The 144,179-nt window shown below is 29.8% G+C and overlaps 4 protein-coding genes across 4 annotated transcripts; 2 read left to right on the top strand and 2 right to left on the bottom strand.

Moving 5' to 3' along the window:
- The first annotated feature begins 23,920 nt into the window (after window positions 1-23,920).
- On the top strand, window positions 23,921-87,812 carry LOC129958630 (cyclin-dependent kinase 10-like). Its single transcript, XM_056071229.1, has 14 exons — window positions 23,921-24,215; window positions 28,364-28,436; window positions 29,222-29,290; window positions 35,929-36,031; window positions 66,773-66,860; window positions 68,733-68,800; window positions 68,918-68,970; window positions 75,382-75,445; window positions 77,235-77,294; window positions 80,074-80,197; window positions 83,195-83,244; window positions 84,534-84,623; window positions 84,716-84,768; window positions 85,532-87,812. The coding sequence occupies exons 1-14, from the start codon at window positions 24,093-24,095 to the stop codon at window positions 85,582-85,584; spliced, it is 1,071 nt and encodes a 356-aa protein (XP_055927204.1). The 5' UTR covers window positions 23,921-24,092; the 3' UTR covers window positions 85,585-87,812.
- An 8,176-nt stretch (window positions 87,813-95,988) lies between these two features.
- LOC129959278 (ribonuclease H1-like) lies at window positions 95,989-96,717 on the bottom strand. Its single transcript, XM_056072101.1, has one exon. It carries the CDS (start codon window positions 96,715-96,717, stop codon window positions 95,989-95,991), a length of 729 nt encoding a protein of 242 aa, XP_055928076.1.
- Window positions 96,718-99,401: 2,684 nt separating this feature from the next.
- LOC129959277 (uncharacterized) lies at window positions 99,402-100,481 on the bottom strand. Its single transcript, XM_056072100.1, has one exon. The coding sequence runs from the start codon at window positions 100,479-100,481 to the stop codon at window positions 99,402-99,404; it is 1,080 nt and encodes a 359-aa protein (XP_055928075.1).
- Window positions 100,482-110,801: 10,320 nt separating this feature from the next.
- Window positions 110,802-114,607, top strand: LOC129958928 (uncharacterized). The gene is made up of 2 exons (XM_056071673.1): window positions 110,802-111,442; window positions 114,354-114,607. Exons 1-2 carry the CDS (start codon window positions 110,977-110,979, stop codon window positions 114,368-114,370), a joined length of 483 nt encoding a protein of 160 aa, XP_055927648.1. The 5' UTR covers window positions 110,802-110,976; the 3' UTR covers window positions 114,371-114,607.
- The last annotated feature ends 29,572 nt before the right edge of the window (window positions 114,608-144,179 follow it).

The raw sequence follows: 144,179 nt of genomic DNA, 5'->3' as shown, positions 1-144,179 counted from the left end.
GACTCACTTTAGGCAAACTTTCATACCTTTATGATTTTCACTTTTGTCTTTAACATTCAAGTCATTTTTTTTTTCGCCATTAATTTTGCATTTGTAATTTAACCACAGGTAAAAGTGGTTTATAGCTGTTGAATAAACTTCAAGCCAGACCTGGCAATGTAACTGTCCATTTATAAATTGATTTAGACAGCTTTAGCCTAGGCAAATGAACGTGAACTCCATTACATGGGGAAAATGATGCTCTGATGTTTCCTTACAAGAGGAACAGAAATTCCACAAGAGTCAATTGTTAATACTTTAAAATGATGGATCAGTCAATTCTCTACTCCAAATATGATAACATTAAATGAAGCAGGATTTTGATGATTTAAAGTAAATAATAATATAATGGCAATCACATTATGCAGTATCCACTGTATTTCTATTAAACTTCTGTTTAAACCATTTTGATGAGCTAATGATGCAAGCATTGGGTAATTAATAATCTAATTCATTATCTATTATTGATTCAATAATCAATTCAATGAATATTACAATATTAACAAAGAAAATAGAACCCATCATTAAAAATATTCTTGTGAATGGGTTTTAGTCTAATAAAAGGGTATATCTGGCAAAATCAAAATTTTGGTTTAATATGACAGCTCAAAAAAGTATAAAGCACATGTGATCCGAATATCTTACAACTTTTATTTTCAATTTAGAAATAATAAATCACTAAAAAGAAGTTTACATTCTTATTTGTACATTATAGGTATTCAAAAATACTAAAAAGTATAAATAAAATTCGTTTGGATACATATTACATGTATGTGCAATGTACGCTTCAATACTGATATATTTAAATACAATTTTAACTGCTGGATTAATAGTGCATTTCAAGTTGTTATGAATAATTCTAGATTGGCTGTCTAACAACTACAGATGCTGAAAAGGATGTATTAACTGGAATCCTTTCCTGTAACTTGTAAACTCTACCAGGTGTGATCTTTTAACCACTGACTGGATTAAAGTGTAGTTTGACTTTACAGTAACAGCAGTTCTTTCGTGCGCAGAAAATTTGATTTCCCATGAGTCTTTTTTTTTTTTTGTGTCAAAGTATACTAACAGATTCTCATGACCTTCATTTAATTTGCATTCAATTATTGATAGTTTTCATTTAATTTTCTAACATGATATGAACCACTTAATTTTTTTTATAGCCAGCTTGCTCCAACACAGTTATATAACCCATCAGCTTGATATTACACAGTTACTACATGTATTTTTAAAAGAAAAGCAACAACAAAAAAAAATTCAGTTCAGAATTAGATAAAAATCTTTTTTTTTTATTTAATTATAATAAACCCATGCAAAATTTTCATTGAATCAGATCATCCAATTTTCAACTTATGATGAAAAAGAACAGATACAATTCCTGTAATCTTGATACATTTTTTAATCAGAGTAGTTTATTTTTATTGAGTACATGAATTCTGAGAATGCTAAATTTGTCTTAATTATCCAGAAGTTGTGTATAAGCTGATATATTCTAATGTTTTATTCTTAGGATTGATATAAAGAAGAAAAAAATTATTTAATACATGATTTACATTTAAAAAACATGTTTTAAAGAATCTTATATTCTAACTTTTATTATACACAGAACATGTGAAAAGAACAGAATTAACACTAAAATTACTACGACATATAAATCTATTTCATTTCTATGAGCAAATTTTATAAAAAATTATTTTTATTTGTTTTTGTCAAAAAAATTTTCAGTCTTTGTGCAACTCACAAAGTTTACAAGCAAATTACAAAAACATTGGGGAGGGGGAGATCACACATTCATGTACTTTTGTATTAATATATATTATTTTATTAATTACTGAACATTTTCTTTGCATATTTCAAGATTAGTGTGCAATATGTAAAAGTTCCATTAACTTTTAAAATATAATTTTAATATTACTTTTTTCACTTTGTTACTTGTTATTCGAACATCAGCATAATTATATGCCACATTAGAAGTATTATTATTGTAAACATTCAAGATTATGGTTTCATTTATGACAGCATTATCAAATTGCAGATGTCATACATCAATTATGAGTGGGTTCTATTTCTGCCTTTATTTCTTTTCTAGTACATCCTTTGAAGTAATCAATATTTTGGAGATGTTAGCTTTCAAGCAATTAGTGATATCTCAGAAAGAAATAAAAAGTTTACTTATTATACAGAATTACTTCAATAGCCATAATTTACAAGAATAATAATTGTCTAAAGATAAAATACAGAACTTTATTTATTTTAGCTAGTAAATCAAAATGCTCTGAATTTTTTTCATCTGAAAACAGATTTTTATTGTCATTTCAATTGCAATTTGCCCTCCAAAAATACAGATTTTGCACAAATGACATACAGTTAGTATCCATAAATCAAATATTAATCACAATAATGTGGCTAAATTATATGTTTTATTCTTTCTCAAATTTGTTAACCTACAAAATTAATGGCTTTAACACTACTAATTTTAATGAATAAATTTCAAACAAAAAAAGGGCACAAAATGCCTAACATGTGGCATGCTAAAAACCAATATGCTGTATTCTGAATAGCAATTTTGAGTCTTAAATCACGAAAATAATTATGTTCATCCTTCTTAAGTGATACAATTGGATATGCCTTTACACTTGATTGTTGTTCTTATAATACGTAGTATCAATAAATTCAGTTTTTCTATATTTTGATGTTCTAAATCAATTTCTCAAGGACCCTTCAAGCATAAAATAAAAAATTAAGTACTTTTCTGGAGGCACCAAGTACATTAAATAATAATAAAAAAAATGAATGAATAAGAAGTTCTCAATCAGCATGAAAAGTCTAGATAAGCATAGAAAAAATATGTCATCTAAATGAGGAATATTACTTTCGATCAAGCTTCAGCTTTTTACTTCAAAAAAATGGTATGATACAACAGTGAAAAAATACTCATTCAATCATATATGTCTTAAACTAGATAACTGTTTACATATTTATTAAATGCTTTTGAGAATGCAGATTTCAAACAAGAGTCATTTAAATAATAACAAAACAAAACAAAACAAAAATTTAGCAAAATAACTTAAGTAATTAAACTGGAAAATAAATAATGAAACCCATCAAATTTTAAAGTCAAATTGATAGAAGTTCACTAAACAGAATTTAAGATACTATTCTTAAAGAGGAAGGTGGGCAGAAAATCAGTGGTCCAAATTAAAAAAAATAAGGACGATTAAGAATTCATATAACGATCAACCACTTCTTTAAAGTGAACAGATCCAAATAAGAAATATTTGTTTTAACTGAGTTTCCCTTTATATGAAAGGTATTTCTATTGTTAAATTAGACATATGTACATGGTAAACTAAAAACATGACTGATAGCTAGAAAACTACTACCAAATACCGCTTAGCCTCAATTCATAACATCTGGTAGTCAATAGCATTGGCAGAAGGCTGAATGAAACTATGATAGATTTTATGAAATTACACTGAATGTTAGTACACAAAAGAATAAATAATCATTTAAAACTATTTTCAGTAAATGTACATTTTCAGACAAACTACTTGTTATATAATTTCAGATTGAGAAACATCTAATTTTGAGATTTGTATAGAATCTCAAGAATTGGAAAAACAATCCCACAGTGAAGAAATAATGAATCAAATCCAAAATTTAGAATACTTTAACATGAGACATGCCTCCAAGACATTTTTTTTTAATTTTTTTTTTTTACAAAATTTCTTTAAAATGAATGCGTTTAACACTTCAGAAGTAAATTTCAAATTTTTCCTAAAAGAAGCATGAATAAAAGTAGCAGAAGAATATGATACATATCTCTGCTTGTAACGATTTTTAAAAAAAAAACCTTAATAGTTCAACTATAACGAGAATTATAATATGAAAGAAAAGCCAAACATAAAAAAAATCTAAATTTCATTTATCTAAAATGTAGTGTGACAAAGAATGGGAAGCTTTTGTCACATCATCCCTAAACAAGTAATAATTTAAGCTTGCATAAATTGTGTGAAATGCTAAACGTTTTTCTACTACAATACTTTGAAAAAACATTTCATATAATGAATAAAGGCAAACTACAAAACTAATTGAAAATTAAATAGTACTTGTACAAAAGTTAACTCAACAAATTAAAAATATTAATTTACCTGTTACAACAAAAGATCTCAATTTCCACACACAAACAAAACTACATCACGCTGCCGCCAACCATTTAAGTAAATAACAGCCAGTTTCACTTCAGTTCTATAGAATTGAAATATATCTTTCGAATGTCGAAAAGCACTCGAAAAGCAGCATAAATCCTGATATTGCACCTCAACTCAACTAATTTGATGCGGACTGCGGATGTTTAGCGTCCAATGCAGTGGTTGGAAACCCGTTCAGTTGAATACTCCCACGCAAAGAGATTCGTTCACCATTTTCTCAGATTCGGTTCAAGACGCTCGCGAACAAACGATTTGGACTTAACGTTTTCAGGCGAAAAAGTCACCAAATATGCTTACCTCCACGACAGAAGTCATAATATATTCATCAACTTCTTAGATTAACGAACATAAAAGCCTGAGGCTTTAACCACTAATTTTACAGCGGTAGTATTTTTCTTGAAATCCAACGATCTTTTGACAGAGTTTGACTAGACGGACTTCTCTTCAAGCTCATCAAATTTAACTTCCAGGATAAGATCGACAACATATCTCAACAATAAAAAAATTCAAAGCAACTATTCATGCGGAGTTTTCTCAAGATTGTGACATACAAGAGAGTGCGCTTCAAGGGAACTTCTTAAGTCTCATCTATACTGTATTCACAGATGATTTCTCTAGTTATTCACATATTAGCAACTGTCTCTGTAGCTCTCACCCAAGGTTTACCATCACATTTGTTACTAATAAAATTCTGAAAAAATTTCCCAGAAAACTTGAAGTTTGGTTTATAAAGTCCGGAATCACTGTGAATATAAAAGAATCTCAAGACTTAATTTTTCGAAAAGTCTATGCAAGAATTACCCCCAATGCTCTTGAATTCATTGATGATGATATTGAATTGGTCACTCAGGTCAAGGGCCTGGGGTTTATATTAGACATCAAGCTTACTTTTCGCCAACACATTAACTGTCTGAAGGAAAAATTTCGAGCCAATATGAACATGTGCTTTCTTTTCATTGAGAAATACTCAAAACTCTTTTTTAATAATAAAATGCTCCTTTTTAAACAAATTTTTTTGCCTATCTTACTGCATGCAGTCTCAATTTAGGATCTTGCTGCACTCACAAATAAAAAGAAAGTTAAAATCGTACAAAACAGGATATTAAGGATAATGACCAACGCCTCATGGTAATTTGGCGGGTTGTGAGGCGCGAGGATAGAACCTGGGACCTTGTGGTTTGCAGTCCAGTAACATAATCATGATACCAAAACAATTGCTCGGGCATGTAAGGCTGTTTACTGACTTATATGCTATTCACCACAGACTCTCCCTCCAGTGAGTCGGAGGTGAGACGAACTATATGGCTGTTGAGTGGTGATGTATTATTAGCTGTTGTCTAATGGGCCTGTACCCAGTTGAGTAGCGAGTGTGTGTGGTTGCTGCGTCGAGTCTGACGACTTTGGTTGCGGGTAGATGGCGCCACAACAGTTGTACGAAGGTTGAAGGTTCATCGTCCGAGGCCACCAATTTGGCGGTATGGGATGCGCGAGGATAGAACCTAGGACCTTGTGGTTCGCAGTCCAGTAATATAACCATGATACCAAAACAATTACTCGGGTAGCAGGGCTGTTAATTGGCTTGTATGCTATTCACCACAGTAACATCAGAAAAGATGCGATTCATTTATATCTCAGTGTCGAAACAGTCAATGATTTTATTGCTCACCTCTCAAAGAAATTCTTCACTGCAATCACAAATCATCCAAATAATTTGCCTGCCATATCCTGTTTACTAATTATACAAGGAAGCACCGCTGTTTTTGTTAAATAATAAAGTGGACACTACCACTCAAGCCATTCGGGTGTGCTTTTCTTTTTGCCACTCTTTCTTTGATTCAAATATTTGACTGCATACTGAAATCTTTCCGTCAGTTAGCTTATTAAAGTGCCCTTTGGAGACAACACTAGGACTATTTAGGGACTGATCATGTATTTTTGAACCCCATTCAGATAAAGAGAACGACACTTGAGATGGTATCCCTCGCTCCAAACTTTAGCACTACGTCAACGGTAGGTTGGCTGGTTCACGGCATCATATTTAACGTGCAACAGACTTGCATACACAAGAGATCTTTAGTAGAATTGGGTATCAACTATGAAACCGATACCTTGCCACTAATTCGCAGCAACCTTTCATTCTGAAATCCTCCCATCGATTTGCAACGTTTCTCCCAGAAATATTTATTTTCGTCATATGGATAAATTTTCTTATTTTTTATCATTTAAAGGCATCTGTATTTTAAAATTTAAGTATTGTACAGGTTTAATGCTGAGTGGAGGTATTCAGTACAGTGATTCTGTTTGTTTTCTGATCTTTGTTGTCACTATGTCACTAACACAACTGGGGCGTTCCAATTGTATTGAATATAGATAAGGGCCATATTCTCGGAGAAATGTGATGTGAAGCATGCTCACTTAGATTGTAATCATTCTCAGAAGATCTTTGAGAGTGGTGCGGGGATATTATGTTACAAATAAATACAAAGGCATAAAAGGCAAAAAAAAATACAAAGGAAATATAAAGGCTCTGACCAGTTAGTTCTCTTTCTGCCTTTTTTTTTGTAATATTAAAAGAAGAGAAAAAATGAACTGCATTTGTAATTTTGATCACTTTTTGATTATTTTGTAGCTTTGGATGGTGATGAGATTTTTAAATCTTTCTTAAGGGTGCCGTAGAGACGCAACCCACAATTTCGGAGCGTAATGTTATCCTATGGAGAAAAATATTTCGAGCTTTATTCGTTTGTTAATGCGGTTTTTTTTTTTTAATGAAAATAACTGTACTCTGTAGAAGGAATAAAAACACAGGTTTCTATCAAAGCAACATTTTTTCAGACTTCTCAAAGTATTTTTAAATATTTATTAAAAGTTACAAAATTTCAACTTCACCATTTAAACAATTTTAGAGAAAAGAAAATTATATCATAAATGAAATAAAAGTAGCAAATTAGAAAACATCTGTTTTGGTATCTTCTTTTCCATGTATATTTCAATTTAAAAAAATGTATAAAAGCAGTATTGTAGTCGTATAATTGGAAAAATAATTTGCACCCCCCCCTTCGCCAATGCCCTTTAAACTTAATCCTTTTTCTTCATTTAATAACATTAATTAATCCTGTTGAATGAAGATTATTACTAATAATAACTTACTGTTGGAATAGGATGCAAAGAACACTAAAGCCTTTAATTTCGCTGATGAAAGTTATAAAATTATTTTCTAAGAATAGTTACTATTTTGATCCTGAAATCAAAGGAAGAATATTTAAAAGGTGTAAACATCTGAAATAATTGTTTAGTAATTTTAATTGTTTTTCTTTTCCGCTAATGATTAATATTTCAGAAAGGATCGCTACAAGCGTGTAATTATATATTTAAACAATAAAAATGATTATATGGTTATTAAATATAAATACTTTAATAGCTTTGTATGGGCACAATATAATGAAAAGCATATTTTAAAGGCATAAATACAATATGAGAATTAGAAAATAAATGAAAGCGAAATTTTATTTATTTAGATTCAAATAGAGAATATTACAGATATATTCTGCCCAAATTATTTTATATTAGGGGAAATATTTCATAACAATATTGTAAAACTATTTCTCATGAGCTTATTCGTTATCGCTTACTAGTTTTTTAATGTTATTCCTTTACGTTAAAATTACAAGACTGTTATATACTTTTTTTATTTTTTAGACGGAAATCGTTGGATTTCGAACGAAGAATGTTCTATACCTTGGTGAGCGAAACAGGTATTGCTCTGTCAGTTTCCAAGCACATAAATTGAAAATACCATCGAACAATCACATATGTTATAAAAACTGGAATAGAAGCTCTTCGGGAAGGGAGGCTGACATTATTAAAGGATTCCAGAACAATATTTTGAAATATGTTCTCAAATACGCAAAACTCTTTGCAGATAGAGATAGAAATGTTTATAAAATGATTTTAGATGCAAGACCCTACGAAGAGCTCCAAGTGGAAAAAAATGGAGTGCCAAAACTATCTCTCTACAAGAATTTTTGCAATAAATTGAAAGACATTGATAAGGATACAAAGTCTGAACTCATTGCCCATAGAAAGCTTTTAGGGAAAAATATTTTTAAAATGTGTAAGGTCATATCTATCGCTATTGCTTTTTTTCAAAATTTCCACGAAAAGACGGGACTTTGAAATTGCAGAAGTGCATGATAGATATTACTTATCACGCTTTTGGTAGGCACGAACAATGCACAGAAGCATTTTGTAAGAAAGAAGAAAGAACTGAAAGAGATATGGTGGAGGATCTAAGGAACAACGGACATCTTTTTAAAGTAATGACTGCCATGCAAAATTTGGCCGCCCATAGCAAAAGTTTACTTTTTGCTGCCTACAACAATTGTGTGGAGCAATTCAATGCAATTTTTGCAAAATTTATTGATGGGAAAGGAGTTAATTTCTGCCTGCGCAACAATTATCAGGTTCGTTGCAGTGGCACAGTGATTTCGCATAATTCGAGGATTTTGATGTCTTCTGTTCATAAGAACATGTACAATACAAGTCCTGGAATTTGTGTGAAATCTTTGGAAAGAAAAAGACAAAAAGGAGAGACGGCAAAGAAACGTAAAATTACATGAATGCAGAAAACTTTATTTAGAGACAAAACTCGCAATGAAAGTCACGAGCCCAGTGCGGAAAAGTCTGCTCAGTCGGAAAAGAAGTTTCACCAAAATCGATATTTACTTTTAAAATCCCTTTAGTAGTCTGATGTTGCGGCTGCAGCCTTAGAAAGGGAAACTATTGAACAGAAAAGCAGTTCGTTGTGGAGAAAGGAATATCGGAAGCGATTAAAGGCTTCCCATTTTGGAGTAGTTAGGTGCAGAAATGAATCAAACAGTTGCAAAAATATAATTAAAAATAAATTATACTTGCATTTTTTTTTCGGCTATGAAATATGGCCAAGAAAGTGAGGACACTACTATTAGGTCATAAGATGAATATTTTAATTTGGAAGCCCAATGTTGCGGCTTACTCGTAAACTCAAATATTACATATTTAGCTGCATCTCCGGACGGGCTAATTGGTGATGATTGAATTGTAAAAGTAAAATGCCCAGCATCCTGTAAAAATATTATTGTAGATGCGGCAATCAAAGCTAAAAAGTTTCCATTTTGGAAGTGAAATAAAGATGGAAAAACAACCATAAATAAAAATCACAAATATTATTTTCTAGTGTAGGGCCAACAGCATATAACACAAAAATGCTTTTGTTTATTTTCCAAGTGGACGGAGAAGGGGTAGAAAATAGAAAAAATAATTCGTGATCAAATATTTTGGCAACAAAAGATGAAAAAAAAAAAAAAAAATTGAGATTCTTTTATTTTGACTGCTTATTGCCAGAACTTATTGATCCTAGATCAATGAAATTTAGGGATCCTTCTGTGATTATAGAGACCCAAAACAAAGAAAAGGGGAAAACGCAATAAGAATGTTTCAGTAGCCTTTTTTCCTCTCGATATTGTAATAACTATACTTTTTTTTATAAATAATTCAGAAATCGAGGCTATTTTGTCTTTGCTTTTTAGTAAATATTTTATTTATCTGATTCATATATCTTGCGATAAATTATAATTAATTCTTTTCTTAATGGAAAAGTAATATTGTTTTTATCAGAAAAATTAATTAGCGGAATTAAATTAATTTAAAGAGAAGTTAGATATAAGAAAATCTATATCCTCTTTTATTTACTAATATTTGAATATTCTCATGTTTCTAAATGAGTTTTCTTCAAAATTGCTATTATTTATACTCATAAAAGGAAATGTTTGTATACGTTTGTTACAATAGCTCACTAAGCAATATCTTGATCAAGACCGATCAAATAAGAGAGTAGCATAACAAAATAATTCTGTTATTTACGGCCTTATATATTTACAAAGAACAAATTGTTCTCATTTAGGTTAATATTATTTACAAAAATCAAATAACAGTTCAATCATGAAATAGTTTCTCGATGAAATCGGAGAATAGGTCACCAAAAAAAAAAAAAAAACGCTAACGGTCTATTAGTTCTAAACGGCTACTCCAGGGCTGCTCGAAAAATCCATCGACCGATCCTTATTGGGTGAACCCTAACACAGAAGCCCGAGTCATACGAAGCTTCTCAAAAAATCAGGAACAACATTTCCGCACTCCGAATCTCCTCGAAGTTTCATTCGAAGCCTCTTTCTCCTTCTGTGGAAAAAAAAATACCGCATTTTATTTCCATTAGATATCCGCCTCCGGTTTTCTCATTGGTGAACTTGAGTTTCCTTTCACCCAATAGCTGCTAAGAAACGCTTCCTCTATGGTCTCATCCTGACCGAGGGAGTGTCTATTAATGGACCATCTTGGTGGCCGACCGCCTCTTGAGTACATGTCAATTACAAGCAACACCGGCTAAAGTGCACTTAGGTTTAACACTTAATGGCAACGGGTGCTGATGATTGATTGATTCTTGAAGACTTTAGGAGTCTCTTCAGAAAGGAAAAAAAGTTTAGCATCTGGATGTTTTGATGTTCCTCTCCCTTGAAGATGTGATGGATCTATTTGAAACGGCAGTACACATCTCTGTGTCCCCACAACCGGATATAGTAAAAAATGACTAGACTCAATGACTCTCCTAGTGAAAAGGATCCACATCTGACTGTCCGTATGCACTCAACCATATGTGGGAAAATGAGAGACGTTACATCTAGTCTGAATGCATTTAATCATGTAAGGGAGATGGGGAAATGTTACAGCAATATCTTTACCAAAAAATAAAAAGAAACGAGTAAAATCATTATTTTTTTGTGTGACAACGATTAATACAATTCAACAGCTTTATTTCATGTTTCTGTGTCTGAGTTTGCTGACATTCATCAAATCACTCACAACTCCGTGCAAGTACTGCTAGTAATCTCTATTAGTGGTTTGGAAACTATTTTAGAAATCTTAAATAATGCTTTGAAAGAGATTTTCATGCATTGCTATTATTAGATTAAAATTTCAACAGCAACATGACAACGAAGTAATGTTTATTAATCAGTTTTAACATTGGTGCATAAATATATTTTACGAATATTTTTTCCTCATATTCATGCATCAACATTGGTTATATTGGGGTAATCAGAAAATAATTATTTAAAGGAAAAACAAAAAGAAATGCTCACATTGTCGTTTCCAAGATTTAAAAAAAAAATTAAATATGTGTATTAAAATCATTAAAGCACATGCGGCTTCAGGATTTTTCTAATCAATTTTTACATGATGCCGCAATTAACAGTTTCTGTCCTTTTCTTTTATTTATTTTTTGTCTATTTATTTCAAGCCAGACCATTTAATCTAGAGCCACTAAAGTTGGCACATATATATATTGAAGAGTGGGAATGCGCACTTCCAAGAGATTTAAAAATTTTCATTTTAATTAATTAAAAATAAGGTGAAATTTTGGTGTTTTACGTGATAATTTCCGAAAATACTACAACATAAAAAGTTTTTATTTTAAATTCAAACATTTATTTTATTAGGAATGTCAATTTTTGTCACACAATTTTTTCTGTGTTTTTAAGTTATTATTAAAAAAATATTTTTAACGTATTTTACAACAATATATTTAATTGCTGAAATGAAACAAAATTCCTTTTCATTTTTGTTACTAATATTTCATCTTGTTTTTTCTTTTTTCTTTGTTGATGATGAAATTATGAAGATACGGTTTATTTTTGCTTAATAAGTAGATTTTTATATAAAAATATGCTTTTTAATACATTTTTTGAAAGTTAAAATTAAGGTTTAACTTCATAAGTACGTAACAATGAAATTTTTATAAAGTGTATCCATTTTTAAATTCTGTTACTCCTTAATATAATAAATTATTGAATGTATTAGAATAAATGCTAATGAAATTAATTAATATTAGATAAGAATACATTCTATAATAACGTAATTCTATAAAACAATGCTGAACGATTTTCCATTTTCTGTTTTTCAAGAAAGTTTTTGTATTAGTTGAAGTTTAAACACTTCTGTTTTTCAAGTTCCCATTTTAATTGAGATGACTGAAAATTACAGATGCATTACACAAAATAGGGAATGGTGTAAGGTATTTAAATTAGTAGCAAATGTTACATGTCTATAGAATTTTAAGTTTAAATATACTCTTGTGAGTAAGCGATCAAGAGCAAATTAAGTAAATTTTAGCAACCATAAATCTGGATTATAAAAATTAACTAAAACTAAATTGGTCACTGCTTTCATAAAACCTTTTTCTTATATGACAAGAAGAAATAATGTTTTTTAATGTGTATTAGCATTTGTGTAACAATATGTTTTACAACTATTTTTCTTCCAATTCATAGTTATATAGGAGTAATCATAATCTCTATTATGAACGAAGCAACATTCCTACCAAGTTATTCAATTGAATATCGACAAGTTTTTTTGTTTTTTTTTTTAAAATTTAGTTATGCACAAATAAACAAAAATAGATTATAAGCCTTCAGAAACGCAGGACTGTACTGACTTATCTTGGATGTCAGAGAGAAAAAGGTTTGCAGTCAATTTACTCTTTTCTTTGTTAAAAATAGTTGACCATAATATATATGTCGTGAAATATGGGAAAAGAATTTTATAGAAATTAGATTTAATTTTTAAAAAAAAATAGTAACTCTTTTTTTTTCAATTTTTTTATATATATAAATAAAACTTATCTCTGATCTTACAAATCTGAGATGAATTTTCAAGTCTGAAACATTCCAAAATTTTAATGCGAAATACGGAATCCTGGCTAAGCACATGAATGGTGATGCCGGCAAAATCCAATAAATAAATAAAGCTAAATAAATTTAGAAATAATCATTCAATTAATGGTCCAAAAATTAAAAAAACCTGGAGACATTTAATCGAATATATGCATTTTACAATTTAATTCATTATTTTTTCTTCCGACTAATTTATGCATATTATCATATTAAGTTGGCTGTATTCCATCTTTACAAAAGCTGAGGAATAGAATTCGTCCGAACATCATTTTCAAAATAACTATATTTATCGCTTCTTTTTAATGAGGTACAAATGAGTCATTTAATAAAAAATTAGGACGTTCACTTTATCAGAAAATCAGGCAGAAAATAGGAATATTCCAGCTGCACAGAAACACCAGGTTATTTTACACATATCAAATACTTAGGAAGATTTGAAAAATTCAACTTAATGTTTTTCGTTTACTTTCTAAATTAAAATTATTTGATATTTTTTAAATAAATAATTTTCTTATAAAATTTTTAAAAAATCAGGGATATTTTATTAACATTCGCTGTCAATACTAAAATTATCGAGTGAAAGAATTGAGCCCACTCTTAGGGAATGAATCCGAGGTTTTACAATTCAATAGGCTTTTTGAGATGCTGAATCATTATTTCAATTGTGATAGATTTAATTTTGTGCTATTCGGCGCGACATTGATTTTATGAATGAATTTAGTTATTTTTCAAACCTGAAAAATAGAATTATAGCAGTTTCTTTGTAATTGTAATATATTCGACCGTTCCCTCAGAAAGCAAGGGCATCTGACATTCTGGAAATCTTGTCTCTCTAAAGATATGCACTACTTTCTAAATACGGTCAACTGAACCCCGGGGGCACCTCGAAATGAGGATGAGATGCTTCCGGTACGGTGGTTGGATCTCGCCACCCTGGAGGGTACACAAAAAGGTGGAGATCTGGCTCCTCCCATCGATGACGGGACGTACTTCCTTTGGGAAGGGTTGTACCGTGACAGATGTTGGTCCTTATGATTCAACCACAGTTCCCACCAGTTTTGCTGTTGCGGCGGTCCGGTCATTCAGTATTTTTAACCGTGTATCTTCGGGCGGGTCGGAGAGTCAGTGATATAACTATGACTATACGATCAACTGTGCATTTTTGTAAATATTTTAACATGGTAATGTATATATGTAAGCATAGTATCTGTAAATTTCATGATATAAAGATGGTTCCAAATACTCTACAAGGCAAGCAATTTGACCTAGAGCTTTCAATTGGCACACAGTTACTTCTTGGGAAAATAATACTAAGAAAGAAATTTACAAAATTTAAGCTAGATACTTAATAATAAATTAAATGAAATTTTAAAATTTTATTCAACATCCTTGGAGCATATTATCGCCCAAAACTATTTTACCAGTTTTTTTTTAACAAATTTAAATAATAATATAACATAAAATAAATTTTACTAACCTAGCATAGTTTAATAAAAATTTTATAATTCATAATTGATTTTTACTGCTTAGTTTTATTAGCGCGTATCAAATTTCATTCGTCTAATTTTTTCCGTTTTATGAGTTATCATGCACTCATACAGAAAGAGATATAATTCCTTAAACGGCTTCTCGGAGGACTTTATGAGGTGTAAAACCTCAAGGCTCATTAGATTCACAAAGTCAAATTTTTTGGCAATTGCAATATTTTTTCTTTCTGAATTTGGTGCATGAGAAAGTAATTATATTTTTAGAACTTTTCTCACTTGCTTTTTCAATCTATTAAAAAATTGGCTGTTCGCAGAACTATATTATATGCAGAAATTGTCTACAAACAAATCGAAAGCACTAATTTAAACATATTGTAATAATAAAAATAATAAAAAACCCAATTTCATTCGGGCATCGATCAGTATACAATCATGAAAAAATATAATTTGAAAGGATTGAACGTACTTTTAAAGATTTTTGAAATAAAAATTTTATAAGATATATATATATATATATATGTTGCAACGAAATTTGGTATATAGACTATACACGAGATGCGCACACGGAGTTTTGAAAAAAAAAAAAAAAAAATTAGTTCCAAAATGTCCGCTAGGGGCGCCTTTTCCGGAAAAACCTTAATTTTAATACAATAAACCACCAAACAGAAATACAGAAACAATATCAACATTTATTGACTAGTTTCTGATCACCTTGTCATCGAACCACATTAAGTAAAGGCAAAGAAAAAATAGCAGTATTCTATTTGACTGGAGAAAAAAAAGATCATTTTGCAGAAGCAAGAACAGATTAGGATGACATTGTACTAGAGGAGCAGTTGTTATTGTTAATCGTGTCCAGGATGATGTAGGAAAAAGTGCTCCATGTGACCACCATCATTCACCTGCAAAATTTCAAGTCGATGGACAGTGTGTTCAACAGCAGATCGTAAGTGATCATTTGTGATGCTTCGTACATGAAGCATTTGTATATGAAGAGTTAACATCGCAACACTGTGGCAACAAGATACCGTCATCATTACAGCCGGAAACATTGACATAAAACATGACAACGAATACAAACGTTTCTTACTCTAACCTGTTTTGCAAAAAGCTTCGTTCTTCTTCGCAAGCATGCAAATTTCGACATCCCCCCACCCTGGAAGTGACAGCTTTTACCTTTTTTACATTTTATTACTCATAATTCTTGTTCTGGATTGTTAATATTGTTTCTGTATTCTGTTTTGGTCGTTTATTGTGCTAACTTTAATGTTTTCCCAGAAAAAGTGTCATCTGGCGGACATTTTGGAATTAATTTTTTTTTTTTCACAATTACATAAGCGCATCTCATGTATAGTCTAACAAATTTCGCTGAAATCCGTTCATCCATTTGCGTTGCAGGGTGCTTCTTATAGGGAAAGTTTAATTACAACTACCCTGTATATATTGAAATAAGAGAAGACTTCAAAATTTCAAGTGGCAACACTTATTTTCATCATCAAAATCCTAAATGACATCAAAAGTTATTTTATTAGTCTAGGTTCTACTTGTTTCGAAATTATTGACTAACAAAATTTTGACCTACTGTTGTTAAATGAAAATTTTGGACTTATATTCTTGAATTCGTGAATTTTCTAATTTTCATCTTAAATCAGCCCATATCACTTCATTCTAAAATGTTCTCTTATTTCCTGATCCAAATTCCTCTTTTTAAATTAATTATTTATAATACGCTCTCCAGAATACTGATGATCATTGCGATTTCTCATGCTCCGAGCGAAAGGATAAAAATTCGTAACACGTACGCATTCCTTTCAAGGATACCTAAGATTCCCTTTCCTAAGTCTACAAGTGATAAAGAAATCACTATCGGAATCTAATGGTAAAATCATTCAGGGAAAAATTACTTTCACTTTGCTCTTATATAACGATGTGAGTAGACGCGTCTCTTTAACATCAATCTTATAATTTTGCAAATGCGTGGCTGAAAGGAAAATAAATTTTAAATAAACTTCAATTTATTTCACCACAGGAGGCATATTTGTACATTTAGGAGAGCATTCACAAATTTCAAAATGTCTCAACTTTTTATTTAGCATTCATGCACTTCTTAATCAAATATTATGATATTTTCCATGTTGTTGTAATATCAGAATATATATTGAAAAATTCCATCAGTTGCAAATAATATCAAATGAAAATAAAAAATGTTTTCCAGTGCCATAATATTTTATTACTAGTTCTACTTTATAATCTAGTGGAGAGTTTTGATTTTGTGACAAGCTGGAATTCTTATTTTTTGGTTCATAAAATATAATTTACAGAATATAAGAAGTCAATGAAAATGGAATTTTATTACCTAATAAATGATTTGTAGGATATTAACTGTTAAATTTGACCAACAAACTTACTAGATTTTTTTCTCTTTATAATTAATGTATAAAAAACTTCATATTTTGTAACAAAAAAATATGTTATTCTTGTTTGCTTAAAATTATTGATGTTTGTTTATTTTACAGAAGATTTCTTACAAAAGTTTCAAATTTCTCAGAACAAATCTGCTGTAATTTTAATTATTATAAAACTGTATATAATTGCATTTCAGTATATGCAACTGTATATAATTGCAGCAGAATTGCATTCAAGCATCAAACTATTATGACTTCGCATTTAATATTATTTCTTTGGAATTAAAATATATCTTAAATTTATTAGTGAACAATTTCAGACAATTGTAATAATTCATAATACATTGATTAACATTTTAGATCGCCACTATTTTTGATAATATGAAATTACGTATTTGAAATAAAATTTTAAAAGCATAAGTTTCTATCTATCTAAGTTTCGAGATTAATAAATATCTTGAAAAATAGGATTTTGTAAGAATTTCTTTTGAAATAAGCAAAAATATTTCGTTATAAAATAATGCATAAAATTTCGAGTGAAATTCATTATTAAGACTTTATGTTTCGAAAGATTTTTTGCTTAAAGAAAAGGCAAGAAATTATTCGTGACTTTGAAAATATTTATGGTTATTTTATAACTTCATTTAATATATTTGGCTGATAAATTCTATGTTTTGTCAATTTAATCAAATTTATTTCTTTGTGTTTAATGAAAGAAATTCTAATATAAATTTTCGATTATTAAGCTTGTTACTTAGAATCATCCTATGGAATAATTATTATCATGGAATATTCCCATGGAATTTCTATGAAATATTTATACACACAATAAATATTCATATAACTACATTATTTCTATAATTACTCCTGCTATGAAATTTATATTCATATCAGAAGCAGCAAAATATATGACGAATTAATAGCTGAACTACTTAATAAATACTACTATAAAAGAAATTAATAATATGTAGAATAAATAAATGAAATTTTAAAGTGCCGCTCTATGATTTGCATTCCACGTTTGCAACATGCATACATTATACAGGGTGCCCCAATAAGATTGAAAAACGGTTTAATTCTTTACCTATTAGAGACACGCGAGGAATGTAAATTGAAAAGTAGTTCAAAATAAGGTATGAGACAAAGACCATATTAATAAAAAAATTTCCCCGTTAATTCCTTATAAGTACACTTTTCAAATTTTTATGCGACCCCTCTAGACAAATTCAGGCAGTTAGAAAAATTTTCCCCCCCTCCAATAAGATTGTTAGGAAAAACTCAATAACGCATCTTTAAAACCAAATGAATTATGATACAGAAAGAAAAAAAAAATAACTTGTAGCCATTTTTCGGATCACTCAAAATGTTATATCTTCGATGAAAATAAAGGCCATATACAAATTGATATGGAAAGTTTTAGAATGAAAATGCGATAACGTGTGTCAAAAAAAAAATCCGAAATGTTCTTAAATAAACCTATTTTATTTCAATTACTTTTCGAATGTTAAACCAGGGGGGGGGACGGAAAAATGTGCAATGATGTCATCTTCGTTCTCAGTATACAATCGATTACTCTCAGGGTCATTTCTTGGATGAAAGGAAACGGTAGTTCCTAATCTTTTCATCATCCGATAAACAAAAGTGCGCGAAATTTTAGACAACTACGAATATCGTCTTCCAGATTCCTTAGAAGTTTCATCATTATTTTTATTGCACATAAAATAAATCATTGCTAATTCAATTCTTTCGTCATTTGCTAAAAATACCATAATATACAACCAGTTTTGCAATGATCCTAATTCGACAATATAAAACTAAGCATTGCTGAATTATTTCGAATCTTTATTTTTACAAAGACAGGAAAAGTTTGGTTAAGTTGTACTGAAAAGAAATATTTCTGAGAATAAATAAGTAAAATGAAGAAGAAATCGTCTGCATTCCACTATGCAGTTTTAAAAAAATTCCCCTCGGCAAGATGGAAGGCAAAAGTAAATTCCTTTTCATCTAAATTCCTTTCAATCCTTAGACAAAATCAACGGGAATGGTCTTCCCGAAACATTTTCGCATACCCTTCAATTAATTCACCCCACCTCTTCCGGCATTACATTATGGACTTTGGATAAGGCCGCGAATACTTCGGATGGCGTTCAGTAACACCGTGCAAAGTAGTTGAAAATTATAGATCTTTGGCACGAATCTACCGTTTTTACTGAATCTATTTTGAGAAGAAGTATTTTGGAAGCCTTTTTGCAGACTGATTCACACCAAAATTTAACACGGAACTACAGTCGTAATCACAAGACAGTATAACGAATTTCATTGATTAAAATCATGGTGCTTATGAATTACCGAATTTACAGGCATGGGAAAGTACGGACTGACAGATAGTCAACTGCTTGACAAATTTGGTTCAAAATCTAATACGAATCTCTGTTTTAGATGCTAAACATGTGTACCAAATTTTATTTACATAACTGAGTAATTAGAAATAATTAAATAAAAAGTGGAATTTGGATCCGGAAATAAGTAAACATTTTAGAATGAAATTGTGGCTGCACAACATTAACATGGGTTATTTAAAACAAACATTCGAAAATTAATGAAGGTTTAAATTAAATTAAGAGATATCATTACAAATATAAAATGCGACTCTTATTTTTTTTCTGATTCTTTATGCCAAAGTCTGAAAAGATAGAAAATGCAATTAAATCTAAATAATAATATACGAAGTATTTTGAAATTGATATGATTTAAATAACACTAATAACTTCACAATGATTATTATATATGAACAATCTTTGAATATAAAATATATCATAACACTGCTTCAAGAAATGTTTGGAAAACCATTTTTATAAAATCATTTCGAAAGCTTTAGGCTAAATTTACACAAAGAGTTTTCTCCATTTTAATTTTAATATTTCAAATAATCCCAAAAAATTTATAATTTCCATGATAGGTCCTTTTTATTTTTTTATGAAAATAATTTATGGCTTTTCATATTCAAAAGTATTAATCCAAATGCCAAATGAACAACCATTCAGATTACCGTTGATCATTTCTGATTAATAGAGGTTTCAATGAATGATGATCTTTCGTGTTCAATTACATCTAGTATGTCACCTTGGTTTGTCTTTTATTGACGTTCCGAATAAGAAAAACTATCAGAGTATTTTCCATTTATTATTTTATCTGGAGATATGTATGGCGCAGTTATATCAATCATAAATGTACTTCCCAATTCTATTTTCAAGAATATAGTTTACAATAATCCGTTTTACTGCACAGATATTTGAAAACGACTCTTTTCGGAAACACGTAATACTCTTATTGAAAGATTTTGAAATTTCTTTAATCTCTAGTTATGCTGTTCTTTCTTTACACATGAATTCAAGATTTGAAAACTCAACTCTATGTACTTCATGCAAAAAAAAGAAGCTATCTAATAAGAGTTTTGTTATAAATTATTCTGTTTAACACATGAAATAACCATGAGCTCTAAGTCATAAGCTAATAACCATAAGTTTCATATGTGCCTTTATTCCCTGTCTATGTGGGTATCAACGATGTAGATAATAATAATAAAAAAGAAAAACCGATACATTGGGCGAATGCTGTCTAAACACTTCTATGTTCTTTAGACCCACAAATTTTCAAGTCCTACTCTAACTTCAGCAAGTTTTTTCCGATTTGATAAGGAAACAATTCAGTTGTTCAATCCTGTAAAACCAAAGAGTCAACTTCTTAGTGAAATAATAAATTCGAAATGTTTTTAAGTCAAAAAAGAGGGTTTTACGTCTTGCAGAGCACATTTTTCCAAGCATTACTGAATACTAAAGATGTCATCAAATCTACGAAAATTAATTAAAAATCGACAAAACAACTACTGGAATCAAATCGGTAGATATGTAAGGGATACAGACAAAATTTATAAAATAATTACACGCATCTCCAATAAATCATTGACTTCAGGTAACTCTCATAGCATTCTAATTTCAGATAATAATCTTGCTGCAGATCCAGGCAAATCTTTTTTTTTGCATATTTTTATCAAATGACGATTATCAATCAGTTTATTCTTTGATTTTTCAACAGAGCCAAATGAAACTTATAATGTTCCCATAATTTTCAAAGAATTGGTTAATTCAATATTTAGAACGAGCATATCTTCCCCAGGGTCAGATGGCATCATAAAACTTCTGGAATCCATGACTCTAATTTTTATTGAAAACTTGTAGTCGATCTTTAATGACATTTGATTTAATCAAAAAATCCAGCTAATTCGAAAATCGCTAAAATTATTCCCATTCCAAGACCCAATAAATCAAGTAAAGAAATTTCATCTTTCCGCCTAATTTCACTAAAGGTGGGTTCACACGAAGCCAACTATTGCTCGCAATAGAAGGTCACGCCTACTTCAGGAAAATCACGTGACTGCAACGGGACAATGGCAAATGGTTGTCCCGTCGGGACAACTATCAGCCATTGTCCCATCGATGTTGTGTCAACTGTTCACACGGAGACAATGCAGGGACAACAGCAGAGAAACAACAATTGCGCGCAACTGTTAGCCTCGTGTGAACCCACCTTAACATCTGTGATTGTCAAAGTATTTGAACGCATTGTGCTTAATTGAGCCATCATATTTTCTCAATCAAGATTTCACCCATATCATGATGGATTTATTTCTCATAAGATTGCTAGAATATACAATATCTATTATCCATCATTAATGCAAAAAATGGTAGAAGATTGGTTTTAAAGGTTAAACTTGATATTACAGAGCGTATGATTTCAGAGGGAAGAAACGGCCTTATATCAAAACTTGTATATCTTGTTTTCCGAGTTAATTAGATCGATTTATAATCGACAGAATTTTCGTTTCTCAGGAAAATGTTACGCATACCAAAAAAACTCTTGCCCAAGAAATTATCATTGAAGCTTTCTGGGTGCTTTCCTTCATATTGTTTACGTGTATTATATTTTTGAAATAATACCGTTCGGAGTTTCTTGTTATGCGAAATGTTGATGAAATTTTTCTATTAGGTTTCTATCGTAATATAGATAGGATAATTGATAACATCAGAAATCCTTAAATAATATTGAATGCTGGTGCAAGACATGGCGTCTTACGATTAAACCAGAAAGATGGTCAGCTATCAATTTTTCAAATAAAAAGAAATTTCAGGATAGACATTTTCATATTGGTGATGAATTAATACCTTGGTTTGGTATGGTTAATGTCCTTGGAATTCGTTTTGTTTCAAATCTTTCATTCAAGTATCACTTAGATTTCCTGAAAAAGAAAACTTTTTCTCAGCTAAATGCTATTTAAGCAATAGATGGCAACTCTTGGCAAGCCAAATCCCATAATTTAAAAATAGCAAATGCAATAATTAGAAGTAAACTTGAATATGGTAGCACATTCTTTATTCTTCCTCAAACTCTTTATCTTTCTCCCTTTGGAAATTATGTATCGAGCTGCACTTCCACTTGCAACTGGATTATTAAAGTGAACACGAATCCTTCTTTATCGAGAGGCCGGTCAAATTTCTTTTAATTTCAGATTCCCTATAGAAGCCTATTGTCTTTGAAAGCTATTAATTTTCTCTCATTTTGTTGAAATCGTTAAAAATTTAATAATTAATGAATTCCACTTTGGCTAGAACCGGTCTTCAAGGTCAAATGTTTGGCGCGCTTTTCTTTTACGTCTCCGCCAACTCAACTTCATTCAGTTCGCAACTATTATCATCTTTTGTACTTTTTTATTCTCGCTTTTTTACCAGGTGATATTTTTGATACTATTAGTCACATTAGTAGTTATTAGTTTTGATTGTTGAATATTTATTGAATTCGACATTTCTATTCACTACTAAAATGTCTGAAAAAGAGAAAGTGTTATTGCCGACTACGCTGTGCACACCTTCAAGACGAGTGAAACCAACAAAAAGTGCAGCATGCAGAAACATATTAAATGTTTATTCTCGACTCCGAGAAAACCCTCAAGATTCTATCAATCAAGTCGTCGATAAAGTTTCGCATCTTGCAGGTGTTTCGCAATGAACAGTTTTCCTTTTGAAAAAATAAATAAAGGCATCCAGTTCTTTAAGTACCCATGGAAAGAAACGACCAGGCTCAGTAGGTACATTCAAGTCTTGTAAAATATGATGATTTTACATTATCCTGTATTGGACGAAAAATCCATGCATTTTTTCGTAGAAATGAGATCCCAACATTAGATAAAGTTTTAAAAGATGTGAACGATGATACAGATATCTTTTCGAAAAGCATTAGCCGAACTACGCTTTACAGAATATTGAAAGATATAGGGTTTTCTTTTGAGAAACGATGAAACGAAATGAAATAACGTTATATATTTATTAAAATAATGTATCAATAATATTGAAAAAATAATGAAACAATTAATTCTCTGATAAAGTGATAATATAATAAAGTAGATAAATATTTACTATTTGGCGAAAAATTTGCGATTTCGCCAGCGATCTGCATTTCTAGTTAACTTTGTACTTTAAAGTAACCCAGTTCCCCTGACAACTGCGATTCGGCATGCCTAGAATATACACTACTACCAAGTTAGGGTGAAACAGAGTATAGAATAGCAGTTTTATGCGCCTAGAGTTTTCATGGGCTGGTGAATGGCTATTCTCGACCTATATCTTTCTTATTTGTAGATTTATTTTCGGTCTTCTCTTAATGTTTTTTTTTAAATTTTATGTTGAGCATTTAAATCTTAGAATGAAAAAGTAAGCACATAGTATGAACTCTCAAAGAGAAAAAGTAAGTAAATTAGATTAAAAAAACGAAAATACATCTTTAAGAAATAATTTGAGCGGTTGTTGCAGTTCTGTAGCTCTAATGGACGAGCCGCCATTGAAATAGTAAGATTCTATTCGCGAACAAACGATTTATTCAGGAAACGCAAACAGTTGCCATCGTTCACTTAAATGATCCGTTCGTTTCTTCTCGTTCATTGGCGAACGTCACATCTCTAGCGTCCATTTGGTGTCTGCCAATGATAAGTGTCAAATGATCGCGCTTGTTTTTCTTTATTTGAAAACATATGCTATTGGAGTTGTAATATAATTACAGAAACATTTCTGTATTAGTTCGAAAATAGTTTCTGTTTTTTTTATTATTATTAATCTTGATTGGACAAGAAACAAAATGTCAGATGGTTCAATACCGGGAATAAATCCTGGTCCATCAGCTGATTCAGCCGGTAATACTCAAGACATTGAAGTAATGACATTCCATGGTGATCAATATATGATTCCTGCTCTTCATGTGGTAATATTGTTATTTACTTTTCTTCTTATTGTTTATATCATTATTTTTCTGTAAGTTGATACGATTAAGATATTAAATTATTATATCATTTACTTCTCTTAGTTTAAGTAAGACAGAAGTGTACTTTACCAATACATTTGTGTGTACGATTTATTTTGATTTTTTAAAGATCTAATTATCTCAAGACTTAAGAATAAGGTGCTTTTTTTCATCAACCTCGCCAAAATCGCATCAACCAACCCAGAACTAGCCTAAAGTTCGTCATCTATAATATGTCAAAATTACTAAATTTATGGCGAAAGTGAGGGAAAAAAAGAAATTCAACTTTCACCACTGCATCTTATTTTGAAGTCGAGTTCTGCTATATATATATATATATATATATATTCTAGATTTTTCCCTTTCATCAGAGTGCGCAGCCTCATTAGAAGTCATTAAAAACTGCTTATTTTTTATGGTCCTTATACAAGGGCCTTAAAATTGCTTACTTTTGTGCACAGGTGTTTATTTTTCTTTCTAAAGATAAAATAAAATTTTCTGGAAGTTATGTTTGTCCTAGTACAAGAACAAAATTTCTTTGTTTTGTCTTATCCTTCAATGAGAAGTGCTGACCATAAAGAAAAAAGTGATGCTGGTTGCTGATTCATTTGCATTAATGAATCCAAAGGTTGAAAAAAGTTTATACTATGATAGTAATAATATGTATGGATGAAAAAAAAACAACAAAAAAAACATCTCTTTCATTGACCTAACTTTTCTTTTTATCTTCAATTGCTTGCCTTGGTAAGCAAAAATGAAAAGAAAAAAAGTTCAGGAATAATTTTATGTTATGGCCAGATATATGTATGTAAAGTTGATTTAGCTGCGACTTAAGCTCACTGTTGCACTTTTATTTTCTGATCGCTTCTTTGCAGAATATTTTTTGTATTTTAACATTTTTATTTATAAATTATTTGAACATTTTTACTGCATGGTTTTTTTTTTTTTTTTTTTTTTTTTTTTTACAGTATGCCAGACAATTGTGTATTCAATTCTCTGTGGACTTACAAGAGTGAATACAATGAACACACATTGAATGCTTGAAGGCTTCCAAAAATAAATATAAAACAAAGTGCTCATGGAGCACCAAAGAATTTGACATTTTTAATATGGGAGAAATAACTGTAAAAGTCAAAGAAAAGAATTTTTGGAATATTCTAAGCTTAAAAAATTACTTCTTAAATTCTGTAATCATAGATGATTAGAAAATGCACCAGTGAGCCAATGTGTATTTGAAATCTGATAAGATGTGATAAATTATGTAAAGTTAGTTGAAAGTGGCAAACTTCCCAAAGTTACCTGTAAATAATTTTTAAGTTTTCCCCAAGCTACTAGAGATAAATTAATACCTGTGAAGTTCTTTTTTTTTTTTTTTTTTTCACATGTGTTGCAGATCCCATTAAGTCCTTTTCAAATTTATCGGAGTGATGGCACACTGTTGCCTTTTGTGCATCTGATATTTATAAGTTAGTAAAACAATGTTTGCATTTTTTTAAAAAAGGGTTTTAAAAGAAAATTTCTTGACTGAAATTTCTCCAGTAAATAGGTTATGTAAATTTAATTTTTCTGACAATGAATCCTATTTTGCAATTGATAAAGTGAATGCAGGTATAAGAGGAGATAAATTATTGGAAAAATTACATTAAAAAAAAGAAATATCCTGTAAAAATGATCTGTTTTTCAAACATGCCTTTCAGAATTTTGTTTAAAAAAATGCTGGCATGCATAATTTAGTCTTCAATAAATTATGCTTTAGTAAAAAATGTTATATGTATTGACCCAGTATACATGGCAAAGAAAAATAATTAGTGTGGAAACAAAATGATACGAGTTCTTTTGTACTTGCACCAGAAAAGATAAATAGATGAAGATGAATGTGATGCTTTTCTAACAGAGTGTTTAGATTTCTTGGAAAATGTAGCCAAACCATCCTTATTCGATTTTAAGAATTATTTTAATGTCAGAAAAATGAAATTGGATTATTTTTTAATCCTTTTTTTAAAGGCAATATGTTTACAAAGCTGTGAAAGGTTTTGAAAATTATTTTCATTCTTTCTTATAGACAAAACATCTATTGAAAGAGGATTCATTATTAATCAAAATATTAAGGTGGAAAATTTAAAAAATATATATTTCACAGTGTTTATTCTATGATCATGTAAAACAATCTGGTAGAATCCACTCTATAAACAGTGTTATAGAATTGAATATCAGTATCAGCAGCCAATTCAAAATATCACCTATTTTTGAAGCAACAAAGAGCTAACATAATTGCTACCAGTTACACAAACATAAGACACTAGAATGTCTTCGGTAAAGACACACCAACCTCTTTATTGAAAAAGAAATCTCTCTTAGAAAAGGAAATTTCTGAAATTGAATGTTATTCTAATGTACTTGCTCAACAAGCTGAGTAAACCAGAGACTTTTCACTGCTATAAAATTTAATGAGTTGCGAAAAATTATTAACGAAAAAATTGAACAGTTGAAAGAGATAGTGAAATTTCTATTACTTACATTCTTAACCTTTTTTCTATTATGAAATTGAAATGTTAAAGAAGTGGCAATCTTATATTTTTCTTCTTACATGCTTGATACATGCTGTAATGTAAATAAAGTATTTCAAATGTGGATTGAAAGTGCTTGAATTAGATTTTCATGAGAAATTTACAGATAAACATTTTAAGTAACTTAGCTTTAATGTTTATGAAAAATCTGCTGTAGTTACTGGTGGTACTCCATGTTTCTATTTTTTAAAATTGAATAGTTTTTTATTTGGTCATGTTAGTGAATTTGAACATAACTTAGTTCCATAATCAAAACTACTATGTTAATGTTGGTCTTTAATTTTTGCCTCAAAGATACTTAAAAAGTGCTTATAAACTGCTTATTTTATAAGATAAAATTTGACTACTCACCTTATACATTAATGTAAGCCTTAGGTGGTAAGTTATTTGTAATTAAATTATGAAAGCATTCATAATCATTGAGAAAATTATCTGATTGCCTGAAAGTATCTTCTGTTTTTGCTAAGCATGAATTTGTAAGTGTTATATCTGTCTAGTGTTTGAGTATTGAAACAATTCAAGATGCAGCTGAGGCTTGAAGGGAAGGCTATCTTTATCAGAAGATATCTTATCTTAGAAATAATCTTATATCAGAAGAGATGGCTTATCTTTACATATGTTATTTACAGTAATGGTTTGCATATTGTAACAGTAACCATGAGAATGCAGATACTAGTAATACTTACCTGTGCAGCGATACCTTTGTGCAGAACTTAAATCTTGAATAATTTAATTATTACTTGATAAAAATTAATTATATATTTGACTAGTTGTTTGTGAGTGTTTTATTAAGAAATTTTAATTATGCTATTTTCTATTTATAGTTTAATATATGATCTTAAAATAAATGTTTGCAGATACTTTTTTCCTTCATTCTGATTACATAACTACTGAATGGTGATGTATTAAAGTGATAGGAAATTGTGTTCTTTTTTATCCTTTGGATTATTTTTAACTTAGTGATGTGTACAATCTCACTGTAATAATATTAATTTGCAAAAGTTGAGTTGGATTTCTTTTATGTGTATTTGTTTAATATATTCTTCAGAGACTCTGTTTGGTATGAGAAACTTGATCTTAATAAAGTTTTGTAACTAATTTTATTTTTAATTGCCAAATTCAGTACCAATGCCTGTATTTTTGTAATTTTAATGCATGTTAACTCAAATTTAATGTGTATGCATATGATTGTATATGTAAATAATAAACATAATTCATAAAACTACATTTAATTCATCATCTGTATGTCCAGCTTTACTAAGTCATCAAACATTTATTTTAATCTTATTAAAAACAGATTTAAACCTGGTTAAAGATACCAGTAAATAACGGAAAGAGTTATTTATTACAAAGAAAATGAGATGTAATCTTTTTATAGATTACAAAAAAAATTACATAAGTTAAAAAAATTGTTATGTGAGAAATTTCTTTTGGAATAATTCACATTGGTTTTGATTTTGTTGAAGTATGAAAATATTTTAAATACCATCCTGTATGATAAAAAATTTTATGAATAAAATTATTTCTTATTGATATTTTTAGTTTGGAAAATGCCATCTCATTAGTGAATTTGAGAAAATCTCATTTATTGGTGAAGGATCTTTTGGTGCAGTCTGTAAGTCATTTAACTTCATATGTTTTCATTTTATTTTATTTTTATTAAATACTTCATATACATTTCATTTCTGAAGAATTTTTATATCTGAGATTTTATTTCTGAAAACTGATAAAAGTTACATTTATTAAGAATTAAAATATATTCATTGATTTCTAGATTTTTTTTGGCTTATTAAGTGAAATACTAAATATAATCAGCAATTCAATAAAGTGAATAATCATGCATAAAATTATTGTACATTAGAAAATCATAGTAAATTCAATCAGTACTTCAAATAATAATACTGTGTATATTTTATGGATGGATTTTTGCAAAATATAGGTATAGTTTTCAGACTCAGCATTTCATGCCATATATTATTGGATTTTTAAAAATTGCCTTTAGAAAACTGGGTGTCTATATTTAGTTGAATCTCATGAAATATATGTAGATAATAAACACATAAATTTTAATTTTACTGTTATTACTTTTAAGTTACTGTTTAAACTGCTTTCATTATTATTTTGTCTAATTGGATTGCTGGATAAGTTTATTTTAATCTGAATTATTTAAAATTGCTTGATTCCTTTTATGATACCCCTTATTTTCTTTAATAAATAAGAAAAGAATTCAGAAATAATTTCAATTAAAAACAAAGAATTGCAACATTTTATTCAGAAAAATGTTGCAATTCTTTATTTTTAATTGAAACATTTAAATTTAAGGATTTACTCATCGTAGTTTGGATTATATTATTAGTACTCAGTTTATATGCAATTAATCCTTAGATTTTTTTTTTCCAGACAAAGCCAAAGAAAAACAGACAAGCAAAATTGTTGCTCTCAAGAAGCTGAAATTTCAAAAAGAAGAAAGTAGGTTATTTTTAATTGCTTTTAGTTTAAATGCATTTATAATTAATTGTAAATGCTAAAAATACTAGATACTCTAATTTTACATTTTTAAATTTTTACTTAGTTATATAAAAAAAGTCTAAGAACTATTGTTGTCCTTTCAGAAAGTAATGCATGGCATTTGTTGCATTGCATTGTAAAGTAATTTCAAGAATAACAATAAATGGGTATTATTCAAAAATTCTCTATGCAACTAAAATTCAAACTGTTTTGTTGTATAAAAATTATTATTCAATATTACATAATATACATGTATCCAGAGTTCCTATTATGCTTGAAAACTCATTGTATTTTATTTTATTGTATTCGGGAGAACCCAGAAGAGTACTTGGTTTTCCATTGGCCATTGAAAAGTGTTAAAAAAATTTATTAATTTTGGAGAGAAAAAAAGAAACCAGTTTAAGACTTGGGTTTAGCTTGAATATTCCATCAATGGAAAAAGGGTGTTTATATAGGAACATTGTCATTTACCAGTCTTTTCTCACTGGGGTTTGAAGGGAAGAGGGGCTAGCAAGCATTATCACAACTGCAAAAGTATTTTCAACAGACCCAGCAGCTGGAGATAGTACTATTATGTCATTCATTGTGTCTTCATAGTGCTTATATATGGAACTGAATTAGTCTTATGACTGTATGAAGACTTATTATTTGTATAAATTTGCAAGGAGATTTCACACTCATTTAAAAAAATGTTCTTGGAAAGCGGGATTGTTGAAAAGTTCTGTTGGCCAACAAAGCTTGGGCTTAATTTCATTTAATATTGTTGAATACATTATTAAGTGTTTTATTTAAATGACTGACTGGACTTAATTTGGATAGTCTAATATTTGACAAAGCATTCCACATTTCCTTTGAAGTGGATTTATACATTTGGTTTAAAAAAAAAAAAAAAAAACCAAGGTGCTTAAACCTGATATATGGCTTTAGCTTTCATTGGCAGTTCTACAATCAAATATATTTTATGAGAATTGCATAATTCTACAGAACAATTGAATTCAAAACCACTTTTGTCTGTCTCCATGTATCGTCTATCAGAAATATTGGATTTTTTTTTGACTTACTGACTATTAATATGCAAAAAAAAAAAAAAAAAAAAAAATCCACATTGTTAATAAATTTTAATAGTTGTGGTCTGTGTGTTGCCAGCAATTCATGTAAATATGGTAAAACAGTATCCACATGGAATATTGACACCTGTTTATCTACTGTGTATTATTTATGCAAAGATTTGCCAGCAAGAAGGAAGACCGCCTAAAACTTTTAGAGAGTGGAAAACTTCCCTCCAAAATTTTCACTATTAGGTGACTAGTGAATGCAGCTTCTGCTGAGTGAACTACTGAAACATGTGATTGCTTGATGTTGCATGTTAAGCTATGTTGTTGAATTTTACATTTCATGCTGTTTTCTTACATTAAAGTCTAAATAATCTAAAATTGTTGCTAAGTACAGCAAAGATCTCACCCTATTTGTCAAGTTGAAGTTTTTCTTGTCATTAACCAAATTTATCCAACATTTTTTAAACATTTTACTAACTTTTCGCTTTTCCCATTTTTGGCACAGGATATGAAAAAGAAGTTCAACGACCGAATTGAAAACATTCAGGGTCGAAATAAACAACGTTCTTGGAGGCTTAGAAATTGTCAATAACATTTCTAAATTTGATTTTTCGCACAAAGATTTCTATGCCAATATCAGCAAAGTTAGTGCTGGATTCAGTGGGTGACAGAATGCTTAAAAAGATTTTCTAATCGGAAAGAATTTTGAAAGAACAGCTAATATATTTGAAACATCAATGTCAGGACTTGGTATATACACCTTCATTTATAAAGTTTAGGATAAGTTTCTTCTCAGCTATGTACTTTCCAGAAGTATGAGTTTTATGTGTTCAATGCAATTCAGTTTTTTGCATCTAAGTTTCTTTTTAAAAAACATTAGCATTTGGAAAGTTAAGTTAAAAATTTTATGGAGAGATTTATCATAAATAACAAGCTTTATAGAAATGATAATTATGAGAATTGTGTTAAAAATTCTTTAATGATAAAAACAGTTTTTCCCCCAACCTTTAGGGATTGTTTTAAATAAAATTGCAGGTTAATAACAAACAAGATAAAGGTTTCTTGCTATATACAATGTTCTCTATGTGAATATGTGAAGAGAATTTCATAAATAGCAAGTCAAACACTATCACAAGGCAGATGCCTATCAGACAATACTAGCAAAATCTAACCTTAGGACAAATTTAAGAAAAACTGACATTTCATATTTTTGCATTCTCACTTAATGTGTGCAGAAGAAAATTAGTCAACTGCGTGCATTGTCCAATTTAGTAAGTATGCTGCTATCTAATTGGAATCAACAAATACTAGTGTAAGCATAAAGTATAGTAGTAGGAAGGAATGTTATGAAAAAGGATTTCATTGCTATAGGCGATCAAGTTAAAACAACTATTAAACATTCTACCAACATTGTTGTCTTTTGTGACAGTGCTCACTTGCATAAACCCAATTCAAGTAGGTTGACCTAGTAATCTAATTTAGATTTTTTGCCTAGTGATTTTTCAATATTTGGTAAACTGAAACAAGCTTTGAGAAAACTGTTTTCCTATTGAATCTTGATTTTAGGGAGCTGGATTGAAAATGTTTCTCTGAACACCGTATGTTATTAAGACAAATATTGTTTCTGTTTAGTTTCCCTGTAATATAAATGTTTCTACAGTTACAATAAATATTTTTCCATTTTAATGGCTCTACTTTTCCAGCTGTGTTGTCTCATTATTTATGGAAAGTCTCTTTTCTTTTATCAGCTTAATCAATTACTGTAGATTTTTGTTATTTTGACATTCCATTTTTACAATTCTATTAAGAATCATGTCAAAAAAGGTATACTAGTTGCTTCTTGTTAACGGGTATTTTTATTTTTACTTTTTATTTATTTGTGAATATTTCATTAGTTTTGTGTGCATAATGATTTTTTTTCTGTGCAAATATTTTATTAGGACAAATGAAAAGAGCTGTTGTTTTAATGAATGAGCTTGAATTGAAGCACACAGTATTTAAATCAGTAATGTCAATATGACTCATAAGAATAAATTAAATGATATTTAAGCTGTATTGAAGACACCACAAGTGTAAAGGTGGTGTCTATGTGGACTATGTGTCATAGCAACTAGAAAACATTGATGTTCAGAGATGTAGCTGTTATATTTTTTTAAAAATAAAAGCTTAACTGTTTTGTCTTTATAGATTTATTTTAACACTGCTTTACTTTTTATTATGTTAAGGCTAGATGATTATTTTGTTAATTATAAGTTGAATACATCATGTGGGGTATTTTACATGAAAAATTTCCCTCATTTTCTTTTCCCATTATCTAACTTTTTAGTTTATTCAGTATTTGCAATCCATGTTTATTCTTGTAAGTTAGGCTCTTCTGTATTTGTACTTTAGAACATGCTTTCAGTTGTAAAAGCTAATGCATTTATTCTTTTTGCTTATTCTTAAATAAAAGAGTGAATTTCTTATATTTAAGTTGTTGGTGATATTTTCTTTGGTGTTATTTTCCTTCCCTCTTTTTACTTTCTTGCACAGAGTGTGCTATAAATTTGTGAAAACTTCAAAAAATCATATTAAAAAAAAAGTAATACCCGAAAAAAATTGCGGTTTGCAGGAATATGTTCCTTTAGAACTTTTTCCCACTGGAGAAATGATTCGAAAAATGATCTATAGATGGCGCTCACGTCAGGAGTAACTTAACACAATTCATTTGATTTTAAAGCAAAAAGATGTTCATCACAACCGCCACCACAAGGTATTAAGCAAGTGAAGCGCGTAACTATTACTATTACAGTGAGTGTAGCATGTCGACATTGATGTCATTGACGACCCGTTGAATGGCATCTTTCATTTCCACAAAAGTGGCTGGAGATCCCCGGTAGACGCGAGACTTTAGGTACCTCCCAGTCCCCACAACCAAATGTCCACTGGAATAAGGTCTGGCGATTGTGTGGACCACTTAATCTTACATCGTAGGCTTATCACTCGGTCCTCAGTGAATTTGTCTAGGAGGATCATCTTGATGAAACGAGCAATGTTAGACGGAGCATCATCCTGTATGAAGGTGATAGCAGGTAACGCACATCTTTGCTGCAAAGCAGCACTACGTAATTTCGCAACCACATATGATACTGCTCTGTTGTGACGGAACAGGTTTTCCAACCAGATATAGGATAAACTTCTCCAAAAAAGAAAGGGTCCAGTGTGAAGAACGCAGTGATACCGCAGCAGTCACACGCGAAGAATGTAGTTTTTTAATCGTGTATTCACGAGGGTTTGATGCATCCCAGATACGATTGCATGGTATTGACGTCACCATGCAATGAAAAATGGGCTTCATCTGCCCACATGATGTTCAGCAACCATTGTGGATCACATTCCATTTGTGCAAGTGCCTATGTTGCAAAATCTTGTCTTTCATTGGAATCTGCTGGCAATAATTGGTGAAGTCCTTGTATCTTGTACGGATGCAGTTTCAAGATTCCATGCAGAATGCGTAGGATCGATGTTTCCGGAATCCTTGTTTCTCTCTCAACTTCGTGTGCACTGCTACTCAATGTTGATGTGTCGGCTGCCAAATTTTCCATGACGCTGTTACAGCAGGGACGCAGTCCGCTCTAACGGATTGTCTGCCACTTCGTGGACGATCCTCCAAACTTTCCGTTTCCTCATAACGCCGTACTAAATTCAGTATCCTATTTAATGAACAGGACTTTTATTCGCCTTGGTTCCTTTCACCGTGCTGAACTTTTGCAGTACTTTAGTCGTGGACTTACTTTTCTTATAGAAAAGTTTAATCACTAATGTTCGCTCCGGTAATGATGGCTTGCGGCTGGCATCGAATGACGTATCCATTTTCAGCTTTGTGTTTTAAAGCTATCCTGATTTGCGAAAATCGTCTTGGTTTGATGTGTGAGCGCTATCTATCCGTCATTTTTTATATCATTTTACTGAAAAAAAAAACAACTTTTAAACATATTTGTGCAAATTTTTTTAGCATTACTTTTTTTATGTTTTTGTTTTCACGAGTTTTTGAGGCAGCCTGCATGTGAAATAGAAATTAAGTATTGCAATAATCATCAAAAATGTTATCTTCTGATTTTGATTAATGTTTAAATCTCCCTTAATCTAAACAAGTACTTTTAAGTTAGGTCTGTGTATGTGAATATGATATTATAAAAAGAACTAGATGGATGAAATTTAGTTAGTTTTTTTTAAAAATCAAAATGTAGAACTGTATCAAATTTTGGGCAGAATTCATAATTTATTTTTTTAAAATAAATTTAATAAGTAATTTATTTTTCTCAACTACTGAAGCTTGAAAAACTTACAGGAGATGTAGATGTAATGAGCTTGCTATTTTTAAATGATGGTTGCAGATCTTTGTTAAATTTTGGAATAAATTTGTCAATGTATTGTTTACCTGTTTCTCTGTCCCTGTTTATGTGGGCAAATAATTGAAATATCCAAAGAATTAAATGAATGAAGTTTACTTTGTTGTCCGTGCACTCAGATTGAGTGTCATAGTTCTCACTTCACTGATGGGCATAGTAATGCTGTGGGATGGAGTTTACCTTCACATCAATGATGGAATGCATTTCCTACAGAACATGAGCTATGGCTAGTGCTGGCACCTATGACTCCAATTTCAACTTCTTATCTCTTGCTGTCACGTCCATATTATTCAATAGGGTAAAGCTAAATCCAATGAGTTTACACTGAAATTAAAAAAAACTATATCAAATTTTGAACCAAATCCATTAACTGAAAGGGGAATTTTTCAGAATATGTATTAAATTTATATGGCTAAATGAAAATGCGCTTTTTAAAGAAGTGCATTTACATGTTTTGATATACATGTTGCCAATCATGTTCAAGGAATATATTTATATACCTTTTTAATTATTTTATTTATTTACTTGCTCATATCCATTCACATTCAAATAAGTTATTAAATTCGTTATTACATTGCAGTTGTCTGCAGAAAATATTAAAAACATTTGTTTTCAAATTACGACTACAATAAAAATGAATTTTAAATAAGTGTATCGAAAATTGGAAGAAAGTTTTTTAAAGTTTAACTTGAACAATTAACTGGCAGAATTGAATAAATTATTTTTTGAATTTTTACATGGCAAAAAATTATTTTAGCCTGGGTAGTAACTCTCCAAGACTATCAGAGGAAGGTATCGCAATTATAAAATTTAAAAGCAACAGTAACAAATTGATGGTGAAAAGGCAATTCGGTTGTTTTTAAAGTTTTTTTTTTTTATTAATAAAGGATATTTAATACCATATATATTTAGGATTTATAATAATTTTCAATTACAGATTCTATGTGAGTGGAAATATATGAGAAAATAAAGGAGAAAACATTTTCTAATGTTTTGCAAGAAATTTTGTTAGTGTATATAACGTTTTGTTAAACTAATTACATACAAATATGTCATGTGCTTCCTTAATACACAATACTGATTTGCAAATTTTATATTATTTTTTATAAGTTTTAGTTATTATTAATAAAATTTCTTCTGTCTTCTTTTTAAGGCATTCCGAGGAGTTTCCCCCGAGAAGCGAATATTCTGCAGACGTTGAAGCATGACAATGTAATTAAATTCCTTGGAGTTGCTGTTGGACGTTCCTTTGATAGGTAATTTATTGAAAACCTGCTTAATTCTGTAAGAAAATGCCCTTATTTCATTTTTTAAAAAGAATATTTTTGGAATCCTCTAGGAAAGAAATAATTACAAAATTATCATCATTGTAATGATTCAGAACTGTAATATAGTTACTTTAAATCTTACTTGGTCTTATTAAATGATCTAGTGTAGAAGGCTTATCATAAATGGCTATGGAGCATTTTCTACCAGTATTTCTCTACTAAAGAAAGGCCCTGTTATGATTTAGGATGTTAATGCAATTTGTTTTTTAAATTTAAAACATAATATAAATCAACTTTAAATTGGGTACCAGATTCTAATTAAAAACATGTTTCAAAGCAAAACTGTAAAAAACAAATGAGAAATACAAAATACATTAACAGTGACATCATTCATTGTGTTTAATCTTCTTTGTTGATGGCTATGAACCCTTAAAAGCAATTAGACCTACTTTTGCATCATTAAGAAATTAATTTTTTATTTTAAAATAATTACTTTTTGTTAGCTATTAAGTTAATTTTCAATAATTGTAAATTTACATGACAAAAATTATATGCTTAAAACATTCTTTATATAACATTTTTTCTGTAACTAAATACTTAAAATATATCCTCATATCAAAATCTGTCGTCATTGAACAAAATGTTTTTCTATTTGACATTTGTAACATTTAGGTAGAGTTGCAAAATTTGCTGAATATTGGATGATATACATGTTTTTTACCTTAGAAATATTAATAATAAAATTTAGTGGTAGTTATTCAATGTAGATTAAAAGCAGATTCTAGTGATACAAAAACAAATCCTCAACATCATATCTTTGATGCTGATAGTTATTTCACTGCCATTAATGGTGTAGTGTTGCACTTTTTGTTTATCAACAGATGATATTTAAACTTCTTTAGTTGTGGTAATATATAAAGGAAACCTTTTGTATGTATGCTAAAGTTGCATCATGCAAAGAGAGCATAGTGTCTACTTCTATTGTTTTGCAATGATTATTTGGAGATGAGGCTCATAGTTTAGCTTTGATTTTATTGACACCTCACCATAGGTCAAAAAACACAAATTGTGATACTGGTGAGGCATTGAAGTGTTGTCAGTAGTAACAAATATTATTTTTTGCAAATTTAATCTATATAATATCATTTAAATTTATATTTGCAAATGCTACATAAATTTTTTGAAGAGTTGATGATAGAGATTGTAATACAAGTACCATTGGTTGACATCACATTTCATTTTTGCTTTCTAGGAATCACAGGCAGGCATTTTTGGTTGTTATCTATGAAATCTTTGTGTAAGAAATTTATATGAGTCCGCACAGAATTTTACTGGAGCTAATTTTCAGCGAAACAGTTCTTATCAATACCATTCACTTTTTTCATATCTTCTTGTGACATCTTTTTTGCTCTAACACTCCTATTGTGAGAGATTAAAGGAAATATCATTGACCATTATTTAACTCAGATGCAAGCATTCACTATCCTGAAATTTGGAGGAGTGCATCATTGATCCCTTGAGGATAGCACAGTCTCTGGAAATGTCGATTTGGAGGTCAGCTCTTAACTAGCAGAGAATTAGTTCTATGTGAGTGAGATCCATTATATTTTTATCTGCTGCATTTGTTTATTCCTGTCTAGAGTTTATAAGCAAGGCTTATAGCATTTTAATCTGCTGCATTAGTAAGAGCTCTACCTTTAGTTTAAATTCACTAGCACCATTTTATGCTTCTGAATAATAGGAGGAAATCAATTACTGACCTACTGCCATGAGAAACACACTGAAAAGGGTTGCTTCAAGTAAATGATTTGAAGAAAAGAAGTGAATATAAAATAGACCATAGCATTTGGCAAACTAAGTGCATTTCATTAAACGAGGATGCAGATGTTTTTATACGATGGTTAAACAAATTTTTCTTATTAAACTATATTAAATTGTCGACAAACTTAAAAATCTTCTTTATTTGAACTTGAAAATACTGTCGGTCTTAAGAAAGCCTTCTTTAACTATATTTCATCTACTGCTTTTTATACTATTTTTAGGTCAGCGGCTGTGGAAGCCGTCAATCTATTAAAATCATGATTCACTGGATACTAACAAAATAGTTTGATATTTTCTTGAAGATTTGTGCGATTGTAAGTGAGGAAAGCTTATGTTTTATCACTAGAGTTTTTGTATCATTTTTTCAGTAAAATTAAGCTTTGAATTTGGAAAATTATAGTTTCCAATAAGAAACTTATGATTAGGTTAAAAAAAATTAGAAAGTGAGTATCACTATTTTAATTAAATAATGCAATTATAACAAAAAATAAAAACACATAATTCAGCAAAACGTTAAAATATAAATAAATCAATAAATACTTAAATTTATTACTTTAAAATATTCACTCATTTCATATTCTTTCAAGAACTTATGACATATTCATCAGAATTATTGCAGTAACTATTATTGATACTATATCAATGTCCAAGTCACTTGAAATGTTTTTGCTTGAACTAGAATCTGAATCGCTATGCGATAGATTAATGCTTAACTAGTCTGCAGTTTCTACCATTAGTTCATCTTTCTTCCAAAAAATATTCTCCATGTTTAATGTTTTCATATTATTTTTTCCATTCATTCTGTGTTACTTGTAAAAAAGTATTTTATAGCAATAATTATAGATTAAGTTACCTATAATATTTTTTTCTCTCATACTACTGTGTTTCCCGGATGGCCATGTGTATTCAATAAGGTTCAAATTGGAATGTTAATAGAGACAGTCTTGCAGTTTCATGCCCTGCGTCTTTTAAAATTTGATCTAACTTACATGTTAACGATTTGGATGCATATTTTGAAATGTTTTCTAATAACTGCTTTTTGCATCATTGAATCAGGAGGAAATTTCTTTGTTTGCAACCATTCAATCATTGCTCCTTTAGTTAAATATTTTGTAGGAATGCAATCGGTTTGTATAGAATGATAGACATCCATGTAGATCATACAATAAGGCTGCAAATCAGACAACAATCTACTTCTCAAATAGGTCGTCATTCATCTGTCTGTAGTACTCTCCACTATTTGATGAGGCTTTTAAATTAACTCAGCTCCATCAACAAAGCCATCTGTTGCATGTTCAGTAATGAGACAATATTTAGAACTGGTATTTGTACAAATATCTCTCAACTTTTACCGTATATAAAATTTCCGTCTATCGAAGTTTCATCGATGTAAACCAATCAACATTCCTGCTCTCTGAATTTTTTCATTACTCTTAAATATTTAGTCACATCTCCAAAACACAATATCTTACATTTCGATCAAAAACTTTCATGAACTGATACATTTTTTCCAACCAAAATGTATTGAAAGTGGAATTCACGTGAATGTCTCTCTTTTCCATAGAAAATTAATTTTTTTCCTTTAACACTGAAATTAGAAGGAACATATTTCTCAGTTTTATAGAAACCTTAAATAGTTGATTTTATGGAACGTTATTGCAGTTTCAAAGTGATAATGATTTTATGTGCTTTCTTGAAGCAGATAAGATATTTGTCTCCCTGTCAGTAAGCGATTTCACCTATCATTTGATCTTTTTAACTGTCAACACTGAAATAACTGTCATAATAACATTTTCAATTGGTATTTTCAGCGAATATGTGCTTTTCCCCTATTCAAAAAACTCTGTAACATTGAAAATAATACGACATTCTTGAGAATGCAAAGTTTGTCCACTCTTAAACTTGGTCATTTTATAAGACAAAATCTACAATGTTATTAGCATAAGTAGCACTTTCCTCATGACAGCTTAGATCAAAGGGTGAAGAAACAGAACAAGAAATATAATTCTATCTCAAAATGCGAGCATCAAGCATCGACCAAATTACAAAGTGAAATGAAACTTTCAACCAGTTCTATTGGTGCCAAATGAAATAAAACCTTTTTCTTCACTCACATTCCCAAAAAAGCAGTGAAACATCTTCTTTCCATACCGAATGCCATTAACTTATCTTATGTCTAGGATTTTTCTCGTGGTAGTAGGTCAGTATTTTGTTGTGAATTCTATCTCAAGTATCTTAAAGTGAAGTCCATTACATTTTATATACTAAAATTTAATACTTTCGAATTTAGACTTGTAATATTTTTATGCAATGAATTATTGTGACTAACTACATATAGAATGAGACCAGTAAATTTTTATGTTGAATAGCTATCGAATTTATCATCAGTCAGATAAGACTTTTTAAAGGTATCTGTTTGAGTATATTTCGCTTTAGATCTTATTTTGTTGCATAGTCTGCTAGCATATGCTCTATCCATTTGCTTGCTGTATTTTTAATTTTGTAAGGAATATGTCTACTCAGGAATCGATGTTTCTTTCATCAGGAAAATCTAATACTTGCCACATTAGAATATGAAGTGTATGTACATGGAATTTTATTTTCTATAGATAATCATTCATTTTTACTGACTGAGGTCATGCTAAATCTAGTGAGTTATTATAGTCATTGAAAATTATCAGTTTTAATGTGTAACATCAAATAATGAATATAGTACAAGGCGAGTTTGATCAATTTTGACAAACGTAAGAGCGTGAGAAAAAGCCCATGGGGATCATAGAACACTATAGCAACCCTGTCCCATCTCAACCGTTTGCAAGTTATGGCACATAAATTGATTTTGCTCAAAAATCGTGAAAAATCCAAATTAAAAAGTTTTGTGGCACATCCTTACTAAAGTAAGTACATATCCTGATAGAACTGTTACAATCCTTTAAGGTGACACCAGTTTCATAAAAATGTTTCATAACAACCTCCAAACCTCCAACGCCCTACAAAGCAAGCTATCCCTGCCCTATTTCCTGAGAATGATACTGTGGATTCATGAGTCACTTTTTATTCTTAATAGCATTTTCAACTAGCACAATTGGCATTATCACGCGGAACAAAATCCGCACGTAGCACAAAACTCTTCGTTCCAGACACGATTTAGCTTAAATGCTTGGCTTGGAATGATCGGCGATTGCTTATTTGGTCCACATGTTTTCCAGGGTCATTTGACAAGCAATGTGTATTTGAAATTCTTTTAACGCCATCTACCAGGATTACTTAATGACATTCCTGCACCGGAAAGATGAGAAATCATTCTCCAAAACGATGGGGTCCTTACACATTCTTCAACGACAGTTTAAGATTTCCTAAAGGAGATCTTATTTACGATAGATTGGTTGTAGGGGCCAATTTCTTGGTCATTTAAATAACCAGATTTGACTCCAATTGACTTCTCTGAGGTTTTCTCAAGCAAGACGTTTACCGCACAGAAGTTGCTAGTTTAGAAGACATAAAAAGTCAGCTCGATGAGGCGATATTATAACTTAAGGTTGAACTATTATTAAAAGAAAAAGCTATTAAATCCATTTGGAAGAGAGCAAGAGCATGTATTAGGTGTGGCAGCAACCAATTTTAGCAGCAGCTTTAAATTCATTACATTGTTTTAAGTTCAACATCTTTTTTGTATTTTTGCATATTTATTTGTGAAAGGTCATACTACATTTTTCCTAATGTACCTTTTTTACCATTCTCAATGAAAGCGCTATTTTTCTTATTTGACTTTAAGCCTTTCTTTATTGCACCTAGTTTAAACTGCAGAATGAAGGTAAATAGGAAATTAAAATCAGGAATCGCAATGGCCCCTCTTAAGTTTTCTTTTTTGACAAACGTCGATTTCAGAGATGTGTTGCCAACAAAGTAATTTTTCCTGAAATAAAATACTAATTTGGTTTATGGGGGACTCATTCGAAAGCCGATGGTATGGACAAAATTTTTACCAAATTTGATAAATTGTAGCTTGTACGGTTTTTTCGGTATTCAGAATTAAAAATTTTGGTGACATTTCGAATATGTGCTTACTTTGTGTGAGGATGTGCCCCCCAATTTTTTTAATTTGGATTTTTCACGATTTTTGAGCAAAATCAGTTTATTTGCCTTAACTCTCAAATGGTTGGAAATGGGACAGGGTTGCTATAGTGTTTTATGATCCCCATGGTCTCTTCTATCACCCTCTTTCGTTTGTCAGAATTGATCAAATTCGCCCTGTATACTTTGTGTGAATGTGTCTTTTATAATTACAATCATATATGTTGATCATTTATATATCAAGGTTGCCACGCCGCCGAGAGAACCGAGAAAACACAGGAAATTTAAAAATCGTCTTAAAAAACCGGGATAATGCAGAGGAATTTGAAAATGTTCATAAAAACTTGGAAAATACTGGGAATTTTGTTAGTTATTTTTTTTTTCAATTGAAAAAATGCAGATCTCTAAAGATTGCAAGAATGAAAGATCGTAGTCATAGCTTTAAAAAACGAAACAATACCATTCGCAATTGTGTAATGCGGAAACTCACTCCTTTTCTATTCTTTCCCATTTTTTTTGCTGTATAGATCAGTCTAGTTTTGATTTACGAGACAGTTGTTCTTTTTCCATGAGATTTCCGAATTTCAACTAATAAACATGGGCGTGACTTCTGTAATTACGTGAAAGAATAGAATATATTTCTCTGACTGCAATAGCAATATTCAATCTGCGGAAGCAGCGTTGTGGTGTTAAGTGTACCATACTTGAGTTTATTGAATGGTTTGTTTATTATTTGAGAAACTGAGCTTATTCAAAGTAGATTGGAGAGTTTTTTAAAACAACGAGCTGCGCAAAATTCGTATTTAATACGAATTGGACGGATTTAAAAACTCATGCCTGATTTTGCTGAATGGTTTCGAGACGTTCCTCAAAATCCATTTGCTGTGTGCTGCTTGCTTTGTAAGAAGATAATAAGACTAAGTAATATTGGAAAACAGGTACTTACTAGTCATGCTAAAAGAGGAAAACACAAGACTGTGTGCCAGTTCAAAAGAGTCTTCATTGATGGTGGATTTAGTATCTAAAAGGAATGAAAAACATGACTCGCCAAATCTGAAAATGTCAAATTTAATGTTCAAAAATAAACCGATTTCGAACTTGATAGTTGAACAATAATTGAAAACTGAATTTTTATGGGCATTAAAACTTGTTGGGTCATATTCTTCCGTTGATGCATTCAATGATATATCGGAAATATTTTCACATATGTTCACTAAAAGTGAAACAGTTAAAAAATGTATATTAAGCCTTTTAGAAATTTTAAACCTTATTTGTTACAGATTAGGTCCATTAGCTCCATTAAACTGATGGTTGAAAAATCTGCGGAAGTTACTAAAATTGATACCCAGACACATGAATTTTCAAAAATGAATAAATAATAATAATAATAAAAAAAGTAATTCTGCATTTTTGTTAAGTAATCATTAAATGATTTGTATCATGATAATAAAAATGTTACATGTTTCATTTCACTCGAGTCCTTAATTTTGTGCGACTTACGATTAAAGAGTATAGGAGGTAATATCTCCCCCCCCCCCTTAATATATAAATTTGTCTTGCTAAATTCTAACTAATAAATAAATAGAAAATGTATTTTTTTTTTCTGTTTGTAAATATAAACCTTCTTTCAATATGCTATTATTTTGAATAATGTTAAATTGTTGCTTCCGTACCTTGCTTTTTTCACACCTTAAATTGCATTATAACTGGCACATGAGTGATATTCACGCATTTCCTCGTGTCTTGAATATACTTACTGGGAAAACACGCGGGATTTTTTTTTCTAGATTGGAGTGGCAACCCTGTATATATAGGGTGATATATATAAACATTGCTAATATAAGATCCCTAGAGATCATACCATTCAAGGAAGCAGAATAAAATTTTGAACGCAGGTAATATTAGGTGCTAATGTATTCTCAATATTTTCTATGTAATCTTTAATTATAGTACAATTTTAAGTTTCAGCTGGAAACAAAATTAATAAGAATTTAGTTTTGATAGAATATGTATACGAGAGTAGAGTGTGCAAATAATAAAAGTTTTTGTAATTTTTTAAAGTCCAACATATGATTATTTATTTCATTTCGATTTTACAGCATGCTTAAGAATAGTATATGGGTACCCTTTTAGGACTACACTAACGGGTATTTGCAATGATAAATATTATTAAATAATTCATTTCAATATTATTTTGGAAACCAAAATATTTAAAAACCGCTTATAAAAACCATCACAGATGCTACGGGCATTTTTTACTTGTTTGGCATAAAAAAAGAATTATTTTTTAAATGAATTTGTTAGCAATATGTATCTTTACAAATACTCGTTATTTTTATGTCCTGTAAAAGTTCCCATGTGCTAATACATTCCAAGTTTTTAAAGAGTTTTGAGTATTATAAAAATTTTTTTAAAAAAAAAAATTAGTTTTTTAAAAGCATTTGAGGCTGTTTAAATTCATTGAAAAATGCCTCCCCAAAAATACGCCTCCTTTGCATAGACGTGCTTTTTTTTTTTTTTCTTCATAAAAACCAAAAATAAAAAGCAAAGAAGAAATAAAGTCTAAATTCAAATAAATTAGCTTCATTTCCTTTCACACAATCTGCCCTCCCCTTATATAAAAATTTGAAATTGGGAAATTTATTGAGTTGTTTTTTCTTTTCCCTGTTATTCTAATTTCTTTATTTTTACATCGTTCGGGTAGAAAAATAGTAAAGGCGTTCTATTCTTCATAGGTTAACTCTTGAATTATTTTTTCACCATTTTTCGTTGATATTTGTTTTATTTCATTTACAGGTTTTGTTTTCAATTTCAAGTTTATTTAATTTTTTGACTGATGTTTTTCCGAAAGAACTGGAACCATTGAGCTTTTTGAAATCACCCATTTATTACAATGCCATTTTTTAATGGGAAAAAAAATTTAGAATTTTTTTCATTACATTATTATTATTATTATTATTTTACATTTTGCAGTTTTATCATATTCAGTTATAAACTCTTATATACCTCAATAATTTAAAATTAGTAAATAAATTTGAGGAAAATCTGTTGTATAAAATATGAATATAATTTAAATCTTCACATAAATTAGTTACAATGACTACATGAATATCATGATTATCATCATAAAATGTAATCATATCAAGTAATCTGTTTCATCTGTTATTATTTTCTTTGTTTCTTTAAAACAGACCTTAATCTCACTCTCATAAATCATTTTAAATCCTTTTATTTCTCCAGCAACTATATTTTCATTCATTAGATATGCATAGTTTTTACAAGCTGAAGATATCCATGTATTTATATATTTATATTCTCCTAATTCATCTGACCAATCACCCAACATACAACTTGTTTCTGCTTTTTAACAGTTCTATCATTAATATAAATAATGCTATCAGTATCTGAATAAAGTACTTTATCTCCTAATATATCCATCATTTTATATAATCTTATTTAGCAGAACTAGTTGTAAATGCTGCTATATAGATATTTGTATTAAAATTGTCTTTAACATATTCATCTTTCATTTTGTAATTCTTTTCTATACAATCATCATTCATGAATATCATATTCAAATCTTTAATATTATCATTTGATGTAATTATGTAAAAGTCTTCTTATTACATTACATATTCCATATGTTACATATTTTTTCTTTGTCCGAACTTACCCTATAGGTTCAAACAGGTTTTAGCTATAAATCTCATTCCAAGGTTTCTCTTGATTTTCCCTTATTCTTTATCTAATTTCTTCTTCACTCATCACCTATATTCTTCTTCAGTTTTGAAATTTTCAGACTATTTATCATCTGTTTCTAATTTAATTTTCACAAACATTTTAACATAATCTCTAAATAATGAATCGGATCTCGTATTGAAATTCCAAATGTCATATATAATTCATACTCTAATATTCTTTCTGAATTGCTAATTTCACTTTAGTGATTGTCCACTTTCCCATAAAACTTCTCTCATCATATGTTTGATTACAGTTTTTATTGCTTATTTCTTAACATCCTTTACTTTACTTCTTTTCAATTTCCGTTTTATGATGTGTGCATTTATCCAACTTTGAAAACAATTTGCACAAGCCACACATCAGTTTTCTTCTATATAAGGCAGCACAGGATTATATAATTTTCTGGATGGAAATGCCTTACATTAGATTAATCTGTAACATTTCTTATAGCATTTTTTAGGATTTTTAATTTTTTTGTGATGTTCTATAGAATGTTAATCAAAGAAATTTACCATTTGATAGAGTGAGCATATATCTATATATCTGTCATTTTGGTTATCTATAATTTCATATTTTAAAGTTGTAAGTTCACATCTGCTATCATAAAAACATCTCTAGGATTTTAAAAGTATTACAAAATCTATTTTCAATTCGTTTTTTAATATATTTTTTAGTGTTTTTATCATCATGAAAAACACATTCCCATATTTAAATCGACTCATATCCTTCGTGGTTTTTTTTTTATTATCCTTTTTGTTTTTTCATATAAATCTTTCACATATATATTTGATTATGCATAATTACTGTTGATTCTCTGCAATATTTAGGACAATAACAGCTTTGATTCTATATTTTCATAAAACACATCTATTTTACAAATTTTCATTTCTATTTTAATTTTTTCTCACCTCTACTTAATTACATGTTATTTATTAATATTATGTTTTTAAGATAGATAATTTAACCAAGTAATTGATTTTCTTGTTGAATAATATACTCACCTAAAGGTCTATTAAAAAATTATTTCTGTATATAGCCATACAAACACCTGCTAAAGTAACGTATCTAAAAGAATCAGTATCAACCATTTTTATAAATAATTTCCTCACTTCTAAACATCCTTTTCTTACAATTCTAAATATTTACATCGGAATTACAGTATTTATAATTTCTTTTTGAAAATCAAAGGTTTCCTCTCTGTCTGTTTCATATCATTCATCAAAGACTTTTTTTCTTTTGTCATAGAATCATAACATAATAATACTTATCAGGGTATTTACCCATATAATCTTAATTGTTTTTAATTTTAAATAAATGAGGGGAAAACCTTGTAGCTAATTGTGTTAACTCTAATGTTTTAGGAAAGCTTCTTAAAGGAATCAATGTAAAATTGATAGAATTGACAAATTTTATTTTATATTCTGATGTTTGCATATACACGAGTTTATTTCCTTGATATATTGTAATTAATTTTATTTTATTTTTAATATAGTATTTTGCTAAAAATTGGTAATAAAATCTTTTTCTATAATGAGCTAGTACTAGCCAAAATGTTTTTCATCTAACAACCACTTTTAATACTCATTTTCATCCTTAAAAAGGATTTTATTACCTTGAAAATCCTGATTTATTACCACAGTGACTTCATGATTACCTGTTTCTTACATAGTTTCAAGATTGAAAAAGAAATATTTCTCAGAAAAATCGGCATATTTTTATTGGTTGCACCGTCACTATTTTTATTAGGTTTTCTAATTTTACAGGTTTTAATACAAGTGATTCTTTCACCTTGTTTGCAAGAGCCACATTTTTTGGAAGTTTTTCTTTTAAAACAGCTATTTTTGCACAAACCTTCCAGAAGTCTTTTTTTTTTTTTTCATATAACATTTATGATCTTTATTTACCAAGCCCCTACAATTCCCCCTTATTATTTTCTTGCCACATTTATGATACTTAGGTCTACTTTTCATTCTGTTTAAAATTCTTTAATATTTTAAACATTTCCAAAATGTTTCAGAAACAGAGGGTTTATGATTTTTCATAATATTTCTTACCTTTAAAGAGCTTAAAACAGTCATTGCAAAATATTTCTTCTGCTTCACATTTATTCTCTTTCTCAAAATATCTATTGCAATTTAATGGACATGTTCATTATTTCTCTTATAACTCACCTGACAGTAAACCTATAATAGCTGTATTCTATTTTTGTATATGTATATGAATGTTGATTTATTACTACAACTATATATTCTTTCATTAAAATTTTCTCTACAAAATATATTAATTTGAACATCTAAAAAATTTTCAAACTGTTTAACATGTTCCTAGTTACAAACTTCTGAAGGAATATTACACATTTCTTGTAGTTTGACAGCTAAGGTATTTTTGTATTAATCGTCCTTTTTTTATATATGCAATGTCATTTTTATTTAAGTTTTTATTACTTATTTTTTCACATAAAAGTTCAGGTTTTTGATTACTTGAAGCTGTTATATATCTGGGTAAAAATATATATATTATTTTTAATCTGACAAATACTTCCTTTTTCTGAAATAATTTAAGATCTTTTCCCACTGTAAGGCGAATATTTATTAAAAGAATTTATTGATTATAATATTATGAGGAATAAGGGTAATATTCAAATTTTTTTTAACAAAATGATTATTGTTTATATGTGTTTCATTATTGTAAAAAAAAAAATGAGATGATGAAACATGTCTTTTTAAGGTAAGTTTTGCTTTTCTTGAAAATATTTTAATCTAGTCGTCATTCTTTCCGTATTACTATCTTTGATTATAAATTCCCCTCGAATTTCACTGCTACTAGATAATAATGGAATGCACTCAGCTTCGTTTCATTTAAAAAGATAAACATTCATTTTTTTTTTTTTTACTTAAATACTAATATTTCACTTTTTAATTTTTCAATGTCACTGTAAAATTTTGCAAAACCACTCATCCCCTGGCTCATCATTGCTGATCCCTAAAGCCTTCACTTCATTCGTCGAGGTTGGATCAGTAGAAAGTGGTCGTGGGAACTCATTTATTAACTGATTTCCTTCATCACCAATATCTAATGATTAGTCTACATCTATGAGCTGGTTTGTTATCGGGCCCGAACCAAGCATGCTATGCTTACACTTTACTGACTAGTCCAGGGATGGCGAACCTTTATGGATAAACGTGCCATTTTTTCTAAAGAAATGTCTAATGAAGTATAGACGTGCCACCAAATAATTTTGGCCTGTGATTTTTGAGAAGATAATAAAACTAAATACTAACAACTCAAAACTCTTTATTTACTACGAAAAAATACGTTTTGCACTGTATAGTAGTAAATGTTTTAGTTATACGTGTAATTCAAATTAAAGTAGCATTAATGTGACTAATGTAATAATTTGTTGCAGAAGAGATGATAAATAATTTATATTAGGATTGCAAGATATTCAGAATGCACACTGAATTGGAGCCAAACGGTTTCTAAGCGAGTCTTCAATGTTATTCCTCTCAGAAATGACTCGCAGGCATAGATGAAAATATGTTTAAAATAGAATGAGCCAGCTTCTTCAAACAGTTAAATGTTTGAATCGAATTCCATGTTTCCAAAATTTCGTTACTGGCATTTTTACTTGCTTGCTTGTTAAACTTTCTGTTTCAATCAATTCTAGATTTTTCCTGGTTTCAATAAATTTTTGAATCCACATTGAACTAAACTGGAAATCAATCAGTTGCATTTGAAATTCTTCGGTTTCCAACCAGTCGAATTGGGACAAATTCAGTTTATCAAATAAAGTCACATGCAAGCCGTTTTGCAAACCGTAAAATGCAAACCGTTTTGATCAGCGGCGTGCCCAAAATATTGTGTCGCGTGCCATTGGTTCGCCATCCCTGGACTAGTCAATCAACCCGGAGCAATCAGTTTCGGTTTTCTTTTATAACTATAAACTTCCACGCCTAATTAATAAAAAAATTGGAAGAAGAGAACTGTCGTCTTGTTTTAGGCTAAAGTAAGTAATTATCAGTAAATAATAGTAGTTAGATTAGTAATTAAATAATAACTAATGGCTTTTTAAAAATACCTTGGATGTGAAAGAACGGCCTGCCGTCTATCTTTGAATAATGTAAGTAAAAGTCATCAAGATCATTAGATTTAAAATTAGATTAATGATCTTTCTATCGATCTAGGACCTGGTTGTTCTTTAAGGAAATGTATGTATTATAAAATTATTATGCTATGATAAAAACTGCATTGTAAAAATGATAACTAATAAATATAATGGGTGCATTTTTAATTCATTCTTGAACAAATCCAAGATAACTATTGATATAGAGTTTTTGGAGATTTTAAACTGATTATAGATTTTAAAAAAATACAAAATATTTTAATGCTAGTAAGCTATATAGATTCTGCTAGAAGGTTTCATAAATGGTTGGAAAATAAACAATCTAAAGAATATATTAAGTATCTTTTTGTTGGCCAAAAAATTGCATATCAGTTTAGAAAATTAACTGAGAAAATAAATAAAATTAATGAAAATTATATAAATCAAGTTTTAATCACTCATATTGCTTGTTAAATATGGCCTGAATTTAGTTCAAAATTAATAAAATTATAAAAAATTATTGTATTAAGAAATTTAAAAAAAAATATAAAAATAATAATGTTAAGTTAGTTGGAAAAGTAAATAAAAATGAAATGAATGAAATAAGGGATTAAAATATTGAATTAAACTAAAAAAAATAATAAATTTAAACGAGTAGAAGAAAGCATAACCCCAGAGTCAATAAATGTACCCTATCAAATGAAGGTACATTTACTCTGATTAAGAAAAATAAGAATGAATCTTATTATGCAATGAGAACTCAAGGAATAAATTACCATAATAACTTGAACAGACTTAAGGAAATGCATCCCAATTTAGAGATTGTAAGTGAACTGAAATATGACCCACACTCTTATCAATTTATTATCAATCAAAGAGCAATTAGAACATATAGTATATTATAACGGAGTTAAATTCTAAATGATTTTATAAAAGAACAGTTTATAAATGATATTAGAGAAATAGCCAAGTCCAGATTTTAGGATGGTAATCTTTTGTATTTCAGCCGAAATACTATCATCTTTAATTATTATTTTTCAATATGGTATAAATTTAGGGGGCTCACCCCTCTGATTTATAGATATTTAACTAATTCTTTTTCATAAAAAGTTCTTTTTATTTATTTTTCATTCAAATCTTTGATTCGATTAAAAAGTTAAACGTTTTAAAAAAATCGTAAATCTTTCACAATATTCATAACCCGAAATGTGCATTTCAGGAAGATTGACTTTAAATTGCAACCAATTAACAGTATCACCACCTTTAATGACTCCAAAGATACCTGAATCATTGCTTTCTTTAAAAATCTGAATATTTATTTATACAGCATTTGGTTAAGATAAAAATCCTTGGGCTTGGAAATAAACTTATAGATCATTTAGTTTAATTTGTTTCACGTAATTTTAAAAAAGGGAATAGTTTAAAGTATTTATAAAATATTGTTCTCGTAGATAGGCGTCTTCCTCAAAAAATCATTTTGCTTTCCATAAATTTCATAAATGTTTATAAAATCCATAACATTATTTGTATTCTTCTTTTCATTCTAAAATATTTAATGACTTTTCAAAAATTTGAACAATTCTTGCAGTTAAAATTCCATGCTGCTAAGGTTATAAATGTGAATGCTGACAAACCAGTTCCACTTAAAATAAACTTACTCATGTATTAGGAAATGCTTATCTTGTGAAAGCAATTATAACTATTTCAGTAAATAAAGATTCGTTTCTCTAAATATTCTTCCGTCATTTATATAACCCTAAAAATTTTTCTATTTTCGGATTCACTAAATCTAAACGAAAAAATCATGACTTTGGGATATTTTTTATATAATCCTTTAACGCTTAATTTACCAATTATTTCTGTAATATTCTGTTTCATTTCTCTTAATTGAATATATTAAAGAAAATTAATGACAGTCCTTTAGATTATTAATGAGTGTTGAATTATGAGGTTGTGATAAAAATACAATTGTGCATTCTTTTTCTTTCCTTTAATGAATAAATCTTCAATTGTTTTTTTAAAACCTTTTCTGTAATACAATCATCGAATGCGACTAAATTTTTTTAGATGAATCTAAATCAGTAGCTGTAATAAATCCATTCAAATTAGATAAAAACAAAACTTTTTTGTACTTGTCATATAAATCTATTTACTTTTTTGTTTTAATTTTCTTTTACATTGTACAATATCTTTTTCAATATCTTGAAACAATATATAATTTTCTTGTAATTTAGAATATTTAGATTCAAATAAATCTTCAGCACAAATAAATAAACCATCAAAATTGAAATGGTCGTAAATTAAATAAAGTAATAAATTCGAGTTCCCTGGACCCAAAACCTCAGTAATTAATAAATGAAATGTATGAATAGGTAAGTGCGGTTTTGATGTGAATCTGCAAATTTTTTTGTTTCGCTGTAATTCTTTGTCTGTCATTTATTAGTAAATATTTTTGCTTGTTGCAATTTTTTTTTTCTTTTCAAATAAATGAATGAGAAACAGAAGCAAGGATTAAAAGATTTAATACGTATCATGAAATTAGATAAAGAAACGAAAAAAAATAATAATAATAAATTAGAAGATCAGTTAGGAATATAAAGGTCTTTAAAACGATTTCATAAACCTGTTTTAGGAGAAACAGAAAAAGAAAACACAATTAAAAAACAACAAATACAAGCTATTCAAAATTTAAAAGATAATTTATAAATGATTCTTCATCATGAATCTCCGAAATGTTAAAGCCACTAGAAGAACCTGATTATTCATCAGGTACTTCAAATCTGTTCAATATAGCTGAAGGTATTCCGAAAGTCTATTTTAATAAAGATATAGATGCAAATTATATCAAAAATGAGGAGATTGATTTTCCAAATAAAGTATTAAATAAAATAAAAGCGGAACTAGATAAAATACTAAATTTAGCAAAAGAGATATAAGATACAAACGTGCAAAAAGAAATGCAAGCAGCCATAAAAAATGATGCATTAAACAAAGCAGATTGTAACATGAAAATGATGGGGGGGGGAGGCGATGCGTAAAAGCATTTAAAGCTAGTTAGAGACTATATTGGCGAAGGTTTAGACAAATTAGAAATCTTAAATAAATTAACAGATAAGATTTGTAAAGGAAGTTTATATAAATTTTTTTAAAAAGCAAGTCGTAATATTGTATATAGATTATTAAAAGAAAGAACAATGACTGATGATCAAGTGATTATATATAGTAATTTTCTCTTATAATAAAAGAGTCATTGTATTACCTAAATAAATGAGAAAATTTGAAAATGGTATTAATTTAGATATTTTAACAGGGTCAGGTACACATTGAGTTTGCTATTGTAATGATCACGTGTTTGATTTTGTTGACTATTTTGGCGTTTTTGGTGAATATGAATATGAGAATAGTAAATTTAAAAGTAGTAGCCTTTCGGCCAAAAAATGTATATTCCTAAGCGTATTGAAAATTAAAACATCTAAGGAACAAATGGAGTAAAATTTTAATTTTTTACAACAACAGATTTCAGTAAAATGCGACTTATTTTGTATGAAATATGTAAGAAAAAGAAAGGAAACATATCTGTGAATGTTATATTCGTTTACTCAAGAGCCAAGTGCAGTCAAACCTCGCTTAACGAGCATCGTGCATAACGAGTAGGGATTGCAATACCGGGATACCGAATACCGGTATTTTGAGCCATTTGTACAATTTTGTAATACCGGTATTCACAAGTTTAAATAACGGTTTTTCGGTATTTACTAGAAATTTTTAAAATTTCTCCACTATATGCTCAAGTATCGCAAACATAGCAAAATAGTATACGTTTTTGTTTTTATGTCTCCCTAACGGGTGAAATTAATTAACTAATGAATGGCTTAATTAATTGCTTAAATCTAAATTAGCGAAACATGGATTATCCCTGAAAGAAAATATTGTATCCTTAACGACTGATGGAGCAACAATTATGAAAAAAGTTGGAAAGTTGATTGGTGCAAATCAGCAGTTGTGCTATGCACATGGAATTCAATTAGGAGTAATAGATGTATTATACCAAAAAAATAAAGAACAGTAGAATCTAAATACTGTGGATATAAAAATTTCGGATTCCAACTTTGAAAAGAGTAAGAGTGAGTGATATTGACAATGAAGATAATGACAATGTAATTGTTGAAGAAGATATTGCTAATGAGGATGAAATATTAACCTATCAAGAATTGCTTCCTATAATTTATAAAGTTCGAAAAATTGTTAAGATATTTAAACGTTCCCCTATAAAAAGGATATTTTACTAAAATATATACTGACTGAAAATAAAACAGAATATATGTTAATATTAGATTCTAAAAGACGTTGGAATAGTTTACTCCTAATGATGGAACGATTTTTGAAACTGAGAAGTCCAATCCAAAAAGCAATCGACTTGAACCTGTAAATTAATTTTTCAGATAGTGAATTCGACTTAATATCCAGAATTACATCAGCTCTACTTCCAATAAAACTGACTATTGAGGAAATGTGTCGGAGAGATTCTAATTTATTAACATCTAATGCAACAATAAATTTCATGTTGCAGTCACTGAAAGAACAGCACACATCATTATCTGAAGAATTATATATTACATTGAAAAATAGCACAGAAGAAAGGCATACCGAAAAAGAAAATGTCTTACGGTATTTATATAATTATAATGGTTTTAAAAATGAAAATGAAGTAAAGAAAATAACCTATTCAAATCTGATTAAGTTTAGAGTAAATTTTCTTAAAATTTTTTACCCACAGCCCTATTCACATTCAGGAGAATTCGGTTTAATTATCGAAGATATGATGTCATTACTGTCGATAGTGAAAAGGAATTGTCTCTTAAACAAAAATTAGAATTAGCGATAAATAAAAAAAATTTCAACGAACCAAAATACAATACAGAAATCAGCTATATCCAAAACCATCCGACGAGAAATCGATTTATTTGAAGATGAGGGATTTAGAGGTAAATATTTGGAAAACGTATATCTCTCATTGCTAACAGTACCACCAACTAGCGTTGATGCCGAAAGAGCGTTTTCGACAGCTGGTAATTTTTACACAAAATTACTTTTCAGGCTTAATGACAGTACAATTGATGCATTATGTTTTTTAAGATCACATTTCAAAAAGTTGTAATAGTATCCCAGACTGAATAGTGATATTTACAATTTTTTGTGATTTAAATAAATAAGATGTTTCTTTACTTTTTTTTTGATTATATACTGTTATAATTTATAAGTTACAAATTAGTTTTTGTGATATTTACACTCTCTAACAAAACTGGCAAATAAAACAAAGAAACACCTGCGTTTTCTTTCTTTTTCTAAAATTTCTAATACCGGTATTAAGATTTAAAAAATACCGAATACCGGTATTGAACTTTTGGTCCGGTATTGCAATCCCTAATAACGAGTGATTCTCATATCGAGCAAATCAAAATGTAAAAAAGCGACTCATTTAACGAGCAGTGGTTCGTAGAACGAGCGACGAGGTGACACCGTGACATCACATGCTGGATTGGCTTTACATCAATTTGCGTTGAGCGCTTGTTTGAAGAGAACTTTATATCTACATGGAAGCTGAATAGCATTTTCGAACTCGACTCCAAGGTTTGTGAAAATGCCTGTGGAGCCTTAATCGACGAGATTTTGTGTCTGGCCAAAATTATGTAGCTAGCGATGCATGGCAACGACATTTATGAGCTGGTAAAAGAAAATAGCCAGAATTGCCGAGAAAGCTTATGAAGCGGCATTCTGAGTGTTTCAAGAAAAAGTTGCGAGGAGATTTGATCAGAAGAGGAAGACATAATAGACGCAACAGCGCAGAAATCTTCAAGTAAAATAAGGGCGATGCTGAAAACATGGGAAATTATTGCAACGTATGTTGAAAAGCATTGTCCTTATAAGATAGTAGCTGTGCGCACTACTAATTCATATAACGATAATGCTGGGTCTCATTTTCGCCAAATTTTGAAGTGTTGTCAAAGACAAATGTCTTTAAACAATTTTCTTGTAATAAAAGCATGCATTATAAATAATAAATTATATTACTATAAATTTGTTTGAGTATTTTTTACGGTTTGGAACGCATTATTCTATTTTACATAGATTCCTATAGAAAAAATTGTTTCGCTTAACGAGTGTTTCGAATTACGAGTAAGATTCGGGAACGAATTATCCTCGTTAAGCGAGATTCCACTGTACTCATAAGGAGAATTTCGTAACTAATAAATGAATGTAAATATCTTAAAATTGAAATCGTATGGTTATAAAAAATCCGAAAATTTTACGGTTAAATTTTCACCCCATTTAATGTTTAAAGAATTAGCTCTGTAATCTTTGTCTATGGAAGTGTCTTGATGCAATATTAGTTAAAATTATAACAATAAGTTTAAATTAATCGAAGGAAAAACAGGAAAAGATATCACGATTCCTGCTGGTAATTACCCTGTTAAAGGATTAAATAGATATATGATTAAATTATTTGAAAAAGATTACCTATTTTATTTGGTATAACTGATGAAAGACAAAGAATTTTAATTAAATTGGAAAAAATTTAAAATGGATTTAAGAGGCAATAATCTGTGAATCTCAGCTGTTTGATCGAGCAGAACAAGAAGGTCAATATATTGCAAATATTTCAAATGGAACGATAACATTTTATTCATTGAGATATCGTAGACGGAACATTGATTGATAATTTAAATTCGCATGTTATTTATTCATTTATCAATAAAAATCTTTCTGGAAGTCTAATATCTTAGAAATTTGATAATTTTATATTTTTTCCAATGAATATAAATCATATTTATAGAATAAGAAGGCGAATTACGAATCAAGATAATGAATTAATAGATTTAAATCAAGAAAGAGTAAAATATTCCTATGGGCGAAGAAGGTGGAAATTATATTAAAATATTTATAACTAATTATAACTTATTGTATTTTAAATTATTATAATTGCATTTTAATTTCTTAAGCCAAAGGACTTTTATCCTAAATAAATGAATAAACGTAAATTATATCGAGAAAGTAAAAAAAAAAAAAAAAAAAAAAAAAAAAAAAAAAAACCCACGAAACAGAGGCTTTTTGAAAGATATTTTGGTATAGCCTTCACTCGAGAAGCTGTACTTGTTTTAGGCCGAATGTCTAAAGTCTTAGAAAATAAAGCAAAGAAGTTTGTTCATGATAAATTAAATAAAATTTTATTAAAAAAGATAAAGGATTGAAAATTTTCTATTAAATAAACGAAAAGGATTTACGATTTTATAGACAGTCATTATTTTCAAGATGATGAAATCAAAAATTTAAATATATTGAAATAGGAGGAGAAAATAAAGATTCTAATCCTTTTGAAGATGTTATTTATAAGTTTGATATTCGAAGTGAAGATGATAATATTTTATATTCAGAAGGTTATTTACATCAATAATTGAAAATCGTCGAAAATAATGGCGATCCGATTACAAATGGAAGCATTAGTGAAAGAAGGCGATTTATTTAAAGCTAAAAAACTAATAGGAAGTCATACCATTAAATACAATCATAATTATTATTGATTTTAGACCAAGTTTTAAGTCATATTCATTTTACAAAAGATTATGCTACTTCAGAAGCCGAAAATATGTTTTATTTATTTAGATATAGTCGATACGACAAATTGCAATAAAATATGATGGAACCATAACAGATCAGGCTAAAATAACAGACTTTTAACAAATTAAAAATAAATGAAAAGTGTAACAAGGGATTTGAAAAAAGATATCTTGCATATCAAAAAAGGACAAACAGTTCATATATGGATTACTTTGAAATATATGTTTGATATTTTTAATGAATATCGAAGAGTGTTGTCAGGTTTTCATGTGAGAATGAAATTTGAAAGAAATAATAGTACCAATATGTTAATAACAGATGCTCGAAATCCCACTTGTAAAGTTGATGCTGGAGACACATCATTGTTTTTATCTTATGTTGAATTTAAAAATTCAGCTGCCGTGAAATTTAAAGAATTAAATGTTTTAGATTCATAGATTGAAATAAATTTGAATCATTGCAGAATTGATAAATTCAATGTTCAATTTAAAGTTTCTAAATATTCATGTCCAATCCCAACCGAATTTGACGAAATTTCAGCTGTTTTGTCATTTCTCAATACGCTAATGGAGATGAGGCTTATACTAAAAATAATTTGGAATTTTATCATTCAAATATGATTGAATGCTGGATTATCAGAAACAGTCCAGAATATCCATACAGCCATTATAAAATTAATTTGCATGAAAACGATTTTAATCAACTATATACTGCTGTTTTAAAATCAAGTTTTCGAGGCTATTGAAACAAAAACAGGTTTACGATTAATTATACACAATTTGGAGAATTTGATCCAATTATCTATTTCAATTTGTTACATCATAAAAATTTTTACTTCTTTAGGAAGAATATATATATATATATATATATATATATATATATATATATATATATATATATATATATATATACTATCTATTACCCGCGACTTCGTTCGCGTGGAAATTTTGATGTATATGTATGAGAACTAACCTAGGCATCTTGCGCCTCAATCAATACCTAAACTCCGTTAATGATTAGGTCACTGTGAGTGCCATCCAGCATATTCACGATATCTTCTGATAAAGCGTCCTTGTATTTATCCCACACCTGGAGGGGGTTTGATAGTCCGCAGGTGCTCATTAAAATTGCAAACAGGTCATTGTGAGCAAAACTACAACGCCGCCCATCACCGCTTGGTTGCCGCGGATGTCCTGCAGGCTGCGGTTTAACGCCAATGCATGCTTATGCGACATTGTACACTCGTCCCATAATATTGCACTGCTGAAAAAGGACTCCCCGGCCGCTTTTTTGGGTGATTTGCATGTTGGGGTATCTTTTTAAACTTTTAATTAAAATGAAAATACAATTGTCAACAATAAGAAAAAACTGCGCATGCATGAATTTTCAACGCCAATTGGAGTAATGCAAATGCGTGAATTTTCTACGCCAGTTGGGGTAATGCAATGCAAATTAGAAATTTTTTAATTTCATTTATTCTATTTTATTTAAATTTAAAAGTACCTCAGAAGGAATCCGAAAGATGGATTAATTAACAATGTTTAATTTTAAATGCATCAAACACTAAGAAAATAAACAGAATCGTTTGAAATAATCGGCCGAAAAAATGATAAGCCCTAACCTCGTTAGCGTGGGGAAAAAAAGACTTAAGCCTTAGTCATTTGGTGGTGGGGAAATGAAAAGATTTTTGGTGGGAAAGTTAGTTTTTAATTAATAAAAATTTAACCGGGATAAATAGTATCCTATGTCCTATTCCAGACTATAATCTATCTCTGTGCTAAATTTCATCCATTTCCGTTCTGACGTGATTGACTAACAAACAGAGGCAAACAAAGAAATTTATCGCCTATGCTCTTGCCTAGAAATGTATGCTACAGCTCTTGCTATTTGTACATGCGCAGTTTGAGGCTTTCGCACATGAGCGGAATAATTAAAATCGCAATTACAAAACTCCTTTTATTATTTTGATATGACTTTAATGTACTAAAACCGTCCCTAATAAATGCTCTACAAAATGGTATAAATATCTCCAATATCCGTTAACTATTTCTCGAGTTTTTGTGGTTCCAACATACAGACGATTTCAGGAGATTTCATTTTATACTATGTATAGATATATATATGTTGCAATTGGAAAAATGATATCCAGAAAGATTATATTATATTATATTATATTTTGAAATAAATAAATAAATATTTTTTTTAATATGTCTAAAGATTTAAAGACATTTAGTAGAAAAGCAGATTAAGGCGGCAGCTTTTTGGTTGGAAATAGAAAAGCTTTTAATTATTTATAATTTTATTGTTAATACATGGCTTCTTATCATCTACTTTTTGATGATAAAATAGAAGAAGGACTCATTGGATCACCAGGTATTCGTTTTAAATTAACAAATGATGGACATTATGATATGGGAAAGAAAAAAATTAAAACGTGTTGAAGAACCAATTGATATTAGCAATTCAGCCACAAAATCATATATTGATTTAATTCAGACAGTTTTGAAATTTAAAATAGTTGACTTACAAAAAAATCTTATTCATTTAGAATGTGGTGATTTCAATGCAAGAGGTAAAATTATTGGAAATGTTAAAGATCCAGTTCATGACATGAATGTTGTTAATAAACGATATTTAAACGAAAGGCTAATCACTTTAGAAAAAAAAAAATAGATACTTTGATTTTAAATGAACGAATTTATGATGTGTAGAGTATTCCTTTAAAAGTATTCCATATCCCCAAGGGTAAAATGATGCTGTTCTTAAACAATATGTAGACGATAAAAAAAAAAAAAAAAAAAAAAAAAAAACTTGATAATTTTTTAAGAAGAGATCATGAGGAATTGCATGTTCTATCTTTATTTAAAAATGGTATTTTTGATTTTTGAAATAAATGACTTACTAATGTAGCTAATCCTATAGTATTAAAAGATGTTGCTTCTAAATATATTAATAATAAAATATTTTTCTCAACTATTCAAGAAAGATATCATACTTATAAAATTGTTGGTGATGAATTCGTTTTTAATAGAATTTATTATAATAATTTTAAATTTGTTAACTTATGAAATGAAACTAAATAGTAATATGCATACAGAATGTATAGTCTGTTTTAAATTGTCAAATGATTATGATTCTCATTTGATTAGAGAACTCAGTGATGAAACAATTCTCAATAAACCTATGTCAAAAGAAGATAATCAGATGACAATTTTTGAATATGGTAAACGTGGTAATATTTTTTTTCTGCATGTGTATAATCTGTTCATACTATACCAATTCAAATAATACCTTTTCTTTATTATGATAAAGTTACATCAGCTTTCACCTTAAAAATTTATTCTCTGAAATACAATGGATTTTCATACTTAATAAATAGGTGAAGTTAACTGGAATGAAGTTTCTAAAAATCCTGATCTAGCAGAAAGTTTGGTCAGAAATTTTAAAGACAAAGTGGGTTGAAATTTAATTTCTAGATCCACGAAATTATCAGAAAATTTCATTTTAGAATTTAAAAATAAAGTTAATTATCAGAACATTTCAACTTATCGAAAATTATCAGGAAAATTTATATCTGAAAATAAAAAATTACCGGATTGGGATATCATTTTTTTATATCACTGATTATTTCAAAAATTCATATTAATGCTTGATCAAAAATCAATTGGGGTACTATTTCAGAATATCGGACATTAAGTGACCGATTTATTTTAGAAAATGTTGGAAGACTGAATATGACTTTAATTTCTGGATATCAAAATATGAGTGAAAATACAATCAGGAAACTTGATAAATTAGTTAATAGGAATGTATTTTTTAAATATGAAGATGGTGTCACTTTTGATTTTTTTTATTAAATATATAGAGAAAATAACCGAATGTAGTCATGATAAAATTAAGACTTTCTGATGAAGAATTTAATAAAAGGTACTGACGTTTGAAATTTTGGTATATGGCTAAAGAATGTTTGAATATATCATAAGCCTTACAAATTTTACCAAAAGCTTATTGTTCTTTAATTTTTTTTAAATTTCAGAGTAATACTAAAAAGTAATGTTAAATAAAAAAAAATTAACTTTATGAAAAAGTAGGTATGTCTTCTACATACAAGAGGCGTGTTTGTATTTTTTCAAGAACTTTAAATATTCTCAAAATTTTTGAAAAAATTTTAGTGTTTTAAAATCTGAACCCAAAAATGTTAAAAAAAACTTGGAACATAGTATATGGATACTTTTATAGGGCACTAAAATAACGGATATTTGTAATGATAAATATTATTGAATGATTCATTTCAAAAATTATTTTTTCTATATCAAAACATGTAAAATGCATATGGCATTTTCGATACTTTTTATATACGTTTTTTATATGTTTTGTTCTAAAATTATATTGAAATGAATTGTTTAATAATATTTATCAGTACGAATATCCGTTATTTTAGTCTCCTATAAAGGTTACCACAAACTACTTTTAAGCGACAGCTGACATCCTCAGCAGGGCCAGTTTATTTAAACTATGAATAAGGTGAGAAATATAATCTGTAATGCATTTCCAAAATAATGCAAATAGCTGAAGATTTTAATGGCAACTGATAGTTATGATGAAAACTAGATGAATGCCCAATTTTCAATGACCGAAATAAAATTCAAAGGTACAAAGCACTTTTTGCATTTTGACAAACGTTATTCGACAACATTCTTAATTTGTTATGCAGCTGAAGAAATGGATTTAACTTGAGTACCAACTGTTTAGGATGAATATCAAGTAAAATGTTTGAAATTGTAATTATTTTTATAAGAAATTATGTTAAAGTTGGTAATTATCAGACCGTTAATTTTGTTCTAGTACAGTGTGAATTACCGAAAACTGAACTGAAGAAATTTAATGGGATGGTTTTGTTTTTAGTCACGTCACAAAAATGTTTAACAATCAATGTCTAGCTCTTGAAGACATGTTCCAATGCTTAATTCAGTCTGCTGTAAAAAGATCTAAAACTGGATAATTAGTAATAAGTTTCACGCCAATTAGACAAAATTACCCAAGGGTTATTGAAAATATGAAATAATAATGTCAAAAGAATATATGTTAGTTGAAATGTCTATTAGAGAAAACTTCTAAAGCTGATTATAAGGATAATGTTAGCCAGTTCATACTATTTATGAGAAATTAGAATTTGTGATTAGATCTTTGACAAGCATTAATTAACAACATTCTTAATTTCATATACAACTGATAAAATAGTTTTAAAATGAGTACCAACTGTTTAGGATGAATATCAGGTAAAGTGTTTGTAATTATTTTTATAAGAAATTATCATGTTAAAGTTGGCAATTCTCAGACCGCTAATTAGACCAGAGAAATTAGAATCAGCAATTAGCCAATCTTAATGGAAGATATTTTACCAGCATATAGAAGTATTGTCAATACAAATTCAGTTCGCCTGGAAAAACTCATGCGGTTTACCAAAACGGAAGTGGAAGCTGAACAGAGAATTTCCATGGTTGTGGATGTTTTTGGTCTTAGACAATAGAATAATATCTTCTAAAAATGAAGTGGTGACTTCATCAGAACTTTTGGTTCATCATGAGAAGTTAGCGTCTTTTTTTTTTTTTCTTTCTTCCCTTCTTTTGATGGAAATTTCATTATAGTGTTGATAGTTTTGAGGTATAAAACAGTGTCTTTAGAAAAAAAAAAAAAAAAAAATGTTTTGAAGGTTAAATAAGCATGCTTTTCATAAGCATGTCCATTTTACCCACATTTTCAGAAAAAAAGAAAAGTAAATTCTCAATAAAGAAAATTCAAGTAGACAAGATCTGATTTCTTTGTCCAACTTTTCTAAACTTCCAAAAGATTCCTGTAAAATTTATTAATTTCTGTAAACTTTTGAACTTATGGGATCATATAAATGCTTACTGGCTCGGGCTCTTCTAAATACTGGTTCTCAGAGATCCTGTATAATATAGTAAAAATATGGTAATAAAATTGGATACTAAGGTTCTGAGACATGAGCTGATTATTAATTCCTTTTTCAGAGGAAGAAAACGAGTGAAAAGTAACATTCTTGCTACAGTATCGATTTAGGAATTCTTAACAGAAGCTTTGTGAAACAATTTAAAATATTAGATGAGTCAGTAATTTTCAATAATATTAGCTTTGAGCCTGAAAGATCATGGATGGAAGAATTGAAAACTAAGAATATTGTAATAGCAGATATTGAAGATATTAATTAGAGCCTGACATTGCTGCAACTATTCTTCTTAGAAGATAAGAAAATTTACCTTTTGGTATAGAAAAACTTTAATGCTAGACTGAATTGGAAAAGTCATCATTTAATAAAAACATGAAAACTTTTGCTATGTTGGCTAGATATCTGCTTATTCAAAAAACGCCCATTACGAATCTAAGAATTTAGAAGTGACAAGCATTACAGATTCAATAGCTAAAATATTTAAGGAAGAAGAAGATTCAAAAGTGAAAAGGAATTTTTTAAAAACGATCTGTAAATGACAAAGGTCACCATGAGGTTGTTTTTCTATAGAAGGCAACCTCATTCTATCTTAACCTGTCATATTCCTATATCTTCTCACAAAGACTTGATCTTAAAAATGTGTTTAAAAAATAGCTGCAAAGCTAAAATCACATTATCTCTTCCAAGTGTAAGATAATAATTCAAATGAATGGAGCGAACTTCGCCTGATTGAAGAAGTGCCTCCTAGTATTAATAACTGTGGTCATTAATTACCTCACAGACCTGTGATGAAACACGAGAATTCTATAAAAGTGAGGCCGGTATTTGATGCATCCGTGAAAGAAAAATCTGCTCCTTTTTTGAACCAATGGTTAAATTGTAGCCCAAATCTCATGTTTATTCCGTCTCACCTCTTACAATTTGAAGTACTTAAACATGGAATTTTAGCAGGTATTGAGAAAGCATTCTTATTGGCAAGTGTCTAAAAATCTGGCGGGACTATTTACGTTTCTTGCGGTGAACGGAAAACGAACAGTTAAAAGCTTATCCTCATACTAGGGTAATTTTCTGTGCAATCCAGTTTTATTGGGAACTGTTCTAGAAATTCATTTTGATTGATTTTCTGAAGAAGTGCAGTACTACAAAAATATATTAAAAAAATCAAGCGAAGTTTTTTTTTTTTCGTCTGCATTGTTGTTGCTGGTAAGATAAGGAGGGAGAACTTTTTAAAAATTCATTCATGAACCCAGGGATGTTATGACTAATGTTCAATTTAAAGGCCTTGCATTGGAGGTGATGAAATATCTAATTCTTCAGTTTTACGTTTATTATGGAATAAAAATAAGAATTGTTAAATTCAATTAAATCTTATATTTTTGAAAAATTATCGCTAGTTAAAATCACTAAAAGAGAAATGTTGCCAGTTGCTCATAAAATTTCGATCCCATAGGATTTGCCTGCTTTGTCTTACAGTGTTTAAAATTGCTTCTTCAGAAAGAATGGAAAAGAGAATTATCATGGGATACTGAAAGCACTGCAAGATAATTTGCTAAATAGTATAATGATTTATCATTTACCATGTTAAATGATGAAGCATGGTCTGTTTTTGTGAATCCCATGAATGAGATCCGACAGTTGTAAAATGGAAACTATACCAACCGGCTACATTGAAAATATATATCAGGGGTTGGTAATATATCAGATCCCCTATCTAAAGAATGTTGTGTAAATCAATTGCTTTTAAATGGTGGGTGGGCTCAAGCTGGTTGTATGGAAATAAATATTCTTGACCAATTTCCGAAATATCCTTTCCGGAGAAGACATTTCTGTAGCAATGAAAGATAATAATAAATATAATAATATGATAATAAATCTGATAGTGAATTTATCCATGAGAGCTTAGTTCTGTTGATAAACTCAGAGAAACAATAACGACACTAGAACCTCAACCTATTTTCCAAACGGTGAAATGTCTCAGAAAATCTAGACAACACTGGAAATAGAACTTTATTTTCTAGAAAAAGCAAAGGTTATCCGATGCAGTGCTTGCAAATGAATGAGCTGATGGATTTCTAATAACTCTAACTTTCTTTTATTCTCCATGGTTTTTTTTTTTTACTGTATGTAAATTTTCTTTCAAGTGATACAGAGGGTGAGAGAATGTTGTGTGCTAATGTACTCTTTCTGTATTATGTATTCTTTAGTAATGCTGTAATTTTAAATTCCGTTTGACAATAAAATTAGTGAATTAAGTTTTGATAAAGTATGTATATGATAGAATAATTTATCCGAAAAATAAAAGTTTTTGTTATTATTTAGAGTGAACCTGCAACTATTTATTTCATTTCTATTTTATGTCATGAGGACGCTATAGTGCAATACGTTATGTAACTTGTACCTGTACTCAGGTGTGGTGTTATAGGCAATAATCCAGATCTTATAATTATGAAATTTTCGGTGGGTAATACTTTTCCCCCCATGGAAATTTGATTCGCATTCTAAAAATGAAAAGGGGGGGGGTTAGAATGGTATTTTTAGCACTAACAATGGTGGTTCTAGATGGAGATAAAAAAAAAAGGGAAAACAAGATCCGTGGCATTCATCGGAATTTGACTTTTTCATTGATGCCATAGTCCTCGTCATATCTTCTTTTCTGAACTTAGTCTACTGAATCTCTCGAAACCACAAGATATTTATTGGCCACCCCATTTATTGATTGTCTTCTCATTTTTATTCATCTCGATCTATTGTTGCCATTTTACACGCTAAAATGGAGACAGGAGGAAAAATGAGGTCTGGACTATTGTTTTTCATATTATTCTGGAGTGATTATTATTTCACGTTATTCTGTTTTTCCTTACTGCGTACTGCTTGCATTAAATTCTGTTCCTTCTAATTGTATGCTTCTACAGGGTCATGCACCGACAAAAAATTTTTTATAATCAACCAGTGTATATATTTACTTTACTAAATATCTTTATTTTAATTTAGTTCATCATTGAAACCTATTTTTTGGTCAGCAATGCATATGCATGTCTTTATGCATGCAATTTAATATCCCTTAGTAAAAATTTGTATTGATTTTGTGAATAAATTCAAACAAATATATAAATTGTTAGAAAACCTTTTTCAAAATTCTTTTCTTTGAGAATTTTTATTGTATGCCAGTTTCGGCATCATTTAAATTTTTTACAAAGCTTATCCGTAATACATATTCTTTAATGGAATATAATTTATTCATATATGCTCAATATATTTGTTGATTATTTATTCTCTGAATAATGTATATATTTTTATTATTATTTACTTGTATTCACCCTATTTAATGAAATATATATATTTTTTCAAATATGCTCAATATAATTTAGTTTATGAATAATGGTTTTTTTTTTTTTTTTTTTTGCAGCACATATATCATTTTAGAGTTCTGCCCATATGAGCTTTCAAAAGTTACAGATGATGAGTTAGCAAGGATTGAGATTAACCACGCACACGTACGTTTATTTTCTAATAGTATCAATAAATATCCTTGAATATAATTTTATTACAGACCACATATTGATTTGCCATATTTTAGAATATTTGTAAAGGATGCTTTGACTCATATGTGTGTGTCATAATGATATATTTAATATTTGAGTCATAAAAACTACTGAATAATATTTTTTTTTCATATGTGAGACATTTTAGCTTAAACTAATATTCATTCGTGAACATTTATCGTTCATTGTTTGATGAAATCAGAATTGTGTTTTTACAGTATTTCAGTAATTAATGCTGATAGTTAATACATTTATTGAATTCAGTTTATTTTAACATCTTAAAGAGAATATTATTTACATATATACTAAATGTGAAACAGTAGTAGATCTGATTATTCTCTCAACAAGAAAATTCTTCGTGAATTTAAAGCTATTAAATACAATCATTTTCTTTAATTATTAATTACTTCTTGATGCAGGCAGAAATTAAAAAGGGGAATGAAATATTTACTTGTATTAAATTCTATTGTTGTTTTTAAACCTGCATTAATAAATTATTTACAATAAAACTTTTAATCAGTCTTTTAATTTTGTAATTAAAAAATTATAAAATTTTCACTGGATGCCGACTCCTGAATTGCATCCAATACAAAATGTGTATTCAACTTCTGTGAAAATAAAGGCGGCATATATAGCACTCACGTATAGAAATTGATGATTTATGCAGTATGAAAATTGACTCCCTCTCTTACAATATGGCAATAAGGGGATACCTTGTTGCCATATTATAAAGGGAGAATTTTATCTTGTTTGTCATTTTTTGTTATCAGTTAATTAATTTTTACAAAGTTTTATATGAATCTTTAATGCAACATAGTTATGCAGACATACTAAATATTATTATTTATATTGATAATTTAATTTCTGAATAATGTATATATACATTGCTGGTAAGTATCTGTGTTTTTGAACATAGTTGTTGTTACCAACTTTTATTACATTATTCTTTGTTTTCCTCTTCTTGTTTTAATTATAATGACAATTTTTTGAAGTAAAAATAACTTTCTTAATACTCTCATCTGAATATCTTTAATTAATTTTTTTCCTTCTTGAACAATTGGCTTTAATTTTTACATTGTATTTTAAACACGTTTATTTAAAATGCACGGGTTTTATGAATTCTGTAATATTTTTGAATTTGCAGTTCTTTCTTCCCGAAAAAATTATAAAAGTGGAATCATAAATAAGAAAGAAGCTGTATTTTCATAATCCTCATGTTAAAGGTAAAATAAAGAATTTGAGTTGTAAGAAATGAAAAGCCGTTTTGTCTATATTTTAAATGTGGGCTTGTAACTATTTGTTTTGGGTGTTTTTAAAGGACCAGTCTCTTTGAAATTTATGGTAAGTCCGATTTTAGGAATTAAATAAACATTTTACTTTTTAAAAAATGGAGGCTTCTGATGCTTATTGATTTCTAATTTTTTATATTCAGTTGTTTATATTTGACATTGATTTTAATGGTTTATATTGATGATAAAACTTTACAATAGAAAGGTTATAAATTATATTTTTTTCATGTATCTAAATTATGCAAGTTGCATTAGAATTTTTATGTTTGATGATACAATAGGAAAAGCTAAACCATATCAATTTATATTGTATGAGATATTCCATTTGAAAACTAAACCAAAATTATTCTTAAATAAGTACTATTGTTCATTGTAGTAAATAGCTTTATGCTTGGTTTGAATCTAATTAGAGATAAAACAATTTCTGTTGAAAGGAAATAATGTTTGCACATCTGCACATTTTTCATTTGAAATTAAATGTGGTAAGGGATATATGAACGAAACATTATTTAAGTGGATTCTTATGATATTTCAGATTAAATGCATCATGTATCAGCTGTTTTATGGATTAAAATATCTTCATGAGAACTTCATTTTGCACAGGTATGATGGATTTTTTTTTTTTTTTTTTCCATTTTAGAAAAATTCTCGAATTCCTACAATACTTATAAAAGAAAGGGTACATATATATATATATTCTTATTCATGTTTTTTTTTCAGGGACTTGAATGTGAATAACATTCTTTTTACTGAAAATGGAATTCTAAGAATTGGTAAGTTTATCATAGTAATAATAATTAAGTTTTAGCTACTAAATTTTAGCAAATTAGTTATTTTATAGCATTTTGCAGTTTATATATTTCAATTCTGTTGCTTTGGCACTATCAAGCATCGGTTCTCGGTTACTTGAAATAAATTGTTCATTTTAAATGCTATTATTTAAGTTATCAGTGAAAATTTTGTTTCTTGACAAAATTCTCTTTATTGTCCATTGTGTTAAATATCTACAAAATTCATTCACTATAAATCAAATAACTGTATTAATCAAGTTCATTGTTATTTTAGGGTATAGGTAAGTAAAAAAACGCTCAATCTAATAGAGTTTTTACATTTAGTTCTTGATATTTTACAAATTAAAATGGAGTGCTTGTAATATGAACTAAACTTGACATGCAACAAAATTTTTTAAACTATAAAAATGTCTTTTTGAAGTCATTCTATTTCTTATGCAGTAGCAGATAGAGATGAAAAAATAAAATCTTTAATGTGAATAGAAAATATTGCAAAACAAACAAAAAAATATCGATATAGTCTAAAATTATTCCATAAACTATTATTTAAACAAATTAATTTTCTTTACATTTTGATCTTGCTTAGATTTAAAATATAAAATTAAGTCAGATAAATCAGGTGGGTCCAAAGTTTCAATAAACTACTAGTATTGTTTCATTTTGAAGTAATTGTTATGAATCAATGAGTGCTAATGCCTGATTTTAATGTGCCAAAAAAAATCGCGATCTTTTATTTATTGTATGTTAAAAGAGAATGAAAGTAATAAAGGAAGTAGAGGATTCTTTATTATTAAGCATTTAAACAAGTCTATTATAAATAGATTGCTCAGATCTATGCGCAGACATCCAACGGTCCTTGAAAATTACTTGGATTTCATTTTGCTGAACTCAAAGCCATGAGAAAATGCATTTTTCTTTGGGTCTTTGAAAAATAGACAAAATCTGCATCCATTATCCTTTGTGGGGGAAAAAAAGAAACTTTGTGATTTAGGAAAAGGCATATTGTTAAGAATCATCAGTCTTTTTTCCTGTGTTGTTCAGAGGAAGAGGGAGAGAAAGGGGGGGGGGGGCATGAATTAACACCACAAATGCTGAAAAATCTTCAGCAGCAACAGGATATAGATTTCGCAGCCCGAGATAATATTATTATGCCATTTGTTGTGTCTTCGCACGGATTAGATGCAAAATCGATATGATCTCGTATGGAGAGTTGATACTCATATAGCTTGTGTTAGGAGATTTCAAATTTCAGATTTCAAAACACCATTTCACAACCCCTATACCAATAATCAAGAGCTGTCTCGTCATTTAATTAAGTACAATATCATGTTCTCAGACAGCTAAATTGCGAAAAAGCTCTCCTGTGACCTACAATATTCTTTTAATCGTTTTCATTTAACATTTTTTTTCATCGTTTTATTTAAATATCTAGCTGATCTAATGTATATAGTCGAATGCTTCTCAAACAATTCTATAAAATTTTCCAACTGAAGTAAATGGATTTACGCAGTCCGTTTAAGAATGACGAAGGAAGCTGAAATTAGATAATGTGGCTTCTATTGTCATGGCCCATCCATTGTCGTTAATTTTACGAAACTTCCGTAATTTACAAGAAAAAAAATGAGGTATTATCGCAGAATTGGATTAAAGAAGGTTTTTCTAACAAAGAATTGGTAAAGTAGAAATAAATTAGTAAATTAATTAATAAGAAGTTTCATGTTAATTAATTAGAAATATTTTTCTGTTCTATTAAGAATATTGAGAAAAAATTCTATGTCTAAATTTAAAATGTAGTGAGATTCGACTCTACTTATTAAACTAAGATTCTACTTGCCATTGAACAATATTATTTAACCATTTTTGTACATTCTATTAACGAGACTGCCGACTTCTTCAATTTTTTGACGCAGAATATGAAAAAGATGTTCGCTGGCTATTTGGAAACTTACAGTATCATGAAAAATTATGCTCTTTAAAGTTTTAAACGTATAAATTGCACTTCTAAATTGGATTTTCCCAAGAAAGATTCATGTAGCAAAGATAGTATAGAATTCTTTGCTAAAAAAATGTTTATGCTCAAACAACAAATGCTCAAACAAGTCCATTTTTGTTGACCATTGTATTCTTCTTTGCGGTACTACCAAAAAAAAAAATTAGGTTTTGGTAGAATTTCATACATTTTTGAATTACTGAGTTAGTAATTCGGCAGAATTTATGGAGTGTAAGTAATAAGAATCGAGCTAATAAGTTTTTGTCAGAATTTTAAGAATTCTAAAATTCTTTTATCAGAAATTGTGAGAGGTAATGAAAATTCTGAAGGTACTATCCCCAATCCAGGCCATTGTTGAAAGGGAATTTATCTTAAATAAAAATGTTGAGGCTGATAGTCTTAAAAGAAGAAATATGTTTCAAAGAATGCTTAATTTTAAATTGATTTAAAAAATGCAGTATGGTAGTGAATTTTCAGATCACAAAAGATATTAGATTTATGCGAAAGAAAGTGAGAGACAGAGAGAGAGAAGAAGAAGAAGTCTGTTTTAAATATGTTCAAAATATGAATGAGCTAAGATTGCAATTTCAAAATGATGAAAAGAATAAGAAAAGGAAATGTATTGTTAATAAAATAAGTTTTTTTAAATAAAATTTTAAAAAGTGAAAATTGGAGAGACGTTTTATACATTGTAGAAGTCTGTGAACAAAGATTTTCAATACACAGCCGAATTAAATTGTTTTAGGGATGAGACTTAGACAAAGCAACCTAAAATGCAGTTTCCTGTTTTTACTATAAACTTGTTTGCGAGTTGTGTATACATTCTCTATAACAGAGAATATATGTGTTGGTGCTTGACAGGACGATGCCTGTAAAGAAAAACAGCAACCATGAGTAAATAGTTATTTTGGCATTTCTACAAAAATAAAAAATATATATATTGTGTATTCATTACCGTTAAAAAATTAAATCAGTGATTAAAAATGTTATTCATAAGTCAAAACCCCTTTCTAAAACCAAATTTTCCTAAATTTAAATTCTTTTCACGTTATAATTAATTATATGTCAACCCCCATTCTAAAGTCATTTTTAAAAAAATTCAAATTAACTTTTCACATACACCAGAGTGGAACAAAATTTATATTCCATCAATGTGAATATGGAGCAGAGATTTTAAATCTCTACTAGTAATAAAAGTAAATGTGTATGTCAGTGTATTGGCGCTCTGAATGATAAACTCTTAGATATAGAGCTACCAGATTTGAGTGCAAATATACAGTTTTAAAATTTTAATTGATTAAAAGATTTTATCTTTATTTTTTGCAATAATTTCCGCAAATATTATGACATAAATTTATCTGTGCTTATTTTTCTGAATTTTGGTTATTTTTTGAAATATTTTTTCAACAATAAATATCATTGTTGTAATGAAAGACAAACTTTTTTTCAATGTTTCATCGAATAATTGATAGCATAATTTTGATTCATTATTGAAAATTGAGGAAGAAGGATTCTATTTAATATCTGTGCAATTTACATAAAGATTAAGAAAGCGAAGTTATAGTATAGCGATGCTAAAAGACAAATGAACCTGACAGTACATTTCAAAAAACATTATGATTTCAAGGGATATAACTCCATTAGGATGGTTCATACACACAATGAACAGAACAAATAGCTATTAAAGTAACACTGCTTTAATGTCTATCACAATTTGATGCTTATAAATATTTTCTTGAAGGAATCTTGAGTATCACGTGATGCATAAGACAAAGAAAACGCCACCAATATATTTGGCGAAATATCTAGACGCCAAAGACGGGTAGTTTAAAATATTTGAATAGCTCTTTGCTTTTGATTCACTTGTTTAAATGTAAATAAAGGCTCATTGAGTTTTATCTCTATTTTTTGCATTTGCATTTGCATTTTTTTTTATATTTGCATTACAGTGTCACCTATTAATCAAAAATAAAGTTAAATTCATGTTCGATCAGCAATTTTTTTTAAAATAATTTTATTTTGGCAAAAATAGTCATTAGTCAAGTTTGTGTTAAATTAGCCTCTGTTTGGGCACGGTGATCTCAAACTCCACTTTGAAATTTAAATTTCGACTTATTAACTATTACATAATAGATATCCTTAGTGCTTTTTACTTAAATATCTAGTAGTTGTAGTAAGAAAATTATGGCTTCTTTGAACATTAATAGCAAAAATATTCGATTAAAATTTTTTATTTGTATTCTTAAAAAAGGCAGTTGAAAGACCTCGAAAAGCTCTTGAATTTTTATTTCTTCATTAAGAATGGATACCCTGATGCAAGTTTTATTGCATATTCTGAAAAAAAAATATGCTTCAATATTTTATTTTTAGGTTTTAGGGGGGAGTGGAATGAAAGAAAACTAGCAATCTTCTTTAATTCAGGGGAATCGGGTTCTAAATTCGATAATATTCCATTGTGTATTTGCTTGCATGATGTTTGAAAGCATGAAAGATGTCTTGATGAAATGTATCAAAATTTTAAGATTCTGAAAAAGTTACCATAGCATCCTGATTATTTCATCAACTGATACTCCTACAATTCCTATCGTAAGATAATATATATCGTAGCTGTCATGTAAGTTTTTTAGTAGTTGCCGTTTTCTTAAATACTTTTTGAATTAGTACCATCAAGTGCAATCATAAGAGAAACTGAATGTAATAATACAAATTGGTGATTGGAATGACAGTAAAAAATATTCGAATACTCTATCATATAAGCTATTATATTTAATACAGGAAATCTTTTTAAAAGTTACTATTTCTTAATTGGATGCTTAATAACAACGGTTTATAAAACCTTTGTAATAATGGTCTTATTCTGAATCTTTTATATTGTTTTGAAAATGACTCAATAAATATGTGTTGAATGCAGTCCAACAAGCTGAGAAATGGAAAACGGTGCTTTATTCCATGAATATTCCATAAAATTTGAAGCACAGTAACAAAAACACAGCCAAGAGGTTTTCAAAGAAAACTGCTTATTAAAATCAACAAGACAAGCAGACATCAGGATACTAATTAAATAACAATAACAGTACTAGGCTCTAACAGCTTCTAACTCGTTCTCTCTTGAGAGAGATGTGAGCTCTTCCTTGAATTTTTATAGTTTTCTTATTGATTATGACGTCACATCGAATTCTCCTGAAGATTTTTTAGATTTCTTATTCTAATAGAGATCGAGACATAATTCTTACATTTTCCAGAACCTTCATTTTTATCACCACAATCCAATGCCATAGGTTTAGCATCCTTTAAAAATTTGTAACTGTTTCTTTCCAACCATAAGACTATCATGTCACTGAAATGATATTACAGATTTGTGTCTGGGTGTGTATACACACACCTTAATTTCTGTATGTATATGCTATGGTCAATGTCATTAATCGATTACTATTAATAATAATTGTATTTAACATTAATAATCGGTTGTTTTTGATAATAACTTGAAAATGTGATAAATCATTTGATCACTTGACCCATTAATATTAACTAACCGATTTTAGCAACCGTTTGGTTCGCCAGAGTTAATGATTTTTAAAAATTTCAATTAAATATTTTTTAAACTATATTGTAATGGCGTCCTCAGTAAAATGTTTTATAGTTCCAAATTTTGATAAACGCATGACTGAGACTATTTTAGAAGCCACATACCATTCATTCTATTCATTGCTGAATGCATTTCCCTAATTTTCAGTCTACATTTTTCTATATCCAGTTACATCATATGAAGGAGAAGCAGTATTTAAAAACGGGCATACTTTAAAAAATTTTTACTGCTGTTTGATTATGAAATTAAACTTTAATTGTAAGTACAACAAAATTATTAAGAGCATACCTTAGATTAAAACATTTCAACGTAGAAAAATAAGCTGAATTTTCATATTTTGATTATCATCAATAGAAAAAAAATGAAAGGGTAAAATATTAATAGCACTAGTGGAAACAATTTGAGTTTCACTTCAATAATGAATATATATTGCTGTAAAATACGCTTAAAATATATTTTTTTAAAAATCGATTAAAAATAAAATTAAAAAAATCATATGGCAAACAAAATTGATATAATTTAAAATATAATTTTTTGAACTTTAAAATTAAAATTTCAAAAGAATCACTCCATAGTGCACATTACCACCCTGCAAAGTATATATGTGCAAAATTTGGAAGCTTTAAGTAAAACTTTCTGATCTACAGTGTACCAAGGTACACGTACGTTCTCATTTATTACTAAATTACTAGTAGAGATTAATGAGTAATTGAGTAATCGTAAAGTGGTGTGTGTGTGTGTGTGTTTAATGTCTGTTTATGTATGTTTAAATGTAATGTTTAAAATCTGAAAATGTCTATATTTATTTTGCGTCCAGCTGGATTTGGAAATTGCCGACCTACAAGCAAAGATGACCTGACTCCAAATCCTGTGTCTAGAGGGTAAGTGAATAATAACTGTGAATCGAGTTAAATTATTTTATACTTCTAATGCATAATTAATGATTTCAAATTATTTTATGAATAATTGTATCAATAGACTCTTAACCCTTTATACTCGGAAGGTGATTCTCGCTCACCATTCAAGATAGTGCATCATTTTGACGTTTTATTTATTTATTTTTCAATTTTGATTGTTAAAAACGCCTACAGAATGGTAAAAAGATGTAGATTAATTTTACAAAGAAATTCGACTTAAAACAATTGTGTATATTTATTTTTCAGAGCGATAAACAAATCGTTGTATCAGGTGAATAATTATGCATCGAATTACTTTTCCAAATGCAAAGGTTAATATTTTTTAATGATAGGAGGCTTAGTTTTTCTTATCATAATTATAAACAGAAAAGAAAACTATAGCAGTGTAACAGTGTTCCCGAAATTTCATTTCTATTCAGTGTCATTGTTTATTTATTTTTATATGCATTTACTATTGTTTTTTTTAAATATATTTTTCTAAAGCACTGTTTCTTGATTGACATGATAATATATATGTAATAATATAGCTCTGGTTCTTGATATGTAATTTGCTACTTTTAAAAAAGCTAAAATACCACTGAATATATTGTTCTTGTTTGTTGGTCTTCACTTTCTGTAAACTCAGAAGGAAAGAATCATAAAACATTATTATTTGTTCATATTCAGTATGAAAATTATTTGTAGTTGATGGCTTGTTTTCTTTTTAATGAATAGATCAAATACTTTTTCCTCTTTTAACAGTTTAAGCTTATGGCTCTTAAATCCTGAAATATTGGAGTCTATGCCTATCAAAAATTGTTGAAATTGAACTATTTATTACTTGAATACTTATATATGGCTTACTTCATGCCTCTTTGCTGATGATTAAAAAGTAGTGATAAATTTTTATAAATAGATCTGTTGCACTGAAACTGAAAATGTACTTGGTTGGGTAGAGAAATATTATATATGGTAAATTGTCTTTTATATTACATTTTGAAAAGTTTTCTTGACCCTGAATATAAACATGTTTCAGAGTCTTCAGGAAGAATGTCATATAATGAGAAATAAAATGTTTCACTTTAAAAATGTAATAATACAACACATGAGTGAGACTCATCAAAATCTTTCATTGGCATTGAGTTTTACCCATTAGCAATATTTTTTGTCTGAAATAAATTATTTTACCTTTGTATTGCATTCATATACAAGAAATTTATAGATACAGCAAAAAGACAAAAATCAGTCTTTATTAAGAAATTTAGCATTTGATTAAATTAATCTAATAGTTTAAGTTAAAATAGTGTTCTTATTTTTCTTAATGTAGAAAATTAATATCATTTTTCCCGAGTCCAAAAATTCGTACTGTACAATCTAATTGTGAACTATATCTCATAAAACCTTGGAATAAAGAGAATACAGAATATTACAAAAATTAATAACATGTCAGAGTTAAAACTTAAATAATGTCTTTTTTTTTTTGTCGCACGCTATGTGCAAAATAAATAATTATAATAAATTTTGATAATAGCTTTGTCATTGAACAAGTTATTAATTTTGTCCTATTTTCATACTTTCTAATTATGTTAAATATTATAATATCAAAGTAAATTGCATGTATGATTACTGTATTTAATTTGTAAGTGCAGGAAGTCAGGAATTTTAAACTATGATTTTGTTCATTGTTTTTAGAGAAGACTGAGTTTGACCATATATACAAAAACATTATTCAAATGTACGGCTGATTTCAATACATGTATTTGTTTAATTTCAGATACAGTGCACCAGAATTGCTATTTGGAGCAACTAAGTACTCAACAGCTATTGATATATGGTATTATTTGCTTTAGTTATTTACAACTTGCTAATCTATGTTGTATGAAATTAGGGTGTGATATTTAGAGTATTTTTTTGTTGGAATTTGTTCTGCTGAATTATTGGCTGTTTTATGGGGGAAAATATTAGCTGTAATGGCATAATAATGATTTTAAAATACGAAGTTGCTAATTCACTAGTTCATAAACAAATATATGGTGTTGGCTGAATATTTGGCATAGAATGTAGAACTTATGTTGATCTGATGACGGAAATGATTTTGTTTTATTTTTCACTCACTATCTTATGTAAATTAAGTGCTAGTTTTATTTTTATATACAGATATTGCATACTTTTTAAAAACTTATCTGCATTATTGATTTTCTCTGTCATCCCTTAGCTAGAAAGACAGTAAGAAATGATAAAAATTTGTAAAATCTCAGAAACACATGTGCTTCATATCCTCAGAGTTACCTACCATTTTCGCATTAAAAAAATGACTTTGAAGGCAATTAAAAATATATTCAATAAAGAAAAGCGGAACTAAAATAATTATAAAACAGTTTTGTAAAAACACACATTTATTAATGCACTGAAAAATTAGAATTATTTTTATTATGATTATTTTTGACTTTCTGATGTTTACTTTATTCTTCATTATTATAAATGTTATGGAACATGGAAATAATTTTTTTCCAGAGTAATTTCTTAATGGCGCCATGTAGTCCAAATTTGAGCAAGTTGAATTATTAACTAAGTGTATTGACTTTAATGATATATATGTACATATTCAAAACTAGCACATCAGAAATTGAGTGAAATATCAATTACAAAATTCCATTTTATGAACGTCAAACGAGTCAAGTTAAATATTAATGTGTAAAATAAAGAATGCCTTAACTATTAAATTTCCAAATAAACGATAATTTCGTAATTTAGCATGTTAAGCATATATGAAATGCATAAATTAAATGTTTGGAAAAACTACTTACGTAATTTATGGTATCTGCCATTAGAGATTTAAGGGATGCCTACAGAAACTGTCACATCGCTCAATAAGTCTTCTGTTTAACTAAGAAAAACAATTATTATTTTAGAAATTTGACTTTATTCATTTATATACACTCCTTCAAGAGTGATACATTCATTCCTACGCTCCTCTAACTTTTCGATTCATTTTTTGTAGAAGGATTTGTCTTTGCTTTCAAAATAGACCTCAATTTCGGCAATCATTTGAGTCAAATTTCTTTCCCAGGGGCATCTTTTTGGTGTCTTCAAAAAGAAAAAGAGAGTACGGTGGATGAGGAAGCAATCCGAAGCATAATTCATTAATCGTTTTGCATCGTCTTGTGATACAGGGCATTATTTTGGTGGTACAGCATTTTTTTTTTTTTTAATTTTGTATGTGAGGCCTTTTTTTCTGATTTCTACACTTAGTCGATCCAATAACGACATGTAATATTAGCCTTTGATAGTTTCACCTTTCTGAAAATAATCGATGAACAAACTACCATGCGCGTCCCAAAATACGGATGTCGTAACCTTACCACTGACTTTTGAGTTTTTTGTTGCTTTGGATGACTTTCACTGGTTGCTATCCATTCAGCTAATGATCGCTTTGATCCAGGAATGTAGTAGTGGATATATGTTTCATCCATTTCACATGCCGACGCAAGAAGCAGGAACAAACAGCGCTCTGAATTGCCGATGTATTGTTTTTGGTCCGGTGAAAGAAAAACGCGGCATCTACTACATTCTGATATCTCTAAGATGTCGGCTTTAAGGTCTCACTCAACTTCACCTTACGGTCTTTCAAAACCATTTTGTGGATTTTTTTATATTTTTTTTGGAATAATTGCTGATTTGGAGCGACCAGAGCATTCAGCATGTCGGATTTTGTACGACGGCGTTTAAATTAGCATAGACAATAATAGTTGATTTTCCTGATGCTGAGTCTCCTTAACGCTTATCAAGCCACTTTGAGCTTCAACATTACTTTTCCTTATCAAAAAACAATGTTTAATCAACACACGAAATTCTTTTTTATCCATTGTTTTGAAAATTACAAAACTGGGGTTACTAAAACCATTGTAACCTTTAAACTTATTGTCAGAATGTCATGAAATTTTGACACTTATCATTTGAAGGTTGATGCTGTCCAAAAATCATATGGGTCTCAACAGTATTGCCATAGACCAGATAGACAACAGTGTTAGACCGGAGGCTTATTGCGTGATGAGTTATATTATCTGCGGCTATTATTTTATTATTTATAGAATTATCACAATCACTGCTGTTACTTTCATGAGATTCAAGAAAGCTGTTGCCATCGCTATTTACCAGTCTATTTTATCATCACTATATGATGCAAATGTGGAATTTTCTAGTTTTCTCTTTAAATTTCTCATATATCCATGTGCCCCTATTTATTTCTATTATGTCACTCATTAATCATTTAAATGATTATTCCATGGTGATGTGCGAAACATAAGTCTTCATTTTGTTTTTATATTCTTTTAGTATTGCCTACTTAACACTTAAATTATTAGTTTGTTTCCATTTAAAAATTACATATGAACATAATTTTATAACGAAAAAGTAGCTTTCAGTTACCTTCAGTAAACTTTTGATACTAAAATAATTGACTAATTAATCATATGGTTTAGTTTGATGGTGGTCAATTGTAAATTTATAAATAACAGGATATATGATATGGAATAATTTGAAAATGAAATTTCTGTATCAAATAAAAGATTTATTTCATACGTGTATTACTTAACCATTATGTTGTATTTTAGGTCTGCTGGCTGCATTTTTGCAGAACTCCTGTTAAAAAGACCTCTCTTCAAAAGTGATTCTGATAATAATATGATTTCGAAGTTAGTGGACTTGCTTGGAAGTCCAAATGAAACCCGATGGCCTGTAAGTTTTGTCTTTTTGCTTTTAGATCCATTTAATGAAAAGAATTCTTTAATAGTCTTAGGTTTTCGTGTGATTATATAGTGTTTCAAAACATAAATTGCCGCAAAGATTTGTAGATAAATCTATTTGAAGAAATTATTGTGTAGCCAAAATAAAGTTTAATGATGATATGTTGCTATCATAATGATATACATCCACAGAAATAATCCCTTTCAAATAATCTTTGCATTTTATTTACTTTTATTCAATATATTTTTCAACTGTATATTATTGTTTAATTCATCAGATTATGTATAATCTTATCAAGCTATATTGCTGTTATAACAAGTTATATTTAAAACATTTCCAGAATAATGAATTAATAAAATTAGACCATAAAAATCAGATTAATAAGAAATGCCTTTATAATCGATTAGATGTAACAATATTTCATATTTTTGCTAGTTTTCAATTAAACTTTCCTTTTGAAATATTATTCATCAGTTATTTTTGAAATTGAGGTGTTTTAATCATTTCTACTCAAAACATTATTTATTAATATCGCATTATTCAAAGAATAAAAAATATTTTATCATTTTTTGTTTTACTGTAAGGAGAATAAGAACTTTTAACTGTAAATGTCGCATAAACAGCTTTTTAATTTAATGTACTAGATAAGAAATTTCAGTAAACGGGAATGAAAAGAAAGGCAATCATATATTCAATGCTATTATATTTTAGTTCAAGGTTTTTTAACCTTATTAACAAGTTTTAGACTTGAAATCGTAGAAGCGATTAAATTATAGTTGTTTGGTGCTTATGTACACGTAAATATTTTTTAATGGAAATATCTGTATTACATGTCATTATTGTAAATTATTTGTGCAATGGATACTATACGCAAGTATTAACTACGCTTTACCACTGATCTTTACTTATGCGAGGGAATTCCACTCTATATTATTTTTAGTGATTTTCTTGTACTCTTAATCTTTTTGAGATACATTTTTGAAAAAGTAAATAAAAGGTAGGCGACATTTCTAATACCTTAGGGGAAGAATTAATTTATCATAATAGGATTTTTAAAAACTTCACTTCATTGCAAAATTACAAGCTGGGACATAAATATTTCTAAATTTTTTATAAAGGTAACAAAATTTTATGTCAACAGAATATATACTATCTATAAGTATATACTTCTTCTATTATTTCATGGTTACACTGTGTAGAGGGCTTTCACTTTAAGCTAGCAGTTTGCTTTGTGAAATTATTTATATAAATTGCAAAATCTTCTGCAAGATGTTTCTGAAATGAAAAACATATTGTGGTTTATAAGGCTGCTTATTCTGTTTGAAATGATAAGTGAGTCTTGGCTCTTTTTATATTCTTACAAATTTGTAATATTACTTCCCTGCACAGTAAGTTTCCTGGTTAGGAAAATACAGATAGCTTTAATGGGTTCAAAAGGAATGCAAAATCAATGGCTCTCGGTCTTGGCAACGAAAACGGAAGATCCAGAATATTCGAGAAACTTAGCGATAGCCCCGTTAGAACTTTGGAGGGTGTTATTGAAGCGTCTTTACCTTGTCACGGAAATTATAAAAGGCCAGGAGAAAGAGTTGAGAGTAGGACGTTTTGAGTCGGTAGGAGTAGCAGATGAGTTGAAACACGGAAGTAGTTGAACGAAGTCTCTCTCCTGCGAGTTCTCTCTGAATGCTTTGTGCTTTTACGGTTGTTAAGCTAGCAGTTTGCTTGCTATTGTTAACTGCCAAAGCTGTTCTTTATCATTATATTATCGTCATTTCTGAATGGATTGGTTTATACAGATTTGGCTGCATCTAAAAATTTTCATTATTCTTAGGTTTTTCTTTCTTTCTTTTTCATTATTCTTCTGACAAAAGACGTGTGCTTACCTGTATAACTTATTTAACAGAACTTATTTATTCAAGTTTCTTAATGTATTTTTTATTGCAAAAGACCTCATCTAAAATGCTAATTTTGGAACAATGCTTAGTAAAATTTAGCTCTTCATATCTGGAAGAAGGCTAATCTGAAATTAGATATGATTATGAAATCTCTTCAAATTATAGACTATTCAAAACTGAAAAAGTAAATTACTTTAAAGTGACGATGAGGTAGTTATGCTAAATGAAAATTATTTTAACTGCTTTAGAGTAAGCTGTTTTTCTGATGATTACCTAAATTTACTTGTATTCAGAGTGTACACGGTTAGAGATTAAGTTAAGAAACTTTGATAGATGGTGAAAATAATGGGAATGATGAAAGAAATTATTATATGTACTATATTTCCCAAGATGCATTAAAATACATCAAAATATTAAAGATTTCCCCATATGTCTTCTTTACACCAGAGAAGGAAAAAAAAAAACTGATTAATATAAATTCAGAGTACAATAATTTATTTAGAATTTTAGAACTCAAAATCCAATATCACCAAAATTAAATTACCAACTTTTATTTGAAGCAAGATTAAATTTCAGGACTTGCCCGAAAAGAAAGATAAATTAAAAAGAATTATTAGAATTCAGGAGTTATTTTAATTTTTGTGTGTTGTTATAAATTGATTTAAATTATCATAGTATATCCAATAATGAGAATTATTGTTTATACAACGTTTTATGTTCTATAATAAGAATTCAAAGGGAGAAAAATATGCATGTATTATTATTCGTGAAGAGTTATAAAGTGCTATAAGTATCATTGATTGGTTTAAGAATTATGAATAAATTGAGATATTCTTTTTATGTCTGGCGTAAGTATAAAAAGATACTAAAATAATCATTAAATCATATTAAATTATACCTATTCCATTATAGTGTAAGGCTAAAGTGAGTAGTTCATCATATTTTGAACCGAAATTTGATACTATGCCATTCTATAATGGTTCTTCAGACGCTCTAAAGAGATTTTATCGTATGAAAGAATGTGTATCATGTTGTGTTGATTTGAAGCAATTTTTTGACTTTTACCTATAATATCAATTCAATTTTTATGCAGGGTTTTTCACACCTACCTCTTACGGAGAAGTATGAACTACGTGCTCAACCGTATGTAACATTTTTTTTTTCCTTCTCTTTAGCATTGATTTTAATAAATAGCATTAAAAGCTACAGTGGATTATCCATTGTACAAAGTTTAATTTTGCATCAGGGAAAAAATTATTATTTTTATAAGTTATGAATTTTTCAAATTTGATTATACCTCTTTGGAAAGTAATCTTTAATTAAATTGTAATGAATTTTAACTTTTCTAATAAGCATTTTGAAATTAATTAAGAAATGCAGTAGTTTATTTTAAGGTTTTGTTTGTCAATTACTTTAAAAGAAAAATTTCATAAAAATTATAAATATCTTCTTTTCAATAATTTAAATTGAATTCAGTATTATTTGAGCATGTAGACTTACCAAATAAAATAATAAATTTGAAACATTCAGATCTATTTTTTGATTATGTATATGTATGCTGCTGTATGAATTTGAAACTAAAATACTTGATAGTTTTGATTGTTTATAGCATGCGATATTTTAAACACAATTCTTGAAAAATAAATTGAGCACCAGGAATTGGAAGAAAAAGAAAATTGAAAAGGGAGGGGGGGGGACATTTAGATAACTTTGTCACTTTACTTCAGCCATCTTGAATTCACTCTTAAATTAATCTATTTTTGTTGATAAAAAGGTAAATAATAATTTCCTTAAAAGTATAAGCACAGAAACACAGTAATTGATTATGTAGTCTCTTATTTGGCATTCTTTTTTATTGAATTCAAATAGAATCAAAGATATCCTTTTATCCTCAAATTCTGAAGGTATAGGATAAAAAAATTAAATAATGAATACAATTAATAATAAATGGGCAGAATATTTCCATTCTGACAAGAATACACCTGCTCTTCCTTTTAATGATCACAATTTTCATTAACAAGATATATGAACTTGACTATTTCATCTTTAGTAATAATTTACATACAATTTTTCAAATAGATATATCAGTTAATGCTCTGCTTTGATAAATTGGTTTGTAATTTTTTTTAGCTTTGAAATTCCTTTTTGTGAATTTGTGGTGTCATCTCCCATTTTCATCCTCATTGCAGAGGACAAAATAGGGTTACGAACTTTAGTTAAAGTGCTGTTCATTGCATTAATTTTTTAACATTCCTGTCATTCTTTCAAATCTACTGCATAAACCTAGAACAGCCTCTTTACGTCTTTCAGAAAAGAAAAAAATCAAAAGGTGTGGGTTATCTTTACAGATTTAACATTACACTTTTAATGTTTGATTTACCATATGTATCAATACATTTTATAATATTAATTAATTTTATTTTTATTTGTAGATACAACAGACTGACTTTCAAGTTCAATAATCAACCCCCCACATGCATTGCTCTGTTACACAAAATATTTCTGTACGACCCCAACAGAAGGTACATTTCTATTTATCTTGTTTTCTAAATTTCCTTTTTATATATAACCATTACATATAAAATTCGTTTTTTTTTTTTTTTTTTTTTTGTAGAATTACAGCGGGGAAATGTTTGGTCAACTCTTACTTTATTGACAGACCTACAGGTACTGCAACTTTTTTCTTTTTTAAAGATTTGTTAATAATTTCTGTTAATTTGATAAATACTTCATGTCAGAATTCTATTGTAGTTTATGGACAGTATGCTGTAATCATAAATAGCTATTCTCATAAGAGCTTAAGGTTCAAGGTGAAGTTTATCCATTGTATATTGTCTATTAATTTTCATGAATTATTTAAGATGATCATTTATGTCAAATATGCCAAATGAGTTAATATGAGATGCATTGTTTGTGCTCCAGATCAAAATTTATCTCAATCAATAGATACAATTCAGCCTTGTAATCTGTTTTTCTTATATTGCTAATCCTATTCATAGTAATGGCAAATCTGAAAAGGTAAATAAATAATTACTCATTTAATTTCCTATTTGAAAGATGGGATTTTTAATTATTGCTATCTTTTTTGGATTTCAAATCTTAAATGTTAAGATTGAAATGCTTTTTATGTTCATTTACAGTTTTTCATATCTGCTTGGTTTAAGTGATTAATTATTTTTTTCCTTAACAATGTTAGTATTTCAGTAACAGGGAAAATAAATTTAATTGTAAATAATTCTATAGATTCTTTAAATTTTTCTATATAGACTTGCAATCTGCATAACAATAATTAAAAAATCGAATTAAGGGATAATAAATCAGTGACTTAAAAATTTTTAACGACATGCAATTTAGTAATTTTCAATAGCATTTCCATTAGTTGTAAAAAAATTTTTAAAACATTTTGCTAATTGTATTATTTCTTTTATAGCTTGTACCCCGGAATCTCTTGTGGCTCTTTTGAAAAAACCAGATGAGATATAAGAAGAATATTGCAGATTAGAAGAAGAGTTATCGTTGAGAATAACTATATTTTCTCTCCTCATTCGGGGTCGTAACCACAACCGGAACCTCCAGTGAGGAAAGAAAATATTTTGATGTATTGGAGATTTGGTTAAATTTTTTTTTTAAATAACTAAACATTGTTAACGTTGTTATGTTCTCACTTTTCAGCCCAGAATTTATCTAATTAAGGATACATTTTATTTATAATTAAACAAAAAAGTTATTCCTGCGAATGCATCAATGACTAATGAGATTTATGTCAATTCTGCTACCAGACGGCACCCTTTACAGATTGATTTAGATGAAAAGCTTCTGAAATGTTATCAGAAAATATGATTGAAAAAGGCGGTACTCGCGAGAGTGTTTTGTTAGAATCCTGCATTAGGATATTATGGAAAAACATTACGTATAAAACGGTGAATCAAAAGTTCTGAAGGGAGTGTATTTTTCTATCAAAAAAGTAGATTTTATCGTACTTTTTGTTGTACCACCCAAAGTTTTGGTATATAAATTTTGTACGAGATTTAACTCTTTTAAAACTAAATGCTCAAAGTTTATTGTCGCGACTTTTAAGCATTGTGCAGGCATTTTTCTTTAAAAGAATCATTTGTATACTGAATAGATTATTCCTGATCTGTCTTGGTAGAGTCTATTTATTGATTCTAGTAAGAGAGGCTTGAAAGTTGTCTTGTTGCCAATTAGTAATTTTGGAAGAATCATTAAAAATCTTTAATTTTTTCCCTCATCAAAATAAATAAAATTTAAAGAATTTAAATAGTAAATTTGTGAAAAATTTTAAATTCAACAGAAGTGTGAAGCATCTCATTCAGAAGTGTGTGATTGTGGATCCGAGACTAATGAAAGAATTTTTTGAAGCTTTGAATAAAAATAGTAACTGCTTCAATATTTAATTGATGTTTTTTTACATTTATTAGGATGTAAAATCAAACATGATTAGGGATTGCAATACCGGACCAAAATTTCAATACCGGTATTCGGTATTTTTTAAATCTTAATACCAGTATTAGAAATTTTGGAAAAAGAAAGAAAACACAGGTGTTTCTTTTTTTTATTTACCAGTTTTGTAAGAGAGTGTAAATATCACAAAAAATAATTTGTAACTTATAAATTAACTTATAAACAGTATGTAATCACAAAAAAGTAAAGAAACATCTTATTTATTTAAATAACAAAAAAAGCGTAAATATCACTATTCAGTTTGTGGTACTATTACAAATTTTTGAAATGTGATAAAAAAAAAATAAATGCATCAACTGTACTGCCATTAAGCCTGAAAAGTAATTTTGTGTAAAAATTACCAGCTGTCGAAAACGCTCTTTCGGCATCTACGTTAGTTGGTGGTACTGTTAGCAATGCGCGATATACTTTTCCTAAGTATTCACCTTTAAATCCCTCATCATCAAATAAATCGATTTTTCGTCGGATGGTTTTGGATATAACTGATTTCTGTATTGTGTAATTTTCTGTGTGTGTCTGTATTGTAAAAATTTCTAGTAAATACCGAAAAACCGGTATTTAAACTTGTGAATACAAAATTGTACAAATGGCTTAAAATACCGGTATTCGGTATACCGGTATTGCAATCCCTAAACTTGATGTATTCATTGGCCAGATATAAGACGGTAATGAACGAGGGAAAAAAGAAACAGAAAAAGCAATTATTAATTTCAAAGACATCTTTTTAAAATCATGTAATTACAAAGATCTCAACAATACAAAAGTATTGGAAAAGTGCTGCAAAATCTAAATGAGCTGGATTGTAACATGAGCTTAAAAATACATTTTTTACGCTTCCTTCTTGAATATATACCTGAAAATCTTTTTACATTCAGTAAGGAACAGCGTGAGAGATTTCATGAAGGTATAAAATACATGGAAAGATGATGTCAAGGACACTGATGTGTGAATTTGATAACTGTTAAAAAGAGACTTTGAATCAATTTCAGAATCTAAAGAACATAAGAATTCTGTTGAAGAGTGTGTCTAATTTTTTCAATCTAATTTTTGAATATTTTTCTGACATTCGTATTATTTATTTTATTCTTTCAAGTATTTTCATAAACAAATTTATTAAAATAATGAATATTTTGTAAATTGAATTTACAATTTTTAAAAAAATGCTTCTAATTTGAAATTTTTAGTTTCACAATTCCTTATGTGACACAGAAAAATGGAAAATATATTTGAAATCAATCTAAAAAACATCAAGGAATTTACATAAATTTATGTTAACTGCAGACTTTTTTTTTTTTTTTTGTATGTTTAAGTAATTTGAATCCAAAAAATTAATCTTGATTATGTAATTAGGGAATCTGCTTCTTAAGTAGTTAGAAAACAGATTTTTTCTATTCTATAATAAATTATATAAATAATTTGCCTTTGAACATTTTAAATAAATGAAATTGCATTTTTTAATATTGTTTTGTTTGATACCAAATAGCTTTTGCATATTTTAATATTGTTTTGTTTGATACCAAATAGCTTTGGATATCATATTTTTTTAATAAACCCTTTAAAGGGCCATTTTTTTCTAGTCATATTATGTTAAAATATTTTTAGTTTTAATATTTATAATTTTTGAAATTAGAATAAGAAAAGGGATTCATTTAACTTATTAGATAAATTTAATTTGATTAATTAATTAATTTGGTTAATTAATAATTAAGTAACAAATCAAGACACATCATTTTGTGTAAGATAAAGAGCTGAAGCATCTAAGTTTCTGTCTTTGTAAAAAAAATTGTCAGAACTTATGCCAACCTTCATACAAAGATTGATAAATTTGGTGGGAAGAATTCTTCCCACGGCACTAGAAAGGGTTAACAGGATTAAAGATAGCATATAAAAGACACATCAATGGCTCATTTGTGGATATTTTTGAATTCAGTTAGGTTATAAAATTACTTTAATTGTTCAGAAAAATATTCAACTCTGACTAAAAAAAGTTCTTATGTTAGATAGAAACAGTTAAGAGAGGGGGACAGCAAGAGTCATTATCAGCTGTTGCCTCTGAAGCCTGTAGTTATGAGCTTGATTAAGAATTGGAACCAATGAAAGTGCCATCAAAGTATGTAAAATTCAGAAAAAAGAGATAAGCCATTGAGCTTAGGAGTTCTGTAATCGCAGGTGGTGTTTTATAGCAGAAATTGTGTGTTGGTCTAATTATAATATGTGCTTTCAAAAATAATTGTTTTTATTTAATGTTCCTGTTGTTTATCGATGTATATCTTTCATATCTAATTTTATGTATTCATTCAGTGTCATGTGCATTTTATGTGAAGTGTGCTTTTAAAATTAACTTTCCATTATTAGTGTTTCCATATTTGGTGTAAATAAAAAAAAATTCACAAAATAATAATTTTCGTGTTTTTTTTTTTGTTTTTTTTTAATTTTTTATTTCATTAAGCTACAGAAAAATATGTATGTAATAGCATTAAAGTGTGATTTGAAAAGTAAGAAATGCGCATGCTAGTACAAAATTATTTGATTTTGAAATGTAATATGTACTTTCAAAATAATTGTTTTTATTTAATGTTCCTGTTTATAGATGTATCTCTTACATGTCGTGAATTCATGTCTTTTTCATTTATTTGATATATTCATTCATTGTCATGTGTATTTTATGTGAAGTGTACTTTTAAAATGGAAGTTAATTAAAATTAACTTTCCATTATTAGTGTTTCCATATTTGGTGTAAATAAAGAAAATTCACAAAATAATAATTTTCCCGTTTTTTTTTTATTTCGTTAAACTACAAAAAAATATGAATGTAATAACATTAAAATGTGATTTGAAAAAAAAAAAATTGTGCATGCTAATACAAAATTATTTTATTTTAAAATGTAATATGTACTTTCAAAAATAATAATTTTTATTTAATGTTCCTGTTTATCGATGTATCTCTTTCATGTCGGGAGTTCGTGTCTTTTTCATTTATTTGATATATTCATTCATTGTCATGTGTATTTTATGTGAAGTGTACTTTTAAAATGGAAGTTAATTAAAATTAACCTTCCAATATTGTAAAGTGTTTGGTGTAAATAAAGAAAATTCACAAAATAACAATTTTCTCGTTTTTTTTTTTCTTTTAAATTTCATTATACAGAAAAATATTAAGTGTGATTTGAAAAAAAACATTGCATGCTGGTGCAAAATTATTTTATTTAAAATATTTTTACTTTTTTTTTTATTTATCTCATTTTCTCTATTTGTTTTATTTTGAGATTTCAACTCAGGGAAATCAGCATGAGCAAGTATACTGTTGTCAAGTAGACCCAAATAATGATATTTTATTTTAAAAATCATTAGTACCTCTATATTATGAGCACATAGATAATTTTAAAATGCTTAAGACACATTCTGTAGGAACACCACTAAAACTGAATTTTTACAAGTTTGTTAGAAGAGAAAATAATGCTATGTACACTAATGTTAATCGCTTTGAAATTTTTATTTCCATAGATGAATGAGTCTTAGCTAGTTATCCTGAAAATAGACAAATATGTATCCTGAATACTAAATAAGGTGATATCCGAAAATTTTATTACTACTCAATGTAAAATTTTAATGAAATATAACAAATTATAATGTTCCATTGTAAATAATTGATCCATGGTACAGATTGAGTTGACACAAAATAAATTCTTAAGTAAATTTTCTTTAAATATATATTTTACAAAATATATTTTTTGCCAACAAATGTACGTTTTTTTTTTTTTTTTTTAAATTGTTCCCGAGTGAAATTGTAAGGTAAATTAGAAAAAAAATATGTTGAAAAGTTGTATTGCTATATTGAAAATATTGAAGTTCCACAATTTAATACAATCTAATATTTCTTTTTTAAATATATTCTCCTCAATTGCAGGAATTTTTTATTACGAATATAGCAATCACTTTTTTTTTTACTTCACAATAATGTATGGCAATATGATTTCCATTCATATAACTTAACTGTGGGAATTTTTATCCAGGTTTAGTAAAACATCTTAAATTTTTTAAATTAAAAAGTTAATTAAAATTGTTTGCAAGAACCAATGCAGTTTTTATAATGAAAATTAAAAATATATTACTTACTTTTTTTTAGTTAATGATTTAGTCATTTATTATTATGAAATCTGTTCAAAGTAGGTATTCAATTAAATATATACCACATGACATTACTTATTACCCAAACACATTTGTATAAATACTATAAAAATAAGAAAGAAAAATTATCACAAAATTTTGAATTTCCATTTTTTACTAAAATTATTTAAAGAGCTATAAATATGTAATTAAAATTTATTTATAAAAAATTCTCCGTTGTTTGAAGGGGTTGATAAGCAGCGTCTTTTCTTCACTTATTGTTTGCAAGTGTTTAGAAAACAATAAATTTTATACTTTTATTTCTACAACTTCAGATACTTTTCTAATATACAACATGTGTTCTCAACATGGTTGGCATAATTATTTTGTTTTCGGTCTGTCTAACGATACATAAAGTTACTATAAGATTTTTCTTTCATTTACACTAGGAATATTTTTTACCGATAAAGTCTGAATCAATGTTGTTGTTTTAATGCAATTTAACAAATAGAGAGAAAAAAATTGATAGAAACCATAAAGAATTACCAACCCTGACATAATGCCCGGGTTGAACTGCTTGCCCAAACTTGACGAAAGCATCGAGTCCTCTGATCGACGCAAAATGGCCCTATTGGACGGTTCATACGCCTACCTCTCATACAGAAATACGATACATTATCGGCAATGGACTAAGAGAGAAACTCCCCATTATAATGCTACAACCACCAAGGAAACGAGAATCTGTTTATAATTTCTTTTAATTTCTAAGTTTTCAGTTAAAGAATGGTTGCTTTTATTGATGCGGTGTAGAATTTATTATTTTGAGTGTATAATTACTTTTTCGAGATCCTCATCTAGTTTATTTATTTGTTCCAGATTGTACATATAAAGGATGTTAGGGGCTTAGTAGTTTTTAAGTATGGCCTTTTTTTTATCATTATTTTCAGGTAGGGTTTATCTAAAGTAAAAAAATAACATTATCGAGTTATGAATTTGGTTTGTATTTTTGAAATGAGTTTATTCTAAACCAGAGGTGCAAGTTGTACCTCTTTTTCTTATTACTTTGAAGGGTTATAAAACTGCATTTTTTCCTGTTTTCTAACTTTTTGCATATTATAAGTACAAAGAAATTCTTTGTAAGATATTTTTTAATACTTTGAAAATATAAGGAATACCTACTTTGAATAATTTTTACCTAAACTTAAAAACATTCAGTAAAGTCTCAGAACTCAAATTAAATAAAGACTCAATCATTCATCATAGTTACAGACAATAGATAACTAGTTATCCTTTTTTTTTTTTTTTTTGGAAACATTATCTGGTGTTATCAGATATTAACTGTACAGACTGTAAGCTTGTGGAATAATTGAATCTCTCTTTTTTTGAAATTATAATAAATGGCTAGTGTTAATTAAACTTTCAGTAGGAATGCATTATTCTACGAATTCTAGAGGCGTTTGAGAATGGATAACAATAATTCTAACAGAATAGTGCATCCACATATTGTTATCGCGAGTTAAGGACCTAAAATGATGGATTTTTAAGGCGCAAGAGTCATATTTGGCTGTACTGCTCCTAACTTAATAGATTTTTTATGATAGATAGTTTGGATAGCTTAGAAGTAAAGAAAACTTATATGTATAATTTAGATTTCGTGTAATGAATTTTCATTAAAATCGAATTATCGAATATTATTAGAAATGAATTTTCGAATCTTTATTTCAATTTTCATTAGAAAATTCGACCAGAAAAATAAAAAGATTATATCTACTTCTACCTATTAATAAAAAAAAATAATATATTGGCTTAATGCAACTGAGATGAAGGCACGCAATAATAAGCCAATATTTTTCATTATGAATCTATTTCAACATATTGTTTCAAAAATGAGTTACCTTAGTTCTTATTTGAGTTATACTTCTTTCTTCCAAACTCTGACGAAAGCTTTCTGGATATCGAGGAGCAGAATTCTTCGATTAAATTTAACTTTTCCCATGACAACTAGGGGCGCATAAGAGTCGAAGGGTTGCTCAAAAAGAGTCATCATACATTCTTAAAGAATATTATAACTTCTAAGCTGTTCAACATGTAGAATGAAAGTTAAAAAGCTGAATTTATGAAATTTGTTTATAAATGTTGACGTGAAAGAAAGGATTTTACATGACGCCACTAGAATGGAACAGGAAGTGAAAATGCACAGTGTACCATAAACAAGAGCAGTAAAATTCAGAAATCAATTAGATACATATTAAAGAAAAGAATCTTTTACATTCTTATTGCCGGGGATTTAAAAAAAAAATGGTTCCATTCAAATGTGGGAGAATACACAGTCCTTTTTACAGCTTAGGAAAGAATTGAAGCTAGGTTTTCAGAAACAAAATGGCAAATAGTTTTATGCTAAAGAAATATGATGATAAAATTGAAATTTATTTATATGAAAGTTTGTTAAGCCACCTTTCAAAAATTTCTCTCTCAGTGGGGAGAGGGTATGCTTGAAAATGCTTATATATATATATATATATATATATATATATATATATATATATATATATATATATATATATATACATAGATATTTAAATAAGAGAAGATAGCATATTGATTTATGCCATAGGTTTCCTACGGCATACATGGAAATAAAAAGTTATAGTCTCCATATTCGTACTGATGGGTTATCGGTCATTTAAGATTTTTTTTAATGATTAAAGTAATGATGTTATAAATTTTCTGAGCAATTTCAGAACAATTTCATTAGAAACATTCGAAATGTTTTTAACAAATTTAGTTATTGTATCTTTTTATATGTTCTCATAGCTTTTAGATGAAAGAGTTGTCCGTTTTTAAGGCTAATTGTGCACTATTATCACTGCTAATATTAAAAGTCAATGCGTGTGTTTGTCTGTCCATGTCTATCTGTCTGTCCGTCAATATATTACAGGGCAGATATTTTGACACAAAGTTTTCACATTTGGCCCAAATATACTTTGGGAATTGAAAGTGTATTCTTTTTTCTTTTAATTTATATAGTGAGTTTTAATGATTAAAATATATACGAAAATTCTAGAGGAGGGGGAAAGGACAAATAACTTCAAGAAATATATATTTATATAAATATTTTTTACTTCTACTTAGAATTCCGAAAACCCATCTTTTCAATGATATAAATTTAATTTTCATACAATTTTACTATAATTTTAACAATTTTTTAAAAATATTTTTAGATTTGATTTGCAATAGTAGTTTTCATAGTTGAAATGTAAGTCAAATCTATATCATTATTTTATCAAATATTCAAATAGTCTCCTTTTCTTCCGTAGAAAAAGATCATTATATTCCAGACAAATTTTTTTAATCAAGAACTTTACTTTCTTCTTAAGTTGTAAAAATGTAGCAAGTGATTTTATCACCTTGAAATATAAGATTTTCCTTCGCTCTCTTTGTATGATTTTTAGAATATATTCCTTTTGAATTTAATTTTCCATATAATATTTACTAAATATACTTGCATTATACATAACTTCGATAGCTAAAAATTATTTTAACACTTCATTTTATAATAGCCATATACCTTATTTTAAGAGTTAAAATACATATAGCTATTATTTTATGGCATTCATTTATGTAATATAACTAGATTAAATATAAAATTTCTAATGCAATTATTGAAATAATAATTAATGGCTAAAAAATCATTATTTATATATCAAATTTATTTTTTCCGTCCAAAAATGTAATCTTTTTTATTTTTTTTATTTTGCAGTTTATGTATGCTACCAGAAGCATATTAGACGCTTCAAAGACCGCCTCCCAGCTGAGGAATTTTGTTTTGCTTATTTTTTTTAATTATTATTTCAATTTTAATTATTTATTCAGTTCAGTTTCAGTCGTGGAAGTTTCTCATTATTCTGAATTAATGAGCAAAGATAGATATATCGCAGTAATATAAACAAATTATGTAAGCAGTAATTTAAATCTTGTAGACTCTTGATTTAGAGAATGAGAAGAAAATTCCATAACGAGACATCGAACTAGATATCATCTTTTTACTCATAGAAAAATCAGCTGAAAAAAACAATTAATATTTTGAAAAGACTAATAAACGTTTGGTATTGCAGTATGATAAGATGAACGAGAAGAGTCAGGAATAAATTTCTTTTAAAAAGTATCTGGTGTTGGAATGAAGTACGAACAATAAAAATTGTATTTTGATGAAAGATGAGCTGATATAATAATTAACCAGTGAGTTATAGTTGCAGGGGCATGAAGCAGTGTTGTGTATGATATAATAATGAACAATTAATCCGACACTATTATCGATTTGTGCAGCTGGAATTAGTTTATTATTGTGCTTGGAAAGTTTAAAAAATTTCACTTCTAGTTGAAAGTACGCTTTTTGAGATATACAATCTGTCTCAAAAGTTTATAGACTCTCTATTTGTTATAGTAAAATATATGTTTTTGCGAAACAAAAACGCATACGAGCACCAATTACCAATATGTTTAATTAATCCATATGCGACTTGAATTCAACAAAATATTTAGAAAAAATAACAATTTGTAATTCAGTTATATAATAAAATGGAAATATTAGATGTACCAAAAGTTTATAGAACATATGACATTTCAACAAATGCTCGACTCAATGTTATTAATAGTTTAAAGACTCATTTTTCAGTATGACATCATATACATGTTTTTTTATCGACATGAATAAGGCTTGTAATATCTCTGGTTCCAAATTGTACTATGCACTTTTAATGACTGTCTTCAAGGCATTCGCAGAATAAAATCGCCCTCTATTCTGATATACCTTCCGAAACATAATGCCTCACGCACTATTAGTCAGGTTGGTTGGTTGTGAGTTTTATTGGCGCAAGAGCCAACCTTGGCTAAACTGCGCCAAACGTATGGTTAGAATATTGACGATCGTGGAATAGAAAAAACGTTAAAATAATTGTATCAAAAGATTTTTAAATGAGTTACTTTAAAAGTTTGAATTTCACACGTGAAAAAGTTAAAAAATGGTAAGAACTAGATATATCCGTACAAACCAATGGCCCTTAAAAACTGAAAAAGATTTCCATGGGGCTTTACTCCCACTAAGTCCGACATTGTTAGTGATGAAGTTTTAAAAAAGTGAATACGCTGAGTATTAAAATTTGGACACTCAATCAAAATATGATTAACACTAAAAACAGTATCGCAAGTAGGACATGTAGGTGCCCTTTCTCCGAATAGTAAATATTTGTGAGTGAAACGGGTGTGCCCCACACGCAGACGAGTCAACTTCACATCATGTCATCGCAAAGGCAGAGCCGACCACAAACCAATTACTGGTTTAACAGCGTGCAGCTTGTTATTGACTTTTTGATCCCATGTTTCCTGCCATGATTTATATATGAAATTAGCAAAGGACCTCTTGATATCACAAAAAGCAAGAGGGCGCAGCAAAAATAAGGAGGCATCTCTAGCAGCTTTGTCTGCCAGTTCATTGCCAAAAATCCCGACATGGCTGGGAACCCAACAAAAAAGAATTGAGAAACCCTGATTCTGGATAGTGCGCAAAAGGATGAATATTTCATGAACAACTGGGTGTATCTGACAGTGAAAATTAGAGAGCGTTTGCAATGAACTCATGCTGTCGCTATAAATGCAAAATTTGCTGCGAGTTGAAAGTGATATTTTCTGGAGAGCACAGAGGATAGCTGTGAGCTCAGCAGTAAATACAGAACAACAGCTCTCCAGACGATAACTGTCGATATCAGATCCAATTACTACTCCACAGCCAACATGTTCGTCTGATTTTGAGCCATCAGTATAAACTGGGATGTAAGAACCATACTGATAGCGGTGTGAGTAAAACATTTGTTGGAAAATAACTGGTGGAGTTTTAGACTTGTCAAATCCAGAAAATGGGTTAAGGAAAGTAATTTGTGGCAAATCCCAAGGTGAAAACGCTAACGGATCATTGGTCAGAAGAGTTATATTATCAAAGAATGAGTTCTGAATCATTTTTTCAACTCTCATACTGAAAGGAAGGATGTGAGAGGGCCGAGCATTGTAGAGTCGAAGGAGAGACGAGGAAATAGAACTTTGACAAATAGGGTGCCGGGGGACTGATAATGTACGGAAATAGTACTGTGCTGAGACTTTCTTTCGACGCAAATCGAGAGGCAGTTGGTTACAAATTACATAAAGGCTTTCGACAGGGGAAGTACGGAAAGCTCCAGAGCATATCCTCAGACCCTAATGATGTATGGTATCTAGTCTGCGTAAAACAGCAGACCGAGCAGATCCGTATACCATGCATCCATAATCTATGCGAGATAAAATGATTGCAGTATACACATGAAGTAAGGTGGTGCGATCGGCTCCCCAAGATGTATTAGATAATACCTTGAGGATGTTCAAAGATTTCTCGCATTTCTTCCGAAGATATAGTATATGTGGAAGAAAACTCAATTTTCTGTCGAGAATCATTCCTAAAAACTTCATGTCATTCACCACCGGAATGGCAATGTTTTTAATATAGATAATTGGATCTGGGTGCAGATTTCGCTTCCTGCAGAAGTGCACACAACGACTTTTCTCAGGAGAAAATGTGTGTCCATTATCCTCGTACCACGCTGTTAGCTTATTCACTGCGTTTTGCAACTGCGGCTCAATAAAGTTCATATCAGATCCTTGGCAGGATATTTGTATGTCATCAACGTATAAGGTTCCGCGAACAGATGATGGTAAATGATGTAGTATTTGGCTAAGATGAACGATAAAAAGAGTTACGCTAAGGACGCTTCCCTGCGGAACACCCTCAGCTTGATTAAAATAATCAGAATAACAATTTCCCAAACGGACACGAAATGTTCGAAAGGATAAAAAGTTCTTTAAAAATATAGGTAAATGGCCTCTAAAATTAAGATTAAAAAGCGTTTGGAGAATGCCATAGCGCCATGTGCGATCATAAGCCTTTTCCAAATCAAAGAAAATGGAGACAAGGTGGTTACGATGAACGAAGGCATTACGAATTTCGGTTTCCAGTAGGATTATATTATCAGAGGTTGATCTTCCTCTACGGAAACCACTCTGCAATTGCGGTATGCAGCCTTGTTTCTCCAGTTCGTAGACCAAGCGAGCATTTACCATGCGCTCGAGCGTTTTGCATAAACAACTCGTCAGTGCAATAGGTCGATAGCTAAGAGGATTAGATGGATCCTTACCAGGCTTTAATATTGGAATCACCAGAGCTTCTTGCCACTGAGAAGGGAATTGATGCTCAATCCATATTCTATTAAATAAGCATAACAGGTTGGAGAGCGATGCAGCATTTAAGTGGCGAAGCATGCTGTAAGCGATTCCATCTGGACCGGGACTGGTATCGTGTGTCTTAGATAAAGCATTTTTCAATTCATTCAACCTAAATTCAGTATTATAAGGAAGAAAATTTTGAGCAAAAAAGTCCAAACGTAAATTTTCTACACGATTCTTAGTCGCTAGGAAAGCAGGACTATATGAATCTGCTGATGATACTTTAGCAAAGGCATGACCTAAAGTATTGGCAACATCTAATGGACAAGATATATTCGCATTTCCTGAGTTGAGTACAGGAATAGAGAATTCTTTGTAGATGCCATTAGCGGCCCTGATTTTCCTCCATAGAAGTTTGCTTGAGGTTGAAGAAGTAATGGATGAAACAAATTTGATCCAGGATTCTCTCTGGCTTTGACGACGAATGCGGCGAGCAAAGGCTTTGGCTTGTTTAAAAGCGATTAGGTTTTCTGTGGTTGGATACCTTCTGAAAATATTCCAGAGTTTCTTTTCTCTTTTGCGACTGTCACGACAAGCTTCATTCCACCACGGTCTGCGATATTTTCTTAACCGTGGGGAACTCTTCGGAATGCTCTGATCTGCGGCGTTAATTAGACATTTGATGACATTTTGCACCGCTTCTGTAATGTCTGTCTCATTGACCATAGAATCAGTGATATTTGCTAACTGCAGGAACTTATCCCAGTCTGCCCGCTGGAATAGATACCGTGGAGGATAATTATTCGCCCCATCTCTCTCAGAGTAAGAGACTATCAGGAGGAAGTGATCGCTGTCATATAAATCATTTCCAACTTCAAAATTCAGCAGTGGTAGAAGATCAGGAGTGCAGATTGCCAAGTCAATGCTATGGAAGCTACGCGTGGGTTCGTGGAAGTACGTTTTTTCTTCGTTATTGAGGAGACAGAGACAATTATTCGAAATAAATTGTTCAATCTGTCGCCCACGAGAATTTGTAACTTCCGAACCCCACAAAGTGCTATGTCCATTAAAATCGCCTAACAAGATAAATGGTGATGGAAGCTGGTCAATCAAATTGTCGAGATCACTTTGACTAATAGTCCGTTGAGATGGCAAGTAAATGCAACAGACCGTAACCAAAATTCGAGAACGAGCCTGCACAGCCACGGCCTGCAAAGAGGTGTGTAGAGTAAGAGGTGTGCTCGGATAGAGATTAGAAGTGAAAATGCAGACACCACCTGATGGGTGGGTGCCGGAGGTAACATCTCTCCGAGTACAGTTATAGCCACGAATTTTCAGAGAGAAATCAGACGACAAGAAGGTCTCTTGAAGTCCTATACAAATAGGATGAAACTTGTTGATAAGATGTCTAATGTTATGGAGTTTCGAACGAATGCCGCGACAGTTCCAAGAAAGGAAGGTACCCATTAAGAAAGTCTTTTTGCAAGTGAAGGTGTGGGAGCAGTGTTCGGAGGTTGCGTGACATCGCACCTCATTTCAAATTCATCCTCTTCCTCAGATGGATGGAGCGAGATGATTTCGGGACTTTTTGATGGGCCACCAAAAATGGACGTTAAGTCCTTATGAGCGACACCTTTATCTGCAAGTCCCAGAGCAACAGAACTTCTTAAAGTCGTTTTTTTAAGTTTACTGGCAAGATCTTTAGTAGCCAGGCCACGTTTGGACAGTTTTAGCTTGAGGGATTTATTTGGTTTCGGTTGTGGTTTAAGTTTAATAGTTTTACTATGATCAGGAGTACTAGTCAGGGAAGTTTCAGTGTCAGAATCCGACACTTTTGCCTGTGTTTTTGTTTTGATGCCTTTTTTTGTACAGTTTGAACAAGAGCAGTTTTCACAAAAGGAGTTTTGCACAGCAGATGCATAACTTAAACCGGGTTTTGGTGTCGATGCTATAATTTTCCGTCTAGCTTCTGGATAGGAAATATTTTCTTTTATTTTAATGGTTGTAATTTGTTTTTCGAGTTGCCAGCGTTCACAAGAACGAGAATACGATGCATGATTTCCGCCGCAGTTCACGCATTTTTCTTCTGCGTGGCATTGTTGGCTTTCGTGGCCTTTTTCTGCACAGCGGGCGCACGTTAGGGTCCCGCGGCAATTAACTTTGGAATGCCCAAAACGCTGACATTGAAAACATCTCAACGGATTAGGTATGTGCGGTCTAACTGGCAATTTTAAATATCCTGCATATATGAATTCTGGTAATTTGGTACTATGGAAAGTTAGAATATAATGTTTAGTTGGTTGAATTTGACCATCCCGTCGAATATTGATTTGACTTACCTGCGTTACTCCTTGAGGTTTAAGCTCTTTTGTTATTTCTTCAAGAGGGACATTGAACAATTCCCCGCATGTAATTACACCTTTTGTATAATTTAAGGAAAAGTGAGGACTAACTGTCACAGGATATGTAGCTAGAGCTTTTATTTTAATGATTTGCTGTGCTTGCTTTTTAGAACTGACCTCTACTAGCAAATCGCCCGAACGCATTTTTCGGATTGAAGACACGTCTCCGACAGTTGCTGCAACAGCTTTTTGAACCAGAAAAGGAGAGATGTTGTTAAATGTTTCATTTTTTTCTGACAATAGTTTTATTATAAAAAAAGAATCGAAATGATGAACATTGGTGACAAATTTAAAATCTTTATGATGCCCACTGAAGGGAGATTTCTTGCGAGAGCCCATACGATATAGAGAGAAATTCAGGCCCGACGGCACCGCCCACCACGGAGCCCAACAAGGGAAGGCAGCCACCGGCTCTGGCCATTCCCAGCCTCGGCGCTTACCTTGGTGCTAGACGGAACCTATACGCTCGGAGTTACCCCCGGGGACAGTGACCACCCTTAACGCCAAGCCCAAGGAGTAACTCCTTCGCTTGATCCCTAGCAGACTAGCCACTCAGGTGACTAGGTACCAGCCGATTGATACACCGGGGACCACAGTGCACCACCCGTCTTTCTAATGGGTCGCCACGCACGGCCAACACGTGAGGTTTTGTCTGTCCATGAGAAGCAAGAAGCAAACAGAGCGGCGACAGCTTCTCATGGAGAGCTCCCTCGCTTTCCGTCGAGGGAACGAAAAAACAGCAGAAAGCAGAAGGTGTAGAGGAGAACGAACCGAAAGGGAGTAAAGATCCCTGGGAACCTCGGGATTGGGACACCCTTACTCACCTATAGTAGGTGAGCCCCTGAGGGGCACTATTAGTCAGGTACATATCGTAACATTGGTAGCATCGGGTTTCGTAGCATTGGAGGAATGAATGAGAGCATTATCATGCCAATGCTTCCCATTTTGTCTTGCTATGTTTTCTGCAAATGGCATAAATGATTTTCTAGTGTTTCTATGTATTTAGGAGAATTTTTTCGGTCATATTAAAAGGTCATACCCACTTGGCCGTTGAAAGTGAAAGCCACCCACGCCATCACAGCACCACCTCCACTTTGCCTTCTGAAAAAGACCCTGTGCTCTTGTCGTAAATCATGCCAATATTTTATATTTCCATCAAGTTCATAGAGGTTCCTTTTTTTTTTTAATCATTGTAAAAGACAACCATCCATTTATCACTATACGACATATGATTACGAGCCCATTATATCTTTCTAATGTGAATCTTTCTTTGAGAGGGGTAATTTGCGAGTCATTTTTATGTGGATTATATAACCAGTATCTTTGACTCGTCTATGAACAGTGTTCTTGGGCATAAACAACCGGAAAGCCCAAGAAATTTCGCTAACCGACATTTTCTGATTTCAAGCCATTCTTTGTATCCGCCTGTAACTGCATATGTCCGTCATACGTGGTCTTCCCGAATGAGATTTTGGCTTATATGGCATCTGTATTATATGAGTTAATACAGGATAAATCCTATTTTTAGAACGATTTAAAAATTTCTGTATTTCTTTAATAGTCTGACCGAGCAATTTCAAATTCAGAATTTTACTCACTTCTTCATTAGAGAATTGCGAAACTTTAGGCATCTTGAAGCATAGAACAAACAACCATTTTCCTTTTCTTACAATATATTTATTTGGCTTTGAATCGACGTCTTCATTACCTATACTGTATTTGTATAAAATTGGATTTGTTTATAAACTTTTGGGATAGGTAAATTCTATTTGTTTTACAGTTTAAAAATTGACATTCAATACATGGGGTAGAATTACCATTATTCCACTATATTAAACTTTACATATCTATAGAATAAATTGCATTGAAATACATCATGTACAACAAAAAATATAGGTAAAATACAAGCTTCTGTAAACTTTTGGGACAGAGTGTAATTACTACACCATTTACTAAATGCAAAACACCGGAGACTCCAAGTTTAAAGTCCTCGTTAGTCTGAAATGAGATATAAAAATTAAATTGAGCAGTTGAGAAAAATAGATCAATTCACGATTCACTGATTAATAATGATGGTGATTAATAATGATTAGTAATGACGTCATCAAAATGAAAAACAAATGATAAATTATTTTTGAATTTAGTATTATTTATATGCCGTTTTGAAGAAACACTAGAGTGTTTTCACTAGGAAGCTTGTAATCTTAAAATACGATAGGGTACCTGAGCGACAAGGACGATACCTAAGCTGATGCACGGGGCAAACAGAGCAGATTTCTTATTATTCTTTCATAAATGTAAATGCCGTTTTTCTCTCCTGCCCGCTTTTGGTGGGGATAAGCTGTAACAGTAATAATTTATTCTTTACTGACCTTCTTTTCTGTTCTATTAAGAGGATACAGTTTCGTAATAAACATGTCGCGAAAAATAAAAATCTTTGTTGAATTTTTAAATCTTTTTAAAACTTCAAGTGTACCGTCTGTTGGACTGATTGGTTCAATTCCTTATTACCTATATAATGTAATCGAACCACATCCTTGTATTTGTGAATATATTTCTTTCACCTTGGTCTTGGTCCGAAAGGTTATAAGACTTTGAAGGTCACCGGGGATAGAACCATTATTTATTTATTGAAAGATTTACAACCATCACCAGAATATGGGAGGTAATTAAGGGTATATGTTATAGCTCATTTGATAAAATAACATATTTAATTAAATATTAAACAAACCAATTCTGGATTCAAGAGACTAAATTAAAAATTACAAGCAGTAACACACAAAAATGTAAAAATAATATCACAGTGTCCAAAGGATGGAAAATATAGTATATTGTACAGCAATATAATACAACGTACAAATACCTAAAACACCAACTGAACCCATTATACCAAGTAAATACAAAATGAAATTACAAAGACATAATACAAAGAATGAATTACAAAGACATAATACAAAGAATGAATTACAATGACATAAATACAAAGTGAAATTACAAAGCAGATCTAGAATGACAAAGACATAAAAAAAGCACCACTAGAAATATAACTCAAGAATGTGAGCAGAAACGTTCATAATTATTTAACTACAATAATCCTGCATAAAACAACAACAACTAGAAGCTGTGCCAAAATAATTACATAAATAAAGCATCAATTAAAACAAGACTGTAAACAACCCAGGGAACAGATCATCATTCCAACCTCTTTTGAATTTCTTCACAAATATCTCTCGAGATATTTTTGGAGAAATCTTTCCCATCATCCTCAGCGAAGCCTTGTATATTTCTTTCATCTATAAAATTTGTTGAAATGTTGATTGATCATCATAAAGTTTTTCGTTTTCAAATCTATTGATTGACACCTCTTAGAACCCCTAAACACCTGAAATTAAATTGCCTTTTACCCAAGGGATTCTTTTTTCTATATGGACGCATCCTTTATATATACATTACTGGTCAAATATATTACAAGTTTGAGAAATTTCGCTTTTTTTTCAAGAATAAGCCCCCCCCCAAAAAAATGATATTTTTTTCATTTGATATTTTTATGTCAATATGTTAAATTAGTCTAAAGGCAAGATATATTAAGTTATTGAACAAAAAAAAAATATTTAATTTCAAAAAGAATAAAATAACAAACAAAATGTACAGGTTTTCAGTATCCATTTTGATTCCCCGGAATAAAATGAAGTAAAGAAAAAAGTTCTTTTGATCAGAAAAAGATAACAAAATAATTCAAGGTAACTAATTTAATATCCAGAGGCTGCCCAACTAATTTAATATTTAGTTGGGCAGCCTCTGGCTTCGATCACAGCAGCATTCTGTTAGGCATGGAATACACAAGGTTTTGCAACATTTGTTACGGTATTTCATGGTGCCAAACTTTAATTATTGTTTCCTGAAGTTCTCGTTTTGTTCTGGGATGATTCTCAGTTATTTTCTTTCCCATTATACTCCACAAATTCTCAATGCAGTTTGATTCTGGCGAGTTATCTGGCCATGCGAGAACATTAATACCATGTTTTGAAAATGCAGCCTTCACCTAAAATAACGAATATTTCGATATAGAGGTCAGAACTGAACTGAAATGAAATTTTAAATTAATTGTAAAATTTGTCTTAGCTTTTTCGGTGTATGGCAAGGTGCTAGATCTTACTGAAATATCCATTTTTGCCTTGGAAACATGTCACAAGCACTACGAAGCAACTGATCCTTCAGCACACCAACATACTTGTTACCATTCATGGTTCCCTGTACAAAATGAAGTCGTTCAGTTGACTGATTTGACATGCATCTCCACACCATTACGCTTTCTGGTTGTTTTGATGTACGAACCAGGCATTGTAGCCTCCTGTTGTCTTTTGCTTTACGCCAAATGTGACCAGGCTTGTCAGACATTAAAAAAAAAGCGACTTTCGTCGCTGAATATAACTTGTCTTCATTTCGAAAGACTCTAATTTTTGGGCACATTGGCCCACTCCAATCGTTTTTTCCGCATTGCTTTCGACAGTACTGGTTTTTTTTCTAGGTACTTGTGCCTAGTAACCAGCTTCACAGAGCCTCCTACGAACTGTTCTGCGACTGTCAATGACAGACATGTACTCATTCCATTCTCTTGCAAGTGTAGCAGAACTTGCAAATCTATTTTTATGGCATAATCGTGTCAATATAGCATCAGCACGTTTAGAAGATAATCTCGGACGAGCACTTCTAGGCTTTTTATCTAAGGTTCCTTCGGCTTTGAATCTCTTTATGAGGCGTGAAACAGTCGTTTTCTTGATGCATTAAAATAACAGCCTGGCGCTTCTCACGAGTTAATTCATACATTTTAAAAAGAAACGAACAGTTTGAATTGAAAAGCAATGCACAGCGAATGCACTTTGACAACGCAACAAACGAAATGAAATCCTTCGCAATCGGAGCGATTTTATAATAAACTACCAGGATGACACAATCGTTGGAGATAATTGCTTCCCAATAGATGGCGCAATAGCTTGAAACTTCCCCACCACATTTATACTAGAAAATATCACTTTAAATGAAAAAAATATATATATTACTTTTGGGGGGCTTATTCTTGAAAAAACGTGAAATTTCTCAAACTTGCAATAGTTTTTACCAGTAGTGTGTATATATATATATATGATTTATTGCAATTACAATATATTACGGCATGTACTTTCTTTTATTATTAATTTTCTCCTTACTATATCTGAATCTCAGATCCAAAAAATCGTTTACAGATTAAATTTTGTAAAGTAGTTAACAATTTATTACACTTAACAATGCATTCTTATTTAAAAATGTTACATTTGTAGAGTTTAAAATAAGACATATCTAAGCATTTTTATATATAAAAGATCGAGGTACTAAATTATGAAAATATGTTATTTTGTAATAATTATAAATAGCCTCATTTGGGACTGTCATAAACATCCTAAATTATATCTCTAATTTCTACTTGGTAATAAAAATTCGCGCTTGCTTCTTCTACAGTCCCAAAGCTAAATAACCATCTGTTAAACAACCATTTGTCAAGATAAAAGTAATAGGCATCCACACTTACACTTTTTGTCCATCATTTTCACCTTAACAATGGATCGCCATATGAACTAAAAGCAGACACAATCATAAACAATTTGATATTAGTTACCTTTCTTTAATTCATTAGAATTTATCAGGAATAATTTATCAATTATTATATATAAATTCCGAGAATCAAACAGATATTAAAAAAAGATTTTATTACTAAACAGAAATGGGGCAGAGATCATTTTAAAATGATAATGTTTATAGGTTAATAATGTAAGTTGGTGCATTCCTGATGAAATTTGCATGATGAAAAAAATCGTCCGAAAAAACGCAGTATAGGTCAGAGCGTTGAACCTAAAGCTACCAAATTTCACTGTAATTAATTCTCGGATAACAGGTGCTCGACATGAGAGACTTTTAAAAAGATGTTATTTTATTTTTAATTAAAAAAGTTAATCAATTCTCTTCAGTATTTTCGGAGTGTATACAAGAACAAAACATTTTTACACTACTTTAGCTATTTAATGATAAATATATTTCCAACTTTTTTCTAATAAATTTGTAAAAATATTGTTAAGTTTATTTTAAAACAATATTTCAATTCTTTTCGTTTCTGTTCTTATACATATGAAGGGTATGACAATAAATTAAATACATTTTTTATGTGCGCTCGTTATCGATATTATATAATTAAAATAAAATAATCAAGTTTAATGAATTATCATGTTTATGAGATTTAAAACTAGAAGCTCGAATGTATATTATATATTTTTTTATTTTATATTCATATTGGCTAGTATAATAAACGGTATATTTCAGAAGGTTAGGCTTGTGATTTTCAGATTCTTATAGAATTCTATTCTTAAGAATTTGAATATATCATAAAAAGTAAATGGCTGATTAATTAAACCTTATTCTCCCAATTAAAATATTTAATGAAGAAGTATTAGTAATTAATTGAAAAACTATTAATAATTACGAGGAATACCAAGACATTATTTTCTGGAACTTTCAGATTTAATTCAAGATGCAAATTTTATTGGCAATATCCGAATTTTTTACATAAAACTCTGTTTTAGTGAGAATTGTGAGTAACTTATCTGGTTGTTTTCGATCTGGTGTGATAGATTTGCAGATCGTATTTAATATTAAAATGAAGACAGTAATTTTCCCTATTTACAAGACCTGCATCGATACACTATGGCCTACTTAATCAAAGAACAGAAAGCGAACGACGATTCAAAACATGAATTTCAACAAATAAAAACAGAATTTTTTTCTAACAAAATCTAGTGTTTCAAAATGTAATAGGCAAGTTCCAAGTATATTTTGTTGTTATTGAAACCATAGAGCTGAGATATAAATGGAGGGAACTAGTCGTTTGTTTATTCTCGAAATAGGCGACTCAAAAACTGTCACCAACCTTTTGCTTCCCGGCATTGGTTTCCGTCGGCATAACATTTCCTGAAAAAGTTTTTTTTTTTTTTTCTTATTTTGATATTATCATTCTTTGAAAACTAAGCAAATTGGTTTCGAAAATAATGGCTTCGTTTTCATAGCATCAGCAGTTGAGCTTGTTGATTAAATCATGTTTACTTTTTTACTTTTTTTGCATTAATTAAAAGTTATTATTTTTCTTCTTTAAGTAAACATTTTAATTCTTTCATGTACTTAAAAATGTTTTTTTAATTTTACATTATAGGCTTAAATACTTTCTATCATTATCTAAAACTATCTGTTTTCTGTGTAAAAAACTTCTGCAAAAAAAATTTTAAAAAATATATAAAAGTCATCTAAATCTTTTTTCCCTCCTCTCAAAATAATGTGCACTTGGATATATCAATTCTCCATGTTATCAGAGATGGAAATTTTGGAATCTTAAACTATATATTACAAACTTATTTTGCGATTTTGTGGTTTATTATTGCAATTATTTTTTAAAGATTAAAACCGTTAGGAAACCTTTTCTAATATCATTTATCCTTTGATTCTTTGTATAAAAAGAAATACAAGTGAAAACTACTTTAGTAACCTAATTAAAAAAAAAAATTTTTTAAGAATTGGTCACAGATTACTTAATTATTTTCGAAAAGAGAGAATCTTTAATTATCACAATTTTAAATATTTATGTTGAGGACTGTTCATATTTTGGTAATTTTAGTGAATAGAGACGTACAATAATTCCTTTTAAAGAAATTCAATAAAACTTTTGTTAATCTCAGTAAAAACTATCTTGACCTTATTTATTATTTGTGTAGAGATGTAAATCTAATTTTAGGCAGTTAATTTTAATAAAAATTAAAATTAGTTAATAATTGTAAATATACTCTTGTATATTAGTTTTATAAATTTCCATATTTAAATCAAGCTCCATATTTAAATCAATTTCTTTAAAAATAAAAGTCACAATCCCTGCCCAATATATATATATATATATATATATATATATATATATATATATATATATATATATATTAAAGCATCATCGTTCACTTCAAAAATACATTTCAAATATTTATGGTAAAAATGTGCTACATATTGGAAATAATAAGGAACTTTATTTGTATTAAAATAATTACACAATTATTAATCGGCCAATAATGTTTATATGTTGCTCTGCTGTGACTTATGGCACTTTGCAAGCCTTCTGACAGTTATCTGTCAGCAATTTAAGCCGAGCTAGAGTCTCTTGTTTTTTCAGTAGCGGCAACTAGAGTCAAGAGTACGACTTAGCTACTTTATGCGTCACATTCGCTTGCACAACCCCTTTTTACAGGGGGGCACATTCACGCACCTCACAAATAGAACACAGAAGAAGAAGAACCATGCCCAGATCATGGGGAAGACGCGCTACCCCTATGCCAAGACGCCGGCTTGCTTATATGTATATACACTTGTATTGGTAAGAAAAAATTACGCCAAGCATGTGCAACACATTGGAGATTAAAATAAAGCAAGTGTAGCAAAATATAATGCAGTTATATCAGTTTAAATGAAGTTTAATAACAAGTTAACTAAATTAAATACAATAACTAAACCAAACTATGAAATATTATTCAGTTATAACATCAAAATCACTGAGTGATCCAAGTTACGAAATTCAAAATTGATTTTAAATGGATATAAGTAACATATGTTTATTGTACATAACTCTGAAATGATACAGGACTATCCTTTGAAGCTTTTTCTTTGGATCCAATTGCACAGGAACAGTGAACCATGGCTTAAATCAGCCTTAAAATTTAACAGTTAAAAGCGAGAAATAATCTGCCATTTTAATGTCATGGAGAACAAAGAATGCGGTTACAGTGAATATAGATTCTAACCACAAGTCACGTGATTTTATTTTGTTCTACACCAGAGTAATGTTGCAATCCCTCTACTCACTGATTCAACTCTATGATTAGCTCTGTAACCGCTTATTCTGAGATTTCCGTGAGTTTAAAGTCAGTCAGTCAGTATATTTTTCTACTACATCCGGCGATGTTCTCGTGGTAATGTGTTTATCCTTTTTTATTACAGATTTAAATTTTATCATGCTATTATTGGATAGTATATAATAACATTTCGCTTCGTTTAAAAAGTATTTGAACTTCTTTGCAAACATTGTATTTAAATAGTTATTTAAAAAAAATAGTTATAAAAAAAAAAACGGCAATCGGAGGGATAATGCCCAAGTGGTAAGGTCTCGGTTTCGGGACCAAAGGATTCAAGGTTTGAAACCCGGTTCCATTAAAGACCGATCGTATATAGGCTGATGCGCATTAAATCATGGGGGTCAAACGTCTTTCCGTGGGTATGGTACAGTCGTTTGCAGGAGAAGTGCCATTTCAGTTTGTTGTCCTTGTTTATTGACTGGGATTCAAAACAACGAGCTCCGTTTCAAATTAGCTTTCATATCGTTTCAGAACGGGATGTTTATGTAACTAAACTAAACCAAAATTAAACCCTAATATTATTAATGAGGCAAGTAAGAAGGTTGCTTTAAATACTTTCATCTGACTCAAAATGATTTATTTCTCCACCGTTTATAATTTCTAAGAAGTCTGTGCAGTGTAATAATCCCCTGGTATACGAATCCACCAAAGTCCTCAAATAACTTCAACACTGGAATTCCATCACGTAATCACTTAAAGAAACGAAGCCTTATATATGAATCACTTCATTCTATGACGTTTTCTTGCTATTTGATTTGTTTAGATTGGGTTGAATTGCTTCTATTAAAATTATTTTTCATTTTTTACAACTGTGAAATATTAGTAAACTTTATTTTAAGACCAATTGGAATTAGATTCTAGATACATTTAATAACATCTTTGTCAATAGGAAAATGTAGCCGAACATGGAACACTTATGAGGTGTTTTTATAAAGTCTGAGTTTACCAATAAACAATGTTGTGTAGTTCTAGTATGACATTAATTTAATCAATTATTTGTTAATTATTAATTAATGACCTTAATTAATCTATGACATTATCAAAATCAGATATATATTTCACTCTTCTCTTATCAGTATAGTTTAGTTTAGTTATACTAATGCCCCGTTTTAAAGCAAGATTAGGGCTATTTTGCGACGGACCCCAGTAATTTTGAACCACCGTCAGATGATGATGATGTCATCTGAAATGTCACCCCTCCCACATCACTTCAGCTGGAGGACGTTTGACCTCGACGGATTTAGCGTGCTCCAGAACCGCTTACACGAAGGCTTTTCTGTGGAATCGGATCTCGAGCCTAAAACCTGCCGATTCCGAAGCCGAGACTTTACCACCATGCCACCGCTACTCTTTCTCTTTTCACTATACGCGTTTACACTCTTAAGCAAATGCTCTAGATGAGACTGAATACAATAATTCTTGGAAAAATTTATTATCGAAGATCATTTAAGCTTATTTTACAGACAGAAAAAGTGTGTTGAAATGTGGGAAAAAAAAGGTGTTTTTAAATTAACTGTATTTGAAACTTTGCTACTTTGAAACTAAATGTTCAATCTTAAAACTATATATCCGTAAGCCAGTGAAGTTTTTGTTTAACTTTATGTTTAAATATTCTTGTTTTACCGAAATATGTTTTAATATATATCATTTTCAGAGATTAAGGGTTTCAAATGGATGTGAAGGACGATAAACAATTTGAAATTAAAGAAGAGGAAATTTGCCAAGGTCATACAGTTTGTTACGATTTCTCTGTGAATAATCTCTCTGCTAAACAAACCTGGCTCTTTAAAAAGACTTTTCAGACTGACTGCAAAATTCTACCAACTTCGTGGTTATTTGAGATGCTATTTCAGTATCTACCAGACAACGGCAATGCTTCTTGTTATTTAACTGTAAGCAGAAATGATACCATAGATATTCCTGTGAAGGCATTTATTTGGTTAAGGTTTTCTACTGCCAATGGTCAGCCTTTCTTTATTTTACCAAAAATTTTAACGAGTTATAGAATGCTACCAAATGATGAAATAAAAGAATCTATCGTAGAAATTTTACCCTTTCCAGAAGTGGGAACTTCACTTAATCAAGAATTGATTGTAGCTGTCGTTATAAGAATCCGGCATTGTCATTCAGAAAGTGGTAAGGATCCTGTGGGAACTGCTACAGATACTTGAAAAGTATCTTTTTATTTCAATGATGGAATTCTATGTAGATCTTCATTATGTTAGAATACATATTTGAGTAATCTTGAGGTATACTCAAGAGGATGAATATTTTGTTGATTTTCTAATTATATATTTATTAAGACAAAGAATTTTGCGTTTAGTCAAATTTGGGTCCGTTTATAATTTGTGCAAAATCTGGAAGTTCCAGAAGCACATCTTTTAATGCTTTACCAATTTCTATGATGTGTTTATCTTTGTATATATTATACTTTCTGAAAGGAGAAATGAATAGTTTGCTTAGATTTACTCCCCAGAAATGCCAGAATTTTTTTATTTGGAAATATATATATGTAAAATATTACGTATATATAAATTAATATATTATTTTAATTTGCACCTGTTTTCAATCCAATGCCGTTTTTCGTGATTTTGGAGGTTCTAATGTTTCATTAAGAATTAGCATCCAAAGTATTTTCATGTAAGAATATAAAAAATCTTAAATTTTGAAGTATAATTATTATTTACTAAAGTATTCGTGTTCCTTATTTGTGTAATTCTTCTTTAAATAAGAAAAATGATTTTCTAAAATAATATATATTACATACCTCTCCTCACTTAGTGTGTATTATGTTTAATAAAGATGTTATCTTTTCACAAATTTTAAACAAAACTTACTGCAACTATATTTTGATTTATTATCAATATTATGACAATAAATTCCTTTAAAACGATGTGTTTATTTCTGATGCAATTAAATATTTTAATATATATTTTAATTTTTCATATATTGCATTGTTATTGATGAATATAGAAAACATGCCAATTACTTTAAAAGTTACTTTACTCTCATTTTGTCGGAATTTAGTCTTTTCCATTTTAAAATTTCATTACCTTCTAATACTAATAGAGAAAGATAAATAAAATGAAGCCATGAATTCAAAAATATAATGCATAATCACCATGCGAAGATAATTTTGTGATTGGTATCTGACAGTAGAGCTTGAATTTAAGGCTCCTAATTGACAGCCTCGTGCAAAATACTTGAAATTAATCTTCTTAGAATTTATGTAATGATTGTATTTTCAAGTGATATTTATCTATACCTTGCGTTTAAAATGTGGTCATTCTCAAAATTCCCTATTCTATTAAGTAGGTGCTCCTTCAGTTGTTAGACGATTTTTACTAAATAGTTTTGAAACTCATCTTGGAAATTTATGTTAGTAAAAGTTTTGGCTTTTTACTTAAAATCTCCGGCTAGAGAAGTAATTAAAATATTTTCTCCCATTGCCACTTTTATAATATCAAAGAGCTTTAAAACCATACGTAAAATTTGTATATTTCCCATTTTTTCAAAGTTAAATGGCGAAGATTGGAATGTAAACGAAGTTCGGTAATCCTTCCAAAGATATATTAATTATACTAAAAATTTTCAGTGAATATATGCTTGGTGCAGCATAGCTAAATATGGCTATTGCACAATATGCTCCAAATGCCAATCCGAATCAATTTAAATCTATAAACCGTACTGTCTTTTAAAGTGTCAAGCTCAGGGAATAGGAGCATTCTGAATAATTTGTGATTTGCTGTTTTCCTTAAGACATTTGGTACTCCACTATGTAGTTTTTAAAATGGCATAAATTAATTTGACATTTTACAACTTATTTTTTATTAATTGAATATACCATAAAAAAGTGTCAAAGTGATTGCGATTATTAGAATTGCTCTGAATAGGTAAACTTGAACCTCTCAACTTTCACATATCGTGCGTCATATTTGCATCGAATTACCGCTTCTCAAGTTTGTAAACTAAAATAAAATTATTTAGTGGTGCTATTATTGAATGCTAAAAGTATAGTTCTATAGATGTTGAGCTGAATCAGTGGGATAAATATTTCTGGAACGAAAGGTATCGTCCATTTATAAAGAAAACAAAATAGTACGGAGTTAATAATGGCATCCTGTCACTTTCACCAATTTTGAAAGGATTTCTAAAATAAAATTTCTTGCTGGAAATTATATGACTGCAAGATAACTATCTCGGCTAGCTTCTGTTTCCACTACTGTCTATCAATGAAGAAAATTGATAGAAACTGGAGGAAACATTCTTAAAAACGCTACTCAACTTCTAGCTACTTTTTGCGATGTATACAGAATTTTTTTTTTTATTACAAATGAAAATATACAATGATAATCCTTTTACGCATTTGAAGTAAATAGGATGAATAGCCAATTTTATGTTCGGGACGTAACTGTGAAAATGTGAACAGCGACGTAAGTCATGGAAAAGATTTTGGAAATTAAAAAAGTAATAAAATATCATAATTCCATTTCCAAAATTTGCTATTAAAGCGCATTAATTTTCATTGCTCTTTACATTTGTTATTGATTCCAGACTACTCTTTATGACTTTAATTCAGCTCACTTCTTTGAGCCATGTTAAAGTTTATTTAGAGATATGTATATAGACTACTTAGCAGGCGCAGAATTACAGGCATAAAATGCACACAAAAGTGTTAAGAAACTAATGAGCGGTAACTGTAATTCTGCCTACTTCTGATTTTCAGCTTTAAACTCTAAATTAACCATTAGCTTTTTACAACGATACATCTCGTCCGAAGATAAGCAAAACTCCTTTTGAATCTCATTGTCTAAATATACTCTTGCCTCAGTGTGCAGTCCCTAAAAATGGTTGAAAATAATAATAAATTTAGGTCTAATGACGAATTTTCTAATGGGCATAATGTTTTTTATATGTTCTCTGCTGTAAAGGAATTTTCGCAGGATTACAGCATTATGTGTCCTGTTTTACCAACTTCGTGGACATTTAAATTTAATTTTCAGAAACTGCCAGAAAATGATATAATTTCACGATCTATTATTTTCAGAAGAAATGATTCCATGAACAGTCCTGTGAATATACTTATTTGGGTGTCATATTGTGATAACATGCAGCGGAATCCCGTCTATTCCGAAACTTTTGACAGATATGGAATGTTACCCAATGATGAGCTACGAGTATCTTTTGCTGAAATTTTACCACCATCAAGGATGAAAATTTTGCATTGTAATAGACTAACAGTTAAAGGTTCCATATCAATTCGCTGCTGTCATTCAGAGAAAAACTCGGATCATGAAGAAAGAATAAGTACTGATCAGAGCAGAATGTGTTTGTAATTTTAGTTAGATTTTTTTTTCTTCTTTAAGGTGAAATATAGTTGTTATTTTTATATATTAGTATCATAAAAAAATAATTAAAATATTTTCAACTGTGTTCAGCTGCTTTTTCCCCCCTTGCGTATAACTCGAATGTTTTCGGTGTGCTTTTGTTTGGACATACGATTTTGTGATTATTAACCCTTATCCTGGTAAGATTGCTTTTTTGAAAAAAAAAAATGTATATATAAAAATGTGTAAGAACAAACATTTAGGCATGTGTATTTTATAATAAAATACATATTTAGGGGCACAAAGATAAAAATAAAATAACATAAATATAAAGTTGTATGTATGGTATACTATACAAAATGAACATAAGGGTTAATCTGAAATTAATGTCTTGCAAAAAATCTAGATTTACATATAATAAAAATAGAGACAAAAGTTACATTCGCTACATGGATCGCAATCCATGCGATTTCCTACTGTTAGTGCACATAAAGGATGAAGTGCATCCAAAGTTCATAGATATATTACAGTTTAGTACAATTGTGCAACATATTTTAAACATAAAGTACGGTCATTTACCTCACCTACTAGGTTAAATTAAATATATTGCTTTGATAATTCCTACTATAAAATGTTTAATATTGTTAGATCTAATTATGTCCATGCCAAAAAAGCATCCTTTTGAGTGTCAAGATTCAGTCTTAGAAAAGAAAATTAGAAGAAAAGAAAAAAGAAGAAAAGCTAAAATTCAAAAAGTCACGAGATCTGTTTACTTGTCTACGAAGTTATACTGGCAATGAAATTGCTTCGACTTCAAAAATTACAATTCAAGCTTCAACTGGCGAAGAAAGTTCCGCACAAACTACACAGCCTTGCAATGAAAGTGCAGAAACTGTGAAAATCTCTGTAGAACCGTATGTTTATACAAATATGATTAAATTAGAAAATAACGACGAAAATGACAATTACAAATATGATCAAGTGCATATAAGTGATTCAGGTTTATGACCTAGCATTATAACTGATAAGCAAAAAAATTTTTATATTAAAAACAGACCTGTACAACACAAAGGAGTTTTTGCTAAGAATGCCGAAGGTTTCTACAACTTACAACTTTTTTTAAAAAGTACCAAATAGTGAAATGCTGCTTCGCAGCTGGTTAATTTATTGAAAAACCCAAGACTCGATATTTTATTTTTGATATATATTATTTTCCAGAGGAAATGAAATATCTACATGATTTATAGGTGGTTCTAATAACTGAAGAAAGTTGTCAAAAGTAATTCGAAATCATGAGCGTTCTAGTTGTCACTTAATTCATTTATTGCTTGAAAAGAATTACTGAAACGATTAAATTCATATTTGTCTATTGAGAAAATAAATCAAGTTAATATAAATAAGGAAACTGGACGACTTAAATTACCATTTTAAAGAATTGTGGATGTCATTGTATTTTTAGCTTGTAATAATTTGCCACTTCGAGGAAACCATGAAATAATAGGAACGCCTAATAATGAAAATTTTTTAAGCTAAATCGAGTTATTAAGTAAATATGACTCTGTGGTTATAGATCATATAAATAGAATAAAAAATTCCAAGAACAGAATTGCGCTTGATTTAGCACATACATCACAAAAACAAATTATTCCTGCATTAGGGAATAAAGTTCTTAACAAAATTAAAAACCGATACAAAAGCAGCTACGGAATACAGTACTTAAATGGATTCTACTTCTGATATTTCCCATAAAAAACAAACTTCAGTCATTTCCCATAAAAAGCAAACTTCAGTCTTCATTGTGTACGTAAATTTTAAAAAGAAAAGATTAAGTATAAATGAGTCATTTATAGGGTTTATTGAAGTAACTGATGTAATTGGATAAGGACTAGCAAAAGCTCTATTGGAAATATTAGATGAACTTAATTTAGATTTTATGGATTATAGTGGACAGGCGAACTAAAACGGTAGCAACATGAAAAGGAAATATAAAAGATGTATAATCTATAATAATTGCTTTAAATCCTCATGCAATTTATGTGCCGTGCATATCACACTCTTTTAATTTATTAAATTGTGATGCTGCTTACGGCAATATATACTATTGTATTTTTTTTTTTTTTTTTTTGATATTGCAACGTTTATATTCTTTATTTTTTGCATATGCAAAACGGTGAAAAATTCTACAAAAGCCTTTAAACATTACTCTTAAACCCTTTTGAGACCCTCGTTGGGAAGCCATAATAGATTCGGTTCAAACAGTGTATATACAGTTTGAACAAATTTGTAATTCTCTAGAAGAATTTTTTGATGCAAATAACAGTTACACAGCGGTATCCTGAAGCTAAAAGTTTATTGTATTCAATACAAAAACTGACATTTATTTTATGTTTAATAGTATAGTTTACAATATTGTCTAAAATGAACACTGTCAATAAACTATTTCGAGTAAATCAATTGTTCTCGACTGAGCTTTTAATTTAAGCAATAAAATTAAAACTGGAATCCAAAATTTATGAGCAAAATTTAACTCATTTTTAGACAAAGCAAAAGTAATGGCACGTTAATTTGAATATCTCAAATCATTTTTCCTGAAAAAAGACTGAAAAAGAGAGAAATTATATTTCGAAACAACAGAAGATGAAATTATAGAAAACCCGGTTGAGGAATGTAGATGTTATTTTTTTTTAACTCTAACTAATACTATTATTGTACATATAGAAAATAGATCGAAAAGTGTTTCTAATTAATTACTGATATAGAAACTTCCGAAAAACAAGAATTAAAAAATTGTTCCAGAAACTTTGACTTAAAGCGCCATTTTCATCCCTTTTTAGCGTTTTATGATAACGATGTAGGTGAAAACTTAATCCAAATAATTGTTTTACTACGGGATTTGATTTTGAATGAAAGGGATGTAAATAACGCTCAACGTATATTGCAATACATACTAATTAATAATTATAAGGATTTATTTCTAAACGTATTAACTGTATTAAAACTTTTTTTTTTTACATTGCAAGTTACTATAATAAGAACTGAGCGCTCATTCAGCAAATTTTTTGAAATAATTTGAATATTAAATTAGTAATTTTGTTTTTTATTGGCTGAATTTAATGTCAATGTTTTGTATATACTAATTCATGTCTTCGAAATACCTCGAATTCATTAGATTTTTGAGTCACGAGGGGCCAGTACTTGGACGAAAGTGAGTTCACTCACAGAAAAAAATTTCTCGTTTGAATTCTTGCTTGAAAGTGACCTTTGATAAATTCTTCAGGTATGATTCATTATTTCCATCAATTTTTATTCTAGTTTATTCTATTTTATGCAGTTTAAACTTAAGGTTAATGTGTATTTCTACTTAGATAAATATTTTCACCTAATTGCAAATTTCGCTTAATTCAGTAATTCGATGCAGGACTCTGTCATGTCCAAGTATTTTTAGCTAGTTGTTCATCGACCTGGCTTTATTAAAACTTTCTCTCTTGTTTAAAATATAAATCAACAAATGGAGAAAGGAAAAACATCAGCTTCTTAAGAATCCAGATTTACTTAGCATTTATGACCACAGAATTGGATAAGAATATGTGGGTAAAATAGAATAAATCAAATTCACACAAAAAAAGTCATTATATATTATAATATAGGCAAAAAAAAAAAAAAAAAAACTCTAAGAAACAATTACGTTTATCCACTACCATTCTGAAGTTTCATGTGATTCATATATTTTTCATTTTATAAGTAATTTCTAGAATAAAAATTGAAATAGCTTTTTGAATAGCCAATATGGCTCCTCAAAAATTGAATAACTCAATAAAAATTTATTTTATAAGCCATTAAAAGAATTAAAAAAAAACGGGGGCAAAATATTTTTCAAAAACATTGGCAAAAGAAAAATATTTAACCTCTTGAACTGCGAATGTATTAAAATTCCAAATTAGATGCCATATTTTATTTTGGATATTTATTGCTATTTTCATCCAAGTGAACTTTTACCAGTAGCGCCACTTTCACTGGTGAGTAATAAATTATTGCATATTTAAGCAAAGAAAATTTTCGTATCTGCTCCAGTCCTTGTAATATACAGCCATAATTCAATAACTTTTTTTGTTGACTAATGCAAATTAATTTGTTCCCTAGCTAACTATTTCAATTCAGTGGAAAGATAAGCATTCTCCCACTATGTTGATAAATGTGGTGACTGAAGACTGCAGGCGCCATCTGTGCATTTAGATAAAATAAGAATTAATAATTAGTTCCCGACCGGAGGAATTACTTGTGCTTAAAGAGAAAAAATGCAGAGAATACTTTGAAATTTGTATTATGTTTATTCGTGATTTTTATTTGGGTTGGTTTTGGTGTCTTGATGTTCCAGGTGTAAAATCCTGAAGATCCTGTGAAGCTAATCCCTGTGAATTTAAAAACTTAGCCTGATGTCGAAGAACAATTCCATATATAGTATATATGTAGCGTTCCGAATGTTCCCGAGTTGTTTTGCCGTCGGAGCTTTGGCTTATTTATTTAATGCCCTGGTTTTAAATAAGTAAGTTTAAGAAGCATTTCTAAGTCACTTTTTACACTTACAAATTACACTTTTTACACTTAAGTCACTTTTAAATTACTTAATACTTTTGCTTAATTACAAACTCTAAATTAAATATTCAGTAATTCGATGCGCTCGCTAGTCATGTTATTGTATCCAAAGGGGTTAGTTAGAATATTACGATTCAATTTATCCATATCTAATCAAAAAGATATCTGGTTGAATGAATAAATTTTGTGTGGGGAAAATCCAAGTAACATAGCAATTGATGCATGATTTAATCCATGAGAAAAGGACTTTACTTAATCGGCATTTTGCAAATTATATAAATGCCTTGAAATTTCACATGACGTATTTAAAAGAGATCTCAGTTGATATTAGCCATTGAAGCGGTTTTACAGGGAAACAGAAAAATCAGGGAAGATGAGAAATTATTGAAATTTTTTTAATCATCCTTATACGAAACAAATTTCTACTTTCTAATCTTTCAGAAAACAGTTTGGGAGGGAAGTGGGTTTTTTTTTTCAGTTTTCCAAGAACAAGAACTCGCCAAATACGCTCTGAATCCAGGCAGGATATTTTGTTGGCTTTCGGAAGGTAGTGTTCAATTTTGCTGAACACAACCAACTCAAACTGATTTAAAAAAATCAACAAAAATAGCTGGTTTGGTATGGTTGTCGTTATTTCGTAAGCATACTCTGACCGTGTCATTAAAAGAAGCCGTCAAGATAAGCATAAACCATGTCAAAAATTTTATCTAAAAGGAAGTTAAAGACTACATTAAAATTTAGAAGCAGTATTTGAAAAGTAATTAATTAATAATGAATTAATTTATAAAATTAATTACTTTGGAATTGGAAGCAAATTTATTAATAAATTGAAGCAACTGAATGCAAATTAATTGATAAAAGAATCTACAACTTAAGCGAAACCGAATACCAACGGTGTAAAAACCTAAGAAAATATTGAAGTAGAACGATAGAGAAAAATTCTGTGCGTTAAAGCCATGAGAAAGTGTAATCAACGATAAAATGGTATTTTGCTTTCAATGCTTCAGGAATTTTAGATTCGAAAATTACAAAGATGAGACTCATGAAGTTGAAAGGTGTGAAAACTATGTGAATTTTGATTCTACTATCCTAAATTTATTTAATAATGCTTGTTATTTTAATAATTTATTCTTCCTTATTTTAATAAAATGTGCGAATTTTATATCAAGTTGGATTAATATTTACATTTATATTTACAGTGTTTCAGAGAAACTGAAAGATCTAGAACTTAAGGTACGCTTTAATGGTAAGACAAGAAACTCTCGAGTTTATGAAAAACTAATTATTAATTCCATTAATTATGATAAATGATTTAATTTCCATGAACTTAAAGCAGTATTTACAAATCTATGAAATGCAATCCTGTTGTTTCTCCAAATAACAACATTCCCTTTTTGTTCTAGCTTACCGATCGAAGATTCCCTAGCTCTCTCGAGAGAATCTTCGATCGCAGCGCCACCCTACATACCGGAAATTTAAAAAGTAAAATTATATTTTAATGCGAACTAAAATGGCCAATGAGGGGGGGGAAAAACCCAGCAAATCAATATTTTCGAATTTTTAATGACACATTTCATAAAAAGATACCATTTGAAAGGAAATAATACCCCAATAATATTCAAGCTTAAATATTTTTGAATGGGTTGACAAAACTGCTTCAGAATTAACATGAGAATATCAAATTTTACAAAGGTAAGTCTGACTGTTTAAAAGTTTTGAGTCAATGTATGAGATAATTTTATATGGTTCTGAAACATTAGAACCGATTCGATTTAACGTTTATAACAACCTCACAATTATGTAAGTATGCAGAGACACACCACTAAAAATAAAAATAAATGTTCCTTACATATAAAAGCACTGATCCACAAACTCAATATAAGCGGTAAAGCCACCATACTTATCTTAATGGACTTCGACCTTTGATCGAAGTCGAAGACCATTTAGATAATCATGGTGGTTTTACCGCAAATTTTGAATACACTGTTGTATGACAGCAGTATTAATAATGAAATAAAAATGTTGATGGCTTGCCTAAATTATTCGGGTTGTGACATCATATTTACATTTTACAGTGGTTTGTAAATTTGAAATACTGCTTTCGGATTTTAATAATTTGGAATTGATGTTATACATTATTCTTCATGTTATTATATTGAGCAAAACCAAACTTGATTTCTTGTTTAAATGCATTTTTATTAATGAAAATTCCTCTAATTTAGCAATTATCTGTTATGATACTATCTACTGGACTGTTAAAAATTTCTCTCATATTTGCTAAACACCAAGCATTCATTTCGTTAATTTGCGAAATATGTAATAGGAAAGTTTTTCTGCTATATTGTTTTAGTTGAGCAAGAATGATTTATTATTATTCAAAGCTATATACCTCAAATGAATAAACAAAAGTTTCACTATAAAAATTAGTAAGTAATTGCAGCGCCGCATGACGTGAAATATGGGTAATAGTGATGTTTTATGGAATAGAAAAATATCAGATTTTTGAATGCAAGAGAATTATTAAAAATTGTCTCAGATTAGAAAAAAGTAGTTTAATTTATAAAATGTCGCTTGTTCACGTATAATAAATGCTTCTGTTTTATATTTCGATGATTCATTTAAAAATTGTCATTATATGAAGGGGTGGGAGGATCTGCTATTTCACGTTGTTTCGAAGAAATTTTTTGCAGTCTTACATTTTAATAGGTATTTTGAAGAGGCTTGAATCGAATGTAAAATCATTTCAAACAGCTACCGTTTTGGCTATTAATATGCTTTTTTCAAAATGTAACGCATTATTTTGCTGTACTACAGATTTTTATTTATCTATTTGTTCATTACAATACAAAGTTTCTTATTTCAAATAATGTGAACTCGTTTGTATCCATGCTTGATTAACAAATTTAATTTAATTTAATCTTAAAGTTGATTTGACGTTAAATATCCGGTAATTCATCCTCAAGTTTCTTATTAGAAATTAACGCTACAGGAGACGAGCATCTGAACTTTGGATTTCTAAGCCCTATTTATTTATAAACAAGTAAAGGAAATTCCTATGAGAATAGCTTTTTCAAGTGCATTAGCTAATATTTTTCTACATCAATATGAGAAAAAATAATCAAGCAGAATTTAATAAATGGCTTTAGATATATTGATGATTTACTTCTGATGGACACAAATAATTCTAATATTGTAATTAATTGTCATTCAAAAATTTAACTGAAAGTAACGAAAATGAATGGAAAGCTACTTATTTGGATTTAAAAATAGAAATTTCGAACGGAAAAAAATTGGTAGGTAATTATGATAAAAGGGATGAGTTTGACTACAAAGTAATTAAACTAAGTAATTACCATTCTTAATTAAACCCAAATTAATAATATTTAATAACTAATAATTAATAATTTAAACCCTAAAATTTGCAAAAGTTTAATTTTCTCACAACTTAACAAGATTTAAAAACATTTGTAATAAAATTTCTTATATTGAGGCAACTATCTTATTAAAAACATATATTTTAATGCATTCCTCAAAGCAGTAATAGAAGTTTTAATAAGAGAGGATTTATCTGTATCCTAATATTTTTTCAACTGTGGATATGGTTTCTAGTTTATTCTCTTTGGATTTTATTTCGACTTAATTTATGGCGCTGAGACAATTCGATTTAATCCGTATGATGACGAGGCGCTTTAATCAAATGTTGTAGGCATTTTCAGCTTTAAATGCGGGAAAGTTCAAATTTGATATTTACTCTTGTGTTCAGGGGTAAGTTAATTTTTATTCTTGCGATTTAGAACAAATCCTTTTGGAAGATATACAAATTCAGCTTGTACGATTTCTTTGCAATTGCTGGCGTTTTTTAGTGTTATGATTTGACACTCATCTCTCGACTAATTGTCTTATAAGTATTTTGCTGTGGATATATTCAGCTTTGATTGCTTGGATTTGGATTTGAATTTTTGAAATAATTTGCTTATTAAATTAGTAATTTTGTTTTTTATTGGCTGAATTTAATGTCAATGTTTTGTATATACTAATTCTTGTCTTCGAAATACCTCGAATTCATAAGATTTTTGAGTCACGAGGGGCCAGTACTTGGACGAAAGTGAGATCACTCACAGAAAAAAATTTCTGGTTTGAATCCTTGCTTGAAAGTGACTTTTGATAAATTCTTCAGGCATGATTCATTATTTCCATCAATTTTTATTCTAGTTTATCTATGCAGTTTAAACTTAAGGTTAATGTGTATTTCTACTTAGATAAATATTTTCACCTAATTGCAAATTTCGCTTAATTCAGTAATTCGATGCAGGACTCTGTCATGTCCAAGTATTTTTAGCTAGTTGTTCATCGACCTGGCTTTATTAAAACTTTCTCTCTTGTTTAAAATATAAATCAACAAATGGAGAAAGGAAAAACATCAGCTTCTTAAGAATCCAGATTTACTTAGCATTTATGACCACAGAATTGGATAAGAATATGTCGGTAAAATGGAATAAATCAAATTCACACAAAAAAAGTCATTATATATTATAGTATAGGCAAAAAAAAAAAAAAAAAAAAACCTCTAAGAAACAATTACGTTTATCCACTACCATTCTGAAGTTTCATGTGATTCATATATTTTTCATTTTATAAGTAATTTCTAGAATAAAAATTGAAATAGCTTTTTGAATAGCCAATATGGCTCCTCAAAAATTGAATAACTCAATAAAAATTTATTTTATAAGCCATTAAAAGAATTTAAAAAAAAACGGGGGCAAAATATTTTTCAAAAACATTGGCAAAAGAAAAATATTTAACCTCTTGAACTGCGAATGTATTAAAATTCCAAATTAGATGCCATATTTTATTTTGGATATTTATTGCTATTTTCATCCAAGTGAACTTTTACCAGTAGCGCCACTTTCACTGGTGAGTAATCAATTATTGCATATTCAAGCAAAGAAAATTTTCGTATCTGCTCCAGTCCTTGTAATATACAGCCATAATTCAATAACTTTTTTTGTTGACTAATGCAAATTAATTTGTTCCCTAGCTAACTATTTCAATTCAGTGGAAAGATGAACATTTCCCCACTATGTTGATCAATGCGGTGACTGAAGACTGCAGGCGCCATCTGTGTATTTAGATAAAATAAGAATTAATAATTAGTTCCCAATCTGAGGAATTACTTGTACTTGAAGAGAAAAAATGCAGAGAATACTTTGAAATTTGTATTATGTTTATTCGTGATTTTCATTTGGGCTGAACTAAGCAAGCATGTTGTAATTTTCGTATAGTCTGACCGCCCTTAATGCCGATGAGCCTTTTCACCACTTTGAATTTCAGACCTACATCTATATAATGTTTTTTTGATTTAGCTGCTCTTTTATTTGTCAACGTTTTTTTTTTTTTTTTTTGGCCGTTGTACGAAACAGAATACGAATGTAGATGCATATCAGTGCGGTGCAACGAAGAAGCAAAAATAAACTCACGCGCAGCTTAAAACTTTTTATTATTGGTCTTAGAAGTTGTGTGACAATTGAACTCTACTTTGTGGATTGACTGGTGTTCGAAAGATTTGAGATGTGCATTAGCGCTACTTCCATTAATCTTCGATCGTTATATTTAAATGTAAATATTAAATGTGTATGTCGACTTACTTTGAATTGAATTATTTTAACAAGAACACTACCAAAGTATGACGGCACGACTTTTTCAGTTTCGCTTTAATCATTACATCAGACGGTGTATGAATGATTGTGTGCATGAGTATATCATGATAAATGTTATAAAACACATCCCTTTGCAGCAAATTTCTAGTAAGTAATTAACTGTCATTATTCACGATCATAAGGTTAAATCAATAGCAACAAGGTTTCAATTAATTAAAGATTAGGCGGTGGAGATTGTGATCCTCTGAGATCGGTGCTCCGTCTAAAACCCCACCACTGGTGTTATTTGTTAAAAATTCACTACCCACAGAAAACGAACAACATAAGGCATACTCTCAAAGACAATTATAGAAATTCGTTTCAAGTTGTGTGTTTCATGGACTGTGGCAGCATCTCACTTCGATCTGTTATCTGCAACTGATACACCCCCAGGATTGCATCAACCTTCTCGCTGACATCATGATAACGATGTCAAGAAGGGAAATCATGTATTTATTACAATGACCTAACCTCAGCCAAATTTTAATTACAGGATTACTTTCCCTGATAATTTGTCATCTGAACTCCCCCCCCCCACTTTTTCTTCCTTCTTATGTAACAAGATTAAATATAAGACAAAAAAATTCATTCATATTTGTTTTGTATTAGAAAAATTCGGATGTATAATGTAATTAGCATCTTTCAGATTAATTAAATTGCATTTACTCTTTTCTATGAAAAATTCGATCAAATTATAAAAAAAATTCTATGCCAGGAAATAATTAGTTTAGTTGATACACTATCTGGCCAAAAGTATCCAGACACCCAGTGGTATGGATTTAGAGCTTACTGAGGCACATATTAATATGATGTTGGTCCTCCTTTTGCATTGATGACAGCCTGCACACTTCTGGGAAGACTTTCCACCAGTTTTTGATAGGTTGATATACGAATTGACTTCCAGGTGTCCATCAGAGCTGAAGTAAGTGCTTGCAGTGAGGATGGTCGATTAGGCTGTCTACGTAATCTGCGCTCTAATTCGTCCTAAAGGTGTTCTATGGGATTTAGATCGGGGCTCTGAGAAGGTCAGTCCAGTTTTTGAATACCATTTTATCAAACCACGTCTGTGCAAGCCTCGATGTGTGAATGGAGCAGTTATCCTGCTGGAAGAGAAATGGGCCTTCCCCAAAATATTGCCATAGAGTTGGGAGTGCAGCATTGTCCATAATGTCCACATACATCTCAGAGTTCATGTTCCCAACCACAGGAACTAACGAACCAAACCACAAGAAACACCCCCACACCATTATGCTTCCACCACCAAACTTAACAGTTGGTGGCAGTCACTAAAGAAATGTTCGCCGGGCATCCGCCAGACCCAGACGCGTCCATCCGACTGCCAGACTGTAAAGCGAGATTCATCACTCCAAAGAACAGTTTTCCACATGTTCCCAGTCCAATGACGGTGAGCTCTGCACCATTGCAATCGATGCTTAGCATTCTGTGGAGTGATGTTCGGCTTGTGTGCGGCTGCGCGACCATGGAATCTCTAGTTTCTTAACTCTCGACGAACAGTCCTACTGCTAACTCTAACGCCTGATGAGCTTTGGAATTCCTGAGTAATTTCCAACAACAAGGACTTTCGATTTTCTTGTTTCACTACCCTTTTTAGAGTTCTGCGGCTGCATTCACCAAGTTTTTTCGGCCTACCAGTTCGGTTTTTTTCTTCTTTTTTTTTTTTTTTTCTTCTTTTTTTGCACTTTCACTGCCTCGACGTTTCCACTTCACAATTACATCATTCACAGTGAATTTAGGCTTTAGGCTTCTGTATAATATCCGCAATCTCACGAACTGATTTCCCACTATACTACCACGATCAAACTCACTAAGCTTCTTTGACTTACTCATTGTCTCACAAACGCATAAATACAACCTGAAAAACCACTACTAACGCTTTTATAGCTTTCGATTACGCATCAAATTGCGTCACCCGCTAGAACCACTTTTTTAAGGGGTGTCCGGATACTTTTGGCCAGATAGTGTATAACAAGGATAGAAGCACCAGTTTTAGCAACTGAAAGAGAAAATTTGAAATAAAATTTTATAGTAGATGAATGGTAAAGAAAATAAAGTCATATTATTATTTATTTATTTTCACTAGCTTTCTATTAATTATAATGCATTTCAGTAGATTATTTTAAATTGCGGTTTATGAATTGTTAAATACTTTATCCGAATTTGTGCCAGTATTAAAATTTGCTTATAACAGCTTTAGTCGCTTCTATGTAGAGTCGCGGAAAAAATAAAAAGGAGTCACCAGCTTTATTCTGACATCGTTCGTCGTGTAATCATGAAAAAGGTATTATTTGAAAGGAATTGACATATTCCTAAATATTTTTGAATAAAAAATCGCATAAGGAGTCGTCTATGTATTGAAATAAGAACGAGCTTCCGAATTTCCAATGGTATCACCCATTTTTCTCAAATTTCAAAATTGCATCAAAAGTTCTCCACGAAAACCAAATTTCATTAGTCTAGTCTATTCTTTTCCAAGTTACGAACTAACAAAATTTTGACTCTAAGATGTTAAAATAAAAATTTGAGCTTTTACTCATATCTTAAAAAATATTATTGTTATTTAATTCAACTCTTTTTGCTATGAAAATAGAAGTTATTCTACACATTTTGCGCGTATATATATCCTTAAAAAATAATGTTTAATTTGCTAAAATAATTTAAAAAAATTTTAAATAGCAATTTACACTTAAATTTGGATATAAATCGAAGGACAAGGTCATTTTTACATAAATTTCAAAATACTGATAACATTTTATTCGATATTCGAACGCAACTGATCATGTATTTCGTTATTAAATATCATTTTCCACGTTGATGTAATGTAAGAATTTATATAAAAAATTCATCAACTACAAAAATATGAAAGGAAAATTTTTTAAAAAAATGTTTTCCGGTGCAATAATGCTTTATTAATAGTCACTGCTTTTAAATAGGGAGGATTGCCTTTATCCATGTGGCAAACTAGAATTTTTACTTCTCGGATCATATAATGTTATGTACGGAGTATAAGAGATTATTTTAAAAAATGGAAAATCTATTTCCTAACAAATACTTTATACTATCATAACTATTTAATTTCGTAAACATATGTACCAATTTGTTTTTCTTCACTTTTATTTCTTAAATGACTCTCAAAATTTTTAAAATTATCTGCTGTAATTTTAATTATTATAATATTGTATATATTCCTATATCATGTTTAAAATACAGGTGGCATGAAACATTAATAGATAACGAATTCAGTAGTAATTTTTCGACTACAAAATATTTCACATTTATTCACTACACAAGCAAAAACAAAGATTTTTAAAAAAATTGGATTCAAGAAATAGTGATTAATATTTTAGGTTATCACTAATTTTGTCAGTATAAAATTTTACTGAAATGAGTAAACTTCTTAAAGTTTTGTGAAAATTTCTTTTGATAAGCAAACATAATTTATAGCAAAAAATTATACAAAATTCATTTTTAAAGCTAACACTTATTTTAAAGATTTGATATTTACAAAGAATTCAGGAGACAAGAAGAAACTTTTTTATAAAATATTTGCTGTCATTTTTTAAAAAATTTGACATCAGTTATAAAAACAATCGCGGTTTGTTAAATGATTCTGTTTAAGCGCATTAAAGGGTTATTATTATATCATTTTGAAAAATAGAACAAATACAAATATTACATATCATACAAAATTTACTCATTTTAATATAAATTTTCCATTATTAAACTAGATATTCAATAAAGACATCTTATTCTATAGGATGTTTTTACGAAATACAAATATAATTATTATTCCTGTAGTTATATCTGGTTCTAAATTTCTAATCTTATCAGAAGCAGTGAAATATGAGATATATAATAGCTGAAAATAACGCAGCAATAATGGAAACTAAAGTTATGTAAAATAAATTACAGAACATTTACAATGATGTTCTGCGCTTTGAATCTGACGTCTGTAACAGGCATTTATTGTATACGCGTTTTCATACAATAAGTCCTTTCACAATCAAAAAACATTTGTATATAATTGTTGCTGTAAAAGCATGGTAGAAAACTGATTTACATTTATCTGTGAATAAAATGCCCTACTTTTTTCATATTCCTATGAAATAAAGTAGTATATCACTTGTCTGTAGTGTAAGCGTAGATGGTAAGAATAATATATACTGCTAATGAAATGCAAGAATAAAGCGGAAAAAGAATAGTAATCGGTTAATTTCATCTCTCCCTCTATACGTAAGATATTAATTTAACTCTGAAATAATTATTTTTATACAATAAAAAAAAGTATATTCATTTTTATTAATTTCGCTCATTCAATAAAAAATTTCCATTTTGATGCTTTCAGTGTAATGGCGATTCAGGTATCCTAGGGTCAAGATTGGGCAAGACAGTTGAACTGGACACTATAACAAGAGGCTCAAAACCAGGGCCGGCCATCTGGAGTGTGTGGCGTATGCTATGCACCGGTGCCCTGCGATTGAGGGAGTCCCCTATATGATCAACAACTAAAATCATATTCTGAAAAGTAATAACGAGATAGAAAGACGAAATAAAGAAATTTAATTTGAACATTTGATAGGTTTTGAAATATACAAAGTTTATAGGTAATTACAGTTTAGTGCAACATATTATAAACATAAAGCACTGTCATTTACCTCATCCACTAGGTTAAATTGCATATATTACTTTGATAATTCTTACAATAAAATGTTTAATATTTTTAGATCTAAATATGACCGTGCCAAGGAAGTATCCTTCTAAATGCCAAGACTCGGTTTCAGAAAGAAAATGAGAAGAAAAGCTAAATTTGAAAAAGTCACGAGTAGATCTGTTTTCTTGTCTACGGTGTTATACTGGTAATGAAATTGCTTCGACTTCAGAAGTTACAATTCAAGTTTCAACTAGCGAAGAAAGTTCCGCACAAACTATAGAAATCTTGCAATGAAAGTGTAGAAACTGAAAATCTCTGAAAAACCGTACGTTTATACAAATATGATTGAATGAATATGATAAATGAAGTAATTGATGTGACTGGATAAGGATCAGCAAAAGTTCTATTGGAAATATTAAGTGAACTTGATTTCAATTTTATGGATTGTAGTGGACAAGCATACGACAACGGTAGGTACATGAAAAAGAAATGTAAATGTGTGAAATCTAAAATAATTGCTCTAAATCCTCATGCAATTTATGTTCCTTGCCTATCACACTCTTTTAATTTACTAATTTCTGATAATGCTTTTAGCAATATATATTGTTTTTTTTTTTTTTTTTTTTTTTGATATTGCAACGTTTATATTCTTTATTTTCTGCATCTACAAAATGGTGGAAAATTCTACAAAAGCATTTCAACATTTCTCTTAAACCATTATGCGACACTCGTTGGGAAGCCATAATAGATTCGGTTCAAACAGTGTATATACAGTTTGAACAAACTTGTAATGCTCTAGAATTTATTGATGCAAATAACAGTAATACAGCGGTATCCGAAACTAAAAGTTTATTGTATTCAATACAAGAACTGCCATTTATTTTATTTTTAATAGTATGTTTTACAATATTGTCAAAAATTAACACTATCAATAAACTATTTCAAGTAAATCAATTGTTCTCGACTGGGCTTTTAATTTAAGAGCAAAATTTAACTCATTTTTAGACGAAGCAAAAGTGATAGCACGTTAATTTGAATATTTAAAATTCTTTTTCCTGAGAAAGGAGTTTGAAAAAGAGAAAAATTATATTTCGAAACAGCAGAAGATGAAATTATAGGAAACCCGGTATGAGGAATTGAGATGTTATTTTTTTAACTCTGTAGCTAATGCTGTTATTGTACAGATAGAAAATAGATCGAAAAGTATTTCAAATTAATCACTGATATAAAAACTTTCGAAAAACAGGAATTAGAAAATTGTTCCAGAAACTTTGAATTAAAGCGCTATTTACATCCTTTTGTAAAGTTTTATAATAAGAATGTAGACAAAAACTTAATCCAAATAATTGTTTTTCTACGGGATTGGATTTTGAATGAAAGGGATGTAAATAATGCTCAACGTATATTGCATTATATACTAATTAATAATTATAAGGATTTATTTCTAGACGTATTAACTGTGTTAAAACTTTTTTTTTACATTGCAAGTTACTATACTAAGCACTGAACGCTCATTCAGCAAATGAAAATTAATTCAGAATTGTCTTCGGTCAAGCAATGTGATAACGTTTAATGTACTTGCTATATTAAGCTGCAAAAAGGAAATTGTAAAAAACTGTAATTTTCCGGAAGTAATTAGTAGCAGAAACAAAATCACGCATTAAATAAACATCAATAATAATAAATGGTTGTTTTTTTTTAATACTTTGTAAAGAAGTTACGGTCTCAAATGGTTTCTTGCAACCTGGCCCTTCATAGAGAAGGCGGGCTCTGGTAAATAGGGACAGTTGCTAGCTGCAGGAGAATATCATGTGACATTAAAAAAAAATTCATTACTAGTCGACTATTTAAAATCAAGAGCAGACAAGAGCGCAAACTTTTCGAACAATGACCAACAAGGATGTAGATTGAAGAACGACTCGCATCTATTTTGTTTTCCCTTTTTTAAAGAGAGTTCTTCATGTCATATTGTTGGCTGGAACAAGATACTGTTGGGTGTACGTGATTTCTTTTATATTAAGACCATCGAATGTTCCTGGATAAACAGAGTTTCATATATTTTATTCTGATCACTTTGAAATTTAACAGATTGCGTTTTCCCTTTCTTCACCTGAGGTGCAAATACGAGAGTGTAAAGTTTCAAAGATGTCACTGAATGTTCAAACACTTAAAACTGTTGAAGAATATACACCCGAAGGACATTATGTTCATTATTCATTTTCTGTGTCAGACCTCGTCGCTATACAGCCTTGGTCCATAATGTGGGATTACCAAACTAAGTGTCGGTTTATTTCAACATCGTGGAAATTTCGAATCTTGTTCCGACAGTTTCCAAAGAAACGTAGGGTGTCCTGTTCTGTTTCTTTAAAGCGACATGATTCTGAAAAAAGTCACATGAAAGCTTTAGTCTGGATTTCAGTTTTTGATGTCAATGGTATGTCATTATTTGATTATCCTAAAAGAATTTACTGTGAAGGAATGCGACCTGGTGATGAAATGCATGGATCTATTGGAGATAGATTTTTACATGGTGAAACTTTCTCTGTTGGTATCACCATATTTATTCGTTGTGGTCATCAGAAGAGCAATCTAGATCATGAAACAATTGCAAACACTAATAACGAATGAATATAATTCTGAAAGATGTTATGCAAGTGCAGATGATCTTGTTAGTTGTAAATAATCTTAGATTGCCATATTTGAAAGCAATCTAGATTAACGATAGTTTTTTTCGTCAGTGTTGAATTCCGTCAATAGGTACAGTTACTCAATGTCGATAAAATTGTAATAATATATATCGAATGATGCCATATTTTCAGGTTCAAATAAAAAAAAACAAAGGATATTTGGGATAGCTTTGCATATGCCGTGCATCACCCTTGCGAAACCCGATCATTTGGTAATAATCTCAAATGAAGCCAAAATGTGTTAAGATGTTTAAGTTTCTCCGATTCAAGAGAAAGAAGCAATCTTTCATTTTGGACAGCCGATTTTCATCGGTGGTTTTTATAAAGTTTTTTTTTATGGAGTTTCGTTTTATACTTAAAACATTTCTGTGGTCAACAAAACTGTGGAAATATCTCTTCGTGTATTACGAAAGAAATAAATTTTTCAAAATGTGTTATATAATATTGATATCTTCAAAAATAAAATCTATCATTTGATTTTATAATACAGCTGTATTTGACGGCTTTTTCTCTTAAATTGTTTCTCTTGTATCCTTCGTTTTTGTTTTTCGTTATTCAATTTTTAAAATACATATTTCATTAGTGTTAATGTGCATAATCAGTGCTTCTAGTATTCTTCTGAAAATATACCTTAAAGAACCAAGTACAGCATTGTATTGTTAAATTTTATAATATATTGATTTGTAATAACGTAATTTCTTGAAATTTTATTGTATAAATATTTCATGTATGGTACAAATATTGTCTGAAGGTAGATTGCTAATAAGTATAAAACATTAACAATCCATTTCCTTAACTGGTACTGGAAGGCATTTTATTATTTGCCTCTTCGAATTTGAAATTGCTTCATAGTTGCTTATGTCATTGTGTTTTTATTGAAATTCCATTTGGACGTTATTAAGATTTTGCTAATAAAATCTATCAGAATAAGAATTGGGTTTCCTTTCTTGAATGATGTTTCTCATGTTGTGCTATATATTTGTTTTATATTGTTACGTATGAATTGGAAGTTCTTTTAACTGCAGTAAATTAAAACTTTATTGGATACTTAATTTTTAAAAAATAGCCACCAGTGTTTTTAACATAATACAGTCTCGTTAATCTGGCAAATCTCAAACTAGAGAATACAGAATTGTCAAAAGCCCTGAATTAATATCATTTAAAGACATATTTTATGGCAAAAACTATGTTTATTAAACAAAATATCACACGAAATAAATATTACGAAATCTTATTGTTTATGCAGTGCTAAGACCATTGAAATCCACACGCAGAGACTTGTTTTTTCTTTATCGCTTCCCAGACCCCTTTCAGAAAACACCTAAGTATAAAAGAAGTCGAATGAGTTCAGTGCTAATAGTCTACTACGAGTATGTAAACAAATGATGTGAATGTTAGGACATTATGATATATATTATTTTTTATCGAATTAGATCTGATCTACTTAACTAGGAAAGTTGGGGGACTAGAGGGAAGGTATATTGACAAACGTACCGCACATACCAATTAAAATTTATTTTGAACCTCAATTATCAACACATTTCATCCAAATAAGTAATAAAAAATATTGTATCTAAATTTAATTCTAAATTAAATTTCATATTAAAATACTTTTAATTTCCGGTTGCCGCTGACAGGAAAACAAATCAACATATATAAATGACTCCTCACATTAGAAAATGAAAACATGAGAAATTGTGATCAGGCTAAATACCACCAAGTGATAACTCGATAAATGAAAGACTTCTCGAGCAAAATAAATGTCTAATACAACCTATTATTTTGGAGAAGTTCAATAAAATTTTGTATTTTTGCTTGATCTTATTGGTGCACTTTATATTCGATGAAATGTTTAGATTCGGATCGTATGAAAAGCCATCATAAGTCAAAAAATTATTTACAGTTAATGCCCTACTTACACTTTTCTAGGGATCTAAAGAATTCTAAACTGAGAAGAAACAAAAATTGAGTGGAACGCTATACATATATTACTTTTTTGACTTAATCTAAAGAAATCTAAAAAAAAAAAAAAAAAAAAAAAAAAAGCAAACTATGGGAAAATGTTAGACAAAAAGGAAAGGTGGGATAGTATTGAAAAGTTACTTTCGAAACTGACAATTATGATTACTGATGGGAAAAACAACTATCTGAAAAAAACAAAAAACAGCATCGGTGTTACGATACAACAGAAGCGTTAAATGCATAACTACTGTGCATCAAAACCAGTTTAAACAATTATTGCCCATTTCGACCGATTGTTGAAACCATGTTTCTGTTCATTCAATAACTGAGAATCAAAAATAGATTTAATTTTAATTAGATTAAGGGCGTATTTTAAAATAACAATGAGGGACTGCGTTGACTTGCTGAAAGGGTTTGACTTTGGGACTAAGTTTCGAAACCCATTTCATCGAAATTTCACTGTCTATGTAAGTCTGTGTAAGCTAAATATCTGATGACGAGGCTTTGTGGAATCCATTCGGGAACCCACAATTCTCTGTTTTTGAAGCCATGACCATTAAGGTGGACAGAAAAAAAAATCAACAATTAAAATATGTCACGTCACTTAGCAGCAGAAAAGTATATAATTAACGAGAAATAAAACGAGGAAACTTTCACTCCCGCATCGGCCTTAGAAGTAGTAAAAAAGCGGTGAAAATCGACTCTGTTTTTCATTAATTTTAAAATTTCTTATCTGTTTATTACAGCTATTTCCTTTATTACAACATTTTAAGAGTAATATATTATATACTAGCCGCCTTTGGCGACCAGCCGGTTCGCCAATCTTAATGTTCGTTAAAATTTTAATAATTAAATATTTTATGCAATTCCAACTTTAATAGATTCTTCAGCAAAATATTTTAAAACTTCAAATTTTGATAGTCATATAATTCACTCATAATATTATAAAGGCCTTCAGTCATAACTTGATATGTATCTCTCTAATTTTCTGTTACCCCTCTGTAGAATTTATGCTTTAAATTAAAGTTTAAATGATTCATCTGCAATTAATATAATAATATTTTTTACTGAAACAAAGCATTTTTTTTAATAATATGATTACTGATAATAGAGTCACTGAGCGTTTAAACTTTATGGGCACTGAAGAATATCTTTCTTAATTTATGTAATATCTCAAGAATTTGTCAACAAAATTTTCGCAGATTCATCATGAACAGATCGATTAATGAACAATGTTTACTTTTAAATGCATCAAACACTAAGAAAATAAAATGAATCGTTTAAAATAATCGGTCTAAAACAGGTTTAAAAAAACTACTTAAAAAACGATGTACTTAAAACTATAAGCATATACAAAAAATATATATAACTAACATAAATACAATTTAATTACAAAAGCATGCAACTAACCTAAAAATAATTTAAATCATTGAAAACAGGTTTAAAAAAAACTACTTAAAAAACGATGTACTTAAAACTATAAGCACATACAAAAAATATATAACTAACATAAATACAATTTACTTACAAAAGCATGTAACTCACCTAAAAATAATTTAAATCGTCTGTTGAAAGTGGTTGTCATGACAACAATCAGAACAATGCGCATGCGTGAATTTTCTTCGGAAACTTCTTTTCCCTTTCCAGCTGTGTTGCCATAGAAACCGGCGCACAGCTGTTTACACGTTTATGTTTATCTATTCAGATTTTATAATATCTAATCAGAGTAACGGTGAATATCAGTGTGTTCGTGTTCGTCAATAAATGTTAATTTTTTTAATAACATGATTAACGAAAACAGATTCACTGAGCATTTAAACCTTATGGGAACTAAAAAATATCTTTCTTAATTTATGTAATATCTCAAGAATTTGTCGACCAACCGGTTCGCCAATCTTAATGCTCATTAAAATTTTTATATTTAAATATTTTATGCAATTCCTACTTTAATAGCTTCTTCATCAAAATTTTTTAAAACTTCAAATTTTGATAGTCATATAATTCACTCATAATATTATAAAGGCCTTCAGTCATAACGTAATATGTATCTCTCTAATTTTCTGTTAACACCCGTAGAATTTATGTTTTAAATTAAAGTGGAAAGAATTAATCTGCAATTAATATAATAATATTTTTTACTGAAACAAAGAATTTTTTTATAATCTGATTAATGAAAATAGAGTCACTCAGCGTTTAAACTTTATGGGCACTAAAGAATATCCTTTTCAATTTACGTATTATCTCAAGAATTTGTCAACAAAATTTTCTTAGATTCATCATGAGCAGATCGATTCATTAACAATGTTTACTTTTAAATGCATCAAACACTAAGAAAATGAAACGAATCGTTTAAAATAGACGGTTTAAAACAGGTTTTAAAAACTACTTAAAAAACGATGCACTTAAAACTATAAGCATATACAAAAAATATATAACTAACATAAATACATTTTAATTACAAAAACATGCAACGAACCTAAAAAAAATTTAAATCCAGTCCGCATCGGTTGATAATAATTCGTCAACACAATGCGGAATTCAGAACACAAAGCGCATGCGTGAATTTTCAACGCCAGTTACGTAACGCAAATACGTGATTTTTTTTTCTACGCTAGTTGGGGTAACGCTATGCGGATTAGAAATTTTTAATTTCCTTTATTCTGTTTTATTTTTATTCAAAAGTTCTTCAGAATGAATCTGAAGGATCGATTAATTAACAATGTTTAATTTTAAATGCATCAAACATTAAGAAAATAAACAGAATCGTGTGAAATAATCCGCCGAAAAATGTTAACCCTAGCCTCATTACTGTTGGGAGAAAAAATAACTGAAGCCTTTCTCGTTTGGCGCTGGGGATAATGGAAGATTTTTTTGGCGGAAAAGTTGGCGGTGGGGAAAATGGAAGATTTTTTTGGCGGGAAAGTTAGTTTTTAATTAATAATTAAAATTCTAATTAAAATTTCAAAAAAAGGGACCCCAGGTGCACATTCCCGACCTCTAAGGTATACATGTACCAAATTTGATAGCTGTATGTCAAATGACCTGGCCTGTAGAGCGCCAACACACACACACACACACACACACACACATTGAGCTTTATTATAAGTATAGATTATCAAAGTCGGTCACGAACTTTCTGCCAAGCATTCTCTAAAGTTTCAAAAAAAAAAAAAAGTAAAATTACTTAACACGTTGGCTGCCGCGTAACTCGCTTGTTATTCACAGCTACTATTTAGATTATTTAGATGACCCTTTCTCTAAGACATTTCTACAGATAGCAAAAAAAGGTCATCTAATTAGATAATCAGAATCAGGAACTTGAATTATGGAAACGAGCGTCTTAAATATGAAATTTGTATTTCCCAGCATCAATAATTGTTACACGTAATCGTGCCGATAAAATTCAACAAATCGGTTTAAACATGAAGATAAAGATTATTTAAGCTTAAAAAAAGGCTAACCTCAATTATTTTATTTATTTAATGTATCATGATGCAAAATTAAGGTTTAGAATTACTATATTATTTATTAGTTAAGAACAAATGGCAAGAATAAAAAATGATAGAAAACTTTAAAGAAACACTTCAGGTATCTTTTCTTCTTTTGTTCCCTCAAATTTTTGCATGGCATTTCACTCTATCTTCACACTACATCATATCTGGAACTCTGATTTATGACAGAATCGGGCGTTATGTACTTAACCATGCTGTTGATCAAAAATGCACTCGGGAAAGATCAATGTCAATTTCTCAATTTTTTTCAGTTGTCATAAAATCGGCAAAATATATTGAAGAGTTAGATTTTTATGATGTTGGCTAATCATCGCATTTCCACTGATTTGCAATAGCAAACGGAGTACTCAGATGGTAATTAAATAAACAAAAAATTATTTTGAAATCGTCTGTATCACAGCTGATAAATTTTAAAACTTCATAAATCCCAAAGTACGCGTTTAAAGCGATAGATACAAATTGTCTTTCAGAAAATCTCTTGGCGTTGTATGAATGAAGTGCATTTTTTCCATGTTAACAATATGATGTTGATCCTGACGCTGGACGACAAAAAACAAAGAACTCGTAAAACAAATTTCAAAAGTGAAGCAGTAGCGGATTTTGACAATATGAGACCACAAACGCTAAAATATTTTGTGGCCCCTCCTTGAAAAATTATGTTAATTGCCAGAAAGTAAAGAGAACTAAACTTATTTCAGCTTTTGACTTTATCTTCATGCCTTGTTTTTTAATGTTATTTTTTAATTTGAAGGCAATCCCTGGAGGTTATTTAACCCTTTCGCCGTGCTCTCCTGTCCTCGAAAATTTCTATTTTTCCTCTGTTTTTCGCCGCACAAACAAAAATAAAAATTCAAACAAGTAAATATTTCCAAAGTGTTTTAAACGTTTAAAAGTTTTAAAATGTAAAAGAACGCTTGAAGCGCGTTACGGACAACGAACGTGTCTAACGCGTTCGTCGTCGTTATACAGAGAATATACATTTTATCGATACAATATATATATATATATATATATATATATAATTTTTCAATCGGCCTACATTAGAATTCATGAAATGAGGGTAGAACAATCATCATTATAAACTTTTTGCGTTTCTTGTGGCGCCATCTGTCGTGCTTCAGCTGGTTTTAAAAGATCAGCGAAATATGTATTTTCACGGATACTGGCCTGGTTATTATTGAAGGTAGCTCTGCGCTGATTAGTAATGTTGTTCACGAAAGTAGCTCTGCACTGATTAGTTATATTGTAGCGATTTTGTTGGGGGGTATTCGTCTTAGGGAACGCCTCGCATCCTCTGTATGAAGCAACATGCCCACTTTTGCCACAGTTGATACATTTCGAAATTTCAATGCGCTCCTTAATTTCGCAAGCATTGGTCTCATGAGTATCACCGCATTTAAGACAACATGGCTTGATGTTGCAACAATCTGCTGCACTATGGTGAAAATAATTACATTTAAAAGACTGCCTTGTCATGTTGCGAGCACGATATGGCTCAATGGAAACGCAAAGATAATTGATACTATTGACGTTATAAATACTATTTGTTTCATCATTGCGTTCTAGTTCGACTAGAAAAAACGGCAGCGCCCTCTTTGATCTTGTTTGTGTAAGTTGAACTACTTTGATGACTGGGAATCCAAGTTCATTTTTAATGTATGCAAATATTTCTTCTGCTTCATGATCAATAGGGAGACCTTTGATGACTACCTTGATTGGACGTTTGTTCTTTGGTTTTATGATATAGTAATCATAGCCCTGAGATGTTGCGTAAGATTGGATTTTTTGGTGTTGTTCAATAGAATGCGGGAAAATTTTAATGAATCCATTATTAAATTTATTTTCTGTAGGGCCACAGACTTTTTGAATATCAGCTAACATAGTTTGATATTTGTTAGCGTACCTAAGCATTATGGGTGGGACTTTAGTGGGCGTGGCTTCTGTTTCACGCTTTTTTTATATTTTTGATCGGTGAAAATCTATTTTTAGAGGTAATTTCTTGGTTAGAATTTCGAGGAGGGTTATTTCTAACTGTTTTAAATTTAGTGGGGGATTGAAATTGTTCGTTCACTTGCGTTTTAAGGAAGGTTGGGGTATTTGGAGCTAAATTACATTTTGCATCCTGGCTGACAAAAAGAGAAAGATTACCTTGAGCTTCCTCCAGTCTTGATATGGCGACGGCTCGTTTGGCATCTATGTCCAGTAAAGTAGGGTGATCTTGGGGCAGGTTTGGGTTCTTTATCCAATTTTTCATCGCCGTGTTTAATCCATCAACTTCCATTTGAATGCCAAAAATAGCCATTTCTGTGAAACTTCTCTGTGCACATGTCTAGCAGGCAGGTGCATCCTGAGTATTTAAATTATTTTCCTTACGGTCTATTTGCATTCCATCTTGGGTATCGGCGCAAAAGCGCTTGCTTCCAGCATCCTCCACATCGGCACCATTCATGACGATAGCCAGCGAGAGAATGAGAATAGAAAATATGTAAAAATGCGAAATGTGATTCATAACTTATCTAGAGATTATGAGCCCCTCTCTGTGCACATGTCTGGCAGGCAGGTGCATCCTGAGTATTTAAATCATTTTCCTTACGGTCTATTTGCATTCCATCTTGGGTATCGGTGCAAAAGCGCTTGCTTCCAGCATCCTCCACATCGGCACCATTCATGACGATAGCTAGCGAGAGAATGAGAATAGAAAATATGGAAAAATGCGAAATGTGATTCATAACTTATCTAGAGATTATGAGCCCCTTCTGTAAAATAGAAATTGGCGAAATTTAACGAGTGATTGAGGTTGGGTGGCTGGTTAGTTTTTTTCTTTATTATTTTAACTATAGATCGTTGATTTAATAATATTGTTTTCTTGTCATATAAGATAGATAGATAGAGAGAGGGGGGAGAGAAACTCCCTAAATATCACGGCTTTCAAAATTACTCGGTAATTTTTTTTTATTTATTTATTTATTTATTGTACTCCGCATTCCGGTTAATGTTTATTCCCTCCAACATTAAATTTGGCTCTTTTTATACATTCATTTTTTTAAAAGAAAAAGTAAAGGGAGAAAATTCTGTGAGTCAGACAGAAGGGAAGACTGTGGACAAAAAAACTTTTTCGACTACGTAACACTATGACATACTTTGAAATAGTTTTGAGACCTCCAGTAGATTTCGAGGCACGAAGTGGCTGCCTCCACTACCTGTGTGAAAAATCGTCCCTGGAGAGAAAAAGCGATCAAAAATTTCAAGTCGCTAAACTCCATTTTTAATAGATTGCGTGTTACCTTGCAAACGTGTGCGACGGCAATATTTCCCAGATGAAAGCATTGGACACTTGTGCGCGAAGGCATCTTCATCTTTATAGCCACGTCAGATTGAACTGAGTGACAATGCAATGTATTTACAGGGGTATCTGATATTCTAGCTTGTATCGAAGCACTTTTTAAGTGTATCTTCAGTAGATGTGAAATAAATAAATGTCACGTCGCTCATATGTGAGCGACATCAAAACAACCTTAAAACTGATAAAATTGAAATAATTTAATCAAATCATTCCCCACATAACAATTTGATATTAAATGCGAATTTTAAAAAAAAGGGCGTGGCTCCCTGGGAAATATTACCCAGTCATATATATATTCCATAGTGTTGAACTATGGAATAAGCAAATTAATGAAATGAATGCTTATGGTTTATCTCTAACTCCGCTATTACAAGGCATTAATCACGATAAAATCAATTCACTCAAGTTGTTAGTGCAGTATTTGACTGAGACAGAAAGATTCTCGCGTACTCACAAGTAGTCAAGCGATGTGTCAAACTTTTATTAGAAATGGTGTTCATAAGATCAGTCAAAGGAGCGTGTATTAAGGGGATAGTGGGCTTCATCCTACGTCCCATAAGCGTTGATCTGAAGCTGATATAAGAAATTTAATCAAGTTTATTTCATATATCACAAAGCTCACAGACCGAAAGGCTTGGTTAGAGAAGTAGTAAAAAATTGACTTGAATCAAAAACAAACTCCAGTATTTATGATAGTAGAAATGAACATAAAAAATTATGCTAAGACGTTCAATCTTTTAGAATATTTCGACTGAAGATGAATTTTTGAATCCATTCATTTTTATTTATGTTTACGAAGTGTAGAGGAAGTATTGTAATCGTCAAAAAAATTCGAAGTCGAGATTTTGAATTCTAGAATCTCCACGTTTCAGACCTCCCCGAATCAAAAATACGCATTTTTGGCATTATATCTGTGAATTGAACACGATAACTCAAAAACGTTTTGAGCTAGACTGTAGAAATTTGGCTATATGGATTTACGACTAAATTTGTAGATTTCCGTCAGATTTTGAATCCATTCACAGGATTTCTGGCTGGTTGGCTGCTCGAGTATAGTGAACTCGATAACTACAAAACGCAAGGAGCTAGGTAAACAAATTTTGGTAAGCAGATTTAGCATCCAAATTATAGATTCATTCCAAATTTTAAATTAAATCCGTCAAGCAGTTGATCAGCCGGTCTAATTTTCACATGCATATAAACGCAACAACTCAAAAATGCAATGACTTAATGCCAAGATAACATACGGAATTTCATTACAACTGCAGTTTTGGTGTCAATTTGGTGGCGAAAAAGCATCCAAAATATATTTTTGACAAAGGAAAATTTTAAATTCAAATTAAAGTTCTAGATTTCGTACCTATTGTTCACTAATGACGTGCAAGTTTTTCGCTACTTTGCCAAAGGCTCATATAATAGGGGAACAAGACCTTTATTGGAGAATATACTAGAATATTTTGGAGAGACCACCAACATTGGTTAACAAGAACTTTTGTTTGCTTAAAGCAGGTAAACATAAATTTTCCTAATGGGAAGGTTCATTCATCAATGATATTCTAGTTATTCTTCATTGAGAATTCACACTGATCAAATTATAAAAGTGATTTTTTGTTTAGTGATGGCTCACCTTAGTATATGAGGACAGGGCAAAAGGGATAGGCCTATCTGAATAAAATTAATTTAAATATCAGATTTAATAAGTATGTATTCAAATGTTGAAGAGTTGCATATTTTGGGAGAAAAACGTTTTATTTACAGCTTGGTAACATCAAAAATAAAAAGCCACTTGTTTTTAGTTAACTTTTCGAGAAAAATCGGATAAAAAATTGCTTTACCAGGAAAATAAATTTCTTAAATTAATATAAAAGAAAAACTTCAGACCATATGAATGAAGGTAAAATAAAGCATTGACCCAAGTATGCATTTTCTGAACATTTATATTCACAGATTTTTAGAAAATCTCGAGTGACGGAATTTAAAATTGCATTTTCCCCCATATTATACATTTTAAAAATAAAATCTCAGTTTTCATAACAACTCGTTTTCTCAGCATGTTTCTTCGGAAATTTCAGATCTCCATTAAACACGCCTAGTGAATCCTAAAGAAGGATTCTCTTAATTGATGAAGCGTGCTATGGGTTCAGGGATCGCGTTTGGTAGACTGAGATACAGGGTTAGCAAGAAACAAGTTGCCCATTTCAGAGGGCTCTAAAATGCGTTCTATTGATCCAAACGAGATCAAATTTCAACAACAGATTGAGATGATGCGCTTTACATTTATTAAAGAAAAAAAGTACAAAAATTCACCGTTAGGTGGCGTTGTAATACACATAAAGCCATTTATTATGGTTTATAGTTAAATAAAGCAAAATTACTCGGTCCTTCATTTTCAACAATATGCTCCGAGAACCATATTTTCTATCGATGACCGGAGTGAATCTGCCGGAATATTAATATGGTGCCGAATGTTGTCCTTCAAATAACCCCACAACCGGAAGTTGCAAGGGGTGATGTCCGGCGAGCGAGAAGGCCATGCTATTTGGGAAAAGGCTGATAACTCGCGTTTCTGTGAAATGTATTAATATCCTTACACGATGATCAGTATGAGGTAGTGCACCATCCTGCATGAAAATGTTTTGAAGGCATCCACGCTGTAGAAGAGTTCAGATTACAAAATCCCTCGGCATATCATGGTACCTTTCTCCTGTGACGGAATAGGTTTGGATTCCATTGGAAGTTCTCTTCGAAGAAATACGATCCAATGATAAAGGTAGCTGTAAAACCACACTTTCAGGAGGCAAAGGCTGCTCCTGGATAACACAAGAGTTTTCCTCTGTCCAAATTCTACAGTTGTGGGTGTGAACCATCGAGGCAAAAGCGGGCCTCACCATTCCAAGGAATGTTCCATGACCAAATTGCGTCACCCACCATTCAAGCAAGGAACTAAAGTGCAGTAGTTCAACTGACCTTTCAGTCCTATCCTGCAACAGGTACATAGACTTTATTTTGTATGGATAGAGATGTAAAATCTGCTGCAATATTTTTCGGACAGTTGAATACGGCATATTTAGGACTTTAAAAAAA

This window comes from Argiope bruennichi, chromosome X1, assembly GCF_947563725.1.
Source record: "Argiope bruennichi chromosome X1, qqArgBrue1.1, whole genome shotgun sequence".
NCBI classification, from domain to species: Eukaryota; Metazoa; Arthropoda; class Arachnida; order Araneae; family Araneidae; genus Argiope; species Argiope bruennichi.
Note: the sequence above shows the minus strand (reverse complement) of the source record. Positions and strands in the feature narration are given on the sequence as shown.

Excerpts from the sequence above, each read along its gene's own strand:
- LOC129958630 (XM_056071229.1), top strand. The coding sequence starts at position 24,093 with ATGTCAGATGGTTCAATACCGGGAATAAATCCTGGTCCATCAGCTGAT. Across the intron at positions 75,446-77,234 it reads CCAAATCCTGTGTCTAGAGG|ATACAGTGCACCAGAATTGC; the intron begins GTAAGTGAATAA and ends GTTTAATTTCAG. Across the intron at positions 80,198-83,194 it reads CAAATGAAACCCGATGGCCT|GGTTTTTCACACCTACCTCT; the intron begins GTAAGTTTTGTC and ends ATTTTTATGCAG.
- LOC129959278 (XM_056072101.1), bottom strand. The coding sequence starts at position 96,717 with ATGAGAGTTGAAAAAATGATTCAGAACTCATTCTTTGATAATATAACT.
- LOC129959277 (XM_056072100.1), bottom strand. The coding sequence starts at position 100,481 with ATGCGTTCGGGCGATTTGCTAGTAGAGGTCAGTTCTAAAAAGCAAGCA.
- LOC129958928 (XM_056071673.1), top strand. The coding sequence starts at position 110,977 with ATGGATGTGAAGGACGATAAACAATTTGAAATTAAAGAAGAGGAAATT.